The 144,179-nt window shown below is 41.6% G+C and overlaps 2 protein-coding genes across 2 annotated transcripts in view; one reads left to right on the forward strand and one right to left on the reverse strand.

Annotated features, from left to right (window-relative positions):
- Positions 1–8,465: 8,465 nt before the first annotated feature.
- ANTXRL (ANTXR like) lies at positions 8,466–109,131 on the reverse strand. Its single transcript, XM_020996800.2, has 18 exons — positions 108,367–109,131; positions 86,429–86,500; positions 85,704–85,775; positions 82,930–83,011; positions 82,781–82,814; positions 81,161–81,240; positions 80,970–81,038; positions 78,880–78,960; positions 78,348–78,408; positions 61,415–61,513; positions 51,325–51,394; positions 49,818–49,896; positions 46,695–46,790; positions 44,277–44,315; positions 43,234–43,332; positions 42,028–42,195; positions 39,522–39,602; positions 8,466–12,299 (listed from the first exon to the last, which is right to left on the reverse strand). Exons 1-18 carry the CDS (start codon positions 108,519–108,521, stop codon positions 12,063–12,065), a joined length of 1,674 nt encoding a protein of 557 aa, XP_020852459.1. The 5' UTR covers positions 108,522–109,131; the 3' UTR covers positions 8,466–12,062.
- Positions 109,132–140,568: 31,437 nt separating this feature from the next.
- ZNF488 (zinc finger protein 488) overlaps positions 140,569–144,179 on the forward strand; it is a 39,356-nt gene continuing 35,745 nt past the window's right edge. Inside the window, 1 exon segment of the mRNA XM_078151603.1 lies at positions 140,569–140,706. Within this exon segment, the coding sequence (XP_078007729.1) occupies positions 140,569–140,706 (138 nt within the window).

Here is a 144,179-nt window from a genome sequence, read left to right on the forward strand (position 1 = left end):
GACCCCAGTGACTCCGGAGGAGAGAGTGAGGGAGATGACTTTTAGCAGCACTGCTTCACTTAAATCCATTTCACTTGGAAGTCAAATCATCCCCTTCCTGATGTCATCGGTCCTCTTCAAGAATGAAGGATGAACAACAGCAAAAGCTTATTATTATCCTTTTTATCCTTACTATCCCTTTTACATCTGGGGAAACTGACGCTCAGAGGGCTTGTGACTCACTCATTGTAACACAGCTTATGTCAAAGACAGCATTTGAAACCAGGTCTTCCTGGGTTTCATCCCAGTCCAGCATCCTATCTACTGTACCATGCTGCCTCCGGTGGAAAGAGCACTGGGTTTGGAGATAAGTTAAAGTGACTTACATTCACATGGAGGCTCTGATAGCCACCGGATAGGGAAAACTACTAAATATCTGTGAACCTTAGGGCTGCCATCTCTAAAATGGAAACACTAATAATGTTTATACTACTTATCTCACAAGGTTGTTGTGAGAAAAGTGCTAAGAAAAACTTAAAGCCTCTCTCATCTTCTTCCTCTCATGGAAATTTGGACCTGCCCCTTGTACCGTGGGATCTGAAAGATTTATCTCGCCCGGAACCAGGTCTCTCTGGAGTTCCCAGGTGTTTCCAATCAATGCTGTTGCACATGAGCACACCACCTCTTCTAGCACCCATTGAAGCTGTCTCCCCCTGATATTGGTATAGAAGCTCTTTGAGGGCAAAGGACTCTCTTATTTGCTTATATCTGTACCCTTAATACTTGACACAGGGCCTGGCACATAGAAAGCACTTAATAAACATTTTTTCATCCAGTCATTCGTTACATAAATGGGAATTACTATTTTAATCTTCTTATTGTTATGATATACCCAGGAAGCGATAGGTTTGGTTTGTGTGTGTGTGCATGCGTGCGTGTATGTGTGTGTGTGTGTGTGTGTGTGTGTGTGTGTGTATTTTAGAACCAGCTGTCTGGTAATCTCCTTCCCTAGAGCTGACTTTGTGAGTTATGGCCTGGCCTCCAAGCTCAGCCTTCTGGAGTCTTCCAGGGATGGCAATGCCTGAGCCGGGGGATGCACATCGTATAACCTTCCTTGGCCTCACAGAAGGATGGATGCCCTTTCTTTCTTCTCCATCCCACTCCCCAGTCCCGGCCAGCTCTCCTATAGGATATTTATCTTAGTTGTGAAGGTAGAGTAAAAGGAAGGAAATGCCTGAATGTTTAGAAACACAGAGAGGCTTTTCCGTCTGGATACCCCTTAGATGTCTGAATTTTCTGGAAAGCGGAACCCAAGCCTCATGCTAAAAACGTAGAGCTGGGCTAAGCTTCAATTCCTGCAGGCCCATGGAAAAGCAATTCCTCTCTCTAGGCATCCACTGATGTTTCTGTTCTCTGGGTCATCTGCACTGGAGCATTGTTTGTTTAATGTCATAATGTGAACCGTTTCCCCTGCTCTCTTCCCTCCCTTTGCCTGCTCCCTGTACCCCCCAGTCTTCCAATCCAAGCCCTAACACCAGCCAAGGAAAACAAGACTGGTCAGGAAGTGGGGATGAGGGAGATGAGTCAGGAAGAGGATCAGAGCCAGAGTGATGCCATTGCTGACAAAGTCATCTTGGGAGGAAGACAGGCGGCTGTCCCAGAGGGTTCCAGAAGAAGGCCCAAGGAGATTGGTTGGGGCTGGATGAGTGTATTGGGACTGAAAAGTGGGCAATGAAAGTAGAATTCCACGCAAGTGGAAAGATACAATAAGAGAGGTCAGTGTGGTATGGTGGAAAGGACACTTCCCGGAGGTAGAGGACAAGGGTTCAAATCTAGCTTCTAATACTTATCACCTCTGTGACCTTGGGGCAAGGCATATAAACTCTTTGGGTCTCAGTTTCCTCATCTGCAAAATGAGAAGGTTGGAGTAGAGGGCCTCTGAGGTCCTTTCCAGTTTTAGATTTGATCTTTCCTTGAGGACCCGTTGGACCTGATGGTATTCCTTAAGGACTGTAACCTACTAATTCCTTTTCTCTTTCTGAGTGAAGGTCTGAGCCATATTGGTGGATGGCTACCTCAGCCTTAGTATATCACCAGTGTTTATGTTGAGAAGAATAATGAGAGCTCATATTTATTGAAGGATAGCTAGGCGGCACAGTGGATAGAGCGCTGGGCTGAGAACCAGGAAAATGGGTCTTCCTGAGTTCAAATTTGGCCTCAGACACTTACTGGCTATGTGACCCTGGGCAAATCACTTAACCCAGTTGCCTCAGTTTCCTCATCTGTAAAATGAGTAGGAGAAGGAAATGGCAAACCACGTCAGTATCTCTGCCAAGAAGATGCCAAATGGGATCCCAAAGAATCAGACGTGATGGAAATGACTGAATGACAACATAAAGGTTGGCAAAGTGATTTATCGTCATTTCATGTGATCCTTACAGTGAGATTGTGGGATGGCAGCAGGGCCTGATGGGAAGAGAGCTGCTCTTGGAGTCAGGAAGTACCTGGGTTGAAATCCTGCCTCTGACACAGTCAGGCACTTGACAGTGCCTCTCAGGTAACTCCTGAAGATTATATGAAGCAGAGAAGATGCCAATCTGCAAGGGTAGAGGGAGTTTTGTCAATAGGAATTACTTTTAGCAATGAAAATACAGGTTTGATTTAAAAAAAGAAGCAGCAGCCTAATGTGGCTGTAAAACCTCATCATAATGGCTAATGCTTAGATAGCACTTCACAGTTTGCAAATTCCTTCACAAATTTTACCTTATTTTGTTCTAACAACTACTCTGGGAGGTAGATGGGCTGTTATTATCCCCATTTTATAGATGAGGAATGTAAGCCAAACAGAGGTTGGATGACTCATCCAGGGTCACTTAGCTGGTAAGTGTGAGAGGCAAAATTTGAACTCAGATCTTCATGACGAGAGAGAGAGAGAGAGAGAGAGAGAGAGAGAGAGAGAGAGAGTGTTGGATGTGGTCTTTTGAGCAAAAGGGGGAGGTGGGCAAGACTGAAAGTGCAAACATAAACTGTATTGGAAATTTCCAGGTTATGGTTTGACTGGGTGAATTCCTTTGGCTTCTAGGGTTCATTCCAGTTGGCCACCCAAAGACATAGATCTTGTGTTCGTGCGTCCTTGGTAGAGTAGGCTCCTGGGATTCTGCTGGCCTCATCTGCCCCAGTCTATGGGATCATTGGAATGGAGTCCAGAGCAGTACAACCAATCACTCAAGCTTTGCTATCAGCTGCATGCCCGCATTACCCTTGCCAAGGCATTTCCTGTCTCCCAAGGCAGAGGGAGGGGGGACTCCCAGAGAAGAGACCAGGTTTCTATCACTGTCATTCTATGATTCCATGGTCCCCCAGACTGCCAGAAGCCTTGGCCCCAGGGAGTGATTCTAGACCCAGGATCACATATCTGGACAGGACCTTTATTCTCATCTAACCAACATCCTCCTTCGTCTTACAGATGAAGAAACTGAGGCCTAAAGAGCAAAAACAATCCCCCCCTCATGCAGGTAGTTACTAACAGCAAGAGCATCTGAATCCTGGTCTTCCCATTCCAAACCAAAATTCTTTCCAAAATGCCATCCTGCCTTTTCTTCTTTGCTTTTTTTTTTTTTTTTAAGGTAATTGGGGTTAAGTGACTTGCCCAGGGTCACACAGCTAGTGTTAAGTGTTTGGTCTGAGGCCGAATTTGAACTCAGGTCCTCCTGACTTCAGGGCCGGTGGTCTATCCACTGCACCACCTAGCTGCCACTTTCCCTTCTTTTTTGCAATTTTAACTAATAGGAATCTCAGTTTGTCCATTCTGATTCGTGTTGTCCTGAATGTCACTTCCCTCACCCTGCTCCACATCCCCCTCTCTGCTCATGCTATTTTCCAGGCCTGAAACTGTCCTTTCCATTCTGTGATGGGAACCATTCTAGGCCTCCTTCCATTCACATAGGAGAGGCCCACCCAATCTTTCTTTTTCTTGGGCTACTTTTTATTTTCCCAAAGCTATCAGACTACCTGAAGTTCATGGAGGAAAGGAGGGCAATACTGACCCTAAAACTGCTGGAGGGGAGAGAGCACTACTGATGGTGAAGTCCCCTGACTGGAAAATCCCCCCGCTCCCCAATCACAGTGGTGGAAGTGGCAGGAAGCTAGGGAGGGTCAACGTGGGCCAATTTTTGGTTTGGGAATCTACCAGGTAACTCTTTGAGATTTACTGATCTCCAGATTGGGGTGGGGGGTATTACTGTAAGGTGACAGAAAGGATCATCTCAATCCATATTTGGATCGGTGATTTATCCCATAAGTAGACACGTCTGGACATAGCTGCAGTCTAACCCAAATCATGGATATTTATTTCAGGAAGAAAACACTTTTATCCCAGAAACTTGTACAACAATAATTACAACAAGCATCTATGCAATGCTTTAAGGTTTGCAAAGCCATTTCCATGTTCCCTTACTGGAACCATAAAACAACCTGGGGAGGTGGGTGCTATTATCATCCCCATTTTATAGATGGAGAAACTGAGGTTGAGAGAGGTTAGTAATTTGCTCAGGATCACACAACTAGTAAGTGTCTAAGGCAGGATTCAAATCCAAGTCTTGCTGACTGCAAGTCCAGCACTCTGTTCATTTTGCATAGCTTGAACATGTGTGCAAACTCTTTCAGGTTCTGTCTTTGTCTATCTCCCGCAATTATTCCAAAGATTGGCTATCTCTTGGTCTTTCTCTTAGCCAACTCACAGATTTTCATGGAAGTTGCTGCCATCTGACAATCCCTACTCTGTGCTATTACCACTTGGTCACTAGTCAGGGAGTATAATTCTATGTGTGGGTCAACCATGAGCCTATTAGAGCACATGAAAGCTATTGACTCGACTGAGGCACAGGGAATGCTAAAAGAACTTGAAGAAGACTGTCAGTGTGTTGGGCACAGCTCAGTGGAGGCTTTTTGGAAAGGTGTGGGTGAGAACTGTACAGGATGAGAAGGCAAGGCAAGGCTATGATCCAGGTGGGAGCAAGGAGTCCCAAGCAGCACATCAATCTTCAACCCCTTAATGAAGCATGTTAGATGTGCCAGGCACTGTGCTAAGCTCCGAGGATATACTGAGAGAGCTAAGGCGGCCCTGCCCTTTGACGTCTGGAAGACATTAAAGCATGGTCTGTATCTGGTTATTGTTGGAGCTGATTATGAAATCCTCTATCTTATATGTTATGCCATAATACATACATATGGAGAGACACTGTGGTGTAGTGCATAGGGAGTTGGCTTAGAAGGCCAGGAAGACCTGAGTTCAAGGTGCTGCCTATGGTACAGGCTGGCTGTGGAATGCTGGGCAAGTCACAGCCTCTCAGGGCTCTAGGCAAAGCTCTAAGGCTTTCAAGTATCAATATCCACAGCAAAGCTATCAAGAAGCAGAGATCCAGGTGCTACCCTGAATTCCTAAAGGGAATTTCCTCACCTGGAAGTTCTCTATACCAATGAAATGACAGATCTAGTCCCTTCTATTTACACTCCGACCACACACACACACACACACACACACACACACACACACACACACATATCCATCCATCCATCCATCCATCCATCCATCCATCCATCCATCCATCCATCTATATAGTCTATTTGTCTATACCTATCTGGCATCCATCTAAGCTATCTATCTGCCTATCATAATCTCTCTAAATATGTAACTATCTAATCTATGTGTCTATCTAATACCTATCTATCCAAATATTTGTCTAATCTATCTTATTTGTCTATTTGTTGATCTATCTAATTTTTCTAAATATCTACCTATCTAATATATCTACTTTATTTGTCTATCTGGCATCTAATATATTTATCCTACTTGTCCGTCTATGCATCGAATCGATGTGTGTTTCTAATCTACCAATGTATCTATGTATTTATCTATGCATCTATCTGATCTGTCCACCTGCCTACCATCTATCTATCTCTATCTAAATATGTATCTATCTAATCTATGTATCTATCTAATCTATTTGTCTATCTGGCATCTATCTAATCTGTTTATCTATCTAGCCATCCATCCATCTAGCCATCCATCTGTAAGTACTTATTAAGCGGTTACTGTGTATTAAGCACAGTGATAAGCCCTGGGCGTACCAAAAAAGACAAAGCCCCTCAAAGAACTTACATTCTAAGATGGGAGTGGGGAAACATGCAAAGCAAATAAGCTTATATATATATGTGATTTACATCCTTCTCGAAGGACTTCAGATGACTTAATTTTTTTACTTCAGAATGGAAAATCATATCCAAGGGTACATTTGAACCTTGGAGTTGCCCATAGGTGATTGTGATGAGGATTTTTACAACACATACACATGTTAATCTCATAGGCTTTTGAAGAGGAAGGAACTTTAGAGACCATTTAGATCCATCTTTTCATTTTCTGTATGAGAAAACTGAGATCATTAAAGGCATGGCATACTAGTGTCATAGGGTCATAGATTTAAAGTTGGAACGGACTTTGAAAGATCATCTAGTCCAAAGCTTCATTTTTCGTATGAGACTATTTGGCAGGTGAGGTGAGGGGGGAGGGGTGATGTCTTGTTCCAAGGACACAGAGACAACAGATAGTAGACAAAGGGCTAGAAACTAGGCTTTTCATGCCAAATTCTTCTTTCTTGCTACTATGCCTCATTGCTTCATTCTGTAGCAATATGTGTGTAGGGATGTAAATTATTTTAGAGAAAGCTAGAGAAATGACTTTGTACATCTCATGTTAACTAGATTCTCTGCATCAGACCATAATTCCGATCTTTGACAAGGCAGCCATCTCTTCCTTTGATATTCTCCCACTCAGAAACACTTCTAGCTGACCAGCCTAGCAGGCCATGATGCAACTGAATGTTTCTGGAGGTTTCCATAGTGACTACTAATACTGTGGTTGCTGTGGTCATAGCACCAGATGTCCCAGATCCCCAAAATGATTATGCAGTTGAAAGTTTATAACATTCCCAGGCTAAGTCTGGATCTATGATTGAGGACTATGTCTATCCCAAATCCTGCTGAACTGGAAGAAGTGAGAATGAAAATCTCAAGAAGACAGGACCCCCCCTCCCAACCCCCCACCCCATCCGGGGTTGGGGCAGGGAGAGTTCTATATATTCATTCAATGAACATTTAGTGAATGCTTACTATGTGTAAGATCCTATGGGAGGTGCTCTGGGGGACATGGAGTATAAGAAATGGTCCTTGATTTTCAGGAATTTGCAACCTAGATGAGTAAACAAAACACATATAAAAAGTTAAATAAAAATGTTGCGGGTAGCTTAGGCATTGTCTTGGGTCCTCATTATCTCTACTGGTGAGGACTTAGTTTAGTCATCTCTTGGATAAGGTAGGAATTCCTTGCCTTGTTTATGGAACCCCACTGACACTATATTGAGGATAATTGATTCCAAGCCAATTCATGCATCTGGTCTATATCCCTTGCACTTAGCTTAAAGCAGAGACAGAGGGCTGCAGAAAGACAAAGAATTAGAACTAAGAAGTTAGACAGAAGCATGTTGGCCACACTCATTTCTTTGGAAAAAAGTCTTCTGCAGCCATACAGCCAGTCCAGAGAACTATGTACTCTAGAGAACCATTCTATCCCAGGGATGGTAGCTGTTGGAGATTCATAGTTAGGACTGATAGCCTGAGGATACTGACCCACCCAGAGAGGTGATCACTTATGGCAGTGGGTCAGTGAAGAAATGACCATACCATCCATCCAGGGATGAATGACATATGACACCAAGGGCAATGGGAATGAGATACACTTGTCATGAAACCCAAACAATGGGATCTACTACAAAGAGGTGTCTCCTATTCATACGCTAAGATTTTTTTAGGATTTCTTAGAAGATGTAACAACACATATAGACCTGTTCAGTGATCCTCTTATAATAAGAATTTGGCTTTCATCAAACTTGAGTGTATATCATTATTTTAGGGATTTAATTTGTATTTTTTTTTACAAGGATGTACTTCCTAAACCAGGTGGAAAAAATGGCAGTCTGGTGAAATCTATAAGCCCCTTCTCAAAAGAAATTTAAAAAAAAATCATAATTGAAGGAAATGTTTAATTTCAGTTAAAGGCTAGTGAAAATAAAAAATGTGATTTTTTTCCCTTCCAAGTTCCATGATCCCCTGAAATCTCTCCACAGACAGACCCCTGGCTAAGAACTCTGGTCGAGGGAGAGAAAATGGAGGTGAGGTGGGAAATAACCCTGAATCACATCAGTAATATTGGTCTTCCATTTCCCTGTACTAATTTAATAGTTATACAAGCAGTAAGGACAAGTAAAGATTTGTCACTCTGTTGTCATTTGTAGCCTGGTTTCTTTTGAACTTCTCTGTTAAGGTATAATTTCTATCTCTTTGAGGCTTAGAATGATGAATGTTATATTTTATTTCCACTCCAATGTGATTTAAAATAAAATAATAATTAAAAAACCCCAATATCCCAGAAGTTAATTCTTAAACAGGTTTATTGCTGGCTTTTAACCAGTAAGAATATGTTACACTGCAATATTGGATTTCAGATACACTTTCCCACATTTCATCGTGGTCCTGTTGCCACAGAGTTTCACAGAAATGAATGGCAGACACATGTCACATTCAACAGTTACACAATTCTAATGTGGAAACAGTTGACTTCAGAAAGCGGTACATGTAACTTTCCTTTCAGACCAATGACATTCTATAAATCACTTTCTATTGCCTCCAAAAAGTCCTAAACTTTAAAACAACAGCTCTTCTCTTCCAATGTTCAGCTTGACATCCCATCCTCATTCCTTTTTTATCTTGAGAATTTATACTTCTTTCTTGAAGTGATCTGCACAATAAACTCTCCCCCTTATCCCTAAAGGACCGACCTTTCCTAGCTATCTTTTTCAAACATTAAATGAATGGATCTTCTGGATTTTCTATTTCTACTGTGCTAGGCATTACTTATAAGCATAGACTGATATAAACTATGAATACTAGAACATACCATGGTCTTCCCCATTCCCCATGCCTTTCCCATAACTGCGGAGGACCTGGAACATGCCGCTTTAGACTATACTGGATTTTGCCTGCATGCATGGTATGCTGAGCCACCTGTAAGCCATCCACCATAAGCCCCTTGTAATAAATTACTCTAACTGTCCAGCAGTAAAGCAAAAATGCTCTGTTCCTCCATGTAAAAAAGAAATCAGTATTTACAGAAAGGGGGAGGGGTTGCTTTTTATAAAAAACCAAAACCAACCCCCCCCCCAAACTCCAAAGTTAGGGATCACATTCTATGAAGAATAACAGGAAATAAGGCATAAGGATAATTTTTCTTTTCTTTTCTTTCTTTTTTTTTTTTTAAAGACAGTGCAAATGCCATGGGAATGGGTTACAGCTTGTTAGCAGAACCCACCAGGTAGGTTCCATGCCATTCAGGTGGGGAGCTCTCCTCATGAAAAATACATTCATGCCCCAACATCCACTAACAAATGCTCTGACTACAGGGTAAGGGATGCCTTGGAATGTTAAAGCCCACACTATTCCACCAACCGAATCTTCCAGTGCCAAGTATGGCTCCCTTCCATTTTGAGAAGAAACCAAAGCCCTGAAAAGTGCCATGTCAGGATCACAAGGCAAGGTTGAGAGAACCCAGGCCTCCAGGTCCAGAGGCTGGTGCTTTATCTGTTAGCCCAGGCCATCTGTCTCTGTGATTGTCATTGAGTGTGGGATCTGAGAAGAACATTTATTCTGATATGTACCTGAAAAACCAGGTCCACATTCTGGAAGGGCTTCAGGACATACTCAACTTCAGATGTACTTTAGAGCAAACCCCTAATTTGCCCAGACAACTTTGTGCGTGGACTAAAAATTCTGAGCCAGCATTAATCTTATGATTGCGCCCTTGAAGAAAAAACCAAAGGAGATTCTGACTGCAAAAGTAATGAAAGTTCATAATTTTAAGAAGCTGGAGTGAAATACCTGTAATTGAGCAAATTCAAAGGCAAAGCAGGTGTATAGGGGTGGGTGGTTTATAGGGATATAGATCTCTATCTGGAAGGGATCTCAGAAGCCATCTAGGCCAACTCATTTATTTTAAGATGAAGGCACTGAGGCCCAGAGAGGCTGACTTGCTCAAGGTCACACAGGTAGTAAGTACAGGAGGGGAACTCCAGAACCAATGTTCATTTCACCATACCATAAATCATGAAGCAGGGAGCAAAGTTTTTTCCTTGTAATAATGAAGTTGCTCTGACATCCTGGGGTTCTGATTGGGGTCTCTCCCTGCCTCTCTTCCCCCCACCTCACTTCAGGGAGCCAGCAACATGGGGGCAAATATGTGGTCCCTCAGCCCTGCTAACATTCTGTTCCTTTGTATTTAGATAGCAATCTTTTTCTAATGGATCCAATGTCCTGTATAAGCAAGCCCTCCTTTAATGGAGAATGATTCTCACAAGACCAGGAGGCAGGTTGGTAGGTAAATTAGACTTACGTAACTACGCAGGAGGAGATGAAGGAAGGAGAGGCAGAAGGTGATAGGAACCCAATCAGTGCAGCTTAGGTTGAGTGTTGAAGTGGGTGGAGGGGAAGGGAGCAAGCATTTATTCAGTGCCAGCTACATGCCAGGCATGGTGCTAAGTGCTTTACAAATATCGCATTTGAACGTGATGGACAAGGAGTCAATCCCATTTAGCCAGGCTTTGCTCTTTGGATGTAGAAGGATGTGGTAGTGGTGACAAAGAGAGAAGAAAGAAGAGGAAGAGAAGTGAATCTTGAGTCCCATTGTAAGGGTGGATTCTTGTGCTGCAAGTGGGGATTTCCATTGGAAATAATGACTCACAGACATGGTGACTTGAAGGCATGAAGTCGGTTTGTCCTAGAGGCCCCTGCCAATAGCACGTGCATGTACATTATATACATACCATACCAGCAAAACATAAAAAAGAAAAAAATGGGGAGATCTTTATCATTTCTACAACTACACAACTAATACAAACAATACTGCCTAAAAACACACACACACACAAACAAAACCAAACATTCAGATTTGTACTTTGCCCTGCAGAGAAACTCCTTCTGATATGGTATAAATATAATATACAGACTGGAAAGTTTAACTTATCAAGATTCATTCGGGATGACAGGATGCAGCTCATCTGTGGTTTTCCCTTCCTGGACCACTCCAGAGTTACTGCACGCAACCCCACGTCAGAATGTTTTGGTATATTTGTATGCATGGGGCAACACCAGGCACACTCCCCTTTACACACATGCACACTTAGGAGGGTAATGTGCTCTGAGAGACAACTATCCTTTCCCAGAAAGCCTGCTTTCTTTGAAGACGGCCAATGACAAAGATCAAGGAAGAGGCTTGCTTCTTTCTTTTTCATTAACCACCACCGATGGAACTGAAAATGATTGTGGATTGAGGCCAGATTGGATCAAAGTAGAAACCTTGGATGTGGTTTAGATATTTGAATGAATATCCCTGTAATTGGAGAGAGGGCAGAAGCAATGCCAACCAATTCACCCTACGTGAGGCCATGCTGCCCCGTACCATATGAAGAATTCTTGATCATGCCAAAAGAAACTGGGTATGTGGAACAATGGAGAAGGGTGGGTCAATGGGACTGACTTGAAAAGATTTGGGGAGAGAAGAATTCTCTTTGTGTGAAGGAGAAAGTGTTTGTTTCATTCACAGCTCAAAGAGCTTTTCTAACTCTTCCGAGGAAAGCAGACCCTGTTAATTTCTGAATACTCTATTCTGGAATTGTGAATAATGAGGAAACATTAGGAGTGGAGGTGTCATCCAGGTATATAAATGACTTAATTGGGTATATATAGGGACCTAGGTACCCACATATACATCAGGACAGATACCTGAATTTATCTACTGATAAATCCACTCCTGTATGAGATATATAAAAATATTTCATATAGTAAATTGACACATGGTAATTTTTTTTTTTGCTGACCAGCAACAAATTCCAATATTTTTCAACTGTAAACCAAGACTCAATAAATATATTGAATTCAGCAAAGAACTCGGTTTTGTCAATCTTGGTTCCTCTGGAGCTTCAAAAGTCAGGCTGAGGAGGTGGGCGGGATGGTGGGGGTCCTGGGGGCAGCCGTGCAGGAGGGGGAACAGGAGGCAGCTGTCTGGAAGGAGGCTGAAGAGACGATGGAGGAGGAGGAGGGCCCCGGGAGGCATTGTCGAGGGGGACGCTCTCATGGCTGGGGGGTGGTCTTGGTGGCTGTTTGAATGAAGTTGGTTTGCCATCAGATTTTACTCTGGTGAAGTTGATGCACCTTCCCTATTGGGGAGACAAAAAGCCAATAGTTAATAAAAATGAATCAGGAATTAGTCACTGTTACAGTGGGAACGTATCACGCTGGAGTTGTTCCCAACCTGTGGGCCCTGTTTTCCTGGAATGTGGCAGGAGCAGGGAAATCTCAGTTTAAAGCCTGTTTCAGACTCATATTGGCTATGTGACCATGGGCAAATTATTCAACCTAAAAATGCTAACTTAGAACTGAGTGGCTATTCTACACTGGTGGAAGGCATTTCCACACTGGGAAATGAAGAATGGAAGTTCCTTGAGGATAGAGATTATTTCATTTTTCTCTTTGTCTTTCTATCACCTACTTCAGGGTCTGGCATATAACAGCAATTAATAAATACTTTTTGAAATGAATTGAATTGGGAATTCCCTATATTGATGAAATCAAAATATATCAAACAAACCATCATGATGTTCTAGAAAATAAAAACAAAACACCTGAGCTTTGGTCACTCCCTTTAGTGCATTTTCTAGAGCTTTTCCGTAAACAAGATGGCACTTCATGCCTGCTTTGGAAGCCTGAGCCAAAGATGTACATCAGTAGAACAATAATGTTTATAATATAATTGCCGACATTTATATGATACTTGGAGGCTTACAAAGTGCTTTATATAGATGACCAAGTTGGAACCTCAGAACAGCCCTGTGGGGGTGAATATCCATGTCAACTGCCAAAAGGAGAAAAGATGGAAACCGTGAACTCTAGGTGCTCCAGATTTCTTTCTCAATGAGGCAGAGTGGAGAGAAGGTTGGCTTTGGGGTCAGGAAGACCTCAGTTTAATTTCTGCCTATGACACATACTGGCTTTGTAACCTAGTGCAAATCACTTAACCTTAGTTGCCTCCAGAAAAGAAAAGAAATAAAAGCCCCCTGAATTTGATAAACACAGGGGTTTTTAGCCTTTTTTTGGTGTCATGGGCCCCTGTAGTAGCCCAGCAAAGCCTATGCTCAACTTCTCCGAATGAAGCTTTTGAATAATTGAAGGAAATGCTAAATTTCAGTTAGAGACTGGTGAAAATAAAAGATGCCATGTTTTTCCCATCCAAGTTCATGAATGCCTTGTCATAGGCTCTTATCTATAGACCCATTAGGGGTCTGTGGACCCCAAGTGGACCCTTGATGGATATCAATGAATGAGTTATGTATATGAAGTATTAAGAGCTTATGTGCCAAGCACTGTGCTAAGCACTGGGGATACAAAGAAAGGTAAATTTAGAGGCAGTGAGGTAATGCAGCGGTTAGAGCCCTGAACTTGGAGGCAAGAAGACCTGAGTTCAAATCCAGCCTCAGACACTTACTAACTATATGATGCTGAACAAGTCACTTAATTGCTGACTACCTCATTTTCTCTCTCTGTAAAATGGAGATTAAAAATAGCATCTACCCTCCAGGGTTGTTGTGAACATCAAATGTGATATTTGCAAAATGCTCTGCAAACCTTAAAGTGTTAATGCAAATGCTAGTTATTATTAGATCACTGTCCCTTTCCTAAAGGAAAACATGGGAGAAAATGCAGACAATAATAATAATAATAACATTTATATAGCACCTACTATGTGCAGATCCTTTGTGAAGAGCTTTATAATCATGTCATTTGATTCTCACAACAACCCTGGGACATAAGAACTATTCTTATTTTTATTTTACAGGTGAAGAAACTGAGGCAAATAGACTTACTCAGGGTCACACAGCTAGCTAATATCTGACAATTATGTACGTAAAGGATAAATATGGTATAATCCCAGAGTGAGGGCCCTAGTAATTGGAGAGCCTTGGAGATACCTGCAGATGATGAGATATGAGCTTAAGACCTGAAGGAAGCCAGGAGGTGGAGGTAAGGAGGGGCAGCCTTCCAGGCTCAGGCAGCAAGTGGCAAGAATGAATCCAGTCCTTTGGCAGATTTCTGGTCTATATCCTCCTACCTGGTGTCTAGGAGAGAGGCCCTTCCCTTGTTAGGCCTTCTCTGTCTCTGGGTCAGGGTTACCCCAGTGGCCTGACTGCTTGACTCCTGGTGACCACTGCTCCTCCTCTGAGTCAGCCAGGCCTCCATTTTCAGATGAAAGCTCTGAGATTACTGTTGAAAGACTCATGAATAATCTGCCGCTGGTCGCTCTGGCTAGCTACAGTCTCCTTCATTTTTCCAAAGCCTGCTTCCCTGCTGGCCTCTTCCCATCACTAACTCCCTTCCTTCTGCCTCCATGGCCAGCCGGGCCTTGGCAGCTTGTCCTGAGGCAGGCCCAGACTCTAAATTGAAGATGGAGCTTATACCTTGCTGATTCCTCCCAAGGTTTCACAGTAAGTAGCTGTGGTCTAGAGAGTCTGGGTTCCTTTAGCTACAAACTTGCCTCCACAAGCAATTTTTCTTTTTCTTTTTTTTCCTGCTATATCTCTGAAAACTATTCATTATGCTAATAAAAAGGGCAGCTGGAGTCCAGTCCAGGGACACAGCCTTGCCCCGAGCTCAGCCCCAACCAAGGGCTAGTCCCATCTGTGTGTTCCTTTTGCCACATAGGGCAGAAACCACATCTTTTCTTCCTCCACTTCAGCTCTGGGAAATGGGCCCCGTATCTTTTGGGGAGAGGGGATGCACCCTGGCTCCCCAGTTCTTCTATAAACAATCCTTAGGGCCAATGTGCTGTGAAGAGGGGGGAAAACCCATCTGCTGTCAGCCATCAGGAGAGGGAGAAGGGCCAACAACAGCAGACCCTCTCTTGATTTTCCTATATGGGGTTCTCAGGGTGGACTAAGGGAAGGTAGAGGATACACACAGGAAGGGAAAACATCTCCAGTGGTCTCTGCATTTGACCTCCAGGCCGTGCTACGGGAATCCACGGTGAGGCGGCAGCTCTTAGCTCCAGACTGCGGCCAGTGTCAGAACAAGGAATAAACAGTTATTACGCCGCTCTATTTCCTCTGTGGTAACAAAACGACTAAGTAGCACATTCTCCATTCAAGTGGCAGACAGACTCCAACTCTAACCCAAACCACACTTGGAGGAAAAAACCAAAAAAACCAACAACAAAAAGCTAAGCCTATGGTGGGAGTCACTTGAGTTTCCAACCCTGGAGACTAAAGAAGCCGGTCTCTGAGATATGTATTAGCTCTTCTTTGTGAGACAGGAGTTTGACTGAGAGACATATGAGTTAGATCCTCGTGATTCCTGGATGTCCTATCCAGCCAACTGATTCCAAATGACTACAGCTCAAGAAAATCTCATTCAGTCTCTTGCTCAAAAAATCTCAATGGCTCCCTGTTGCTACTTGGATAAAATAGTAGCTCACAGGTTCTCCACTTTAAAGCCCTTCACTATCTGGCCCCATGCTCGTTGCAGACATATCACATTACTTACTCCTCACCAATGCACTCTATCTTCTGTACAAAATGGCCTGCCCCAAAGACACTGCTGTATGTACACATTCTCTCCTTCCCTCCTCCTAGAATTCCCTCAACCTCTGCACAAGAGATACCTGGAATCTCCTGAGTTCGAGTCCTGAATCACTGCCTTTTGAAAGCCTTGAACTAGATCTCTCATAAACATCTCAAGTCAAACAGAACTATTCCGTTGGCCTCTCAGAACCCCTAGCTCAAGTAGGACTTTCTTCAAGAGGCCTTTCCTAATTCACTCTGTTGTTAATTTCTCCCTCCCCATTTCCATTCGTTGTGTATTTACATATCCTTTATTTACTTATCTGGGAGCATGTTGTGTCCCCCAAGTACTGGGGTTCTTAAACTGGGGTCTCTGAACGTGTTTAAAATTTTTACAACTATTTCAATACATTTAGCTTATTAAGATTTATTAAGCCTCATTTCTGTGGAAATAGAGTCAAGAAGACTTGCCTAGGGATCCTGCCTCACAGCTGTGTAACTCTCTCAGCCTTAATTTCTTCATCTATAAAATGGGGATGATAATAACACCTAAATCCCAGGATTGTTGTATTAGATGAGATAATATATGCAAAGCACTTTGCAAAATTTAAAATGCTAGCTATTCTAAGCTTCTTGGAAGCAGAGACTTGGTTTTTTTTCTCTCTATGCTTGGCAACTCTCACAAAGCCTGAAACAGTAAGAATTTAATACATCCTTATGGAATTAATGAAGTCACAAATGTAATTGGCCTCAGTTTCCTCAACTGGGAAATGACAAGGTTGGTCTACGAGACATCAAAGTTTCAATCAAGCTCTAAAAATGTCCGTAATTCTGATTCTACCTAACTCCTGGAGGTTGGAGGGTCTTTGGAGATGGTTCTCTCAATGATTTCACAATTGTTGCCAAAAATTAGGGCAGGGTAGGGGCCAGGAGCCAGGCCAACTGTTATTAGCTCTGGCTTCAACCTAGCTCTTCTGTTCAGATAAACTGACTCAAGGGCATCCTTACCATTTCCTGGCATAAAGAGAAAGGAGCCAAAGGTTAAATGAAATATCATTGAAAGCGAAAGCCGAAATAAGCTAGGTTAACAAGGAGGTCTGGTGAGAATCCTGGCGGGTGCCCCAGCTTCCTCCAGGTGAATGGGCAAGGCCTCAGACAAAGTAAGACTTGGGAAAGACCTTATCTTAGAAAGGCGAAGGTCACCCAATGCTTCCGGTGCCATCGCCAGTCATCTTGACCTATGTTTTGCCACTGGACTCTGATCACTCTGGAGGACAGAGTAAGTCTGTTAACTCTGCACATCTCTGCCTCACTTGACTCCAATTCACATGCAAGTCAAGACATCACTCTCATGATGTCATTAGCCTTCTAGAAGGATGGACATAACAGCAGGTCCAAGGCCAAACTGGAGCCCTCGGGTTTGCTTGTTTTTGCTGGTATCTTACCAATGCCAGGTCTATCTCTTTCAAAGGGGAGGTGTTTTTTCACCTTCTGTTCTCACACCTGGACTTTCTCTGGAATCCTCTTTCTTTCCTCCTGCCCCAGCACTTTGTTTATAGTAGGCACTTAATAAACATTTGCTGGGTTAGACTGGACCAGATTCTTGTGTAAATTAAGCCACTGTGTAAGTTCTCTGGGGGCCCTCAACCTTTTATGCCTCGTCTCTAATGATGCCGTGAAAGAGACTTTTCCTTGTTAAAAGAATTTCAGACCTGAACCAGCAGGTGGTGGAGGTATTGGGGGTGGGGGTAGGAGTTGCTCTTTGCAGGCCTTCTGGAGGCCCAGCACTTAACAGGGTACTTGTCACAAAACTGCTGGATGCAACCAGATGGGCTACACGATGGTGAAAGTTTTGTAGTAAACTCTCACTCATCGAAACGATAACAGCTCACACACTGCATTTGTATTTGTACTCATTCATTTTCTTACATCATCTTTGACATGGGTAGGTCTTCCAGCAGCAACAGGAGATGAGATGGCTCAGACTATTCGTGCATCATCCCCATTGAAAATGATATGAATGATAAGAGCACAATGACATTTACATGGTGCTTGAGGTTTGCCTAGCAATTTATGTATTAGCTTCTTTCATCTTCACAACAACCCAGAGAGGTAGATACTATTATTATCCCCACTTTACAGTTGAGGAAACAGAGGCTGACATGCCCAGAATCAGTCACATAGCTAGTGTCTAGGGCAGAATGTGAACTCAGGACTTCCTGTTTCTAAGTATCCCTCCTCCTCTCCCCCTCCCCCTTTTCTAATCACTGTATCACCTAGCTGCAAAGGGTCATGATTTTCTGAAGGACACCTACAAGTAAGTGACAAGTAGGCTCACTCCCACTGCCAACAACCTCACACAGTCTCACTACCTACCTCAAAAAGCTTACAGAAAGCATTGGTATAAAGTCAAAGCTCATCGTGATTGACCCAAAGACCCCAAACTGAGAGCCTACTGTCTCATTGGGTCCTGCCTTCCTCCTTTGGGGGAGCTAGCATCACTGAGGAACCAATTGACTTGAGTCTTTTCAGCAAAGCTCTAAAACCAGGAGAGCTTCGGCAAGCCAGGGCAGGTCCTTGAGATGACTGACTCCTTGTTTAACCTCTTCCCTGCTTTCTTTGTCCAAAGAGAAGCCCAAGACACCCCTGAGCTTTTAGGTACAAACTGGCTTTCCTAACAACCCAAAGAGTTTTGGGTCTTCTGACCACCTCCCATGTGGCCTTTCTGTGCTGTAGATAAGCTTTAAGAAAGGCAAAAGGGAGGCCTTTTCTCTGGCCTGACTCCCTGCAGATGAACTTTGGTAGGATGTGATTAGCGGGGCATCTTGTTGGTATCTTACTTGGCATCTTATTTTACCCAATACCGTCATGAAAAGTTGCATATCTATCTAATGTTTCTTCCGGGGTGGTGGTGGTGGTGGTGGTAGTGAGCTTACTATTTAAAGCAGTTCTATGATAAGAAACAAAGAGCAGCCCATTTATTTATTTGGTAAATATGAACCTTCCAGCAGTAGGAAACGTGAAGGATTTTAGAGTCAAAGGATCTGAGTCTGAATCTTGGCTCTGTTACTTATCTTTATATGACTTTGGGCAAGTTACCCTCAGTTTCCCCATCTGTAAAATGAGGGCATTGGACTGGATGACCTCCAAGGTCTCTTTCAGCTATGATCTTATGAACATGTTTACATATCAGATTTGCTTAAAGGGGGATATATTTAGAAATGTAATGAAATCTTTCCCTCGAATAATGGGAGAAGGGGAAAAGGGAGGGCCCTGACACAAGTATCAATTGATCACAGATTGGAAGGGACCTTCAGGTATCTAGCACAGCCCTCTCTCTCTTTACAGATGGAAGAACTAAGGCTCGGTGACTTGGACAAAGGCGCACTGTACCTCACTGTTATGGAATACCAGTTTTCCCTGGGACCTGCCATCTTCTGTTCTTGTTTCTTCTTGCCCTCTGGTATCCCTCACACCTATGTCCTGGGCATATGACAGAACATAAGCTCCTTGAGGCCCAGTCTATTGCATTTTTGTCTTTGTATTGCTGGCACCTCATGTAGTGCCTGACACAAAATAGACCCTCCATAAACACTTCTTGCTTGATTGGCTGGTGTGGGGCTGATCCACACCCTATGTCTGGCTGCTGTGGAATCACTCAGGATCCAGACCCAAACTCCCTCTCAGTGATTTGTTTTCTAATTCCACATCTAGGAAGAGACTCTTTCTTGTTGACCCATCCTATCAGTTCTTGTCTCTCTGTAGAGTAGTCACAGTGCTACAGAGATAGCCCCACATAAAGCAGGGATGATCTCAAAAGCGTTTAGAAGAATTGCAGCCACCCAATGACTGGCAAGCTATCCAGACGGCCTGGATGGATGCCTGGTGCCAGGAAAAGCCACTTTGTGGATCTTTCCAGGTACAACAGAATCTCTGGGCAGATTTCAAGCTCACTCCTTCTGTGTGCTGGCTCTAATCCTTCTGCCATCCTCTTCCCTTACTCTTAATTCTATTTCCTCTCCATCTGCAGAACAGTATCAAGCGCCACCTATAGTCATACTCCATAATCATTTGTTCAAATGGCTTTTTCTTCAGTTATAGATTCAGGTCAACTTGAGGCGGCTGGCAGCTCTTTCTACCATTTTGATTCTCAGACCAGTGAGGAATTTCAGAGGCCCCTCATTGAGCTACATCACGAAGCTTGGTTTCTGAACCCTAATGGAGCCAGCTGGACACAGAATGATGCTTACTCACGAAGAAGTACAGCCACTCAACGACCTCTTGATGACAAAGCCAAATTGCTAGAGACCCATGAACCAAACTTTCCCAGGTGTAAGTATCAGATATTTTTAAGCCAAAGTTAACTCACATGGGGTAAAACCAACCAACCAAAAAAAACCCCAACAACCCCAAAACCAAAAAAACCAACCCAACCCATGGATGGGAAAAAAGAGACATAAAGAGAGGCAACTACTGGATTTCAATCCAACACAAAGTCAAGTCAGCAAGCATTTATTAATTATTTATTACTGTGTAAGGCACTCTGCTGGATTCAAAGAAAAAAAAACCCAAAATAAAAGAAAAATGGCCCCCATCCTCAAAGAGATTACATTCTACCAGGGGAGATAAAGCAAAAACAGATAAATAAATATAAGATAACTGTAGGAAAGAGGGTTTTAGCAAATGTGTATTAAGAAAGGGTTCCTGTAGGATGCGGCACCTGAACTAAACCTCGAAGGAAGCTAAGGAACATTCCAGGCTCAAGAAGCTTCTGGGGCTTTCTGCCACCTCTAGGATAAAGCACAAATGTCTCTGGTTGGAATTTAAAGCTTTTCACCATCTGGCTCCAGTATTGCCTCCCAGGTTGATTACATGTCACTCCCCATTACTCACTTGACCTCCAGCAAAACTGACCTACTCACCATTCCCCATAGAGAACATTCCATCTATTCCCTCTGGATTTTTGTAGAGGCTATCTCCCATGCCTCAAATGTACCTCCTTATCTCTGCCTCTTGGAACTGCTAACTGCTTTCAAGGGTTCATTTAAGTGACCTGCCCTTTAAGGGAATTTTCCTGAATTCCTTCTCGCTAACCCTCTGCCCACTCCCAGTTACTTTTTTTAAATGTGTGTGTGTACATACACATATATGTATATATGTACACACATATACACAAATGTGTATGTGTATGTGTATATGATATATATATGTGTATATATTATATATATGTTTTGCATTTATTTACTTCTCTGTGAATATATCATTCTTCTCCTCCTCTCCTCCTACTCACTGGAAGCCCTTTGTTGATAAGGAATATCTCTCTTTTGTATGTGTATACCCAGCACCTATTAATGTGCTTGACATATGTCTTAATTAATGCTTACTGACTGATGGTCCAGCTTGATTGGAATATAGAGTACTTTAAGGAGAGTAATGAGAGGTACGTTGGAGCCATTTATGAAAGGCTTAAATGACAGGCTGAAGAGTTAATATTGTGTCCTGGAGGGAACAGGGATTCATTGAGTATTCTTGAGCTGAGGAATAGCACAATCAGAGCTGTCTCTTAGGGAGATTAGTTTGGCAGCTGTGTGGAGGATGGATTAGATAGGGGAGGGGCTGGTAGTACAAAGACCCTTTGGAGGTCGTCTCCTAAGTCTAAGGAAGAGGTGGTAAGGGCCTGAACAGCGGAGGCAGTCATGGGAATAGAGAGAAGGGTTTGTATGAAAGAGATGGAAAGGGCACTGAGTATGGAGTCAGACGCTGTTTTGTTCAGTTAGTTTTCAGCCCTGCCTGGCTCTTTGTGATCCCATTTGGAGTTTTCATGGCAAAGATACCGGAGTGGTTTGCCATCTCCTTCTCCTTTGGTTCAAATCCTGCTTCACACTTATTAGCTGTGTGACCATGGGCCTGTCACTTAACCTCTGTCTGACTCAGTTTCCTCATCTGTCAAATAAGCTGGAGAATGAAATGGCAAGCACTCCAATATCTTTGCCAAGAAAACTTCAAATGGGGTCAGAGTCAGACATGACTGAAAAATGACAGAGCAACAAATTCTTCTTCCCCACCCATGATGTTTTACTAGACTTAGGATTTCATTGGCATGAGGCATACCAGTAAGGAATATTCCCTACAAATGCAGCTCAACTCTTCTATAACTTAGACAATTGTCTGGAGCACTGAGGGCTTAAGTCACATGCCAGGGACCACAAAGACAGAGGTGGAGCTTGAACGCAGGTCTTTCTGGCTCTAATGCCAGTCATTGATCTGCTACAGCAAATTACTTCTCCCAATATTACTCTAGAAACAATCATTCATCTTGGCTTACCTCTGGATAGTGTCTACTAGTTATTAAGAGGCTTGTAATTTAAACCCAGGGTCCTTCTGTTCCAAATCCATTGTGTTTTTTACAACATCACAATGTGTTGTCTCTATCTACACACACACACACACACACACACACACACACACACACATGCATGCACATGCCCATACATTCATGATATTTGTATTTTCTGTGTAATGTCCCCTAAGATTGTATGCTCTTTGTGAAGAGTGTTCTTTGTGTATTTTCTGTCCAGGTGGCACCCAACACATAACCTTACCAATTAAATAAGGAAGGAAGGATACCAGGTTTCTTTCAGCAGTCCAAAACTTAAAAAGTAATTTCCCTTTCTACTGGATTTAACTGGGAAACTTTCTAAGCTTTGGGATATTTCCTTGTGGTTGAAACAATCTATAAAAAGTCCTATTTCCCAAAATTTTATGTGTACTCTATTTAAAATAACTCATATTAAAGGACAGCCATAATTGCTTCAATGGAAAGACAGAAAGCATTTTGTAAGCACATACTTTATGCCAGACACTGTGCTAATTGCTTTACAAATATTTCATTTGATTATCACAAACATCCTGAGAAATAGGTGTTATTATTATCTCCATTCTATGGTTGGAAAACCTGAGGCAGACAGAGGTTAAGTGACTCGCCTAGGGTCACACAGCTAGGAAGTGTCTGGGGCTGGATTGGAACTCCTATCTTTTGACTCCAGGCACAGCGTCACTGGTCTACTGGGCCACCTAGCTACCTCAGACAGGATTCAAAGAGTGTTGCTCTGTCCTCCATATGGTGGATACACATTCAAAAACTCCCTGCCAAGCATTTAGACACAACTGAAAGTGTGAGATAGTACACAGATTTCCAGGTGGAAGGGATCTCAGGGGCTATCGATTCCAACCTCTTTGTTTTCCAGATAAGGAAACTGAGGCCCAGGGGTTAAGGAGCTTATCCAAAGTTACAAGGCAGTAATGGTCAGAAGCAGGATTTGAACTCAAGTCCCCTGACACTAGGGTCTGCTTTCTTCTCCCTGTTCCACACAGAGAGCAGTGACATCTCTCAATGCATCATGCCAGTTGCTGATTCCCCGTCTAAAGTTGTTAACAAGAGCCAGCTTCTAGTCCAATAACAGCCACTCTGACCATATCCAGTTCTCTTAGGTTTCATTATGACTTCTACTGCCAGGCAGTCCCAGGCACCCCTGTCATTCACCATCTAACTCAATGGGAGTTGTGCACTCCACGGAGTTAGGCCCTGCTCTTCAGCTCAGGTCAGCATGAGCTTTCATGAGACATGGTTTTCTTTCCCTATGTTGACTTTTTGTCTCTCTGTCATCTCTTGCCATATCATTCTCCCAATTGGCTTCTGAAACACAAGCGGTGAAAATTCCACCCCCCATCCTGACCTATCTTGGCCCTGACCCTTGGCAATAACTTCGATCTGAGCACACCAAACCCCAGAGTCCCTGGTTAACACCATAATCTAGGCCAGGGATTCTTAACCTGGGGATTGTAGATAGATTTCAGCAGGGCCACGAACTTAGATGGGGAAAAGAATTACATCTTCTAACTGAAATTTAACATTCCCTCAAATTAGGAATGTAGGCAACAAAGCAGCATTCTGAGAAGAGGTACCTAGGTCTTATTAGACATAGAAGTGGTCTTTGTCACACAAAAATGTTAGAACCCTTGCCCTTGGCTGCAGATTCCCCACTCTTGCCTTAGGCAGAGGTCTGGATTCCAGGGCTGAGCTAAGAGACTGAAGTGGCTTTAAATCTGTTTTCAAGGCTGTGGCTAGCGTGCTTTGTTCCCTTCCACTAGAGTCTGAGGCTGTGTGGACATGCCCCTGCATTGTCTGTGTCTGGGTTGAGGCAGGTGGTTTGGCGATCAGAGCCCGGGATGTGGAGTCAGGAGAATCCTACCTCCCAATACTTACATAATTGGTTAGATGGCCCTGTCCAATCTATGATTTATGATCTACATTACTGACTAGTGCTCTTATTTTAAAATGTTTTCAGAATGTGAAATGGGAAAAAAACCCATTACAGTTGTTAATTCTTCAGCAAAGCAATTTCTTACCGATTTTTCTGCCTTCTTTTACTGAAGGATATAGCTGGGCAAGTTGTTTAACTTTTCTGTGCCTCAGTTTCCATATCTGTAAAATTAGGGGTTGGACTCAATGTCCTCTAGGGTCCTATCCAGTTCTAAACCTATGGATTATGATCAATTATTTCCCCTCTGTCTGAGGGGATTCCAATCAAATGAATTATGTTGGGAAAGATAGACCGTAAAGATTCAGACCACGATGAGACCAATTTGTGCTCTAGTACTGTCAGCAAAGATATTGTGACCCTGTGTAAACTGAAACCAAGACTCAGTTTCCCCACCTGAAAAATGGATATTACTGTTGACAATGTGGTTGTGGGATGCAAATGGGGTCACCTCAGTGGAAGTGTTCTGAGAATTATGTGCTGTAAAAGTGGAATATAATATTCTCCCACTGTGGTTGCTGTCCGTATTTCTACTTTGCTGTCAGACAGACTCCTGTAAGGTCCTTCAGTAAAAGAAGGCAGAAAAATTGGCAGGAAATTGCTTTGCTTCAGAATAAAGCTAAACCATCCTAATGATTGGCCTGCCATTTCATATTCTGAAAACATTTGAAAACTAGAGCTATGGTCAATAATATAGATGACAAATCATAGATGCAGAGCTAAAAGGGGCCTCAGAAATCATCTAATCAAAACTCTCCCTTCTATCCCCATTTTATAGATAAAGAAACTGAGGCATAGAGAAGTTAAGTGACTTGCCCAATGGTCACCCACCTTGTAAGTTTCAGAGGCAGGATTTGAACTCAGGTCTTCTCAATGCCAGGTGCAGCACTTTAATACAATGTGTCACTGTCTTTCCGCTTGTATTGGTGTTGGGGACCCCTTCATATTCCTTAACAATTCCCAGCACCCAGCACAATGCCTGGTACACAGTAAGCATTTAATAAATGCTTGTTGACTTGACTTGATGCCTCCATTTTATAGGTAAGGAGACTAAGTTTCAGGGGCATTCAATTTTTGTATTTTTCAGATATACTATCCTTACTGTGTAAATAACACAAGTTGAGTTCTGCTTAATGTTTATCTCTCTGTGTGTGTGTGTGTGTGTGTGTGTGTGTGTGTGTGTATGTGTGTGTGTGTACATGCCCTTAAGGCTCTCTAAAGTACAGCTATCTAGCCTAGTCATTAAATCCTTAATCCTTGGAGGACTTTGTGAGCAATCCTTCACTTTCAATACGGGACTTTAATCCCCTGCTTGAGAGAGGCTGCCTAGTCACCGTCTCTCACAGGAGCCAACCACTGGTTTCCCAATGTAGTCACACTCCATTCACCAGCCCTTGAATTGGGACCAGAGTGGCTGCGCACCCGCATTTGCCAGAAAAGCTGTCTGTTCCGCGAAGTTCCACGCTGGCTTCCCCCTGAACACAACACGGCTCCTCAAAGCCATCTCTGCTTTCTCTGGAACAGCCCTCGGTACCCAGGGCTGGAAATGAGCACGTTCCTCTTGGGCTTGACTCCATCGCCTCGCCCTGGTGCCGGGATGAAGTCTGCACAGATCCCAGGCTACCCGCATATGTGCTGTTCACATCATTGCAAAGACATCGAATGCACTTTTTCCAGGGGCTGGATTTACTTTTGCGCTTTTCTTAAAGGACTGTGATGGGTGGCTGGCTTATCCTCCTTAGAGTCTATGTTTTAGTTATCCCAGACTTCCTGGTTTGCTTTGTTAAAAGGACGGGAGAAACAGTGCAATCTTGTTTTCTACTTTGTTTTAAAGACTAACGGTCTGAAAACAAAAACAAAACCCTCTTCAGTGATCTTCCTCTCCACTTAATCTATAATATTCAATATAGGATCATAGATTTTGAGCTTTCCCTTACATATTTCTCTGAAATACAAATTGACTTCTTTGAGCCTCAGTTTTGTTATCTGTAAAATGGGAATCAAACTCCTCTGTTTGGTGTTTAAAGTTCTTCACAAATTGGGTCCATCCTCCCTTCCCAGCCTTCCTTGTCCCTCATCTGTAAAATAGGGATCAGATCAAAGTCCTCTGGCTGGCATTTAAAGCTCTTTACCACCTGGCCCTGTCCTACCTTGTCTAGAATGCATTTCCTCCTCAGCTCGGCCTCTTGAGAGTCCTGGTTTGTGTTAAGATTCAGCTCGAGCTGCACCCTCTACAGGGGGCCTCTCTTGGTCCTCCTTGGTCAGGAGCCCTTAGCTATCTCTGGGTTGTGGCCCTCTTTGGCAGGCTGATGAAGCTAACGACCCTTTCTCAGGATTTGTTCTTATTGTTCAGTCATGTCTGACTCTTTGTGACCCCAGGGTCCCTAGCATGCCCCTTCTCAGAAGAACAGCTTTAAAGATACGAAATGAAAGATAGGACTGCAAAGGAAACCAATTATATTGGAATATAGTTATCAAACTATTTAAAAAATAATGACACCAAGTTAAGAATCTTTGCCAGGTGCTAACGCCTTCTCCCCCAGGTTACCTTTTATATGCTTTACATATATTTTGTGTGCATGTTATTTATATACGTGTGTGTACAAACATATATGCATGTGCTTATGTCACACATACACATACATATGTGCACGTGCATTATACACACTTGTATGTGTGCACATAATATACACGTGTATGTACACATGTATGAACACACATGTGGGATAAATATACATCACATATGCATATGTATGAGTATATTACATATACCTACATGTGCACATTATATATACATATGCATGTGTGTGGTAGGTGTGTGTGTATGTATTATATATATTATAATATACACACATATGTATGTGGTAGGTAGATGTCTATGTGCTATATATCATATACACATACATGTGTATGTATATAAGATATATACATACACATAGATGTGTGTGTCTCTGCACATGCTGCCTTCCCCATTAGAGTGTAGTCCCCTTGAGACAAAGACATTTTCACTTCTGTCTTTGTATTCCCAGTGCCTAGCACATAGTAGGTACTTGTTCACTATTGATCAATGGGGATCATAACAGCTCCCACTCCCAGTGTTATCTTGAGCACCAAATGAAATCATATACCTAAAGCACTCTGCAAACCTTACAGTGATCCATAGATGTGACCTGTTATTATCTTTGACCTAATTATACCCGTTCCCATTTCAACAGTGCTCAAGTCACAATGGACTTGCCTCACTGGATCCTCACAGCAACCCAAGAGTAAGGGATGATCCCTCTTGTTTTACAACTGAGAAACTTGACCTGAACTTCAGAGAGCTTGCGTCCCACCCAGTGTCCCATAAACAAGAAGTGAAGTGAAGGATTCTGGACGCTGTAGGCTGGTGGTCCGTCCTTTACAGCTACAGAACCGGAACATGCCTTTGGTTAGGAAAGAATTCAATCACATTGTCCCTACTCTGTGGCTGGGAGAGTTAAATACCCCAGCTAATATAATGCAGGATTAAGCATGGGTATTTGCTCTCTTTACCCTACAGATCACGGAACTTGGCCTCCACAGGAATTTGGGCAGCTTTCTGATGGGGTCATAGACACTGATCCATAGAGCTCTGGAGAGTGAGGGGCAGGAACCCGAAACTACAAACTCCAGGAATGGAATGAAATGTTATCTTTCTCAGCCTTCTCTGTTTTCTTTCTTCCTTCCTCTACTCCCCCTCCACCCCCCCCATGCCTTTATGATCTGCTGTAATGCCAAGAGGGAGAACTATGTTCTCTCTCTCCCTCTTCTCTCTCTCTCTCTCTCTCTCTCTCTCTCTCTCTCTCTCTCTCTCTCTTTCTCTCTCTCTCTCTCTCTCTCTCCCTCTTCTCTCTCTCTCTCTCTCTCTCTCTCTGTCTCTCTGTCTCTCTCTCTCTTCCTCCCTCTCTTTTTTTTTCTCTCTCCCCACTTCCTCCCTCCTATTTCTCTCTCTCCGACCTCCCTCCTTCCCATGGGGCAGAAGGGTCATGAAAATTTGGAAAGTACTGCTGTATTTGCTTCACCTTGGCCTTTCCCTCTACATAGCATGTATTTTATCAAGTCAAATACCAACTAGCTGACATCTTGATTAGATAGGAAGGCTTAGTACTCACTTCTACTCTGATATTTTCAAGCTGAATAGATTACTTAGGATGAGGCACCATCATGGTTTTTAATTTATTAGCCTTAACCTCCTTTGTTTTTAGTTTTTTTTTTTTTTTCCATTTCTACTGCTTCTTCCTCTGCAGGGGTTTTTAAAAGGCATATGCCTTTTACTGACAGTTTTATTTCACTGAAGGCAGAGAATTTAATTTTTACCAATTAGGAAAAGTCATTTTATTTGGCAATTGGAAATTATAATAACCTTGGGAGAAGGTATTCTTGTATTTGCAACAGCAAGAAAATGGAACACTTGACATAAAAATTAGACATGTGCCCTAGAATTTAGTCAGTCTTTCAACAAACATTTATTAAGCACAAAGCTTTTTAAAAAAGTATAGTATTATGATCAGAGACTATAATAGGTACTGCAGCTCACTAGGAATTAGAGATTCTTAAAAAAATGGAATTCTTGACTATAAAAGCATAGATAATGAAAATGAAAAAAAGAAAAGGGAGAGATCAAAAGAAAGGGATGTGGCTACATAGGGAACTCTATGATGAGCTGTTGGAAGCTTCAAAAGACAGTCTATAAATTGTGTATGCTTCAGCATGGTATCTGTTTAAATATGCTGGCTGAAGCCTCTCCTGGAGGTGGGTTTTCCTGGACACTTTCTGCGTACAGATGGCCACACCTGCTCCCTTTCTCTCTGGGGTTTCACTGGCATTGCCTTTCTCTTCAAGATGAGAAACATCTTCAAAACTTACTTTGGTTACCATTATCAAAACGCTACATTTACATGTCATTCTGTTGTGCAGCTAATCATTGCCCACATGTTTCTCATTATTGACATGACAACCTAGTGAGGCGGTAGTACAGGATTATATTATTATTCATTTTGGTAAACTGAGGGTTAGAAAAGTTGAGTGATTTGCCCTCATGGCAGGTCAGGAGCTGAATACTGACTCAACATATATTTACTGAGTCTTTACTAAATTTCTTTAGGGAGGAGGACCACCATCTGACATGGACTTTGAGGACTAGGCTGAGGGTTGCAGTGAGTAGAAACAGTATGAATAGTCACCAAGGTAGTAGCATGCAGGTCATGTTTGGGAGCTAACGAGGATTGTAGTGTTTATGAAAGACTAAAAATAGGAGGCAAGAGTTGTTGTCCTCTGCTTCTATCTCAATACCTTCTGCGGTCAGAATTTACTGGAAACAAAGTTAGAGGTTGCTCAATGCAGCTACCTTATTTTATGGATGGAGAAACTGAGGTTTGGAGAAATTAAGCATGAAGTGATTTGCCCAAGGTCACACAGAAAGTAAATGACTGGGCCAACACTTGAATTTGGGTCTTTGTCTTCAAAGGCAACATTTCCCACCACACCACACCCCCTCCAACATCAATGGGTCTGGCCTGGTGTGTAGTTCTATCTCAGCAATAGACCCCACAGAACTGAGGCCATACAGTTAGCAAATAGTAGAGCTAAGATTTGAGCCTCGGTCCTCCAACTTCAGATACAATGGTCTTTTCCTCCGCCATAATGCTCCAACAGAAACTAAGTTATTCTTCAAAGTGGGGCAATGCCCCAACTTTGGAGGAGATTTGAAAAGAGAACCTAGGTCTCATTGATGGAGTCTTGGTAAACTAACTGCTTCCAGCAGTTGGAGGAGGGAAGGGGGTAAAGGGCAGATTTTCATTTTATAAAAACTTTAAGTAAACAAGACTAGTTCTGCTGAAAAAAAATGTGGTCTTTTTTTAGCTGAGGTTTTTGGTCAACCAAGCCTTTCAGAATTTCCTGTGATATTATGTGCTGAAGTGCAGAAATCAATGGATTTGCTGAAACAAGCAGCTAAACAAGCATTTTGGAGGCATTGCCTCTTTCTTGCTCAGTTCAACACCAAACTTTAAAAATGATTTAATTCTCTGAACTTCTTTTGCACTTCAGACCGTGAACATTCTTGGCCAATAATGAGAAAAAGGAGAAGTTTTGAAACAAATTATCACTGACATAGGAGAAGGAAGGGCAAGGTTATATTTCCATTTTTTCCAAGTTACTTCTACCTTTTCTGTTCTGGTTTTCCATTCAAAAGAAGGAGGAGGACATCCTGTAGGCCAAGAAGATTAGCACCATTTATGGCATGGAATTTCTTTCAATTCAAATAGCATTTATTAAGTGGGTGTGGGCTCCACTGCTGATCCCTATCCGTGTTCACTCTTCCTACGGAGTATATGTATATTTATGTGAGACAGAACTTAAGGCTTGTGGAGGGAATGTTCTTGTGTTTGGCTGCTGTGTTATTTCATTCAATGCTTTTGCTTTATCCTAAGAGTATCATCTGAATCAATAGTAAAAGCAAACACGTCATTAGGGCTCTTGAGCTTTAGTTGACAGAGGATTCTGATCCATGAAGTAACTAGAACCTAAGGTAGTTTTCTGGGAGCCTCTAGATTGAGGGGGGGCCCTGGGTGCTACTACTTTCTTGGAAGAATTACTAAACAGGGTATTTATTATTAATGGTCCAAAGATGTGTCAAGAAGGATTTTTACTTCAGAGGAATGGGATGTCCCAGGCTGATATCTACTGCACTTATAGTCAGTGCATCAGACAGCTGCTTCAGGATTTTAATGGTCTATGATTTCATGAGTGTGGATACTCCTGCCACCCTTGACAGAGAACCCATTTCTCTGATTCTGTAGTTGAGTGTTACTGTGGCTAAACAATTCATCTACCCGTAGACATTCTGGTGACGAGCTCCTACCAACCTGGCCAGGCTGGTCTTTGGATGGCAGACAAATCATCCTGCAGTAGGCCCACAGGTGGGTTTCCACATGGATGGAACCTGCCAGGGCTTATACTCAACTGACAGTCTTAGAGGACAGTGGGTCACCTCCTTACATCAGAGTAGGATCTTAGTAAAGGCAGCGCCAAAAGTGGGGCTGACTCTGCCAGATAAGGAATATTAATCCTGCTGTGGGGCAGCTAGGTGGCATAGTGGATAGAGTGCTGGCCCTGGAGTCAGGAGGACCTGAATTCAAATCCAACCTCAGATACTCTAGCAGTGTGACTCTAAGCAAGTCACTTAACCTTGTTTACCTCAGTTTCTCCATCTGTAAAATGAGCTGGAGAAGGAAATGGCAAGCCACTGTAGTATCTCTGCCAAGAAAACCCCAAATGGGGTCATGGAGGGTCAGATACAACCAAAAAAAGCAAGGGTTGTAACAGCTTCACCCAAGATGGCCTGTGCTTTGCCTGCCTTTGCTCATGAACAAAGAGGACTCTGGACAAGGGGCTTGTTTACACAGAGACACCTATTTACTGTTCTGCTGGTCAGGAGGTGGGGATAGAATATCCCACAAATTACTACTTTATTTAAAATGATGGCGGCCTGAGGAGGGTGTCTGCTTCCTCCCCATTGTCCCTCGATGTCTGACCCCTGAGGCTGGAACTGGGCATAGCTGGTATTCTGACCACAAACCCCTTCAAAGGCAAGGCTAATGATCAGTCTTCTCAGAAACTTGACTTAATTAGGGCTTCAGGAAACCCTGAGGCCCACTCTTCTCTTGCCTCATCAATGCTCTCCACATTCCCTTGGTCCTATCTCTCTTCACACCAATATACCCCATAGTCCTACTGGCAAAACGCTCTCAAATGGAATGAATAGAATAGGTCTTGTAGATGAATCCAATCAAGACCTTTCTTAAAGAGTTGCTCTGAAACTATCTCTAAAACTCAAAACCCATTCTGCACAATCTGCCATTTTGGCTTTACCCGTTACAGCAGACAATTTTGTTTCCTTATGTTTTATGTTTTTGATAAATATCTAAGTCTGAAGACCAACTCCTTAACAATGAGTTAGATAGAGGCATAGATGTTGTCCTTATCTAATTAGAAGATGACACAAAGCTAAGACGTACAGTTAACATATGGGATGATCAATCAATCAATATTTATTAAATGCCTACTGTATACCAGGTGCTGCACCGATCACTGGGGATGCAAGTACAAAGAATGAAACAATCCTTACCCACAAGGAGCTTACAATCTAATGGGGGAGTCAATGAGTACAAGTTCAATGGGAGTCAATAGTGTGACATGACAGTCCAAAATGCTAACGCAATTATTGTTTTAATTATATTAACTATATTAACTAATGTAATTATCGTATTAATGGAAAGCAATGTCCAGAACAAAGGATTTGAGAGTCCCACTGTACTTTGTCCAGATCAGACCACATCTAGAATATCGTGTCCATTTTAGGAAGGTCAATTGACAGGCTAGCACGTCAAAAGTGAGGCAACCAGGATTACAGGCAATTTGCAAGCAGGACAGAGAAAGTTTGTTTGGGGGACCTAGCATCTGAGAAGAGGGGATCTGTGAATGGAAGGGAAAAGGAAGCTCTTCTTAAGTATCTGAAGGGCTGTCATTGAAAGACAGATTACACTTGTATTGCTTGGCCCCACAGTGGCACAAGTATAAAAAATGGGCAGAGGTTGCTGAGAGTGAGTGAGTTAGCCTCTAAGAAGATCTGGATATGATAGCACATGGGGGTAAAGTCCAAAGACCTTATTTGTTGCCTTAGATGGACACTATCAGAGGTAGGCTAGGCTGCCTGTAGTAGCTAGTTCCTAATAGTTGGCATATCCTTATGTACTTTGAAAAAAATTAGAATCGGTTGGTTATTTGTTAATTTTTACCATACCTATGATTTGATCAGTATAGGGAGGTCTCAGCGAGGAAACTCCCTCCACCAGCACAGATGACCACCTTCTCTGAATCTCATAGTCTTTGAGAGTTGCCAAAGGCACTAAGGGACTTCCCAAAGGTCACATAACCTGCATATGTCAGAGGCTAGACCTGAACCCTGGTTTTCCTGACTCTGAGACTGGCTGTCTACCCACTATACGCACTGCCTTTCAGTGATTATTTTCCTCATATTAAGGAATGGAAACAAGGGTCATGTGAAATGACAAAGGATGGATCTGGAAATACAACCTGAGTCACGCTGATGAATCAGTGTGTCACACCAAGCATGGATGTAGCCACATTCTTTGGCATGATCTTGGTTAATGGTATATAATCTAGAATAAAAAGACCCTTTTTTTTTTCAGAACATTTTCTCAACCTTGCTATTCTCTGGATTCCATTAAATCCACAAAATTCCCTCCTCTACATGTTCGAAACCACACAACACCAAGAACCCCAAGAAGTGGTAGTATTTTTAAAACTTAAAAAAATTAAAAACTTAAAAAAACCCTTAGAAATGGAATCTTCAAGTGGTGTAAACCATTTTTATTTTCTGCTTTTTGCTAAGCAGTTGGGGTTAAGTGACTTGCCCAGGGTCACACAGCTAGTATGTATTGTGTGTCTGAGACTGGATTTGAACTCAGGTCCTCTTGACTTCAAGGCCAGAGCTCTATCCTCTGTGTCACTTAGCTGCTCTCCATTTTTTTTTTTTGCAAGGGTGGGGAGGGGGTGGTTCTGGATTTGTAATTTTATTGGTGAAGAGAACTCTCAGAGAGAAAACTTCTATCCATGCAGAGGGGAACCTGTTCTGCATCTTCTTAGTCTTAAAGGTAGGTACGTGATCATGGGGCCTTTGGATAGATTTTTTGGGGGGATGTTCTTGTGAACTTGGATGGGAAGATATATCTTTATTTTCCATAAGATTTCACTGAAATTGAGCATTTCCTTCAACTATTTAAAAACATTATTCTGAGAAGTCCCTAGATGTCACCAAAGAGGTCTAGGAAGCAAAAAAGATTAAGAAGCCTTGGTGGGGGGTAGTGGATAGAACCCTAGACTTGAGGTCAGGAAGACCTGAGTTTGAATCCTGCCTTACTTACTAGCTGTGTGACCCTGAGCAAGTTGTGCTATCACACAGTCTCAGTTTCCTCATCTATAAAATGGGTCTAATAATAGTACCTACCTCATCGAGTTGTTGTGAGGGTCAAATGATATAATGTTTGCAAACTGATCCAACCATTTTGGAGAGTAATCTGGAATTATGCCCGAAGAATTATTAAACTACCTATACCCTTTGACCTAGTAATACCACTGCTAGGTCTATTTCCAAAGATGATTGGGGATAAAGGAAAAGAACTTATATGTTCTAAAATGTTTATAGCAGCTTTTCTGGTGGTGGCAAAGAACTGGAAATTGCAGGGATGTCCATCAATTGGGGAATGGCTGAACAAGTTGTGGTGTATGAATGTGATGGAATACTACTACTGTGTTGTAAGAAATGATGAGCTCAATGATCTCAGAAAAACATGGAAAGACTTGCATGAAATAATGAAGAGCAAAATGAGCAGAACCCAGAGAACATTGTATATAGTAAAAACAATATTGTTTTTTTCTTTTTTTTTTTCCTTTTGGTGAGGCAATTGGGGTTAAGTGACTTGCCCAGGGTCACACAGCTAGTAAGTGTCAGGTGTCTGAGGCTAGATTTGACAGCAATATTGTTTTAAGAACGACTGAGCAAATAAGTTATTTTGACTATTGGAAATGCCTAAATTAACTATACAGGACATATGAAGAAAGACACTATCTGCATCCAGAGAAAGAACTGGTAAAGTGAAGTATGTATAGACTAATTTTACATATATAAACCTATTTGTGTCTAACAGTGGCCATCTCTAAGGCGGGGGAAGAGAAGAAAAAGAGGAGGAAAAAGAAATTTACATGATAACTTTGTTGTATATTTAAAAGGAATAGGGGAGGCTAGGTGGCGCAGTGGATAGAGCACTGGTCCTGAAGTCAGGAGGACCTGAGTTCAAATCCGGCCTCAGACCAAACACTTGACACTTACTAGCAGTGTGACCCTGGGCAAGTCACTTAACCCCAATTGCCTAAAAAATAAAAATAAAAGGAATAGCAAATTGTACATAGTAGATTTGCAGTTTCATGTGCAATCATCTTTTTTTTTTATTATGCTATGTTATGGAAATGCTAGTTTTATTCCATAAACTAAAAATTATATATATATATATATATATATATATTTAAAAAGTTCTTGGCAAATCTTAAAGTGCTATATAAATGTTGGCTGTTGTTATTGTTATTATTATGGTTGAGAGGCTACTATGGCATACTAGATGGGCAGTTGAATCTGGATCCAGGAAGACATGGGTGTAAGTCCTCTTCCTGACATAAAATGGCTTTGTGACTCTGGATAAGTCACAACTCAGTTTCTAAGGCAACTTTCCAAGACTGCAAATTGCTTAGAAAGTGCTGACTTTCCTTGACAGAGGAAGTTTCCTCACCCAGGAGTTCCCTATATAAATGAAATCACAGGTCTAGTCCATATTGCTATCATTCATTCATCATCATCATCATCTTTGTTGTTATTATTATTATTGTAGAATTTCCTGGAGCATTGAGAGGTTAGGTGGCTTACTAGAGTCAGACAGCCAGGATGTGTCAGAGGCAATACTTGAACCCAGGTCTTCTGGGGTTCTGGGGTTCTATCTTCCCAACTCTGAGGTGGCCATTCTATCCACTACTCCAAGCTGCCTCTAAAATCCACATATCATAATAATAATCTTGGACCTAAAAGCCCAAACAGCTTCCTTCTGAAGAGCTCAAGCTACTTGAATAAATGTTTCCATTTGTCCATCTGCTAATTTGGAATAGATTAGCTGAGACTCAAACGTCTAAGTGATGATCGATACCACAAAACATATTAGTGGTAGAGCATAGAAACCAGCACCATTGATTCCCAATCCAAGGTCCTACGCATTGGTCCATATAATTTCCCTCTTTGTAATCTCAGCTTCAAATAATTACTTTTGGGAAAATAGAATGATTTGGGATCATTTATTACTTCCTTTTCAACCTTTGCCAACTCAAGCTAATTTTGTTGGCCACAGAGAAGGGCTGGCTTCTAATACTGCTTGACAATAAGACCTTTTCTGTCCTCTTGCCTTGATGAACATTTTATTAGTTGACTTTGCCCTCTACTTTGCTTGCCCTGTTTTAATTAACCTCAGTCTTGTTCTTTTTTTGTCTTTCCCTTTACCACCCGGGGGGGACACTTTACATGTGAGTAACTGAGTATCCTTGTTTGGAAATGTTTTGGGGCTGCCCCGACCACAGTGGTGGCATTGTGTTATGGGTGACAGAAATCTACCAGCAGCTCCAGAGAAAGGCTTGGGATGAAATCAGATTCTATAATGTAACTTCTATCAAAACACAGCTGGGTCTAAAAGGCCCATTCAAAGACCCAGAGGCAGATCTAAAAAGTCAACATGAAGCCTGAAGCCCAGCTGCCCAAGGAATTCCCATTCAGGGAAACCAGCAAAAAGACTGGTACTAGTGGTGTTCATCTTTCAGTTTCTGAACTGAAATGATGTGGAAACTTTTGCTATATCCTATGCAGGCTCCAAACTCTTACTCATCCTCCTAGATATGACATAGTATATATGTGATTTATTGCTAGCTTTGCTAATTTTTAGGGAAAGGTGACCAGAAGAAATTAGAAGCTTTATCATAGATTCAGGACAAAAGTAACCTCGCGTGTTAATCCAGCTATCTCTCACTAGGCAGAGCAGCAGCTAATATATTGATCCATAGACTGAATATAGTCTGTTTTTTTAAAAGAAAAAAAATGTATACATAAATGCACGTATATTGAAAAATAACACTGGTTATAAGCAGTACTCAGATTTCATAATGTTCCAATTTGACTATTAAGTTTTGCCTCTACTCAAATCAATATGATAAATTCTGTCAGAGTAGATGCATATCTAGCTTTTTTCAAATGGCCTTATCACAATGAAACATATCCAATACTTAGAGTCTTGCCTAAATGGAGAAACTTTGCCTGATGCCTTTAATTCAATTCAACCAACATTCATTAAGCATCTCCCATGCACTTGATACTCTAAGCTGTTCTTACTTCCAACTACAAGGCTTGTTATTTTAAGAAGTTCATTCCAGATTATGGTAGTCATCTGATGATAAATTCTCATCTCAGGATTTCATACCAGAGTTCATAATATTTAGCAAGGAGCATATTGAAGAGATTTAATCTTATTCCAGAATTATTAGGAGATAATGGAACAAAGAGATCAAATTACCTTCCAAAGAAAGATGCTGCTTGCTCATTCAATTTCCTTTAGATTTATGACGAGCTAATTAGGGGAACTGAGGAATGGTTGGCTTACATTTTATCTTTCCACAGGATATAATTCTTTAGACCAGCCACACTATGGCATTCTAGCATTGGAGGGTTGTATACTTGCCTTGGGAAGTAATAGCATACATGAAAATAATGACTACCATGTAAGACATCAAAACCAAAAAGGAAGGAACTCATCGTTGTTTATTGGTGAAAGATCCTTATAACTGGTGATAGAGTAGCTTTCAGAAGCGAAAACTGAGTAACTGTAATTAACTCTGTAAATATACTGCATAAAATAAATTTCATGCTCATCCTCAAGGTAATGATTCTGAGTGCTCATTAGGCTGATTTTGATGTTAATTAAATACTTAAATAGGAAATGTTAAATTTCCCATCCTATTGAAGTCAATTTTGGACTTAATAGATGAACGAGTTTTAGTCCCACATCTTAACTGCCTCTACTTGGAAATCCCATAGGCATCTCAAATGGAACATGTGCAAAACAGAACTCATTCTCTTTCTCCTTAAACCCACTCCATCCTCCATACTTCCTATTTCTGTGGTGGGTATCACCATTCTTCTGGTCACCCAGGAATTGTCCTCCATTCTTCATTTTCAGTTACTACCCACATCCCATCATTTGTCAAATCTTATTGATTTTCATCTCTACAAGAGTTCATGCATTTATCACCCCTCTACTCTTAATATAACCACCATAATTCAGGTCATTGTCCCTCATCTGGAGGGTAGCTTCACAACTGGTCTTCCTGCTTCTAGTCTCTCCTTTCTCCAATCCGCGACAGCTATCAAGCTGATACTTCATGGGTAAGTAGGACCATATCACGCTCTGATCAAGAAGCTTCAGTGGCACCCTTTCGCTTCCAGGTGAAATATAAGTTCCTTTGTTTGGTATTAAAAACTCTTCACAATCTGGCTCGAGATTATCTTTCTAGGCTGATTACACATGACTTCCCATAATGTATCTACATTCCAACACATGACTTCCCATAATGCATTCTATATTACATCAAAACTGGCCCATCAATTGTGGTCCACACATGAGGTGTGCCATGTCTGTCTTTGTATAAGCTGTTTCTGTGCCTGGAATGCTCTCTCTCTTCACCTCCACTCCTTTGAACAAAAGCTACCTCCAAGGCTGAGCTAAAATGTCACCTTCCCAAGAATCCTTTCCTAATTCTTACAAGTCTTATTGCTTCAGTCCAGCAAACCCTACTCCCTGTGACTAACTTGTGTTTATTTTGTATTTACCTATTTGTAAACAAGTAGCAGCTAACTGTCACAGTGGGTAGAGTACTGGGCTTAAAATCAGGAAGACTCATCTTTATGAGTTCAAATCTGGTCTCAGACACTTACTAGATGTGTGACCCTGGGCAAGTCACTCAACTCTGTTTGCCTCAGTTTACTCATTCATAAAATGAGCTGGAGAAGAAAATGGCAAACCACTCCAGTACCTTTGCCAAAAAAAAAAAACCCACCTCAAAATGGGGTCACAAAAAACTGGACATGACCGGAACAACAACAAATTTATAAACATGTTGTTTTCCCACAGTAGAATTTCAACTCAATGAGGGCAGAAACTTTTTTTTCTCTTTATATTCCCAATGCCTAGGCTAGTGCATGGTACGTTTGTTATTTAGCCATGCCTAACTCTTCATGACCCCATGGACTAGTTCACAGGGTTTTCTTTGCAAAGCTACTAAAGTGTTTTGCTATTTCCTTCTCCTGTATGTCCTCATTTTACAGTTGAGAAATTGAGGCAAATAGAGGTTAACTGACTTGCCCAAGGCCACACAGTTAATAAGTGTCTGAGGTTACATTTGAACTCAGATCTTCCTAACTCTAAGCCTAGTGTTCTATCTATTGCACCACCTAGCTGCATGGTGCATAACTGGTACTTAATAAAGGTTTGAATTGGATTAAATATCTTTCAGCTGTCCTGCAAGTAACAGAATTCATGCTGCTGAATAGCAGTGGTTACAGGATACCAATGTTAGGATGATTTTGAACCAAAGACCTTGGTATTGTAGCTTTCCATTATAAATCTTTTATTTTGCTTTTCCCTAAGCGTTAAGTGACTTGCCCAGGGACACACAAGCTGGATTTGAACTCAGGTTCTCCTGACTCCAGGGCCAGTGCTCTACCTACTTTGCCATCTAGCTGCCCCAAAAGATTCTTAAAGGAATAAGAAAAGGACACTGCTGGCCACAAAAGTGCCATGAGACCACACTTGTGATGTCTTACCTTGTCTCCTGGCTGGGGTCTCATAAGTGATACTTGGTCATACCCTTGTCGAACCAATGCCCACAAAGCATCCAGTTTGCCCTAAAAAAAACCACATTCTGTTACTTTTCAGCATTTGTACCTTTTAAATCATGATTTAGGTAATTCTTCTGTGTGGCACTGAACACGTTTACAAATTAAGCATTATCCCCTAAACCAGTACTTGTCCTCCAAAGACTATGACTCATTTTAGGTGAGACATAATTTGGGGGGAGGAGCTTGGGATAAAGATCAGGATTTAAAGTCAAGGCTGGTGGTGAGGGAAAAAAAATTCTTTAGAGAAAGGGGGTGCCAATGAAGGAAATGGAGAGTTTGAGATCCTAGAGAGAATGGAAAGATTAAAGACTATAGGTCTTGAGGGGAAAGAAAGTGATCATTTATAACAACACCAGTGATTCTCAGGTGAAAGTAACATCTGTGGCCATCTTCTCTAACACCTTCATTTTCAGACGAGCAAACTGAGATTCAAAGTCACATAGATGGTGAATGATAGGGATCAGATTAAAACGTAGGTCTTCTGATATCAAATCAAGCACCGTATAGACTGAAATGGGGTTAGGTACACCCAAAATAATCCCTCTGATTGACCGAGGTGCCCAAACGCAAGAGGTTTGCGAAGTGAAAATAAAGGCATATTCAGCCTGAATTGGGTACAGCTGTTTGGGATGCAAAGGAAATCAAACTCTGATCACTTGCAACTCTTATGTACCCTGTGCTGATCCACATGATCAGACTTCGGGATATTGCTGCTTCTGCTGTCTCCTCAGGACAGCACTGCTTACTTACTGGAGGCCAAGTCAAGTCAAGAAAGCATTTATTCTAGCAGAGCTGGTAAAGCTATTCTTACGTTGCAAGATTCTGTCCTGGGACCTTCTCCCTCAGGAACATCCTTCTACCACGTGGGACACTTTCTCATGGTGGTGAGATTCTTCTGGTGCCTCCATTTTGGGGATGGGACCAGGCCAGTCCTGTGAGCTGTGCTATTGACTCTCTGGACTTTGTCACTGTGTTTTTTCATGGGCATATTCCCTTCTCAAAACCTCCTTGCTCCTTTTAGTTCTCCCTTTGTGTGTTGTCTTACCCCATCAGAATGTAAGTTTCTTGAGGGCAGGGGCTAGCTTTATTTTTGTATCTGTATCCTCAGTGCTCGGCACAGTGCCTGGCACATAGTAAGCACTAAATAAATACTTGTTGCTGTGTTGTTTTTCCTCCCCCAGTTATACCATAGACCTTTGGGATAGACCATAGTACTTTTTTGGAATACAAACTACATTGTCTCCTATAGGTGGGGATGGGTGTCCTCCATGTTTCTTTCATCTACTTGATACAGAAGAAAATGGCTCCTTTCTCTACGCACATAGATATGCAGCAGCCCTGCAGCCACAGTTGTGTACTTTGGGATGAGGCATCTCTGGTTTTCATCATCCCTGTGCCTTCCTGGACTAAAACACTCTTTGCTGGCCATCATTCCCCTATACAGGTTGTCTCTCCCCATTTAGAATGTAAACTCCTTGAGGGCAAGCCTGTCTTGTTTTTGTCTATGTAACCTCAGCACTTAGCATAGTATCCGACCCAAGAGTGCTCAATTTCTCTTTTCATTCATTTATCCACAGCTGGCGTATGAGGGACAGGAGCTGATGGTCAGCATGTCCATTCTTTGGTGTCAGTTCTCTAGTCTTCTGAATGACTTTGCTCCTATGTATTGTGAATACACTTTAAGAGACTGTGAATTTATCTTCTGGCTTGTGAGCTCCTTGAAGGAAAGAACTTTATATCACTACTACTTAGCATAGTCAATACAGTCAGTACATAGTCAGTATAGTCAGTACACAGTCAATACACAATAAATATTGTAAATTTAGAATTGGCATCCGTCTGAATCTGAATAGGCAGGCATTTGATATGATTCTTCAGCTGCAAGTGACCGATCTACTGGGGAAGATACAGTCTTGGACCAAAGACAAAGTTGCTGTTGTTTTTATGGCTAGGGAAAAAATAAGCTAGCCTGATGAAGTCTTGAGTGTATTGATGATAAGCTAATTAGAGAACAATAAACTACAGCCATCTGGTTCACAATGGAGGTGGGATGGTGTAAAGGGAAGAGTGTTGGTTCTGAAGTTAGAAGTTTGGGTCCTACCTTTATCTCTTACTGTATGACTTGGTAAAATAATTTAATCTTTCTAGGCCTCAGATTCCTCATCTGTTAAATGAGGGTCTTGGACTAGATGACCCCAATGTCTTTTTTGTTTGTAAAACTGTGATCCATGATCAAGTTTATAAACTGTTGGACCTGTGTGGCCCCTCTGAGTCTCAGTTTCCTCATCTGTAAAATTAAATGCTTGAGTTACATGACCTCTAAGGCCTCCTCCAGCTCCAAATACTATGAGCCCTGTAAATGGAAAGTCCAGGGAATACCATCTATACCTCAGTCTCCCTTCCATAATCATGCACCCAACCCATGTCTCACCTTGATGGGAGTGTACCATTTTCTCTGTGAAGGAAGCTCTTTTCTGCTGTGCTTTTTTGGTTTAGGCTCCCATGGCTCAAATTCTTGCTCTGGTAATTTGATGACTGCATTTTTGGGCTTTTCCAGTTTGGCCCCTTCCTCTGTTGAGCCTTTGTCTCCCCATCTCACCTGAGCACAAGGACCAGAAAAAAAAAAGAAAAAAAGAGCACGTCTGAAAATGTTGCCAGCTTAAATTGTTTTTCACATGGTTGTTCACAATCTTCTGGCCCTTCTCCTCCCCACCCCCTTTGACTGGAAACTTGAGGAACTACTTGTTTGAGTTCTTTGAATTTTGCCAAATCGGTTTTCAAATGGATCAGATAAACTTGGGATTTTTCCTTTCCATTTTTCAGTCTGAGTGAGGACAGGCCTGGTGTGTCTGTGACTCAGTATTTCCTTATTTGTCAACGTGTTGGTCCAGTGGTTTGAAATCCAAGACATTCCCTAACCTGATGACATCATCTTTATAATCTTTCTCACGAGGAAGGTCTTGGAATTTAATAGATGTGAACCAGCCCCCAACTTTCTGAAATTCCGGGCAGTCTGCTAGGGGTCCTACTGACTTCACAGAAGTCACTGAAAGATCACCGAAAGCTCTGGTTGAACATGGGTAAAGCTGAAAACTAGGTCCTGGGCTATCTTTCTGACACTACAAGTTAAAAATACTGAGTACCCTAAAATTTTGTTCTACCCCTCAGTCCCCAAATAGTGACATCAAGGATCCAATACAACTAATGAATAAAAGCAGTAAACAAGATAAATCTTATCTCTTTCATATAAGTTTTGGCTTTCATTTCCCCTGGTCAAGGTCAGTTATGGTTATTGAACAGGGAGTAAACTCTTCTTTTTTTTTAAAATTATTTTATGTTGGTTTATCAACAATCACTTCCATAAGCTTTTGAGTTTTAAATTTTTCTCCCCCTCTCTCCTTGTTTCCCTCCCCAAGATGGTACGCTATACATATACATTCTATTAAACATATTTTCACATTAGTGATGTAAGAGTCGAAACCAATAGGAGGAACCACCAGAAAGAGGAAACAAAATACAACAGAAGAAAAAAAAAACAAATAGTATGCTTCAATCTGCATTCCAACTCCATAGTTCTTTCTCAGGATGTGGACAGCATTTTCCATCATGAGATCTTTGGAGATGTCTTAGATCTTACCTCCATTCTTTTAATGCCTCCAACTCCTCGGCCACCATAATAAGAGGCATCCACTGTTGGCCACTTTTTCTTGGGCATTCCATCTTCTTCATCTGAGTCCTAGTCAAGTCAAGTCAGCAAGCATTTATTAGGTGCCTACCAAGTGCCAGGGACTGTGCTATGCCCTGGGGATACAAATAGAGGTAAAAAGACAGTCCCTGCTCGCAGGGAGCTCACAGTCTAATATGGGGAGACAGCATACAGACAGCGATGTACAGACAAGATATATACAGGATAAACTGGAGTCTTAGGAAGGCAAATAGTATCTATATACTTGTCAGGGGCTTGCCAGGTGATACAAACTATCTTGGATGATGCCAAGTCCCATAGTGGATTGGCTGGCCTCAGCAGGGTGTATTTACATGCTAACAGCAAATAAAACCCTATTGTTTTCACAGCTGTGGCTGTTCCCTGAGAAGCCTGCAAGCATCATGGTGTCCCCTCTTCTTCTCTCTCCAGGCCACCTTTATATCAACTCTGTATAAAAGATTCACGAACACAGTTTGCTTGGGAGGGCACAGACAACCACACCATGGGAATGAATTGTGCATGAGACAGGCTACTGCCTTGTAGCAGAACAAGTGAGACAGGGAGCCCACTCAATGAAGTAATTGATTAGCTATGGGAGTGGGGGACAGGAACCCTCATTCGCAGAGGTGTTCTTGGGGCAACTGTGTGCAGTCATTCCACCAGCAGCACTTCGCTTATTGGACTTTCAAAGTCCTTATTTAATTCAGTAGGCAGTTAGAAGTTGTCTAATATAGGCAACCCAAGAATTAGCAATTTGATAGGAAAGACACAGGGTTTGGTTTGGTTTGGGAGGTGGACGGGAAGTGTTGGCACAGTCTTGTTCAATTCTAAACGTCTTCAAAGCCCCTGACTGTTGTCCTTGGCCTTCTATCCCTTCCAAGACTCACTTTGTCCAGAAATAAAAAGTGAAGGGAATCACTTTTCCTGTAGGCTAAATGCTGCATGCTGCTAAAGTTAGGGTTAATAATACTTACTGCTGGTGGGGGTGGAGGTGGGGGTGGTTCCTTAATCACCTGGAATAAATACAAAAACAGAGTTTAAAGTGGGCTTCATGGGCACTCTCTTAGCCTGCTGTGGAAGGCAGGAAGCAAATAGACTTCCCTGAACTGACATTTATATTCATTAAAGGAAATATTTCCCACTTATCACTTCTAGGGTATCTAACCTCCTTAACTGTTATTCATTGCCAAGTAGTAGAAATAACTTGCGGAAACAAATACTATCTTCAGTGTTGGCTCAGAGAGGACACTGACACTCTTCCCTTTTGTTGTTATTGGGTCATTTATTCGTGTCTGACTCTATGTGACCCTAATCCTTCCCTTTGACCCCTAACCAAAACCTTAGACTTTGTGCTGGGATGACAGGCTCTAGTAAGGGAGATTTTGCCTCATTTTGCCTAGGCCTCCATGACACTTTCTGGCCATCTCCACATCACACATGTCATCCCACTCTTTCCAGCTCCTCTGTAGCTATTTTCTTTCCTGATTAGAATGTAAACTCCTTGAGGGCGTGAACTGTCTTGCCTGTCACTTGCATCTGAAACATTTAGCACATAATCTGGAGCATGGTAAGCACTTTATCAATGCACTTTCTCTCTCTCTCTCTGTTTGTTTCTGTCTGTCTGTGTTTGTCTCTGTCTCTCTCTCCTTTCTACCTTTACTCCTGGGTCTTCCTGCATTGGAAACCATGCTGCTGCTACTGTTTTAGAACTTCCCATAGCACTGAGACTTCTTTGCCCTGCAACATCCAATCATCCCTGTGGCCTTCTCAACCTGGAACATCCCCTCTGCAAGGTCTACACACTTCTCCCATTGGTGAGTTCCTCCTGGAGCTTCCATTTTGTGGAGAGGCTCCAGGCCAGCCACCATTACCCCTTCAGACTTATTTCAGACTTCTGGACTTATAAAACACATGGTGAATAGTGTTTACTTCCTCCCACCTTTCAACTTCCTTTTTTCATTGTTTTCCCACATTAGAATGTAAGCTCCTTGAGAGCCCATACTGTCTTTCTTTCAGCTAGTATATATATCTCAAATGCTTACAGTAAGCACTTAATAAATGCTTGTTTCCTTCCTTTGCTTTCCTTTGTTTTCCTTCCCTCCCTCCTTTGCTTTCTTTCCCTCCCTCCCTCCTTTTCCTTCCTTCCTTCCTTCCTTCCTTCCTTCCTTCCTTCCTTCCTTCCTTCCTTCCTTCCTTCCTTCCTTCCTTCCTTCCTTCCTTCCTTCCTTCCCTCCCCTTTAGAGTTGTCAAATGGCTGGGTCTACCAATTAAGTAGGCTATGTCTATACAAGCAAAGGGTAATTTTCTGGTTAATTCAGTCTTTTGAGTTATTCTGATTCATCCAGTTTTTTGGTCCATGTAGAAATCTCCAACCTGTAAACAGGTTTAATTTTTAAAAAAATTATGTCAGTGGTTTGGAACTCAGAACAAATTTTCTCGGATAAATGACACTGTAAATGCTGCTTAGATTCTCAGGCTAGCCCCTTAATGCCTAGTAAACCCATTACATATCTCATAAGTCATATATCTGCAATGAAAACTAGTGAAATTGTTGTTAATAACTCATAGAATATAGTAGCATTTTAAGCTCTGTAAAATGTTTCCCTCACAACAACCCTGTGAGGGAGGATGTACAAGTAGTCTTATTCTCATCTTACACGTGAGGAAACTGAGGCTCAGGAAGTTTAAGTGACTGGTACAAGGACATGTAGCTAGCGAGCACTGGGGGCTAAGCTTTGAACCCAGGTCTCTTAAATTTTACTTTTGGTTGACAGCAAGAGCAACAAAAACCAACCCTGCTCAGAGAAATAATTAAAAAAAAGATCCTTTCCCTTAAGTTTACATATCTGGGTTGTAAGCCACTTTGCTCAGAAACTTTCTTGTCTTATTAGAAAAGAGATGGAATTTTGTTATCAAGAAAAAAACATGGATATAACCCTCCTCCCCACCCCTCTGTGTATGTGTATGTGTGTTTGTGCGGATTTGTGTATATGTCTACATCTATATCGATATTCTTTCTCATATAGCATCCTATAAGGTAACACTGCTCTCTCCCAAAATATGGTATATTAGGTGCATTATAGGTAAAATAGACTATTGTGGGCTGACCAAGGAATCCAGTCATCATTTACAATGATATTTCTATTTATTCTAGAGAGGGCAGTGAGAAATGTCAGAGTTATGTCTCAGTAATCCTTCTCTATTAAGCTCACATCTGCATTCACCACTGAGGGGACTGGAAGGATTGCATGGGAGGGGAAAAAAGAGGGAGGAAAGATGCAGGGGTGGAGATTGGGAACCGCAGAAAAGCTGGGTTCTTGTCCATCACTCACCCTGCATGCCAGCATCTATGTATATATCTGAGGACAAGATGGTGATACGTGAGTACTTACCACTGTGCAGCAAAGAGGCCAGAACCACCAGAGAAGGGCCAGGGCCAGTAACAGAAATAGAACTAACAGGGCAATGAAGAGAATTGTTCCACTGAGCTGCAAACAAAGGAAATGTCCAGATCACTTCCCCGATTGTCAAGAGATACAATGCACGAGATGTCACAGAATGAGACCAAAGACATAACAGACAGAATGATGGGTCATCTCTGCTTCACTTAATATCACAGCTCATCAATAGGATGTCAGGGATTATTATAATGTTCCCTGTGAGAGGGGATGTTAGGAATTCCTCATTTTTCTGAGCCTTTTCTGTAATAAGCAGCTCATCTATGCCTGATTGAACACTAAAATAAGTCTATTTTATTGCAATATCCTCCCAGGAGCAACTAGAAAGTCACTAAATCACAGTTCATTTAGGTCTAATAGTCCTAACCCTGACTCCTACACCCCCATGGAATCCTAGAGTCAGCCAATTAAAAAATCTGGGAGACAAGCTCATTAGTAGGCCAAAAGTTAGTTTATGGAGATTTTTTTGAGAATTGATATAGCATTAAGTAGGCTACTGGCCCACAATAAGAGAAGGGCATTATATAAATAATAAAAATAATAACAATAACACTTCTATAGTGCTTTAGAGTTAATGAAGCAGGTTTGTCTCAACAACCCTTTAAGATATATGTCCTCGTTTTACAAACAAAGAAACAAAGATCCAGAGGTACAGTGACTTGTCTAAGGTCACTCAACTATCAAGCATGGGCATAGAGATTTAAAGCCAGGTCTCTTATTTCCACATTCAGTACCTCTTCCACTGAGAAACTAAGTGACTTGCCCAAGGTCACATAACTAGCATCTGAGGCAGGTTTTGAGCCCAGTGCCCTATTCACTGAACTATGTTGCTCATCAATTTTAGGATTTCAGTTGAGAGAGACCTTGGAAATCATTTAGTCTAATTTTCCACTCCGCGTAGGAATATCAGCCCCCTCTATTTACGGTAAACATTTACATGTTCCAAGAACTGAAAAATAGAAAAATATAGAGAGAACTAAGAAAAAGAGGGGAAAAAATCCCACACCTGACAGAGAAGTTAAGTGGATCCTGAATGTGAAACCTAGCAGAGAATGTGGGAGAGGAATCCAAGGTTCACTTTGCTCCAAGTTAAAATAAAAAGAAAGAGAAAGGTTTAGAAATCAGTTGGTTGGATTCACATTAAGAAAAGTGCACAATAATTTGTAAAAAGCTATGGGAAGCTAATTTTGCTGATGGGCAGGGATGTCAGGGACAAGTGATCATGGAGTCATACCCACATACTTTCCCTTAGATGGAGAAGATTAAGCAAATAGTGGTTAAGACTGTGCAAGTTGGTACCAGGATCAAGAAAAAAAAGCTAATTGAGCAGACACACTACTCCCTCCTCAGGCATGCCTCATCTTCCTTTCCAAATTTCCCTTACACTGAAAGCACATATAATCCTGATTTTAAGTGTTTGCAGAAAGGGTTGAGTCTCGACCAGCTGGCCCCCGAGTGATGCCCTTTTGGGTATCAGATTCATGGAAGAACCAATATGAAAACCCCTATCTGTAGATTGTAACTCTGATGGAGGAGGAAAATGAGTTTCAGAGAGGATAAGGAAAGAGAGAAAACTTACTGCAGCAGTCATGAGAGAGCCAGGTGAGAGCTAAAGCAGAGGAGTCAAAGAGAAGAAAACAGGAGAAGAAAAGGAAACTGCAGAAATCTGCAAAAGAAGGAAAGTGCTTAATGCAACAAGACGGAGCAGGCTTGGAACACACCTGGATTCACATGAGCCCCAGCCTGGGCCTCTTACTGAGTGAGTTGATTAAGTGCTGAACCGACAGCGAAAGGCCCAGGCATTGGGGATGTACAACCAAGGTGCCAAGTGGGTGGGGCCAGTGCTCTCAGTTCCATCCCACCCTGGGGCCATACTGCACTAAACCTTTATCTGTCTAGGGGCCCCATCACTCATTCTCCAGGAAGAAGCCATATCAATGATCCTTCCTGGCTGAGAGTAATCTGTAAAAGTTCTCTTGTGGTCATGGCTCCATAGAGTCTTGGTTCTACCTTTCTCTCTCACAATCAATCATCCCTACTAAGAACCTCATTGAAAATCATCATCATATTATATGCAAATAACCTGGAGTCCAGTCATTAATTAAAAAAAATTCCTGTGTATTAATTGCTTTTTTGTTTTTTAGAGGTAACTGGGGTTTAAACGACTTGCCCAGGGTCACGTAACTAGTAAGTATCTGAGGTCAGATTTGAATTCAGTTCCTCCTGACTCCAGGCCTGGCACTGTATTCACTGCACCATCTAGCTGTCCCATGTCGATCACTCTTGCAACTGAAAGCAACTTAGCCCAATGCCAAAACATTTCCCCTTTGTCACCTACCCTCATGCCAGCCTTATTTCTTCTAGGATAGCACTTTTCAGGATGGAGAAGTGGAAGACTGGGAAAGGAAAGAACTTGACCCTGTTCAGGTAAGCTCATTTTCATGCATTTATTCCATTAAAAGAGTTTTCATCAGATGTAGCAATATAATAGGAGGAAGCTCACAGCTTGAACTACGGGGCTCCCTCTAAAGATAATACTTTGTGGTACTGTCCTAGCCTAAGAAAGAAGGTGAGCTATTTATTGGAAAGCACATTGGAAGAGTTTGTCATATTGTTGCTGGCTCCAGTATAGCCTCCTTAGTGACTGCTATGGGATTATAGATTATCAGTTTAGAAATGGAAAAGGGATCAGACTTGGGGACATAGATGCTAGAGCTATAAGGGGACCTCAGAAGCCACTGATTCTACCCTTCATTTTCTGATTGAGGAAATGGATAAGTTAAGTGACTTACCAAAGTCAAAAAAGTAATAAGCAACAGAACTGGGATTTGAATACAGGTCCCAAGACTGTAAATCTTACGTTGCTTCCAGTTTTCTTTTTGGATATATCTTAGTTTCTACAGTGTGGATAACACTTCATTTCCTTCTTCTAGCTGGGTGGTAATATCTAGCACTCTTTACAACTACGAAACCCTCTAAAAAGAAAAATGAAGCTGCCTCAATGACATTTCTGGATTGATTTACTCTGGCCCACAGGATCATATCTTTTATACTTACACATTTAGTGCTGGTGATACTGACTGAGCTGGAGATGAAGGTGAGTCCCTTGTTCATGCTGACTTGCAGAAAAACCACCCTAGAGCATAAGGAGAGGACAGTCAACATAAATGGCACCATCTGCATATTCCCACGGTTGCCATGAGACCACTCTCTTGCCAAGACATGATATCCGGACTTGTTAAAGGCTGAGCTGTGGGTGCAGGTGTTCTCCTGGGTGTTAGGTTCACCACAAGTCAGCTGACTGTACAAAACTGAAGGACATCTTTATTATTATTATTAATTTATAAAACATTTTTGGCTAACTGTAGGTAGAGCACACCTAAACATTGGGAAAGTAGACCTCTGGCATCACAGGAAGGGCACTCAGGAAAGGCTCACAGACAGCCCTACCAAGACACTACTCCTGCCTTCTTTAGTGCTCTGTACCTGCTTCCTGCTCTAGGGCATTGATCAGGAGTATTTCGTATTTCACAAGGTATTACTGATGTTCAGTTGAGAGTGTACGGTATAGTAGAGAAATGTTGACCTGAGTCAGGAAGAGCCAGGTTTGAGTTTGAGACCTGACTCACACACACTGTCCATATGACCATGGACAAGCTACTTAACCTTCCAGTGACTCTAAGACTACAGGAGACAGAGGAGCTGTTGACCTGCATTAGTGGAGAACATTTCCACGGTGGGAGTAGATCAAAGTCTGGATTTAAAAAGTAAACAAACACAAAATCCCATCTGCTTCCACAGGATCATACCAAACCAATGGTGGTATAAATTCAGGCAAGCGTTTACCTCTGTGGAATAGGAGAAAATGGAGGGAGAATAAAAACAGAGTTCAACGTTTTTCTAGACTCATCTTCTAGAAGTATTTTAAGGACTAATAAATTAGTCTTTCTGATTTAGGCTTTTCAGGAGCAACACATACAAATTTAGAACATTATTCTTAGTGGGGTAATTATTAGTTAGTTCTGTATCCTAAATTCTATGTACCTAAGTATAGCAAAGGATTAACCTTGCTGTTTGTATATATTCAACAAATTAAAACTTGACCAAGATTTCTTAAGCATCTATTATGTGCAGGTCGCTGGGGATCAGATGGAATCTCTGCCTTCAAGGAGCAGATAGTCTGGTAGGGAAGATAAGGCAGTCACAGGGAGAACTATCCTACAAGCAGATACGTATAAAGGAAATGTCCACTGAAAATGTTAGGAGAAATCCGAGGAGGGAGCAATCACTTCTGGCAGGGGGAGTCAGGGAAGGCTTCAAGAAGGAAGTGGTACCTGAATTGTTAAGCTGAGTCAGTATATAACTTTTTTTTCATTTTCAATATAGATTTTTCATAAAAAGAGTTCGAGGCTGAGTGTGTAGGAGGGAGATGCCCCAAAGATGGCCCTGTCACAAGTAGGAAGGGCAGAAAAAAGGACGGGACAGTAAGTAGAGCAGTTGGGACTTAGAATGGGCAAAGGGGAATCATGCAAAGTGAGGTTGAGAAGGTTCCATCATTACTTACTGTCCAACATCATCTAGCTTTGGCGCAGGACAAAATAAGTACGTATCTTGCACGACCGTTGGTTTCTCATCTAAAACAAAATGACAGAGGATAAAAAAATTATTAGAAGCCTGCTTAGGACAATACTTGGGAGGGTAGCACAGTTGAAAGGTCGAATTGGAGGGGCAGGTGTCTTATTCTGTTCTCTTCTTCCTAGTGGGCTCATTGGATAACTTCAAATAAATCTTAGCCACCTGTAGCTTCAATTCAGTGTTTACATGTGAATAATTGTGATTCCTACATAAGGTAGAGAAAGTGAGTTAGAGGAAGCGATGACGAAGCAATGAAACAAATCAGGAGATCTGGATTCCAATCCATTTCTGCTACTAATTATGTGTGTAGCCTTGGGCAGGTTACTTGGCCTCCCTGCACATCAGTTTCTTCATCTGTAAAGTGAGCAGCTGGGATATAGTGAAGTCCCTTCTAGTTTTAAAAGTTTACTGGTTTATGGCCGCTGTTGCCTGTCTGCTCTCTGCCTACTGCTGACCTGAGAGAAGAGCTCCTCAGGGTCAAAGCCATGGCTCAAGTGTCCGTTGGTCTGGCCTTGTGCCCAAGCACCCAAGGGCCTTTAGATCCATCTCAGATTGAGCAGCTCATTTGCAAGGGCCAAGAAACCAAGGAGCTTGCCTACTATCCCTACAGTAACTTCCCAGTGGTGTCGGCTCTCCTGACTCTAGATGGGAAGATTTTTCAGGATGCAATATAGAAAATGTTTCCTACCCAGTAGGCACCTGTGCAGAACACCCTGCCATTCAGAACGCCATCTCAGAAGGACACAAAGAGTTCCAGGACATTGCTATTACCAGTCTGGGGACCTCTTTCCCATTTATATTTGAAGTGCCTTGAACATACTATACGGTGTTAGTGGAAAGAACTCCTGGGAGTTGAGAGACCTGTGTTGTATTCCCAGCTCTGGCTCTAACTTCCTATGTGATCTTCCAGTAGTCATTTAGCCTCTCTGGGCCTCAGTTTCCTTTTCTGTCAAATCAGAATATTAGCCTAAATCAGGGGTTCTTAATCTTGTTTATGTCCCGGACCTCTTGGGCAGTCTGGTGAAGCCTTCAGACCCAAAAGAATGTTTTTAAGTGTACAAAATAAAATACTTAAGATTACAAAGGGAAAAAAAAGTTTACTGGTCTATGAAAAATTCACTAAATGACTCAGATCTTGTTCCTTAACTATTGTGAAAATATTACAGAATTTTTGAGTTGGGAAGGACATTGGAAACCATAATTCAATGCATATCCAAACAATTATCCCATCTGCAACATCTCTGACAAATGGGCATTGTATCCTATGCTTGAAGATTTCCAGTGAGAGGAAAACAATTGTCTCCCAAAGCAGTGCGTTTTACTTTTAGGTATCTCTGAGTGTTAGGAAGTTCCTCTTTTTTTCATTTTATTAAAAACATTTTTCATTTTATTTTTAGTTCCAAATTCTCTCTCTCCTTCCACCCCTCTGCCACACAGTGAGAAGGCAAGAAATATGATATCCATTTTATATATATATGAAGTTATGCAAAAAGTATTTTTGCATTATCCATTGTACAAAAATAAAAAGGAAAAAAGCAAGAAAAGTAAAGAGACAAAATGTTTTAATCTGCACGCTGAGTCCTTGGATTGTATTTTACATCATGGGTCCTTTGGAGTTGTGGTGGATCACTATATTGATCCCTCGCTAAGTCATTCACAGTTGATCATTGTACAGTATTGCTATTACTGTGTACATTGTTCTCTTGGTTCTGCTCACTTCACTTTGCGTCAGTTCATATAAGTCTTCCTGGGATTTTCTGAAACCATCCCCCTCACCATTTCTTACATTACAATAGTAGTCTCATTCATATACTACTTGTTCAGCCATTCTCCAATTGATGGGTCTCCCCTGAGTTTCCAATACTTTACCACCACAAAAAGAGCTGCTATAAGTATTTTCATACATATGGTTCATTTCCCTTTTCTTCAATTTCCTTGGGATGCTGATGTACCTGTAGTATTGCTGGGTCAAAGGGTATAAACAGTTTCATAGCCCTTTGGGAATAGTTCCAAATCATTCTCCAGAATGCTTGGACCAGTTCACAATTTTACCAAGAGTGCATTAGTGTCCCTATTTTCCCACATTCCCTTTAGCATTTGTTATTTCCCCTTTTTTTTGCATCTTTGCCAATCTGATGGGTGGGAGGTGGTTTTTTTTTTTTTGCATTTATCTACATCTAGTGATGTAGAGCCTTTTTTTCAATAGGACTATAGATAACTTTGATTTCTTCTTTTGAAAACTGTCAGTTCATATCCTTTGACCTTTTATCAATTGCCTTTTTTCATTAAAAAAGTTTTATTGATATGCTTCATTTGTATATTACCAACATTTACCACTACCCTAGGAGAGCTCTTTTGTAATAAATGAAAACAATTAAAAAAAGAAAAACTAACAATGCAGGGACCTCAACTGAAAATGCATGCAATATTCCATACCTATAGCCCTTGTCTTTCTATTTTACAGTATTTTTTAACTGAACAGGAATCTATCTTCTCTTTTACCCACATCCCATTGAAAAAAGATAAAAGAAAAACAAATTGCTTGTCACAAATATGGGCAGTCCAGCAAAACAAATCCCCTCATTGTCTATGTTCAAACTGTACCCTATATCCATCACCTTTCTGTCAGGAGATGTTTCAACATCAGTCTTCTGGAATCACGGTTGATCAGAGTTTTTATAGCCTTCAAAGTGGTTTGTTTTTATACTTTTTTTTAAAATGTAAATTTATTTATTTTTAGTTTTCAACATTTACTTCCACAAGATTTTGAATTCCAAATTTTCACCCCATCTCGCCCCTCCCCCACCCCAAGATGGCATGCATTCTGAATACCCCTTCCCCTAGTCTGCCCTCCCTTCTATCTCTCCCCCCTTCTCTTATCCCCTTCCCCTTCTATTTTCCTGTAGGGCAGGATAGATTTCTGTACCTCATTTCCTGTATTTCTTATTTCCCAGTTGCATGTGAAAACATTTTTTTTTAAACATGTGTTTTTAAAACTTTGGGTTCCAAATTTTCTCCCTTCCTCCCACCCCACCCACCCTTATTGAAAAGGCAAGCAACTCAATACAGGCCATACATGTGAAGTTATGCAAAACACTTCCACAATAGACATGTTGTGAAAAACTAACTCTATTTCCCTTAATCTTATCCTGCCCCCCCATTTATTCTATTCTTTCTTTTGACCCTGTCCCTCCTCAGAAGTATTTCCTTCTGATTACCCTTTCCCATCTGCCCTTCTCTCTATCACCCCCTGCTCTCTTGTCCCTCCCCCTCTATTTTCCTGTAGGGTAAGACAGATTTCCATACCCAATTGAGTGTGTATGTTATTCCCTCCTTAAGCCAAATCCTATGAGAATAAGATTCCCTCATTTCCTCTCACCTTCCCCTGTTTTCCCTCCACTGTAAGAGCCTTTTCTTGTCTGTTTTGTGCAGATAATGTACCCCATTCTACCTCTCCCTTTCTCCTTTCCTAGTATAATCCTCTCTACCCCTTAATTTTATTCTCCAGATATCACCCTTCATCTTCAACTCACCCTGTGCTCTATCTATCTATCTATCTATCTATCTATCTATCTATCTATCTATCTATCTATCTATCATACATATAATTTTTTCCCTCCACTACTAATACTGACAAAGGTCTCATGAGTTATAAATATCATCTTTCCATGCAGGAATGTAAACTGTTCAACCTTAATAAGTCTCTTATGATTTCTCTTTCCTGTTTACCTCTTCATGTTCTTGTATTTGAAAGTCAAATTTTCTATTCAGTTCTGGTCTTTTCATGAAGAATGCTTGAAAGTCCTCTATTTCACTGAATGACCATTTTTTCCCCTGAAGGATTATACTCAGTTTTGCTGGGTAGGTGATTCTTGGTTGTAATCCTATCTCCTTTGCTCCAGATATTATATTCCATGCCCTGAGGTCCTTTAATGTAGAAGCTGCTAAATCTTGTGTTATCCTGATTGCGTTTCCACAATACTTGAATTGTTTTTTCTGGCTGCTTGCAATATTTTCTCGTTGACCTGGGAACTCTGGAATTTGGCTACAATATTCCTAGGAGTTTTCCTTTGGGGATCTCTTTCAGGGGAGATCGATGGATTCTTTCAATTTCTATTTTGCCCTCTGGTTCTAAAATATCAGGGCAGTTTTCCTTGATAATTTCTTGAAAGATGATGTCTAGGCTCTTTTTTTGATCATGGCTTTCAGATAGTCCAAATTTTTAAATTCTCTCCTGGATCTATTTTCCAGGTCAGTTGTTTTTCCAATGAGATATTTCACATTGTTTTCTAACTTTTCATTCTTTTGGATTTGTTTTACAGTGTCTTGATTTCTCATAAAGTCATTAGCTTCCAATTGCTCTATTCTAATTTTTAAGGAAGTATTTTCTTCAGTAATCTTTTGGACTTCCTTTTCCATTTGGCCAATTTTGCTTTTTAGGGCATTCTTCTCCTCATTGGCTTTTTGGACCTCTTTTGCCATTTGGGTTAGGCTATTTTTTAAGGTGTTATTTTCTTCAGTATTTTTTGGGTCTCCTTTAGCAAGCTGTTGACTTGTTTTTCATGATTTTCTTGCATCACTCTCATTTCTCTTCCCAGTTTTTTTCTCTACTTCTCTTACTTCTCAAAATCCCTTTTGAGCTCTTCCAAGGCCTGGGACTTATTCATATTTTTCTTGGAGGCTTTGGATGTAGGAGCTTTGACTTTGTTGTTTTCTTCTGGTTGTATGTTTTGATCTTCTTTTTCACCAAAATAAGATAATATAGTCTGACTTTTTTTGTGCTGCTTGCTCATGATCCTGGACAATTACTTGAGTTTTAAACTCCTTGCTAAGGTAAGAGTCTGCTTCCAATGTGGACAATGTACTGTCCCAAGCTTTGGGGCTTTATACAGCTGTTTTCAGAGATACTTGTAGGGACCTGTAAATTTTCAGTGCTTTCAAGGTGGTATGACAAAGGGCGAGGTGTTTATTCCTTTCCTGGCCTGTGCTTTGGTCTATTAGTGACCACAAGCACTCCTTTCTGTCCTGGAACTGTGAGGAGGATCTCTTCTCCACAGCCACTGCAAGCTCCACCCTGCCAGTGCTTCTCCTCATCCCAGGACCACTACACAGAACTGTGACCCAGATCCAAGCATGGGCAAAGCAAGAGATTCCCGCCTCAGCACTGACAAAGCGATCCCTGCAGTCCCCCTCTGATCAGCCACTCAATTCCCCCCTCAGTGTGTGGGCCGGAAGCTCAGGACACAGCCACCACCCCGGGGCCACACTCTGTGCTCTGGAACTGGCTTTGAAACCTAGGTCCTCTCAGCACTGCAGAAACAGACTTTTCCCGTTGACCTTCTAAGTTGTCTTTGGCGTTTGTGGGTGGGGAGTCTGGAAACCCCCACAGCTGCCCGCGATTCAGTCCTCTGAGGCCTGCTCCAGGTTTGCTGCAGCCTGCACTCCCACAGCGCACTGTGCTCTGCTCACAGCACGGCGTGATATACCTTTTCAATCAACCATCCAGGTTGTCTAGGGCTGGAAATTTGCTTCTCTCTGGCTTTTTGTGGGTTCTACTGCTTTAGAATTTGTTTAGAGCCATTTTTTATAAGTATTTGGAGGGGTTTGGGGGAGAGCTCAAGCAAGTGACTGCTTTCACCCTGCCATCTTGGCTCCCTCGTTTTTACAGTGTTGTTAATGTATAAATGGTTCTCCTGGTTCAGGCAGTTTTATTCTTCACAGATTTATAAAAGTTCAGAATTCTTCATTTTTACATTTTATAGAAGTTCCTCCTTCTAACAAGTATACACTCTAGAGTGGCATATTGGCAAGAATGCTGGGTTTAGAGTCTGAGGTTCTGGGTTTGAATCCTGACCCTACTAGGAGCCTGCCTAAAATGGGAGTGTTTGACTAAAAGGTTTCTGGACTTATGATACCTTGATAAGCATTGCTCCTAGTTTACCTTTGGGGGCCAAGAGGAATAAAAGCATCTGTCTGTGCGTAGCCCTTCAAATACAGGAATCCAGACATCATATCCTCCCTCAGTTTTCTCTTCCCAGAGCAAACAATCCCATTTCCTTAAAGCAATCTACATATGGCATAATCTTGAGGTCATTTGCCATCCTGGACACTTTTCTTTGGGCACTATCCATCTTATTAGTGTCTTTGCTATTTTTGTTAACTGCAATATTCTAAGAATTAGTGCTAAATTCTTTCGTTTAGGACCAGAAAAGAGATATAATGTTCTTGGAAGGGGATACATTTGACTCCTTCTAAAATACAAGAGAAAATAATAAGAATAATAGTTAGCATTAATATATCATTTTTGAGGGCTGCAACATGCTTTTAAAATACTATTTCATTTGATCCTCATGAACACCCTGGGAACTAGGCACTATTATTATCCCCATTTTGCAGGTGAGAAAACTGAGGACAAGTGACTTGTCTAGGATTACACAGATTTGGACTCAGGTCTTTCTGACTCCAGGCCTAGTGTTCTATCCACTGTGCCACCTGGCTGCCTCAGCAGCTGAATACTTCAAAAAGAATAAACACAAAGTACTCTGAATCATCAGCTGACAGTGGGCAGAATCAGGAAACCTAGAATCGTGGTCCACTTTGATCGTTGTAACCACCCTGTGCCACCAGTTCCATTTCTGTAAAACAGGGAGGATGACTCCCCTTATCCATATTGTGGAGATGTTTCAAGAAGAAAATAATCAAAATTAAACTTATAAAAAAATGAAAAAGAAACCTTTCTCTGCAAAGTATATTAGTTTTTTTTTTTTTAAGGCAATTGGGGTTAAGTGACTTGCCCAGAGTCACGCAGCTAGCATGTGTCAAGTGTTTGGTCTGAGGCTGGATTTGAACTCAGGTCCACTTCAGGGCTGGTGCTCTATCCACTGCGCCACCTAGCTGCCCCCAAAGTACATCAGTTCTTTAAAAGAAGTTACCACGTGTATAGGTATGACACTGCCCCAGTTAATAACCCAGGTGTGCTCCCTCTAACACCTGATCTTACCAATGAACATGGGTCCTCAGAAATGTCAGCCCTTTGACAGCAAAAGGTGTCAATGAGGGAACCAGTTTGAGTTTAGTTTTCCAAAGCTAAATGTCAAGATTCTTCTTGTTTCCAAGTCTAGGGTTCTATTCAATATGCCACCTTGTCTCAAAGCTTGCTCTGTGTTCCATATGGGGAACAGACCCCTAACCTTGGCATTGTTAATAGCATGAGCTGACCAACTGAGCAAGCCCACAAATCTCCCGTAAAGTAGCCAGTCCTTGGAGGCTGAGTGAAGAGGATTGCTCTAGGAGATCCCTGTACTGAGGAAAAGTCTGGACTAGATGATCCTGAAGGCTTCTCTCAACTCTTAACAGTCTATGATTCCACGGCTGGACAAGAAAGCAGGTGAAAGATGTCACCAGAAGTGACCAATGTAGATGACCAAAACGTACTCCGGTTACACGGACACGTAACTTCCAAATACCTACTTTTGCTGGTGCTGTTCAGACCCAGCTGGTGGCACTTGGGCACATACTGTTTCCCTCTCCTGATTTCCATTTCTTCTTCTGGAAGCAATACTTGAAGTGCAAACTCCTGCCTCATAGCATGACAAACACCGGGTAAAACAGCAAGTCATGACACCCGGGTGGTTTAATGGGTAAAGTCCTGGATGTGGAGTCAGAGAAACCTGGGTTTAAATCCTGCCTCAGACATTGGGAATGTCAACTTGGACAAGTCACTTCATCTCCTCATCTATAAAATGAAGGGGTCAGGCCTGATGGCTTCTAAAGTCCCTTCCAGCTCAAAACTAATGCAAATACCCTGGCGATAGAAAGCAAATAGCACTATTTTCAGAGAAACAAGAAATAAATTTTAAACTAAGAGCCACAGGATCTTAGGGAAGAGATAAAACAAAGGAGCAATTCTAGATAATTGAAAGCAATTCTAAAAAAAATGATCTGGACACTATTCTGGACCAAGCTGGCCTCAGTCAATAGGAAGTTTGGGCAGGCATTCAAGGAAAGCAGTATTGTCCATGTTTTGCACACAAGGGGATGCTTTCCCCCAAACACACCCTGGTATGGAGGAAATGCACTTGGACAGAGGAATGGTGACATGGAAATAGAGTCCAGGCCTGGCAGCCTGTGCCATCCCCTCCTCCAGGACAAATACACATTTCTGGGAAATGTAAAAATGAATTTGGAATAGATTCAGGCCCCCAATGGTGACTAACGATTTATAGATATTTAAACCACACAGACCTGGGAGGGAAATAATGACTAGGATGCAGTCTTATTTTCTCTCTTTGGTGAAGTCTGTGATAGAGAAAGGGGTCAGAGTGACCGTTCTGAAAATGGACACCTCGTTCAGTACTAGATTAAAAAATGGACTTGAAAGTAGAAATTCATTGTTTCTTGCCAAGTGGGTAAAACTTTTGGAGCAGGCCCTGTGTGGGGACAGAAAAAAGCTTGGTCTCTGTGATTGAATCCACCCTTAGCTTCTCTGCTTGGATTCCAGAGACGCCGATTCGTGCTTTTTGCTGTAGTGCCTCGTTTGATGAATTCCTGGGAACTGGCCAGGATCCAGACCCTTGTTTCACAGCCCATCGATTGGGCAGCCAGCTTAGAGCAGAGCTTTGGGATTGCTCCTGTCCTGAGTTGAACCCAGAGAGTCAAGACAACTGTTGTGACCTCTGTTCTGTGGAATCATTAGGCTCTAAAGTCCAAAGTGGTGAGAAAACAGCAGGCTTGGAGAAAGGATAAAGAAGTGGATTTGTGGGCTTAAAAATTCCGGTGAGGAATCTTCCAGAGTGGGTACTATATCAATTCAACGTAATGAGTACTTCTGTGTGCTGGGCACTCTACTAGGTACTGGAGACAAAAGGAAACAGTCCCTGCCCTCTGGAAGCTTATAGTTGAGTGGGACAGTTAAGGACATGGAAGAAAAGGAAAGGGTATGTTCTAGACCAGAGATTCCCCAGGGGCTTACAAGAAACTCTGCAAGGGGTACTGGGAATATCTGGCATTATTCTATCAAAATTAAACTATTTTATTTCTTAATGTATATGCATGTTAGCTACAGAAGTTATGGACTTTCATAATGAATGTTGGGTACAGTAAGGTTTCCTGAGAGTCAGGGAATATAGGTTGAAAACCTGTATTCTACACTTATTTGTTCTTTAGTTCATCAAGTAGTATGACTGTGCCAGCCTCTAAAGTTCAGAAAGAAACAGCTAGGCACCAATGAGTCCTAGGAGATGATTCATTTTAGTGATCGAAACCCATCAACAATACTCATAGCCAGGATGGTTGGACCAGGGCCCAACAGAGGGGACGGGGAATTAGCTAAGTAATATAGTCTCCAATTAGAGGTTGTGTGGCATAGTGAAGAGAGAGCTGGCTTTGGAGTCACAAAGACCTGGCTCAAGCCTAGCCTCTGACACGTACTAGCTGTGTGAGCAGGGGCGATATCACTTAACCTCTCAGTTCAGTAGCTCTATCACACTGAAAGTTACTGGAAAGTACTCTGTAATGGTGGAGGGAGTGTTCCATACAGGGATGAAAATTCCATACAGGATGGAAGGAGAACTGAGAGTCTCATACAAGGATGAGATCATAGACCTGTCCCATTGTCTCTAACATGATTAGGGAGTGCATCTTTTTACAGTACTTACAACTCTCTCCAGTAGAGTGCCATTTTTCCATCTGAAAATGGGGCTAGACAATCTCATTCTCCTGCTTGCCTCTTTGAGATACAGTAAGAACAAGCTATTTCCTATTTCCTAAACTGCTGGACTCAGAATCTTAGAGAGGAACACGAATTCAAGAGATCCTCTAACGCAGCGGCTGAGAGCCCATCTCTGCCTGTTTTTGTATTTTTTATACGACCCTCAAGCTAAGAACAGTTAGTTCATGGGCAGTACAAGAACAGGCAGTAAGATGCGATGCAAGAACCCCAGGTGTCCTGACTCACATTCAATGCACTTTCTATGGCATTTATGGAGACATGACTCAGGGGCAGCCGAACGCCTACTTACTAATGGTGACGGTGTCATTGATCTTAAAGCTGCACAGAACTTGGTCGATATTCCGCGCATGATAGAAGCCGTTGCCTCTCACCACCACTTGGAAGGACTCTGCAAAGACAAAAATTCAAAGGGACTCATGAGAAATGGTTTGGCTTCATTTTCCATCCGACCTTGCCTTTCAAGTGGCTCCTCCCCTCAAACTAGCCCCCAGAACTTCTACTTAGCAGCTGCTATTCTTGAGTCAGTATCTTTACACTGGGCCAAATCCTCATCCGGTGTAACTCTGTGGGAATCTTGGACTGAAATCTGGCCTTAGTGCCACTATCAAAAGGCATTTTTTTGAAGTGTCTGTTTCTGAAAGGGTCTAGGCTAGGCAGCATATACTGTTTGGATCCAATATTGTGAACAGTGAACCCTCTTGTTCTGCTGTTGACAGTGGTTTTATCAGTAATGATCTCTGATTTCTGTGGGGCTCATGGGAACTGCAACTTATCCTGTTGCCTAACTTTTATCTCCCTTATTTTTGTTGGGAAGTATAGGCAAGGGTAAGGTTCTAATACTTTGAATCCCACATAAATTCTTAAGAACAAAGGAGTAAATGAAGCAGGAAGTGGTTTTTTCAATTGAGAGTTTCTTGGCTTAAGAACTTTGAACTCTGAATCCTGAAATTCAGCTTAGGGTAGATTATTTTCTTCTTTTTGGTGAGTTGAACAACAATAAAAATGCCCTCTTCGACCAGTTATATCAGTCACTTGATCAGAGGAGAGAGGTCTTTCCTAACATATTCCTTTATGACTAAGGTGATAGACCCACGATTCTTGACAGTACCATTAAATCAATTGCCCTGAATGGCTGAACAATCTGTGACATATCAGAGTAATGGATGACTACTGCACTATAAGAAACAACAAATGAGGAATTCAGAGAAATGTAGGAAGACTTGTATGAACTGATGTAGAGTAAAGCAAACATCTAGGAAACCACTATACACATTGACTACAATAATGTAAGCAAAGACAGCACTAAACCAAAACTGAACTCTCTATAACTCTTGAAGCCAGAAAAGAGCCAACAAAATGCACCTCCCTCCTTTTCTTGGGGAAGTAGGGCTCTACTGGTGCAGAATGTGTGTGTGCTGTCTGATTGGGTCTCTGTTTTGGTTGACTTTACTTAATTGCTTTATTTGTTACAAGGGAAGGCTCAGCGATGGGATAGGGATATATAAGAATGACTCACAAAAATAAAGGTGTCAGTAAAACTTAAGTAAAGGTCATTAGAGAAATATTCCATGGTTACAGTTCATTAGTTACTGCTTCATTAAATGAGCAGCTAGGTGGCTCAGTAGATGGAATGCTGCACCTGAGTTCAATGTCATCCTGAGTATGTCATGTTTGTGTCTTTGCATAAACAGTTCCCGTGTCTGGAACGTTCTTCCTCCTCACCGCCACTCCTTTGAAGCCAAGCTGCCTCCAAGGCTGAGCTCAAATGTCACATTCCCCAAAATCCTTTCCTAATTCTTACAAGTCTTATTGCTTCCATCCCAGCAAATCCTACCTCCTGTGATTAACTTGTGTTTATTTTGTCTTTATCTATTTGAAAACAGGGGCAGCTACGTGGCACAGTGGATGGAGCACTGGGCTTAAAATCAGGAATACTCATCTTCATGAGTTCAAATCTGGTCTCAGCCACTTGCTAGCTGTGTGACCCTGGGCAAGTCACTTAACCCTCTTTGCCTCAGTTTCCTCATCTGTAAAATGATCTGGAGAAGGAAATGGCAAACCACTTCAGTATCTTTGCCAAGAAAATCCCAAATAAGGTCACTAGGAATTGGGCATAACTGAAATGACTGAACAACAGCTTCATTAAATACTTTTGCTTTGAACATATGTGCATATATATAATATATATATATATATATTACATATATATACATACACATATATGCACACATATTCATACTGAAAAGAATGTTAGGTAGTTACAACATGGACTTTGGCCAGCCAATTTTAGGCCTAAGTTATCTGGGGATTTGTGAGGAATTGTTTTCTTCTCTGGTTAGGAGTCCTGAATATAGGATAAGTGAAAACACATTATTAGACTGAAGTTTACTTACCTCAACTTGGCATGGGCCTGGGGGACTGTGATATGATAAGCATTAAGAAGTAAAATGCAGGGGCAGCTAGGTGGTGCAGTAGATAGAGCACTGGCCTTGGAGTCAGGAGAACCTGAGTTCAAATCTGACCTTAGTCACATAATACTTCCTAGCTGTGTGACTCTGGGCAAGTCGCTTAACCCCAACTGCCTCACTAAAAAACAAACAAACAAAAAACAAACTAAAATGCATTTCTGACTTCGAGTCAGAAGAGAGTTGAACTTTAAGAGTCAGGGGAAGAAGTATCAGAGGGAGGACTTCAAAGAGCATGTGTGATCTGAACCTGGCTACCCATTATCTTTTTTTTGTTACAACTGGCAGAGGGGAAATAGTTTACAGCTGCTGGGAGAAAGAACTGTAGTCCCGCCTTGCAGGGTAGGAGCTTAATAACCACAGCATCTTGAGAAGATGGTGAATAGGATGTTAGGTGGTGCTAAAGACAGTAAGGTAGCTGAAGAGCAATTAGAATGAAGTTGTGATACCCACTGGGGGACAGCCAAGAGACACTCAACAGGAAGCATGCCCAGTAGAGAGCTGTCATGATAACATCACTTAAAACATGGCCACAAGTTGTACCTTTACGTGTAAACGCTGGCTATATGTGATTATCGCATGTGCTACATACGTTCCCAATACGCCCATGCCTCGTGAGCGATCCCTAAGAACATTCATTCATTCAATGAGAGTGTGTATGGGAAAAGTTTATGGGAGTGAAGAGGAGAAGTGTCCTCTTGTTATGTTATACTATTTCATTCAGTGCCTTTGCTTTGATCTAAGTGTGTCCTCTGGCTGACTAGTGAACACAAACATACTGTGAGTTTACATGAGCTATGGTTTGGAGAAGATTCTTAAATACAATGGTGCCTAGAATCTGGAGTAGCCACTGTAGGGGGCTCATGTGTGAGGAAGCTGCTTTATATTCACAAGCTTGTGCCCTGTTTCATTTTAGTCTCTTCCTTCACCTGAGAATATCATGGAGAGTTCAAACCAGTCTGTGGCATTTTGTGGGCATTTTTCCCATAGCCCTAACTGAGAAATGGACCCTGGGTAGAAAGAAAACACATTTACACCGGGCAATCTGCTGAGGTCAAGACTAGCTACATGTACAGACTTCATAGCAACCCATGACATTCACCAAGAGCTGTCTCCAAGGTATGCCCATATCCCATTCTCTCTTGTCTGAAGAGTTCATCTAATTTACAAAAATGATTAATGTCACCCATTGTGATGGCTCTCTCCTTCCCTTCCCACCTTAAAACCTTTCTGTGTATTCCCCCGTCTTTTATTCCTTCTCTCATCTTTCAGAAGATGAAGAAGTCTTGCTAAGGCTTTGTTCCTCTCCTAGATTTGGCTCTATGTTTTCTTTTTCATTCTCAGTTTCTCCTTTAACGAGTTCAGTTTTAGACATATTGTATTTAAGGTATCTATGGGACACATAATTCAAGATATCCAATAGGCAGCTGGAGATGTGAGCCTGGAGGGCAGGAGATAGGTTAGGGTTGGACGAGTAGATCTGACTTGTCAATGCATGCAATGCATGCCTACGGTATATGGAAAAAGATCACTTGGAATGTAGGCATGTGGACAATTTTAAAGACATTCTCTGAAAGAGATATAGTTGCATCTATTCCAATACTTTTGTCCCTTAAGACCACTTTTAGGCTTATAGGATTATATTTAGTGTAGAAAGGACCCTTAGGGGCCATCCAGTATAGCCTACACCTAATTTTATAGATGAGGAAACTGAGGTCCACAGAAGTTAAGGGACATACCCAAGGTCACATAGATAGTAAGTTACAGAGCTGGGAATCAACTGTAAGCCCTGCGATTCCAAATACAGCTCGCTTTCCCCTTCATCATCCTTACTCACACGAGTACTCTTTTGCTAACACTGACTTAGATAGAATACACATGCTGCTTCTGACCAGTTCAATTCCTCTTCTGTAGATATTGTCTGTATATAGTAATGTAACGAACTCAGGGATCTACCCTGTGTAAATAGGTTTTTAAATAATAATAATATTACTATGTTTAAAAAAAAGAATGAAAACTTTTGTGAGTCAGTGAAAATCATAGCTTGGGAGTGGTCAAGTTAAGTTGCTGGTGAAGGAGCCTCTATAAAGTGACAGATCCCAAATTGTTCTCTTATTTTTACAAATAGAGAACTCAGTATCATGCTGATTAATTCCATTGTTAAGACTGGACAATCAGGACATTGTGTGTCCTGTGCAAGGCCAGATTGTGGAACACTCCACGTCATTGGCGGGAACATAGTCTTTCCAGACATTTTGCTGTGGAAATGGTGCTGGGCTAATGCGATTGTGTTATTGACAATTTTCTCTTTCCCTTCAAGTGGATCCCTGTACCAGAAAAGTCCATCTGTCCCTGCAGTTCTGCTGGCTTTGTAACTGACTTCTCTCCCATGTTCAAAGCTTTTCTTATAGGGAGGGTGTGGCTGCTATGAGGTTGAAAGGGACTAGGCAAATAATTTACTGCCAAAATCTGTTAGTAGGTCAAGCTCCTCACAGTATTAAAAGAAAAAAAACAACTCCAGATAACTGAGGATGACATCAGTGTTTTGGAAATAATCTACAGACCTGCCTCAGCTTGCCATTCTACTACTTGAGAAAAGACCTGGCTTCCATTTTAGGATTCCAAATTGGAGGCTACTGTGGATTACTGGCATGAGAAATTACCTCCTACCCGGCATGAGTTTATATGAGTTTCAAATGTATTTCTTTGAATAGTAAAAAGGTCTACCTTAAGTCTTATGCTATAACAGGACACTCTTATGAAGACCTATTTTGAACTTGTCAGAGAAGATATGGGGTGACAGTATAAAACCCCATAGAGACTCCTGGAAGGGGAGTGGAGGGGCTTAGCAGAGACCAGGCGAAGGAGAGATTTCCTTGAGCACAAAGGAAAGGGTATGAAAACCACAGGAAGTAGCAAGGTCTTAGAAGCTGGTCATTAAGAACATTATTTCATTTTCAAAGCCTGGTGAAATTGTAATCTGGTTGCAGAGCAGATGTTCCGGGACTGATTTATTTTTGTCATTAGTGACATAGTAGGCTCAATAAATGATGGCTGATTTATTGATTTTTTTTTGATTTTTTTTTTTTTGGATTTATCGATTGAAGCACGGGATGAGGCTGAATCATCCAAGTTTCTGTTCAATTTGTGTTAATAAGAGAGCAACACGGTGTAGTGGACAAAGCAATGGACTTAGAATCAAGAAAACCTGGGTTTAAATTTTGCCTGAGTCACTCGCTAGCTGTGTGACCCTGGGCTAGTCACTGAACTCTTAGGAATCTCAGTTTCTTTAGCTACAAAATGGGGATAATAATAGCACTGATCTCATAGGACCGTTGTAAGAACCAAATTAGATAATGTATGTAAAATACTTTGCAAACCCTACAACACTAAATGAATGATTATCACCTTTTTTTTTTTAAGGTAGTGGCTGAACTAGATTACCATTGAGGTTCCTTCTAAATGAAATTTGGTGATTCTATGATTTACAAAATATTAGGTCAAATTAATTTAAAAAATTAATTAGTAGTAATTTTATTACTTCTGTAGCCAAACAATATCATATTACATGGGGAACGTGTATTTTCCCCCATCATGTCACAATAATCTAGAAGACCTATAATGAAATGAATTAAGAAAGCCCATACAAAGATGTTCACGTAAGAACCCGGCTAATGAACTGCTTGTTCAGATTAGAACATTAAATAAAAACGTGATGCTGTAATTTAGTACCTTTAATATCAAACGGAAGAATAATCTGGTCAGGGAAAAGAATGGTAAGGGCAGAGAGGTAAAGGCAGAGCATGTGGGTTGCACCATGACTGAATATTGAATTGAATTTCAGTGCTTAGAATAGTGCCTGGCACCTAGTAGGCTCATTAGTAAATGCTGATTGATTGAATGACTTGAAAAGAGCCTGGAGAATCAGGGAAAATCTGAATCACATCAATCATGCTTTTCCTAGTCCCTGGTTGTTTTCTCATTCAATTTTAGTTCTGGAGGTGTGTTATCTAGTTTGGCCTCTGACCTCCCTGACAGTCTTCATTTCTTACTCATCTGGCCTTCTGTATGCAGCCCTGAGATGGGTAAAGTTCTCTTCTTTTAAGGGTTGACTTCTCCCATTTGACTGTGAGCTCCTCAAGGAAAGGAATTGTCTTATGTCTTTTTTTTTCTTTTTTGGTATTCCCGATGGTTGGCACAGGGTACACTGTAGGTGCTTAATAAATGTTTATTGACGTAAGTACTGACTCCATCAGGCATGGAACCCAGCAGTTGTAGCTGGATATGACTAGTAGCCATAGGCAGACTTTGACCATGCGAAAATCCCTCCTTAAGGCCTTTTCTTTCTCAAGATGAGAATAATAAAAGACATTATCATTGCCAAAAAATATTTATTGAGCGTTTTTCATATGCAGGGCACTATACCGGTACCCCTAGTACTGGGGAGAAATCTACCTCTTTCTGACTTCACTTTCCCATCAATGCTGCCACCATTCAGCTTGTCTCCAATAATCAAAACCTTGATGCTACCTCTGTTTCTTTCTTTTCTTCAACTGTTCATAGTCAATCAATTACTAAATCTTATCAATTCTACTTACATAATAATAATAATTAACATTTATATTGGGCAGCTAGGTGGTGCAGTGGATAGAACATCAAGCCTGGAGTCAGGAAGGCCTGAGTTCAAATGTGACCTCAGACACGAAGTAGCTGTGTGACCCTTGGCAAGTCACTTAACCCTGCTTTCCTCCATGTCCTTATCTGTAAAATGAGCTGGAGATGGAAATGGCAAACCACTCCAGTATCTCTGCCAAGAAAACCCCAAATGGGCTCACAAAGAGTCTGACATGACTGAAACAACTGAACAACAACAATGACAACTACCCCTCCCCTACCTGGTGAGCTTGTTTTGGGGGGAAGCTAGGTGGTGCAGTGGATAGAGTGCTCAGCTGATGTCAGGAAGACGCATCTTTGTGAGTTCAAATCTGGCCTTAGAAACTTACTGGCTGTGTAACTCTGGGTAAGTCACTCAACCCTGTTTACCTCAGCTGGCTCATTCATAAAATAAGTTGGAAAGGGAAATGACAAACCAGTCCAGTATCTTTGCTAAGAAAACCCCAAATGGGGTCACAAAGAGTCAGACACGACTGAAAAATGACTCAACAACAACATCTATTTAACACTTTAAAGTTGGCAAAACACTGTGTGTGTGTGTGTGTGTGTGTGTGTGTGTGTGTGTGTGTAATCTTGTTTGATGCTCACAACCGCCCTGTCATGTGGTGCCACTATTATCCCATTTTGCAGTTGAGGAAACTGAGGATCAGACCAGCCCAAGATCACACAGCCAGAACATGACTGAGATGATATTGCCTCAATTACATGCCTGTGTTTGGTTCCAGGTCTCTATGAGTGAAGGCTACACTGGGCTGCTTCTTATCCTGATATATAACCCTGTTCTCTTTTTTCTTTTATTTATACTTTTCCCCTTCTTTACTATATCCCTTTACCCCTCTCCAATCTCCCATTCAGTAAGCTGATCTCATCCAGCTGTTGTTTTGATTAAATCAATGGACGTGAATGGTGTGGATGACCAAAAGGCTTATCCCTCCCAGGTGGCAGAACCTGAATGAATCCACAATTGGTTGAAAGTATGTGGATGAAGTTTTGGAGTGGGGGACTGAGTCCATGGAGCTGTCTGTTCCATTTCACCTCTCTACTCTTCACTGCTCCCTAAACCCCAGAATAAAAAAAAAAATAAGGGTGGCAGGCAGAATAAGACACTCACAAAAGAAGTCATCCATCAGGAAGGAAAATAACACATGGAGGGAGCATTTTGTTAGTTGTGGTGGCTTCCTGACCTGCCTCCCCATACAACATACCTTGTCTTCACCCTCAAAAGTGGCTCTGCTCCCCATAGGGCTCAATGAAAACAAAGAGTTATCACCAAGGGACTTGGTGCCCCTCACAGTGTTAATTCAAAGAAGGAATTTGGCTGTACTTAAAAGGAGTCAGGCAATGAGCCTAGTCTGAAAAGAGGTGTTGTGAGTGTTTGGAAACCAACCAACAAAATTTTCAGTTAATTTAATAATACAGTCCAGCAATGGATGAGAATAATCCTAGAAAATCTATACTCTCGTGTTGCCACAACACAGAACTACAAACAACCACACACACACACACATACACATACACACACATATGTATATATGTATACATAGGCATAGGTATGTATACACATATGAGTATGTGTGTATATATAGATACACCAAAGGGTGACCACACCTCAATCTGGTAAACAGCTAATAAGTAGGGCAGAGAATAGAAATTTTCCATTAAGAGTTATTGTATCATAGGATCAGATAGGATTTCAAGGGCCATCTAATTTATTACACAGTCTCTGGGCAGGATACTATGCATACACTTGATGGTAGGATTTTTTCCTCAATGCAACAAAAAATTATTAAGCACCTACTATGTGCAATCAGTAAGCATCTACCAAGTACCTATTATGTGTTGGTTACAGAGGCACAAATGAAATAATTCTTAACCTTAAGGAGTTTGGAATCTATTGAAAGAGATACATGTAAACTATAAGAAACTATATACAAAGAAAACACTAGCTAATTGGGGGCTGCAGGGAAGAAGGGTATTAGCAGATGGCAGCAGGGAACCAGGGAAGGTTTCGTGTAGAAGGTGGCCTTTGAGCTGAGCTTCCAAAGAAATCTGGGAGGTGAGAGAATGCATTCCAGGCACGTGGCACAGCCAATGCACAGTCAATGCCTTTTCTTTGCCAAGAAAATTCCAAATGGAGTCGAGAAGAGTCGGGTATGACTGTAAATGAGTAAACAACAGAACTGTCTGAAATTGTCAGAGCTGTCTGAATTTCAGAGTTGTCTGAAAGTACAATCAGCTGCTTTTAGAAGAATCATGATCACCATGACCAGAAGTTTTCAAGCAGAGGTGGGATTATCACTTGTCCAAGATATTGCTGAGGAAATTCTGGTTCAGGTACTGAGTGGCCTAGAGCATCTCTAAAGTTTCTTTCAACTCTAAGATTCTGCCTCCCTGTACATAGCAGGTACTGAAGAATTATTTATTGAATAAAGGAATGAATTCAAATAACAGACTGCAACCGGATTTCATTTTCTCCATACTCCTCTTTTAGAAGAAAAAGGCAGGCCACAAATCAGAGACTGAGTCATAAAACAAACTAAGAGGGATGTTCTGAGGTCAATATAAATTCAGCCCAAACTCCTCCACCTGTAATTATCTCTAGTGACGGACAACGGGCACTCATGTTCACAATAATGACCCAGAGAAGATCTGTAACTCCTCTGGTCATCAAAGAAAGGAATACCCATTAAGCCGAGAGCCTTGCTCAGTCCTGGACCCTAGTGCTCCAGACCCACCACTAACTTACTGGGTGACTGTGGGTGGTAGCTTCATCTCTCAGGCTGATTTTCCCCATCCACAGAATGAAGAGGGAGGAAGCTAGACGATGTCAGGGCTTTCTAGCCCTAGACTCATATCAATTTGGGAATTCTACTGCATTTTGGACAGATTTGCAGCAAGAGGTGGAATCAAAAGGTATTTCTCTACCATTCCCAAGTAACAGCAAATTCCTTATCATTCTGATTAATCAAGATTTTACTATAATAAAAGGTGGGGTGATTCTATCAACACACAAACAATAGAGAGTGGCTTGTTATTGGGTCTATGAACATTCCCCCCCATACTCTGTTCCTCCCTTCCCCTTTACATAAATCATTCTCCTTCTTTCTCTGTCTCCCCCTACCCCCCTTTCCAGCCCACGCTGCCTCATCAGATGTTCTTGCCCATTGATTTATCCTTGCTGGTGGATGCTTGAAATGGCCAATTCTATCTAATTTGGGTCCTGGCTCTGGCCTCATTCTTTTCTTCCTGCGTTACTGTCAGACTGTACGTTGCAGCTTTTTGACAAGCCAGCAAAGGGAAAAAGGTCAGCAGTGAAATCGCTGGGCAGAGCTGGCAGCGAGATGGCGGGTTGGAGCTGGTGCGCTGAAGTTCTACTGTCTGCTCCGCTTGTGCGACTCTGATGAGAAGCTGACAGCTTGCATCCTCACCTGGGATTTGACATGGCTGCTTGGATGCTACATCCCAGCAAAACCTTTCAATTACATCTGTGTCCCACGAGCTTAATCAAAACAATGCTGCTGTCAAAGGGGAAGCCTCACCCCGATAGCCTATTTCTAGGCAGCATGTCTTGGTCACTTTAAATCACCAGAAGCAGATGAAGCCTCCAACATTTTCTCCCCTCCCACCACCAAGCACTACAGATTTATAGGGTCAGAAAAATAGAAGGTGTCAGATAGCTGTCATCAGCCGTCAACTCACTGGCTCAGTCAGCTGGAGCTTTTGTAAATGACTTCCTGCAGAAACCCCAAATCCGAGTCTGAGGCCCACTAGATGGTAACAGAAACGACAGTCACGACAATGGGAAGAATTTGCCAAGTGACTTTGATCACGGCGGCAGGAAGACCAGTGAAATAACAGCGGGAAGGTTAATGATCAGAATTAATAAAATAATGACAAAGAGATAGTGCCCATAAGAAACAGGGGGAAAAGCAGAGGGAGTGATAAAGATAATAAATAGAAAAATGACACCTAGAATGGAGTGGAACCTAATGGAGTATTCTGACTGATAAGTCTATACTTTTAAACTTCAGTAGTAGTTTATAGGGGCAGCTAGGTAGTGCAGTGGGCTTGGAATCAGGATGATCTGAGTTCAAATCCAGCCTCAGGCATTTACTAGCTGTGTGACCCTGGGCAAGCCATTTAACCCCTATTTGCCTCAGTTTCCTCATCTGTAAAATGAACTGAGGAAGGAAATAGCAAACCACTCCAGTAACTTTGCCATAAAAACAAACAAACCCATGGATAGCATTGATGTGCTGAGTACCATGGAGTCACAGAGTCAGACATGACTGAATAATAAGCAGCTTATAATTAATTAACATGCATGTGACTTCCAAAACAGAATCTGGCCCAAACTCATGAAGAAACCTTATCCTTTCCCTAACCTGGAGTCTGTGAATGTGTTTTAAAAAATTAATAAATGTATTTCAATGTCATTTGTTGCCTTTATAATCTTATGTAATTGTCTAAGGCTGGATTTGGACTCAGGTCTTCCTGACTTGGGGCCTGGTACTCTATCCCCTGTCCCACCTAGGTAGCATGAAAATGTCAGAGATGCAAAATTGAAAAAAGGACCAGTCCCTGCTCTTAAGGGCTCATAGGACCTGGAAAGGAGAGAGATATTGAGCCATATTTAGGGTGTAGGAAGTTCTTTTGCCATTTCATCAAGTTACAAGTACTTTTCTCCTCCACTCTGTCTTCTTCATGGTCTTGTATCTAAAGACACTTAATAAATGACCCAAAATTTGAAATGGTGCACACATACGATTCAGGGACTTTGCTTTCACAGCATTCCATTGTGGGTCTCTCTTTGCTCTCCCAGGCTGGAATGCCCTCCCTCCTCACCTCTGCCAGCCTCTGAGACTCAGCTCAAGCACAGCTTTCTACGTAAGGCCTTTCCTGATCCTTTCAAGCACTCCTGTCTCTTCTACCCCATGAGTGGTTTGCCATTTCCTTCTCCAGCTCATTTTACAGATGACCAAACTAAGGCAAACAGGGTTAAGTTAGTAGGTGCCTGAGGCCAGATTTGAACTCAGAAAGATGAGTCTTCCTGACTCCAGGCACTCTATACACCGCACCACCTAGCTGACCTCTTTGTATGCTTAGTCCTTAGCAAAGTGCCAAAGAGATGTTTGTTGATTGGCAGATTCACCTCTTCAGACTGGGAATGTGATTTCTAGCAATGGAGTCATAACTACCAATTTGAAAGTACTGTGCAATTCAGCATGGTGGGATTTCACCTGTACCAATAAAGCTAGCATTCATCTAGCACATTAAGACCTTACATAGGTTGTCTCACTGGATTCTAACAAAAACCCCTTTGAGATAGCTGCTGTTATTATCCCCATTTTACAGGTGAGGAAACTGAGGCAGCCAGCAATTAAGTGACTTCCCCAGAGTCACACAGGTTCATTTCTGTATCTCCCTTAGCACCCAGCATAGTACCCTGCATACAACAGGCACTCAATAAATGCTTGATGAATAAACAAAAGAAGGAATCAATAAAAATACATATTATGAGGTTGTTAAGCCTTCCTCTCATCTTCTCCAGAAGCCTTTCCCAACCCCTCTAGATTCTTGTGCTTTCCCTCTCTTAATTATTTCCTATTTATCATATACATAGCCTGCTTTGTAAAGATTTGCTTGTACGTTATCCCCTTTGTCAGAATGTAAGCTCCTTGAGGGGAAGGTCTGACTTTTGCCTCTTTTCGTATCCCCAGAGTTCAGAACAGTGCCAGGCATGGGCCAGGTGCTTAGTAAATGTTTACTGATGAACTGACTGACTACTGCCTTGGCCAAGTCAGCCCAACTTAGGCAAATAAAGGACATTATAAAGATGCTTAGGAGCTATTCTCTTCTTGGAAGACCAAATTAGAACAGAAGAGATATTGAGATCATGTGGGGAAGAATATCTTCATTATCCAGGGTGGTGGTGGAGGGGAGGGGTGGCAAATGCTTTTTATTAAGGTAGAGGGAAATGACCTCAGAGTGCTCAATCTATCTCACTGTGCCCACATAAAACAGAATAAGCCAAAGTGCTTAATAAAAGTTCATGAATTAAACTGAATTGAGTAAATGTTGAATAGCTTCTTCTTAGATCAGGGGTGGGGAACCTTAATAAAAAGATTTGTTCTGTGAAGTGTGGATTCAGTCAAAGGGCCACACTTGAGGACCTAAAGGGCCACATGTGGCCTAGAGGTCACAGGTTCCCCACCTCTGTTTTAGAGCTTCTTCTTCTTCTTCTATTTCTAATTATTTAATCACTTCTAATCAACCCTTACCATAGTAGCAGCAGAGCAGCAACCCTGTCTGGGGACCCAACCAATCACTAAAATTTCTTACAAATATCATGTTGACTTCTTATTTTTTTTTAGGGATAGGTACCAGACCTGTGGTTTCATTAGCAGAGGGAATTCCAAGGCAAAGTAAACTCTGTACCAATGAAGGCTGGCAATCTCAGCAACTTAGAGTGTTAGAGACTTGTCTGAGGTCACATAGCCAGCGTGTGTCAGAAGCAGGACTCTACCCACTGTTCCAGACTGCCTCTTTCTTTTATAAACATCTTCCTTCTATAAAAACGTAGGACCCAGAGATTTCCTGGATGCAACCTTTCCCCCAGGAACCTAATGAGAAGGAATCAGGACATGAGAACCGCACTGAATTCAGCCCAAAGAAGCTAGAACCCTATAAAATTCAGAATTATAGAATTGATACTTCCTGGATCCTTCCTTTCTTCCTTCTAACACACCCTCTCCCTGTTTTTTCCCTGGATCCTCCCACTTCTTTCCCAAATGCATGAACTAGACACAACAAGTGGCTGAGCAGATATTCATGGCAAGAATTAATCATAGCATGTTAGAAAGCAGCTAGCCCAACCCCCTCACTCTACATACGAAGAGACTGGAAACTCTGAAAAGAAAGAAATCTTTTATAGTGATGACAGCATTGCCCTTCCATACTGAATATGCCTCCCTTTTCAAACATCCTCAATAACAATTCAACAGAGCTTCTTTCCTGGCAAGCTCCTTCAAATCATCTTGCTCGAAAGACCAATGTTTCTGCCCCAAACTTACTGGCCCATTCTCACTCATCAAAATGGGACAAGATACTGCTGCCAGGTCATGGTCATATTGCGAGGGGGCAGTTTATGAGCTGGGTTCAGAATACCTACCACATATCACATAAATCCCCCATAGCATGTTTTAATAAACTCTGATTATGATTTTTCTAACACACCAATTCCACTGAAGAGAGCTATTCTAAGCGTCTGGTCTGTTCAGATCCCCTACTCAGTAGGAAACACTCTTTTTACTGTTCCAGAGCCAGGGCCAAGTTTCAGCAGCAGGGTTAGTTGATCTTGCACATTTTAAGAACGTGCCAGGTCAAAATAATTCTAAGTAGGCTGGTTCTGAGTCCACACAACGTTAGAGCAAGATGCTGCTGATTCTAACACTTCTGTACCATCCTGTTAGACCCAAAAGCACACAGGCAGGGGCTGCGGCAGAGCAGAAGGAAGCCAAAACAGCCGTGGTAAGTGAACCCAATGTAAAAGGCTTTAATGACCATGAACATCTCAGCAGGCACATTCTTTTACCAAGTTAAGGAAATGTCCTTTCTGCCTGGCATGCAAAAGGCCAGAGCAAAATGGAGAGAGTGGATACTACTTTTGCCAGTCATTGGCACTATGACACTCATCTACATCAGTAGCTTTCCTCGGATTTTGACCTATGGGAAACCCAAAATCTTTAATAATGATATAACACCAGAAGAGGCATAAAGTGCTTTCTATATGTAAGGAGGACATTAGTCAATGTAGGCCCAGTCCTTAGGCCATGCATAGGCAGGTCCTTGCCATGTATCCAACCTGTGGAGGCCTGATGCCTTCTTTTGGCCACGAGTGACTGAGGGGTTAATGCGGTGTGGAGAGGATTTTTCTAATTAACTTCAAAGCCAGAAAAGGTTTGAGAGGTGTGGTCTTTTTCTTCCTTGGCAGCTCTTAAGTAACTAAGATAGCTGCATGGGGGTGGGAGGTGGGGAAGAGGAAGCCCTATCTCTCATCAGGCTGCCATGTGCTCATGAACGCATGGCACCTTTGCTTGATTTTTCCTGATCTTAAGCAACTGAGTCTTCTGGGATTCAAGTGAGACTGGCAGAATCAGTAATTGAAGAGGTTCTGCCAACAACCAGGGCAGGAGTAGCAGCTGTTGCTGAATCTGGTGAGGAGTAATCCCCCAGGTCAGCAGTGGGTTCACCTGAGGGGTGTTTTTTTTTAAATTTTTAAAAAATTTATGGAATAAAACAAGCATTTCCATAACATAGTACAAAAAAAAAAGATGATTGCACATGAAACAGCAAATCTACTATGCACGGCTTGCTATTCCTCTCAAATATACAACAAAATTATCATGCAAGTTTCTTTTTTTTTCTCCTCCCATCGGCCATAGAGACGGCTACATTAGACACAAATAGGTATATATGCATAAAATTATTCTATATATACATCTATTTTTCAGTTCTTTCTCTGGATGCAGATAGTGACTTTCTTCATATGTCCTTTATAGTTAATTCAGGTATTCATAACAGTCAAAATAACTTATTTGCTCAGTCATTCTTAAAGCTGTTACTGTATACAATGTTCTCTTGGTTCTGCATATTTCGCTTTTTATTACTTCATGAAAAGCTTTCTATGTTTTTCTAAAATCACTGAGCTCATAATTTCTTAAGCACAGTAGTATTCCATCACGATCATATGCCGCGATCTGTTCAGCCATTCCTCAATTGATGGGCATCCCTACAATTTCCAGTTCTTTGCCACTACAAAGAGAGCTGCTACAAACATTTTAGAACATATAGGTTCTTACCTTTTTCCCTAATTATCTTTGGAAATAGACCAAATAGTGATATTGCTGGGTCAAAGGGTAAAGATAGTTTAATAACTCTGGGTATAATTCCAGATAGCTCTTCAAAATGTTTGGATCAGTTCACAATTCCACCAACAATGAATTAGTGTCCCAATTTTTCCCTATCCCCTTCAACATTTGTCAATCTCCACTTCTATCATTTTGGCCGGTCTGGTAGGTATAAAATGATATCTCAAGGTTGTTTCAATTGGCATTTCTCTAATGGGGGATGTTTTTTGTAACTTCCATCCTTGCCATACCTTCCCAGGAACTATCTTTTTGTAAGAGCTAATTCATAAGGAATTGGTTAATAAGTATTGACACTGAAGATAAGTACTCATGAATAATAATAATAATAATATATAATAATCATAACAGTATTAGAAAATTCCAGCCCTTCAGACTTAACTCAATGATAGAATCCTGAGGAGAGAAATAGTTAATTGAGGACCCAATTCATCAGTAGGAGTGGGAGTAGAAACTGGAAGAGTGAGCCCAGAGAAATTGCTACAAATATGTCATCTCATTTGATCCAACAACCCTATGAGATAGATACTACAGGTCTTATTATCTCCATTTACATTTGAAGCAACTGATGCTGAAAAGTGAAATGACTTTTAGGAGTTGTACAACTGTAGAAGGGCAGAATTTGAATCCAAGTTTCTCCTGGCTCCCACTCTAATGCTATTCCCATTACAGTGCTCTGTAACAGATGTCCTAAGAGATGAAAACAGGATTGGAAAGAGGAGGGTCAATTCTCTCACCTCCTAAACCCATGTAATCATTGTTACCTTACCATGAGGTAGATGAAGAAATTACAACAATACCACCTCAGCTCTCTCAAGATGTACAGGGCAAAAACATTAATCTTGGCTCCCCAAACACCTTTTCACATATCTGGTAATAAAGGGCACCAGACAGCCAGAGAAGGCTCTCTCCCTTTAATATCCATGTGACCATAGTCAATTTCCTTAACCTCTCCCAGCCTCAGTTTCACATCTACAAAATGGAGATAATTATATTTGCGCTATATATCCTACAAGGCTGATGCGAGGATCAAATAGGATAACGAGTATTAAAAATTTTATAATCATGAAGTACTCTAGTTAACACATATTATGTGCATTGATCTATGGTCTTTTTGCTCTACAGTAATTTTATAGCTTCAATGATCCCAACTCACCTCCTGCACACACACTAGAAGGCTCCACCGCTAAGATTTCAATGCAGGATTTCTTCAGGATCTAGAAAGCAAATAGTTGGGAGCATAAAACAGTCAGAGCCATAACCAGGAATTGTTGGGTCCAGGGCAAGTACCTAACTAGACCCAGAACAAGCAGCAAGAAGTAAGTCCTTATTTACCAGGGCTTGAGGCACTGCCCAGCACCCTCTGGTGGTTGGGAGAAAGAAGTCCTGAGATACTGGTGAAAGGTTGCTGCAGTTTGAGGGGAGGAGAGAGAGAGCAGGACACTGTGGAGGAACCTCTCGCATCTCATCATCTGGTAACTTCCTATTTTAATGAATTTTTCTTGCTAACTAGTTCCTAGGCTCTCATTTCTCTTTTGCTAAAGGATCACAGAGCTGTCAGGACTTTTCAAATGCAATACCTTGGGGTAAAGGCTGATAACCCCACCCTGGTTATGCCTCTGAAAATGGGGATTCATTTTTTCAAAAGTAAGGAAAAAGCCCACCATCTTCACTCATCTTGTACTCACAGAGTCAATGACGCCTCGAAGGGCATGAAATCCACCCGTAACAGGGAACACGTGATCAATGCTATCAGCAATTGTTGATAGCTGCAAAAAAAAGAATAACGAATTGACAGAAAAATTAGAGGGTGAATGTCCAAGTGTTGGTGGAGATTTACACTTCTCAGTATTAAGTACTAACAGCTATATCCTCTTTTTTCCCTATCAATACCTAATAGCTCACCCTTAGGGATATTATTTATTTTAACCTCACCCCCAATAGTAAGGTTTTAAAAAAAATTACTCAAATTTTTATCAACTGAACAAATTCCCTTCTTCAGAATCCTTATGGATTTTGGGTTTGTCCAGCTTGGCTGAAGCCAAAGGAATTGAAGTATAAATGAATAACTGGCGTGGTGCTATTTTAGGTGATGGCAATTTGAGAAGAAAACACTGCTTGGAGATCAAGGCTTAAGGATGAGCCTCCCTGAGAGATGCATGGAGATCCTTGATGGAGATATAGGGAGTGCTGTAAAAATCAAAGCGTGTTTTCCAAGTCCTGAGCGTATAGGAAGGAAATACAAAATCAGGGGACATGAGCAAAGTTAGTACCCAGAATCATGTGGGAAAAGCTAGTTAGGGAATTTTAGGGAGCAGAGCCCTGGAAAAACCAGCTGAATTAGTGATTTAGCTAACTACTGAGAATAGCTTCAACTTCTGGTCATTGGGGAAGGACCTCAGTGCACTAGAAACTTCAGAATCTCTTCAAAAGTCTCCCTCTCCTCCCTGGACATGCCTTGGAATGGGGGGAGCGGTGGGGGGGGAGCCAAGTTATAATGAATCCAGGGAGAGTTTAGAATGGGCTACTCCTATGTTTAAACCTGTCAAAATAGTTGAATTGTGTGAGACTGTGTTCCTATACATTATCACAACTGTATATCATTTGTAAGTAAGCAAGTATTTATCGAATGCCTACTATATGCTGGGCACTTGACTATGCTAAATATCAGATCACTACATAAATTAGTTGCTGTTGTTATTGTCATTGTTATTATTATTTCAATTGTACTGACTTTAGGGCGGCTGGGTTCCTGAAAAGTTGGGAAATAGAAGAATGTAAGAAGTAGAATCCAATAAGGCTTGATGACCATTTGTTGGGATATGTTGTAGAAGGGATTCCTGTCCAAGTTGGGGTTGGACTAACAGACCTCTGAGTTCCCATGTAACCAGGAGTGTGCTGGTAAATGTTTAACAACCAGATTTTTTTTTTAAAAAAAAAGTACATATAACATACTTTTAATTTTAATCTGTATTATTAACATTTTCTCCATGACTTTATTACGTTTAGACCATCACTTCTTAAACTGTGGGTCATGACCCCATCGTGAAAAAATGTGGCAACAGTAAATGGTTTCTGAATGTGCAATGACCAAAAATTAAATCCATCATGTAAAGAATCCAAGGTGTTTCTGGTAGTGCTTGCCTGTGTTGCTTCTTACAACTTCACTGCAGCCTTGGTTCTGAACACAAAGCATGCCCACTTTGCAGTGCCCATACCCTCGGGCCATGCCACAACAAAAAAAGTGGAAAAAGTTGAAGAAGCCCTGGTTTAGTCAATCAACAAAATAATAATCAAGACCTGATAATGAATTATATGAATTTCATATCTATCTATCTATCTATCTATCTATCTATCTATCTATCTATCTATCATATGAATTTGCAGATTTCCAAGATGTAAGTGCTCACACTGAAAATGTAATCATAATTAAATTTAATAATAATAAGAAGAAAATTTAATAATAATAATTGAACTAGCTCTAGCCCAATCCTGGCTGTAACTCTGAGATCTTGAGACTTGAAGCATCTACTTGACTTCATGTCTCCTTAGGAAGAGTTAATGCAGTTTCCAAAAGTACCCAACTTACTCGTGAGGAATTACATACCACCCTTTTGCACTTCAAGGTCTCACTGACTTTCTTAGAGTGAAGAAATCTAGTATTTTAAAAGTTACTATTAAAGGTATGAATTCTACCATAAAATAGCCATTGGTTCTGCTGCCTGGGCATCTTGGCCAACAAGGGAGAACTCAAGGACTTTTGTTCCACTTTACCTACCTGTGTCTCGTTGAAATCTTTGACTCCCACGCAGTAGACAATAGCCCCGAAGGCCCTGGCTCTGTCTGCCTGAATGAAAGAAACAATCGAGTTTGAAGCTCAAGAAGGAACTTTAAACAATATTTGAAGCTCAAAAAAATGTAATGAATTGTATGGAAATGCTGTCAATGTCAGTGGTAAATAAGACTTACTTCTTTCTCTGCAAAATAAAATTGTTCCTCCTGCAGTTCTCCATCTGTCAGGGCAATGATCACACTCGCAGTATGGAGACCTGTCAACAATGGGATCAGCACAGGAGTGGAATTAGGCATTTTTGCAGTGGGGCAAGTATCACAAGCCGTGCATAGGGTAAATGGCATGATGGACGCCCACGATGGCTGCGGAAGGTGGCACACTGAACCAATTAGAATAGACAGAGACCCTGGGACACCAGTCCAGGTCACTGACAGGGAAGTTAACATGAGCAGGCGGAGGGGATGGAGAAAAGGAGCTCACCTCTGCCAGCCATCTGAAAGCTTCTTATTTTAACTAATTATTTTTGGGAACTAGGTGCTAAATTCTGTTGTTTTTATGTTGCTGAAGGATTGTGAGTGCTGTTAGCACCCTCTAAATATGGCATCCTCAGAAACGGTCCTATTCACTCCACCTAGTTCTGGTTCTGGTCTGATAAACCAATCTTCTGTTAGCAGTTAAGAAACATTCTGTCTGTAAAGACTCCATCATCTTTCCAGTCACAAAACATTGGTGATGCCAGTTGAAGTGAATAGAGGGAATCTTAGTTTCTTTCTTTTTTCAAAGGAAATTTTGGTTTGTTTACTTGGTGAGACAATCTGATCATTTGTCACAAAATGTTATGAACTAGAGACTTAATGGGGGGAGTAAAACCTTATGGGTAAAACAGCCCATTACCACTTTTTGTTTTTAAATCTGTGCTGGGAAGGGAATGAGAAGTCCTGTCAGTCCTAAAGGGTTAGACTTTAGGATCACAGACCTAGAAGGGACCCCCAGGGGTAACCTAGTTCAGATCCTTCATTTTACAGATGAAACACTTTAGCTCAAGGAGGTTAATTCACTTGCTCAAGTTTACATGGCTAGGAAGCATCTAGAGTCAGGATCTGAACTCAGGTTCTCTGACTTCAGAGACAATTTTTTTTCCCCAAAGCACTCCACTGGCCAAGTTGCATTGTGAAATATTTCATTCAAATTTTCACAAAGTGCTTGGTTCTATTTATGTAATTCCTCCTCAGTACTTCCTTCAGAATTAGAATCTGTTTCCTGCATTTAAGGATGACATATTCTTTTGAGCTGTCCAAGGAAATCGGGGGAAAAAAGTCAGATATAATCTTGTACGGAACCATTCACTTAGTTAACTTATCTAGGACACTGAGGGCATGTCCATACTTCAGTATCAGTTAAGTCCCCTTCTCTGTTCCGCACCCCCCCCCACTTTTTTTTAATCTTTCAAATGCTGTTACCAGTATAGGCTAAAGTTAAGGGGACCATTGATTCTGACAGCTTTCTTCTAGTATCTTCTTACATTATGTGGATGGCACAGCCATAAACACTTAAGGTCAACAGAACTCAAAAAATGGAAATGCTTTATGAATGGAAAGATAGGAATGCATCTGTTGCAGCTGGGAACAAATAAAAAAAATCAAAACTGACTATTGTTAACTGAATTCCTGTGTTTAATTAGTTCCCCTGACACCCTGCTTTTCTTCTTTGGCACTGTTTAACCCGAGCTCCAAGGCAGGGAAAGGATGTCTTCCAGGAAATGAGAACAATGATAAGGAAACACACAGGTGTCCTACCTCCATAGTTTTCATGGTAAATCTGCTCATTCGCCTATAAAAAGAAGAAGTAAGAAATATATATTTTAGGTCTTCCATTAAATCCAACAAAGGCAATAAAAGCAGAATTTGTAGCCCAAGATGAAATTCCCAGGTCCTGCAGTCTCTACCCTTTCAAATCCTTTATGCATGAATGTGTCTCCTCCGGGCACTTCATACCGAAGGACCTCTAGACCCCGACGGATTGCTTCTCTGTAATAAAGAAATAAAATATAAGGTTTTTTTTTTAATGTTTCTCTTCTGACCCTGACGCATTATAAGATAAATGTGTTGCCCCAAACTGCTTGGACAAGAAAGAACACTATCAAATGGCCCTGGTCTACTAGGCCTCTTTCTAACTGGCTGCATTGTTTTCAAAGAAGGGTTTCGTTCTTGGCCTCTAGTCAGTCCGTGGTTGCCATCACAGTAAAGGGGGATGGAGGCAGGAGGCAAGGGTGGAGGACAGAGAGGAGCTCTAAATTGGGGACCTAATTTGTTTTGTTCTGTGAAGACATCTTTGAGAGTCCATCAAGACCACTCAGTCTAGGGGCTGCAAACCTTCAAAGAGCAGGGCTTCATTTCCTGCCCTGTGAATGAACAAGTACATATGTTCTATGTTACTGATTGTTTCTAGAGGCAACTGGTGGCACAGTGGATGGAGCCCCGGGCCTGGAATCTGGAAGACCTGAGTTCAAATGCAGCCCCTGACATTTACTGGGTCTGGGTCTCTGGGCAGGTCACTCAATCTCTGTCTGCCTCAGTTTCCTCAGTTATAAAATGGGGATAATAATAGCACCTATTCTCAGGGTTGTTGTGAGAATTCAATGAGATATTTGTAAAAGTGTTTACCAATAGAGGGTACCATAATAAATGCTAGTTATTTTTCTATTATTATCATTATGCTTACAAGTGCTTATTCCCTTCTTTTATTAATGTTGTATTTTGTGATTGCAATTCAGCTGAAAGGACTAGGTTTGAAAAAAAACAGTTGTTTTTTTTTTGGTGAGGCAATTGGGGTTAAGTGACTTGCCCAGAGTCACACAAGTATTGAATGTTATGTATCTGAGGCTGGATTTGAACTCAGGTCCTCCTGACTCCAGGGCCAGTGCTCTATCCACTGTGCCACTTAGCTGCCCCTGAAAAAAACATTTTTTAATTTAGCAGACATCTACTATGTGCCAGGAATTGTGTTCTAGCCAATGGGTAAACAAAGACAAAAAAACAGGAGTCCCTGCCCCCAAGGAGCTTACATTCTGTGTCCTTTCCTTATTTCTCTCTTCCTGTTCTACTGTTCACCTCCCATCCCTACCCCACAACTACTCATTTCACTTATTTTTATCTTTCACTCCAGAAGCCCAAGGTTCTTCAGCATTATGCCCTCCCTCGCTCAGGTTTGTGCTATAAAGCCATACAAATCTCTAGCCAATGTGTTTTTAGCTCTCTGAATTACAAATAATCTTTTTTAAAAAATCACCAAAAGTTGGAAAACCAGAACTTTCTTGTAAAATATAAATGCCATTTAGCAACAATTCTTGGGTTGTTAGCAGCAACATAAACTTTGTCAGCTGCTATTAAAAGCATATGGGTTGTAAAGCCCAGTGATGATCCGGGCCAACACAGTTGGCATATATGAAGACTACTCAATGAACAGATTGAGTGGTATGCTGGGGATGGCTGCCAGGCAAGGCAGAGTAGAGGCTTGGGGAGTTATCTAGGGAAAAGGCAAAGTTGAGCAGTGGAAATTCCACTGCATTTGAAGTCAGAGGACCTCAAATACTTACTATTTGTGTGTCCTGGGGCCCCACACTGCCCCTCTGTCAATGGAAGAGGTGGGATCAGATGATGTTTAAGGTCCTATGGAGCTCTAAATCTATGATTCTAAATCCTGACCTGCTCATGACATTACATCTCCAACCTCCAAGTCTTTGCATAGGTTTCCTCTTATGCAAGGAATGCACTTCTTCCTCACTCCAACTGATAGAATCCCTTATATATTTCAAAGCTCAGCCCAAGTATCACCTCCTCCTGGAAGCATCAGTAGCCAGCACCATCCCCCAGACATTACTTCATATATATTTGGTATTTAATTATCTATATACATATTTTCTACACTCTCCACCTATGGAATATAAGCTCCTTAACGGCAAGGAGTTTCTGTTTTTCTCTTTGCATTACTAGGGCCTAGCACAGTGCCTGGTATGTAGTAAATACTTAAAAAATGCTTTTTGAATTTAATATATGGTTGAGGGGAAAAGCCCCTCAAACAACAAAACAAACACTGGTATGTTTTTGGGATCTAGATAAGGACTTATCTCAAAGGGGTAAGACCATTATCAGTCATTAACACCTTGGCTAGGATGAATTTATCATTTGCCTGTCAGAGAGGAAGTCCTATGGAGATTGGACCTAGGAACGGGAAGGGTTTTTTTTTTTTGTATGTTTGTTTTTTGTGAGGCAATTGGGGTTAAGCGACTTGCCCTGAGTCACACAGCTAGGAAGTATTATGTATCTGAGGCAGGATTTGAACTCAGGTCCTCCTGACTCCAAGGCCGGTGCTCTATCCACTGTGCCACCGGGCTGCCCCAGGAAGTTTTGATTGGTTGTGGAGGGAGGAATGAGAAAAAGACTTGAATCACGAGAATTCACTGTTCAACCTGATGTGGATACTGGCAGTCTAGGGGGATATTAAAGGGGAGATGAGAAGTACTGAAGACAAATTTTATCTGTTTCTCAACTCTGCCCAGAGCCAAGTTAACCCTACAGGTGCTCTTCTGCCTTATCTCATGTAGATACTACTTTTCATCAGTTGCAATCTTTTTATCCTGAGATATCTGCATAATTATCTCAATTCTCTAGCTGAATCGCCTCCATGTAGACATGGCCAAGGATATTATGAAGTACTCGCCTATTTTCTGTTAACTTCATGATGGTAGTTCCCTTGGAGGAGAAGACAATGAAAGACATCCGCAACATTGGGCTAGAAAGGGAATAAAATATTTTGTACAATAAAATTATGTTTGGTACATTTTATGGAAAAGAAAATTTACTAGCTCATCTACCTCTGATTTCACCTCTTTGAAATAGTCAATAGTAGGAAGTATAAAATGGGTGTGACTCATGTCTTTTCTTGACTCCCTTCCATTTTGGTTCAAGATAAAGGAGAAGGGGCCCTGCAAAATCACTCTCCCCTCCACCTACCTTCCCATCCTCCACCTCCAAACTAATTTAGAGCGGAGACAATCTTGGGCCTTAGTACACTAAACACAGGCAGAGTGAATTGGGCTCAGAGAAAAGGGCAGGATGCCGTCTTTCTCTAGATGCTATCTTTTCTACCACTGCCACCACTAGCACCTCCACCACCACCACAACCTTTGCAAGTAACAATACTCAGGTGCTCTCTAATAATCACAGCAATTTAAATGAATTTTCTAAGGGATGAATCTGGTTCATTTTGCTGCCTACCCTGCCTTCTGGTCTTCTCTCCCCACTCTCTATCCTCCTCTTGCCTCAAGGGTCCTCTTCTAGGCTCAGTCCCACTTAAAAGACAAGTCTGTCTATGTAATATAATAAGGACATAAATGTTAGCTCCAAAGAGATGGAAAATCTGATTTCAACTTTGAAAAACTGTACCTTATGAATTTTTCAGCCAAACTTTCAACAAAGGAGTAAATTTCTGTCCAGTGATGTCTCACGCTGCCTGACCTAAACAAAAACAATGGTGAGTTGGATTATGAGATTAATTAGAAGATCCAGAAATCATTGATTTAATAGATCCCTGCCATGTTAGTCCTCTGCTATGGCAATGTCCTTAACTTTAATAACTTTCTAGGAGGAGAAACGAACCATAGAATTATCTGACTTAGAATTGAAATGGACCTTAGAGATCATTTAGTTCAACCCTCTTGGGTTATTGATGAGAAAACTGAGGCCTAGAGAGATGAAATTACTTGCTTAAGGGCACTAAAGTAATAAATAGTAGAGATTCGAAGCCAGGTCATCTGACCTAGTGATCTTTCTACTCAATGATGCTGCAAGATCAATTTACTCCATGATATTCTTAATGAATGATCTCTGGGAATTTATCTATCACAAGAGCTGGGCTAATAAAGGAAGTAGCCTGGACCAGCTGGCTCCATAGTCTTTCTTAGGAAACACTGTTAATGGGGAATAGATAGGCTGTGGATTGGAGACAGAGCTTCTCTATCATCATTCACTTCTTTTCTCGCTCAATAGCCAGAATATCATCATCTTAGGCTCTTCACATCTCCATCTATAGATTCTTTATCCTACTTGGCAAATACATATACTATATGCTGTGGTCATATGTGTACTGAAAAGTAGAGGGAGAAGTCTGAAAAATGTTGTAAAAATAAGATATTGGGTGATCTTTCCTGTTCATGTTAATAATCGTATTGGTGTCTGGATAGTGCTTCTAGATAGTCATCAGATTTTCCAGTCCATTGATGTCATCTCACCCTCAAGTCATTATTGAGAGGATGGTAATTGTCCTCATTTTAAAGGTGAGCAAACTGAGGAAAGAGAGGTTAAGACACTTGTTCAAGATCACGCAGCTAGAACTAGAACTCAGTCTCCTGACTTTCAGCCCAGTGAGTCAATAAACAAGTATCTTCCAACCCTTTTTAGTCCGTGACATGCATGCAGACTTGCCAGGATTTAACATGGGGATATCACTTTTATCTTACTATATTGATAATCACTCATTTTTTCTCAGAGATTATAAGCTCCTAGAGGGTAATAACTATGTTATATTTATCTCTGTTATTCCCCCACCCCCAGAATCCAAGACAGTGCATTATACATAGCAGGACCTTAATAAATATTTGAAAAGTGAATAAATGGATACTTTAGGAATGCCCCAAACATGCTTTCCTTCCCTTCCTCCTCTCCACATATCTCTTCCACAACTTCACTAACTTTTCTTTGCTCTCTCCCCTCTCCAATTCTGGAACCATGAACTATGAGCAAATTAACTCCACCGTTATACCTTATTATACATTATTACATATACATTATATATATTACATAATATATCATACATACATTACATACATTATGCATTATTACATATACTTGGATAGGATTTCTCAATCTATATCCTTGTGGCTCCACTTACCATTTCAGTAACTTTCTGCACCAAAGTATCCTTATCTTGCCACACTCCCTTATATGTATATTGTGTCTCCAATTGAAATGTAAGCTCCTTGAGGGTAAGAACAGTCATTGGTTCCCCCTATGGGTTAACACAGTGCTTGGCACATAGTAAGCTATTAATAAATGCTTTTTATTCATTTAACTACATATTTGTCAATATAATACATATGAACACACATGTATGGAGCAGCTAGGTGGTGAAGTAGAGAGAGCACTGGATCTAGTGTCAGAAAGACCAGAGTTCAGATGTGACCTCAGACATTTACTGTGTGACCCTGGGCAAGTCACTTAACCCCTGACTGGGTAAAACTGGAAAAGGAAATGGCAAATCATTCCAGGATCTTTGCCAAGAAAATCCCATAGACAGTTGGTCCATGGGGTCACAAAGACTGAACAACACAAATGAACAACAACAACACACACAAGTAAATACACACATGTGTATTTTGGGGACCCATGATTTCATTTGTGTAGGGAACTGCTAGTGTGAAAACACCAGAGCAGATTGCCAACTTCTTAGAGAGTTGCCTCGGGCAGTGAGCAATTAATCTTTGATTGCATAGCTAGTGTTATTTCAGAGTCAGGACTTGAACTCAGGTCTTCTTAACTGCAAGGTCAGTTCTCTATGGACTGTCCCACAGTACTTTGCACTAATATATAGCGCTTTATATATGTTTGACTCTAATAACAACACTGTACTATAGGGATTATTAATCTCATTACGCAGATGAGGAAACTAAGGCTTTGTTGTCATTTAGTTATTTCGGTCGTGTCTGACTCTCGGTGACCCCATGCGGGATTTTCTTGGCAAAGACACTGGAGTGATTTGCCATTTCCTTCTCCAACTCATTGTACAGATGAGGAAACTGAGGCAAACAAGGTTCAGTGACTTTGCCTGAAGTCACACAGCTAATAAGCGTCTGAGTCAGAATGACTTTGTGACTCTACATCCAGCATTCTGTCCACTAGGTCACAGAGTCTGCATACAATGGCCAACTTTGCTTCTTTCTCTGTCATAACACTCTTTAAAATTTTCTAGCCTAAAATTGGCAGATGGTAGTAAGAGAACCCAGGATGTTCCAGTTTGCTGTGGATTTTCTACCAAAGTCATCCTAAAAAAGTGATCGGCAAAGTTTCCTGTTTCTTTTTTTTAATACATCCTGAATGCCCATCAGTTGATTTAAATTCAATTCTACAAACATTCACTAAGTGCTTAGCAAAATAAAAGCTGGCATTTATATACCATTTTATGGTTTTCTAAAGTCATATGATAATAGATTCAGAGCTGGAAGGAACCTTGGAAGGCCATCAAGTCCAACCCCTTTATTTTACAGATGAGGAAACTGAGGCACAGATCTGTTAGGTGATTTACCCATAGCAATTAAGTATCTGAGGCAGGATGTGATGAGTCAAGCCTTACTGATTCCAAGTCCAAAGCCCTACCCACTACCCCTACTGCCTTTCATCAGTGGATCCTCACAACAAACTTCTGAAGTAGATGGTACAAATATTATTGTCCCCATTTTCTAGATGAAGAAATTGAGGTGATTTGCCTAAGGTCATCATGTAAGGAATGGTGCTAGATACCGATTCTATATAAAGCAATATGAGCCTGCCCCTTCAGGAGCTTACATTTCAAAGTACATGAAACACCCATGAATACACTGGTCAAATACAGTGCTTAATATTAGCTCCTTTGTTTGAACATAATTTATTTTTCTTTTCTGCTCTCCTCCCTTCCCCTACTGCCCTGTAAAAGACTTGAAGTGGAACCACACAGAGGAGAGTAAACATCAAATACAGATGATAGGAAAAGCCAACATCTGCATCCCTTTCATCCTAACCTAATGCTCTAGGAAAGTGGGACAAGCATTGAGGAGATCTTGCATGCGATTGCTCCAGATGTGTGCAAAATGGTGGAACTGGGGATAGCAAATGTGTGAGTGGGGGAGGGTCAACTAGGGATAGTACCAAGTCTTGACTGGAAGAAGGGTACCCAAACAGTGTTGGAGAATGAAGAGGAAGTAGGCAGATATGACAGAGCAGTAAAGAAAGTGGGGATGCTTTAGCCCACAAGAGAGGAGATTCAGTAAGAACAAAATTATCTTGTCTTAAAAGTGTTTTATTGTGAACAAGAGACTAGCCTGGTTCTATAGAGCCCTGAAGGGATGCTGGGCCTGATAGGGAGAAATTACAGGAAGGCATATCGCTTATGACGATGGACTTTTTTCCAGCTGGAACTAGCTGGATATAGAATGGGCCGAATCATGAGGCAGTGACCTCCCCATTGCTGGAACTGTCCCAGCAGAAGGAGAATATCCATCAGGGTTCTTATATATAATGGGAATTCTTACATTGAGTGGGAGGTTGAACTAAATGACCCCAAATCTCTTCTAGCCCTGAGATCCTGTTAAAAGTGGTGTCAAACACAATCCTCATTCTGTTCTTTGTGTGTGGAAATGTTCATGTTTACTAAAGTTCATTAGAATTTTTTTAATCCTAAAAATAAAAGATTTTATGAAATGATGAAAAGATGACTTTGGCAAAGATCCTTTCAATCCCTCTGAGATAACTGGGATGCCTAAAACAAGATGAAAGAAAGGTCCAGAGAAGATGAGAAAAGATGAGAAGATTTTTCTTTTTTAAGAGCAAACCCTACAAGTTTGGTGCCGGATCCTGTCTTCCTCTGTGTTCATCTAGAATGAGTTTTAGAGTTGGAGCCTCCTGCTGCATTCCAGAACCCCAACGTAACATGCCTTGCAGCTACATCATTTTGGATATTCTGCAGGCCAATGCTAAAAGGCAGTACTGTGTGCAGGGAAAAGCTCTGGCTTGGGAGTCAGAGGATTTGGGGGACTAATCTTAGCTCTGCACTAGCTGGGACTTTGGGCGAGTCATTTTCCTCTCTGAGCTTCACTTTCCTCATCTGTAAAATGGGGGGATTGAATTAGATGACTCATCCAGCACTAAAAATTTTGATTGCTTGAATCACACATAGTAACCCTCTCCAATCTGGGTTCTGATCTTACCATGCAATGGAAACAACTTCTATCTCCAAAGTCACCAGCAACATTTTAACTATCAGATCTAATAGGTTGTTCTTTATCCTCATCCTTCTTGACAGAGAGGGAAAGAAAGAGAGACAAAGAGACAGAGATAGACATAGAGAGAAATAGAGGCATTGAGCAAGAGAGAGAAGCAGAGAGACAGAGACAAAAGACAGAGACATGGTGACAGACATAGAGAGAAACAGAGGGAGGGAGAGAGGGAGAGAGAGAGAGAGAGGGAGGGAGAGAAAGAGAGACAAAGAGACAGAGATAGACATAGAGAGAAATAGAGGCATTGAGAAAGAGGGAGAAAGAGAGAAGCAGAGAGAGACAAAAGACAGAGACATAGTGAGAGACAGAGAGAGTAATAGAGGGAGGGAGGGAGGGGCAGAGGCAGAGAGACAGAGACAGAGAGAAACAGAGAGAGAGAGAAACAAGAGAGAAACCAAAATACTTGTTAATGAATTTGTTTACAGACAAAAGGGCTAGGCTAGCAGGCAGGCATTTGTGTCCTTCCCCTAAAAGGTCTGCTGTAAGTACTCATTCTAATGAATAGGCCTGGATTTCCTTATTCCAGCAGCCCGTGTGATTGTGATTGTGATTGCGTAAGTGGTAAGTTGGGGCTAGTGCTTTCCTATCCCATTTACCTCTTTTCTCTTTCGATAGCCAGAACAACAATATTCTAGCCCCTCCACTTCTCCGTTGATAGGTTCTTCATCTCCCTTGGCTCATCCACGCAGGCTGAGTGGAGGAAAGAGGTGAATGGGAACAACTAGGAAATGGGAAGTGCCTGATTTCTTAAAAACAAAAATAGAATAGTCTTTTGTTGTTGTTACAGTCTGAGGATTTTGATGGTGTGGGAATTCACCAACGTAGGTAGCCAACTAGTATGTAGTTTTTTGGCTTAGAGAGTTGCCTGGTGGCTCTAAGAGGTTAAGTCACTCGCTAGTGGTCACACAGCCAGCATATGTCAGAGGCAGGATTTGAACTGTGGTCTTCCCATTTACAAGCTCTCTGTCTATTCTCTTGGTGGAATAATGCAGATAATAATTCACTTTTATGTAGCCCTTTTAGATATATAAAAGGTTTTCCCTACAACAACCCTGTGAGGTAGGTAGTACAAGTATTATTATCTTCATTTTGTAATGAGGCAAAAAAGTTTGCCAAAAGTCACACAGCTGGTTATAATAATAGCTGACATTTATATGGTGTTTGGAAGTTTAGCAATAATAACAACCAGCATTTATATACCACTTCAATGTTTCCAAAGCACTTTACATATATTGCCTCACTTGATCCTCACAACAACTCTGTGAGCGAAGTCTTATTTCTATCCTCATTTTACAGATAAGGAAACTGAGGCATAGGGGAAATTAAGTGACTTGTCCAGAGTCATACAGCTAGTAAGAGTTTGAGGCAGGATTTGAAGTGTGGTCTTCCTGACTCCCAGGCCAGTGCCTTATCCACATTGCCCCTTTGTATACATGATCTCATTTTGATCTTCACAGTAAACCTGGGAGGTACCTGTTGGAGCTGGGATCCGAACTCAGGTCTCCTGACTCTATGAGTGGTAGTTTTAAGCACAGAGCACCATGGAACCTCCATGAGTGCCATTAATGACTTGCCTCATGAGTCTGGGGCCACAAAAGTAGAACCACACCTGAAATGTGCATAGGGTTTTCTACTCCACCCCATACCACTGGTACTTCCAGATTGTGGCCTGCTTATGGATAAGCTTAAGCTTTGAGGATAGAACCTGGGCCTGAATTTTTAACAGCAGTTCATAGGGGAGGATTCACCACATGTCCTGCTTTCTTGGATTGGCTATGAAATGCCGAGCCTTTTCTCTGAACATCTGGCTTGCCTTCTCCCCCTCCCCCCAAGGCCGATGCAATGCCAAGTAAGGCCCTGGCATGAATTATGAGCCAATGAAGTATATACCACATGAAGGAGGGCAAACGCACAAACAGAAAGCCGACAGTGGTTAGAATCGAGCAGAGTAAGTGTTTCTACAACCGAGTGATTGCCTTGGCTGAGACACACAACAAAGGCTTGTGAGGAGGCAGGATTCTCTCTTCCATACCCATGAGTCAATAGCAAGAAGTCCAATTCTAGCTCCAAATTTTCTAAAACAATGACATGACTCTTCCTCAGGAGTTTTCCCTACTATGAAACCACCAGAAAAACCCAAAGCATTTAAGACCCGTCATTTTGTATGCAATGGAAAATCCATTGCTGTATAAGATTTTGGGCAGAGATGGTCAGGGGCCTATACTCTGTCATTCTACTGAGGGGAGAATGTAGCTTCAGGGGATGGATTGCAAGGCTGGATTGCCTTGGGTTCCCTGGATAGCTTTCCTCACCCAACAAGACAATGTTTTGAAATGCATCCACTTTGGATCCATTTCTTCTTGTCAACATTTATTAAGCTTCTACTAATCTCAATACATTGTGCTAGGCATTAGGGGTACAAAGAGGCAGCTAGGAGGTCCAGTGGATATAGCACTGGACCTGGAGTCAGGGAGATCTGGATTCAAATCTACCATCAGACAACTGCTAGCTGTATGGCCCTGGGCAAGTCACTTAACCTCTCTTAAAATTTAGTTTCTTAATCTACAAAATGGAGATAAATAATAGCACCTACCTCTCTGACTGGTTTTGAGAATAAAATGAGATAATATTTGTAAAAATGTTTTGTAATCCTTAAAGTACTATATAAATGCTTTTGTTTTTGTTCAGTTGTTTCAGATTCTTTGTGACCCCATAGGGAGTTTTCTTGGCAAAGATACTGCAGTGGTTTGTTATTTCCTTCTCCAGATCATTTTTACAGATGAGGAAACCGACACAAATGGGGTTAAGTGACTTGCCCAGGGTCATACAGCTAGTAAGTGTCAGAGGTTTGATTTGGATGGGTCTTCCTGACCCCAGGCCTGGCCCTGTATGCACTATGGCGCCACCTAGCGGCCCATATGAATGCTAGCTACTATTATTACAAAGATGATGGGGAAAAGCAAAGGAACAGACCATATTCTCAAGACACTTAAATACTCCTTGGTGGATTATGGCATATAAAAATTAAGCTCAGTTGATAAGGGGAGAACACAAACAACTGAGGGAGATCAGGGAAGGCACCTGAGTTGAGCCTTAAAGGAAGGCCAGGATTCTTAGAGGCAGAGGGAAGGAGGAAGTACATTTTGGACAAAAGAGACAGTCTATGCAAAGATAAGAAAATAGGAGATGAAATACCAAGTTCAGGGAACAATTAGTTGGTCAGTTTGGCTGCAATGTAGAGTGTGCAAAGGGGAGTCATGTGAAGAAAGACTGATAAAGTAGACTGGTGACAGTTTGTGGGTGTCATTCAATGCCCTGCTGAAGAATTTCTATTTTTTCCTAGAGGCAATGGAGGAGCCACTGAAGGGGAGTGCCATGGTCAAATCAACCCTTTAGAAAGATTATTTTGCCAGTTGGTGTGAACAATGGATTAGAAAAGAAAGAGGCTTGGATGAGTATAGAAAGAGTACTGGCACTGAAGTCAAGAGCTCTCGGGTTCAGATCCCATTTATGATTTACTACCTGCATGGCCTTGGGCCAATCACTTAACCTCACTAGGACTTAATCTCCCCATCTTGAAAATGAGGACTAGGTGGCCCGAGGTCTCTTCTAGCTAGACAGCTTTTAGTCATACATTACTACAGTACAGGTAAGAAGATATGGAGGCCATGTGAGTGGAGAAGCAGGTGAATCCAAAAGATGTGAAGAGACTCAAAAGGACATGGCAGCTGATGAGATATGGAGGAGGAGAGGGAAATGTCAGAGATGACTGAGACGATGGAGTTTAAGAAAGGGTTACCTGGAGGAATGATGGGGTTAAAGAGAAAAATAATTGCTTCCATTTTTGACATCTTGAGTTTGAGATGCCTACAAGATGTATAGGCAGAGAGAACTAGAGTTTAGAAGAGATATAAGTTTGGGAGTTGGCCTGCATAGGGATAATAATTAAACCTAAGGGAGAAAGGGTGGAGAGAAAAGATCCGTGGCAGAACACTGGAGGACAAATACTTAGGGAGTGGGAGATAGACAAAGGGAGATTGCAGAGGGCACAGAAGTAAGAGTAGGAAGGAGAAGCACGCAGGAGTAATACCATAGAAACCAAGATTCAATCCAATTCAACTCAGTTCCAGTTAATTGAATTCAACAAATATTTAAGTAACTACTATGTATAAGACACTGTGCAGCTTAGTGGGGATACGAAGATAAGACGGAGGCAGTCTCTGCCATGGAGGAGCTTATACTCTTCAGAGAGGATACAGCATATTAGAAGACTAACAAGGAAGAGAGCGCTAACTAACCCTGCTGGAATGGTGGCAGGCATCAAGGAAGGCTTCCCACAGAAAGAGGCTTCTGAATTGAGCCTTGAGACAGAGGTGAGGAAGCAGTGTATTGTGCACAAGTCATGACAAATGGCTTGTGCAAAGGAACAGAAATAAGAGATGTGATATCAAGTCCAGGCTATAGCCAGTGTTCCAGTTTGTCTGGTATTCAGAATTTATGACAGGGAAATTATATGAAATATGGTTTGAAAAGAAGGATAGAGCTAGATTGTATGAACGAGTGAATGATAAATCATTTAGTAAGCACTTACTATGTGCCAGGTACAATAAGTATTCTAAATACGCTAAGTAGTAGGAATACAAGTATAAGCAAACAAGACATTCTAATGGGGCATATAACATCAAGGGGAGCTGAGTAAGGTGAGGGATCAGAGAAAAGGATAGTAGAAGTGCATGGTTTGGAAGTGCCTAGCAAGTGGATATAGGAAATATCTTGTTCTGGGCAGGATAAAGTGAAAACTTAGAAGTCACAGGGGCAGTATCCAGTTTCCAGTGGGAAGGGAGTGAGAATGATGGCTAGAATACCAGTAGCATGGTTTGGAAATGGACAAGAAAATTATGATGGATTTTACATGCTGTGAGGTAAGGAGTTTCTATCTTTATACTACAGGCAATAGGTACTTACTGACTATTTGAAAAAGAAAGGGACATGGTCAGACTTGTGCTTTAGGAGGACTTGGGCAGCTATGTGAAGAATGAATTGGAGAGCAAAGAAACTGGAATCCAGAGGCTAATTAGGAGATCTTGAAAGTTATCTAAAACAAGAAGTAATGAGGCTAGAACTAAAGTGGTGGCTGTATGAGTAGGAAATAAAGGGAATAAATGTGAGAGACATTTTGGAGGTAGAATCAATGTCTTGTTAATTGATTAGCTATGGGGAGTTAGTGAGAGAAATAGTGAAGGATTGTCCTCCACAACAGGTTATAAGCCTACTTTACAATGGGAAGAATGTTGACGCTCTCAACAGATATGGGAGGTTTGAGGATATACAGGTTTTAGGGGAAGAAGATGATTTTTTCGCAGGCTGAGTTTGGGATACCCATAGGACATCGAAAAGGAAATGTTCAGCAGACAGCTGATGATGCGGGACTGAAGTTCAGGAGAGAGACTGGGAACATTTTGACTGGGGAATCATCTTCTATCTCTCTGATCAGCATCCACTGTCCTCTGAATCACTGATGACCAGGGTTGTCATTTGCTCTCAATAGAACTGTCAATGTCTCAAACAACTTCTTTCAGAGGTATTCCAAAAGATGGGTCATGGGGTGGGACAGGACACAAATGATGGAAACCCACAGATCCTTCAAAAGATGTTCTTGTCTCCTTTTTAAAAAATGAAGAAGTAGAAGAGGGGGACAAATGGGTAGGAAGATTCTTCACATGTAGTTCCAGTTGGGAGATGGAAATGTGGGGAGCTGCGGATGATGAATGGAAGTTCCCATCTTTTAGAGGAATCCTCAAGGTCCAGAGCAGGTATTCCCCTATACTCAGAGTGATTGTTATCCTGGCTGACATCACCTATATGCCACAAAACTTAGCCTATATGTGGAATGGCTTAAAGTCTACAGTGTTCATGGTGGGTGAATTCTTGCCCTGCAAACGCAAGGATTTCCTGCTTACTGGATAGATTTTTCCACTCTTCTTTTTAATGCTGTCTCTACTCCTTTCTTATAATGGGAGCAATTAGCTTTACCACAGCTAACAGGGAATCTCCTCCCCTTAATGAGGTAAGGCCACTTGTCTAAAGAACAGCCTCAAATTATTTTGCTAAAGCGTCACTTGGCACAATAGAATAGCCCCACATAAGAATACTAAAACTTTATCCTAAATTCCACATTTTTTTTACCATGTGCTCTCCATTTAAGGGGTAAACAGAGAGGAAATAAATCTGGCTCTTTATTTGGAGCAAATGTATTATTCCTTCCCCAAATTCCTGTTAGCTGTCTTTAGGACACTATTTCCAAACTAATGCTTAGGATGACTCTGATGAGGTCCCCTGTGGGTTTTTCCACTATCCTTCACCATTTGTATATGAAGCCATTCATATATGGTGCATAGATAGAGTATTGGGCTCAGGAATCAGGAAGATTGTGTTCTAGCCTCTGACACTTCCAAGTTGTGTGATCATGGGCAAGTAACTTAACCTGTTTGAAGCTTGGGCAGTTCTCAAAGGCAATAAGTGGGCCAGTTTTCCTACTTATAAAATCACAAGTCCTGGATGTATGTTTATGTGTTTGTTTAAGGTTGGAAGATGCAGACAGACATGATTGAACAGAAACCGAGTAAAACAATTATGAAAAACCAGCAGGTATATGAGAGAAGCATGGTGTCTAGGACAAAAAGGAAAAGGATTTTGGCTGGGCAGAGAGGGGGAAAGTGCTTCCCAACCTTCAGGGAAAGAGGGGCAAACACAATCCCTACTTGAATGTCTTAACTATGTCACAAACAGAAAAAAGGATGGGAAATACAGCTACCCCTTTCTCCAGCACCAAAATAAAGATTCTCAGAGCTAGTAGGGATCACAGCTGCCATCTAGTTGAAAGCATAATTGAGCAAACATCCCCTCTCCAATGCACTTTACAAACGGCCTTGTTCTGAAGGCCTTTACTGGGGTAGGAGGGCAGGAGACCCTACTCTTTCTCAGAGCAATCCATTCTACTTTTGTTGTTGTTATTGTTGCTCAATTGTGTCCCACTCTTTATGACCCACTGTATGGGGTTTTCTTGGCAAAGATACTAGAGTGGTTTGCCATTTCCTTTTCAGCTCATTTTACAGATGAGGAAATTCAGGCAAATGGGGTTAAGTGACTTGGCCAAGGTCACATAACTAGTCAGTGTCTGAGGACAGATTTGAACCCAGGTCTTCCTGACTCCAGACCCAACACTATCTGCTGAGCTATCTAGCCACTTTTTTTAGATAAGGTTAATGGTCAGGCAATTTTTCTTGATGTCAAATCTAAACTTATTTCTCTGCAATATCTATTTACTGTTCCTATTTTTACCCTCTTGGGCCAAGTGGAATAAGCCTTAATCCCTCTTCTATTGCATGATAACTCTTCACGGACCTGAAGCAGCCATCATATTTCCAAAATAAGACTTCTCTTTCCCCAAGCTAAACATCCCCAGCTCCTTCAGCTGAACACTGAATAGCAAGATCCCCAGACCCTTCAGCATGCTGGTAGCCTTTCTTTAGACAGCTTCCAGCTGATCAGAATGTGGTGCTCAGCGCTAAATACAGAAGTCCAGATGTGGTCTAAGCCAGGCAATGTACAGGAGAACTATCATAATCCCAGAAATTAAATCAACGTCCTTGCTCCAGTTTGGAAAAGAAGAAATGGAGATGTGGTGAGGTGCTCTTTATGGGTCAGGGCTGTCCATTCTAAGAGCTATCCCGCAGAATTAACATACCAGTGGTTTGTGCTCATTCCTCCCCTCCAAAGCCTAAGGAGGGAGTAGGAGCAAAACTTACTAGGGAAAAGGACAGGATACCCAGCTACCCTTCTTCATTATTTCTTTGTTCTGACCTTGGAACCAGAGGAGGAATGTGGCAAAGGGCATGACTTAAAGAAATGAAAAAAAAAAACCTAGGGAAGAAAAGAAACAGGGAAATGAGTTTTGTTTTTGTAAGTTCAGAGACTAGATCAAGATCACAGGAAAGACTCTTGCAAAGAGGCAGTTTCATGCCATGAAAAATGCAGCTCTGGAATCAGAGGATGGGGTTCAAATCCCAGATCTTCCACACGCTACCAGTATGATGTGGATAAGTTCACTTTTCTGGACCTCAATTTCCTGATCTGCAAAATGAGGGGTGAAGAGAGGGCAGTGGACTGGATGTCTTCATCAGTACTTTCCGGCATGAAATCTTTGATCTTTATGAGCCTAGGGCTCTAGTCTATGAGGTATGCTATTACCCAACTAGGCCATCCTTTACCACATTTTTCAATTTGAGACCTCAGATGCATCTTTATTATTGTTATTCAGGGATTAGTCAGTATATGGGCTTTTAAAACATTCTTGGGAAATGGACCATATTGAAGTAATAGGCAACCAAATTCAGTGCAGAGCTTACTCTGACAAAAGGATAACAGGAAGAGAGATGACAAACAGCTAAAAGATTTTAAACTACATTTGCCATGTTATTAAACAAAAGATTCCTTATTTAACTCTTTGGTTTTATTTCCCAGAAATAGAGGAGCTAATTCACTTATGCAAGTTCATTCTGAATCATCCGCCTTCAAAAAGATGGAAAATGGTCATTTTTTGAAAATAAGCAATATAATATCACCACTATTGTGCTGAGGAAAGAGCACTGGATTTGGGGTAAAAAGGATAGGGGTTCAAATTTTGGCTCTGTCACTCAAGACCTGGGTGACCTTGACCAAGTTGCTAATTGTCATTGGGCCTCAGTTTCCTCATCTGCAAAATGAGTGAGTTGGACTAGCTCCATTCCAGCTCTAAATCTGTGATTCTAAGATCCTGTACTTCCAAGGACTTTATCTCCTGTATCTCCTTCTAATGGACAGGAAAAATGAGTCAAAGAGAGAAAGTCTCCAGGAAAGTCAGTGGAGAGCATGGATATGTTTAGCCATTCATAAGGCCAGTATGTCTCTGCCAAACAGTATCCCAAGGGTCCTCCTATTCACTTAGCTTACTGAAATCTCTCTTTACACATGGACCCTCCCATTGGTTCCCATGGTAATAATACATGTAGCATAATTGAGCCAACTGTTACTGTATGAGAGAAATTATAATAGGAGTTTTTTTTTTCCTATTACTCGCTCCTTTTATGGAAGGACAGGCTATTCTAAGACTAGAAGTACACTTAATTCTAAAGTTAGATATCTCAATTTTCTTCCCATCTTCACTGGTAAGCTTGGATGATCATAGGTATCTTAAGACTTAAAATATGGAGTTAAAAGTTACCAATAACTGGCAGCATAATGTAGTAAACGGAGTGCTGAAGTTGGATTCAGGAAGACCTCAGTTCAAATCCCACCCCTGACACTTCCTTCTTGTGTAATCTTGGACAAGTTGCTACACCTCTCTGAAAATCAGTTTCCTCAATTGTAAAAAGAAGGGGTTGATATAAGGACTTTTGAGTTCTTTTCTAGCTCTAAATCTGTGATCTCACGTAGCACTTGAGGTTTGCAAAGCACTTTATATACATCATCTTAACTGAGTCTTATAAACATACCATGAGATATTATGAAAATTATCAAGCCCATTTTATAGATGAATAAGCAGAGGTCCATAGAGGTTAAATATCTTGTTCATAGTCACATTGCTATTATCAGATTTGAAGTCAGGTCTTCCTGACCCCAAGTTCAGCAACTCTAACCACCAGACTAGGCTACCCCTTTAGCTCTATCTCTATTATCTTCTCTCTTTGAGGAATGGAGGCAATTAAGAGATATGAAAATCAAGTGTTATTATAGTTAGGTGTCTGATACATGAAACAACCCCCCCCCCAACTTTTACTAATCGACATTTTCTGATTATAGCTTTGAAATTTCTTCTTATGTTTTCTGTTTGGTGCAGTGGAAAGAACACTGATTCTGCAGTCAGAGGACCTGGGTTCAGACACTGCTTCTGATGCTTCTGACCTATGTGAGGTTGGGTAAGTTGCTTAACTTCGCTGACCTACAGTCTACTCATCTATTTAATGGACTAGATGGATTCTGAAGTCCCTCCCAACTTTAGATCTATGATCCTGAAAACATTTTCTACCTTTCCCATAACCTAGTGGGATTCAGGAAGTTGCGCTGTAATATTGAGGAAGGTAGAATCACTGCTTAAGGCCCTCACTGCTGGGGAGGTATTTTCTGGGGCTCTCATTGCACTTTCTACAGGTGACATCATTTTTAGATTAGGTTTCAGGTTCAGGGCATTCTTGGGGCCTACCATAAACTTTAACTGCCTCAGGAGGTCTTTCATTGGGTGGCCTCATTCTAAGAATTCTTTGTGTTTCTTTAATCTAGTAGACTTCAGCAGAACAGGACTCTGCAGAGCTTCTGTGACCTATGCAAAATAGAACCAAAAAGGAGTGCAGAAGGATACCCAATATTGGGGCCCATCCATTGGACACATCTAGTTCTAAAGAAACCCTTCAAAGATGGCCTAGGAGAACCATGAAATGGCCATGCTCTTGCAAGTATGGCCTTGAAGAGTTTTAGGGCCAAATAGGTATCAGTAACTTACAGGAATCTTGTGTCTTCTAGTTCCTCCCTCCCACCAGAAGAAAAGACCCTATATTTATTTTGTGCGTGCTTACATGAGTACACATCTCCCTGGGTAGAACATAAGCTTCTTGAAGCAAGGGGCTATTTTCTTTTTGTCTTTGTATCTCTAGTGCCTACCCAGAGCCTGGCACCTGACCTAGCAAGAGCTCAACACAGGCCTGTTGATTGACTAACGAAGAAAGCACTACTCTTGAGAGAGAGTAGACTTAATCCCTCCCACCCTTCCCTCTGTGACCATGGGAAAGTATTTAACTATCATATAACAGACATATACCTGGAGGTTATACCTCCCAAGGTCATTGTGAACATCATAGGACATAGTGTGTATAAAGTACTTTGTAAAACCTTCAACTGCTGCAATAGGAATGTCAGCTCTTATTATTAATATCCCAATAGCATCTGGATTCTTTAGCCTTGAGGCATTCCAAAAATATCTCCATGGCAACAAAGACTTGCTTATTTTCATGCCCCGGTCACTCCTGGCCCTTCCTTGCCCAAGTAGTCTTACATTCCCCCAAAATGGCATTGAGTCAGACAGCATCCATTAATAACTAGGTGCCCACAGGAGGATGTCATCTTAGCCTATCAAGTCACTTCCTAATGGCCTATTTCCCCTCAAAGTTAGACGGATCGGCCTTCAGTAGCAGAGGGCTCCATCAAGTCCTAATCCCCTGCCTTTTCGCTGTTCCAACCCAGCCCGCTTTCTCCTCCACCCCTGTTGAGTTTATTAGATTGTTGCCAGCCGCTCTGGAGTGCTGGGAAAGATGTTTCCTTTTGAATGTATTTCTTTCAGGTCTTTTACACCCACAAGTATGGACTCAGCACTAAAGGTAACTGTGAAATTATAGCTCATAAGTCATGTTATTTTCCCGGGGCAGTGGATTTTGATTTAGTTGTCGACAAGCCCATTCTTGTAGTCCTGAGCTACATGACTCTGCCAGCTCCTCACTGAATGCCTGAGGAGGCAGAAAAATGGACAGGACCCCGGAAACATGGCCCTGTCATTGTTGACAGAATCCTCTTTTGTTGATGACAGGCCACTATCAAATGCAATTCCTTTGATATACTTTGTGTGTGTGTGTGTGTCTTTTCTTGGTAATCTATCTGAATGTCAGCTACGGAGCAAAGACATAAAACCTTGGTTTTTCTTCCCATTGGAGGGTCTCTAGCTCAAGCTATGTGTCCAGATAGAAGACAAATCATATAATCACACAACTTCTGTTAAAGAAGCCCCACTACATCATACCCAATAAGTAGTCAGCCAGACTTCGATTGAACACTTCTAAGAAGAGGGAAGGCAACCCACTTCACTTTTCGTTAGCTCTGATTGTAAGAAAGTGTTTCCTTACCAGAAGTCTCTCTTCACTTCCCCTCAAATATTCTCTAGTGTGTCTGGAATTGTCTAAACATCCCAGTGAACAGATCAGCCATAGCCCACTGGGAAAAGGAGTGGAAGCAGCTATGTGCCTTCAAAGTGAAATATTGAACCAGTGAACATGATGACCTCATACACAGCCTACAGGAAGTAGAGGTATGAGCCAGAGGCTGCAGCAGAGGATATGGTAGTAGCTTGATCTCTGACTCCATCTCCATGTCATCTCCATCCTCATTTCCTTTTTGTGAAAGGCTAAATATAAAGGCAGCATGGGGAAATTTCCAAATCAGCATGGCATAGCAGAAAGAATATTGGATTTGGAATCCAGAGGACCCGGGTTCAAATCCAAACTTTGCCTTTTATTACTCTGTTTCCTTAAGAGGTCTGAACTAGAGGACTTCTAAATTCCCTTGCTTTCCATTCCCTCCCCATGTAAACCCACACTTGTTAAATGAGCAGCCATTTACATAAAATCGCTCTCTCTTTTTTGGAGAAGTCATGAGAATTACCTGGGATGGAGAGCGTGGGTATGAACAAGAATGGTGCTGCACTCGGAAACAGAATGAAGTAATATGGCATTGGGGCAAAGAAATATTTTGCCAGAATCCTTCTGGCACAGAAATATTCCCTGAAGCAAAAGACACCAGAGGTTTCTTTTGTTGTTGTTCAGTTGTGTCTGACTGTCTATGACCCATTTGGGGTTTTCTTGGGAGAGATACTGGAGTGATGTGCCATTTCCTTCTCCAGCTCATTTTACAGATGAGGAAGCTGAGGCAAGCAGAGTTAAATGACATGCCCAGGGTCACACAGCTAGCAAGTGTCTGAAGCCAGATTTGAACTCAGGAAGATTGAGTCTTCTGTTTTCCTGACTCCAAGCCTGGCACGCTATCCACTGTGCCACCCTGGTTCCTTGGCCTGACGTTAAGACCCATCTCCTTTTCTATCTTTAGTGTTACGACTTGAGGTTCTCCAACCCTTAACAGAGGTGGTTTGGAGATGAACAGAACAACAACTGTAAATGATGCTAAGCACCCCAAGAAAGATGTGATGTATATTCTGAAAATGATTCTCTTGGTCTACTACAGCTGGGTAGACTGAACATCTCAGGGCTCCAAGCTGCTGGCTCTGCTTTGCCATTGGTGTGTCATTGAGCAATGTTTGTGACAGTTTCCCCACCAATAATAAGCCAGAGGCAAAGGGCCTGAGTGTCTAGAAGAGGGCCACAAAGATTGCAAATGACCTCAATGTCCATATCATAGGAGGATCTGTTGGAGGAACTGAAAATATTCATCCTGGAGAATGGAAGGCTCAAGGGGACATGACAACTGTCCCCCAGAATTTGAAGGGCTACCATATGAAGAAGAGATTGGACTTGTTCTGTTTTAGCCCAGGAAGCAGAATGAGGAGCCTTAAGTAGAAGTTGCAAAGAGGCAAATTTAGGCTTGGCAGCAGGATAAACTTCCTGATAATTAATGTAACCCCAAAGCTCATTCCTCTGTAGGCACCAGCTACCTCAAGAGGTGCTAGGTTCCTCTTCTTTGAAGGACCACCTGCTGGACATGTCAGTGGGGGTTCCTTCAGAGTATATACTAGCCTTCATAGCCACTGAGGTCCTTCCAGCTCCCACATTCTGTGATTCTGTGATATAACATCATATAGTTCAAAAAACCCATCAAACTAGGCATTGGAAGACAGAGTTCTAGCCCTTACAGCTGTCTGACCTCGGGCAAGTTATTGTAACTTTAAACTTCTGTTTACTCATCTGCAAAGTGGGAATAATAATGTCTACCCTGCCTAACACAGGGTGAGGATCTAGTGCTTAGCACAGTGCCTGGCACATAGTATATGCTTAATAAATTTGATGTATTCATTGAAATGAGATGATGTATATGAAAGTCATCTCAAAATTATAGAGAATTAGACAAATGTAAAGTATTATAGATATTGTTATGATGAAATTAATAGTAATTAATCACTAATAATAGTCATCAGAGACATTTTTCCAACCTCATGAAGAACATATGGTAGCTAAGCTAACAATCTATTCAATCTTGGAAGAGAATGTTTTTTCCTTTACTTTATTCTTCCACTCCAGATATACTCTTCTCTTACATTGTGCTCTCTGGAGTTCCTGCTCCATAATTAACAAAGCTAATTTGATCTAAAACTTTTCTTCTTTCTTACTCCTATCTTTTGACTTTCTCTGAGGAAGAGAAAACAGAGTCTAATGATGAGGTCTTCAGGGACTTCCCTCCTGATGATCCAGCATCCCTGACCACCCTTTATAGTACAGGTGGAACTTTCCCACCTTTCCCACCCTTGCCTGACTCCTTGGTTAAAGTGAAGTTAGAATACTCTTTGCTCTCTACTACCACTTCTAGATGATCTTTCTAGGACCATCAATCAGCAACCTCTCCTGCTTTATGGTTCAAAATATTCAAATTTATCATCCAATATAAATCCTGGCCACTATCTAGCAATCCCCAGGGAATTTTCCTCTCCTCAATGAGGTCAGTGCCTGGCTCCCATTGCTTTTTGAGCTTCCTATGGTACCCCTTCTCCAATCCTCTCAGCTGAAGACCTTACCTCATACTTCACTTAAGTAATTGAACTAATTATCTTCCTCTCTCAAACCTAGACATTTTCCTAACTTTTCTTACTACAGTTGAGGGCACCACTATCCTCCCAGGTAGGCTCACAACCTTGGCATCATCCTTGGATCTCCACTCGCACTCACTCTACCTATCCAATCTGTTACCAATTCTTGTCATGTCTGTCTTCAGGACACCTCCTGTACCCATCCCCTTCTCCCCGCTCACTCATACAGCTGCCACCCAGTGCAGACCTTCATCACCTGGACAATAGCCTTCTAACAAATCTCCCTGAATCCAGTCTTTTCCAGCTCCAATCCAATCCAACCTAGCTGCCACAATGATCTTCTTAAAGTGCAGGTCAGACCATATTAACCCTTGCTCTCCACCTCAATAAACTCTGGTGCCTCCCTATTGCCTACAGAAAATCCTTTGTTTAGAATTTGATGATCTTCAGGAGTTCTCCCCTTCCTATTTTTCCAGTTTTCTTACACTTTCCACCCCTCCACAAACCACAATCCAATTCCACTGGCCTACTGGCAGACCTATCTATGGCTCTTCATAGACAGCACTTCATCTTGCCTTTTCACGGACTATGACATGCGTAGAATGCTGTCTTACAGCTTCCTCCAAGACTCCACTCAAATCTCATTTTCTACAAGAGTCTTTCTTTGCATTCCCGAGTACTTGGCCCAGTGCCTGGCACAAATGAAATACTTAATAAATGTTTGCTGATTGCCTAACTGAAGACAGAGTCTAATGAAGAGGTTTTCAATGACTAACCCTAAAAAAACCAGAGTACACTTTACACAATTCATGTTTTCCTATATCCGTATCTCAATGACCTAAATAATTTTTGCAAAGCACATCAAAAAGTGAAATATGGCCTTAGGGGTTGAAAGAAATATCTCAAGCCACTATTTTTTTTTTCAGAGTACTGAAAACAGCAGAGAACAGTGAACAGAGGACTGGTCTTGGAGGCAGGAAGGCCTGGGTTCAGATTTTCTCTCTGACACATAAAGACTGCGTGACCACGAGCAAATCACTCAATTTCTCTGTGCCCTGAGTCTGTACTCTAGGACTATATGCTACAGAAAAGTTGCTGATCTTTATCTGTGACAGAAATTCCCCACACAGATGAAATTACAGGTCTGGACAAAATAATGATAATGATAATAATACTAGTTATTATTATTGTAATAAACAGGATTGGAATACCTATAAGAAAATCTGGCTATGGTGGGTTTTTTTTAGTCATGTAAATTTCAGCACACACACACACAAGCACAAAGTAAAAGTTCAACAGCTTATGGAGAGATAGTAAGACAAGTTCCAAGGACCTAACATGTATAAATTCTTTTTATGAGGTAAAACAGGGTATGGATGTAGTACTAAGTTAGTAGAAAGGAGTAAAACAATTTGTGAGCCCTAGGCAAGGTTTAAAAAGTGTGTCTCCAGTATTCTGAAAATTTTAGGGAGCTAGGAGGAGGGGAACCTAGGTTAGGAGACACTGGAGAATCCAAATCTGCAGCATGACACACAAAAGTTGATTTTGTTTTACCTTATATATCATCCAGAGTATAATCTTCTGGCATTAAAAATATTTCCATTTTTAAAAAGGAATGAATATTTTAAAGGTCCTGTGGGTCATTCTACCCTCTGTATAATTGTGCCCTGGGCCGTGGCCCACCTTGCCTACCCTTAGTACCAACTCTGGTAAAAGGCATAAAGAAAGCTTCCCTATACCGTTTTTTCTTTTTTCTAAAAATTAAAAGAAAAAGTTATCGGGATCAAAGGGTTTAAAGCTGGAAGGGATGAGTGATCAGATGCCTTAAGGGTTCTTTCTGCCTTCTGCAAACAAAGAAGTTTCAGTAGCTGAATCTCTTAGTGCCTGTTTGGATTAATGGTACCAGTTTTTTCTCTGGAAGCCTTTGTAACTACTGGCCTTTTTTGGCCCAGCATCTGGTGTAGCCCCACCCCCTGCAGGCAGCCTTTCACCCCGTCTACCCCTCAGCAGAACAGCTCAAAGCAGCTGCTGAGGGCCAAAGTTGTGAGACAAGCCCTGCTCTGGATATGTGTGGCTCTGGCTGACAAACACCCTGCACAGACAAAAGTTAGGTGCTCATGAAAGATTCTTAGGGGCCTTGCTCCCACGGAGAAGCGCCTCCCGTCTCTGGCACTTGGGAAACGCAGGGCCTCAATTCCAATAGTCTCTACTTTCCAACTTAACACCATGTCTCCTATCCCGGAGCCTTAGACCTGACTGGACTTTAAGGCCCGGATTAGTCTTTGAAAGAACTTAGCGGTCCCGTCAGGTCACATCACAGGCACCCAAACTAGCTCTGCTTTTCCTGACCCCATGCGTTTGGGTGTCAGTGAGTTTCTGTCCGTGCCTGCAGGCGTGTGTGTGTGGGTGTGTGTGTGTGTGTGTGTGTGCGTGTGCACCCACGTCTTCATTTGCGTGGGTGTGTCCGTACTTCAGGCTAGGCGCCTGGGTGCATGGGGGTGGGTGGTCAGGCTACCTTCCTTGCTCCGTGTTGGGGGCTGTACAGGATCTGGCGTGATTTCCCTTCAAAGGAATGCGTGCCTGGCTTATTCTTTACCTTTCACAGCGCTCTTTGTGTCTACGAGGAGCTCTGGGCTGGGAGGGACTGCCTTGGCGATCAGCCCCAGGCGTTACACTAAGCAGCAGCCCTGCCTTCCCCTGCGAAAGTCCAGCCGCGAGCCTAGCCGGGGACTGGGACTGCCACTTACTTGTCCAAGATGAAATAGAGATCGAAGGCGCCGTGACAGGAGCGGTGTTCCTCCTTGTCCTCCTCCGCTTGGGCGCAGCCACAACTCCAAGTGACGAATAGCAGGAGCAAGAAGAGGAGAGCTGAGCCCGGCACTTTAGCCCCACGACTCGCCATTTTCTTTGCCTTTCCTCCCCCTCACCCCAACCCCCCTCCCGCCCCCTTCCAGTAACTTTGTGGAGGTAGGCTGGCGCTTGGCTCCGGCAGTCAGACCGGGAGGAGAAACAAAAGTTGAGATGATCCTGCAGAAAAGTCTCGGCTGCGAGCGCCGAGCCAGTCCACGCTGTTGCGGTGCCTAGGCTTTCCTCTGAGCCGCTGCGGGGATGTGCGACTTTGGCGGCTTCACCTCAACCCCCCCACCCCCTTACCCCCTCCCATCTCCTCCTCCCCTCCTCCATCTCTGCCTCTCCAGAGGAGGCTGGCTTTGGTGATAGGAGCCCAGCCCCGGCTGGCTTCCTCCTCCCTCCCGTCCAATGCGCGGGGGGATGGATGGCTCCGAAGAGGGGGGATCCGGAGCTCCGCTTTTCCTGTTCCGGGAGGAAAACAAGGGGCTCAAGAGACTCGGGGAGACAGGCGATCACCGCAAGCCGAGCGCCACCCAACCTCCAGACTAATGCCAGCCTGCCCTCTGGTTCTCCACGGTGGGGACTGTCGGAGAGATGCTGTATGAGCTGAAGGGAAAGTTTGAGAATTAAACAGGGTTCGCTTGGAGGCCAGGCAAAGTTCTCGCTGACTGAGCCTTTGCAAAACATTGGCCTCCTCTGTGTACTTGTGTGTGTGTGTGTGTGGGGGGGGAATTGTGGATCGTTGGGCTCCATGAAATCGCCTGCCAGGACAGCATCTGCTGGCCAAATGAATTTCCCAACCTCCTTAGTACTACACTTTCCGCCTTATGTCTGTTCATTCTGTTTATTTCGAAGTAATAAAAGAAACAATAGTTGTGCGTGAGTCTAAGTTTCTGAAGGCCGGTGATGCTCAAAGCCTGCAGAAACCAGAGGGAGTTTGGGTGTAGAGCCCCCGACTTTCCAAGAGTTCTTCTCTCTGGTCTCAGAGGAGCCTCCAAGGATCACCAGCTGTCTGATTGCCTCTGTGCATTTCCCCAAGCCTGCTGCACAGCTAATGCCTGCCTAGTGTGTGTGCACTCTGTGTCAGATCTGACACTTGATTTGTAAAGACCCAGTAATGACTGGATGATGATGATAATGATGGAGGTGATGGTGATACAGAGAGCCCTGGATCTGGAGTCTGAGCATCCAGATTCCAATCTCAGCTCTGCTTCTTGCCATTTGCTTCCTATGTGACCATGAGCAAGTCACTTGCCCCTTCTAAGCATCAATTTCCTCATTTGTAAAATGATTGCTTGGACTAAGTCATCTTTAGAGTTCCTTCCAGCTCTGAACCCTATGGTTCAATAATGATGAAGAAAAGAATTATAGTGTATAATTTGGAGGGTAGGGTAGAAGGACAGAGAAATGATCTGTGTGTGTGTGTGTGTGTGTGTGTGTGTGTGTAAACTGCTCCCCAATACAACCAAACATTTCCTAGATCAATGTTATCCTGGAAGTGATATTCTGGAAGACAAATTAATAGTGTAACAGCCAAATTATTGCTTCCTACCCTCCCTGGCATCCCCTTGGAAATACTGGAAAGGTAGGTTCATGAATTTCCACACTTGGGCTTTGTATAGATTCCTGCCGTAGGAGGAGGAAGATGAGAAAGAAAAGAATTCCTTTTAATAAACAGATAAACACCAACATTTGTGTAAGTATGGAAACCATTCATAAGCATAACAAAACAAAACAAACTTTGTCCCATGATCCCAATCATGATTCACAACAGCAGCAACAGCATCTAATGTTTTAATGTTTAGTGAGGGCCAGATGAGTATGGTGCTGTTTGTGCATGGAATGGAACCACTGAGTATATTACAGGATGAGAGAGAGAGAGAGAGAGAGAGAGAGAGAGAGAGAGAGAGAGAGAGAGCAAGGCACAGAGGTCACCAACCTCTCTAGACATATGAGGAATCTGACACTGGAAATTAACTTCAGGTAGTAGAAAGAGGACTGGCCTGGGAGTCTCAGGACCTTGAACCTGATCTTGATTCCTCAGTGACCCTGGGCAAGTCAATTAACTTTTCCTGGCCTTGGTTTGCCTTTTTGTTAAGTGAGGAGGGTCAACTGCATGACCTCTAAATTTTAGATTTTTCAGCTTCATTATCAACATCATCTCCTCCTTCTCCTCCACTTCCTCTTTGTCCTCATCCTCCTTTTGCTACTGCTAATTATGACCACTACCACATGGACATAGTTTTCCTTTTCTTTGACTTGTAAGTTGTTTCTATTTTTAGACAGATGTCTTTATTATGTGAACTCCCTCCTTCCTCCTCCTTCCACTTTTCTCAGGCTCAAATCTATTACACAGTACTAGGTCCCTTAATATAGAAAGCCATTAAGCACACAACTAAAGTTATGCACAATGTGGTTCTTGTGCTGGGAGACAGGCATTTTATTGCAAGCACCTATGAACCTGGATTTCATTTGAGTGACCTTGGGCCCAATGATTAGACCAAATAATTCTCCTCTCAGAGGCACCTAGGGGGCAAAGCAGTAAGAGTCAGGAAGATCTGAGTTCAAATCCATCATCTGCCATTTACTAACCGTATTACGATGAGTAAGTCATTTAACCTCTGGCTGATTCAGCTTCCTATTCCATAAAATGGGCATAATAATAGCATCTACTTTTCAGAGTGGTTGTGAAGATCAAATATTTGTTAAGCACTTTGCAAACTTTAAAAAAATGATACGTAAGTGCTAGCTATTATTATTGTCAAGGGAACTCCTCAGTACCTCTCTATGCAGTTGTTCTGTGGCTTCCGTGTATTACCTAATAGAAAGGAATCTATTGCTTAGAACTCTTCCAGAATGGAAGGAACACAGATTGTATTTCCTAGAGATGTCTGCACCCCTCTGAACATATACCATCTATATAAGTGCATGAATGAAAAAGCACCCATCAACAGCTTACTATATGCAAAGTGCTAGAGATACAAATAGAAAAGCCCATCAGTTCCTGCTTCCCAGGAGTTCCTATCCTGATGGGGGAGGCAACATACATTAGAGGTTTCAGCTGCAAATAAGATGGAAAGGTCTTATAGACTTTGGAGTGTAGTGGCTAGGCAGTTGGTAATTCTTCTTCAATGTCACTTCCACTGACAAAACCATGTTTCTGATAGTGAATCGTTCATTCAGTGATGCCAAGGACTTTGGTGGCAAGAACATGACTTTCTGAATCTTCAGCAGCTGTGACAGGTGAGGAGGCAGAGGCTGCAGCATTTCTGAGACAGTTGCCAGGTGGCAACAAAAATTGCTTCCCTGGCTGATAGCTATGAGATGACAGGTTGGATGCAGCACTGGGGAGAGGATGGGGTAGGGAGTAGAGGAGAGGCAAGGGGTGGTTTCTCTTAACTATATGTACTAAGGATGATCTAGAAGGAGGATATATATGGGTCTATTGATATGACTTTCCCTGGGCTCCTACAAGGTATTGAATAAATGTTAGCTGCCCTTTACTATTCATTGGTATGAGATATACAAAGGGAGCACAGTGTGAATTGCAGGAATCACAGTAAATTACTAACATATTAGATTTTCTCTAGTTTCAGCTTGCTCTAAGGAGATGCCTTAAGTACAGCTGCAGTTTGGTTTGGTCTTTCAATGGGAGAGGGGGAGGAGGAGTGAGAATTCATGTGGAATAATTTTGAAAGAAGATTTATTTCCTGGCTGGCAGAAGAGATGTGCCAGAACACGCAAAGTAGCCTTCCTACCTCTTACTTTTCTTGCAAGAGCCTGGGGACTGGAGTATAGCCCCCTAAGATCAGGTAGGGGAAATCTCCTAGAGTACTGGTCTCAAAAGAATGACTGCACCTGAGGTCAAGCTCTGATTTCATTTAGTGAGGGCCAACAGCTAAGTTTTAGATACAAATGTGTTTGTGTGTGGTACCATGATATGCCTTGTTTTAGAGCCCTTCTGGTGAGCTGTTTCTGGTAGTTCTGACATTAATAGAGACATTATGGCACAAGAGTGATCCTGATGATTTCCCCTCCTTTTTACTCAGCTTCCCTCTTTGGTCTTGCTATACAACTCCTCGCTCCCTCCTGCTCTGTCCACCCTTTTCTCTTCTGCTCCCATGATATCCTTTTCTTTTTTGTCTTCCCCTTCCTTCTCCTCCTTTCTCTGGTCTCAGTTATTCTCTCCTCCCTTCTCTTCTTTCCCACTTCCTTTACTTTCCTCTCTCCCATAATGTCTTTTCCCTTCTCTTTTTCTTCTGTTACCTTCCCATCTCTATTTCCCACTCTTCCCTGCTCCTTTTCTCCTTCCTACTTAACTGTTCTTGTCTCCCTTCCTTCCTGTCAGTCTTTCTCCCCTCTCCTCCTCTTCTTTCCCTTTTCCTTTCATCTCTCCCATAATGTTTTCTCCCCTCTCTTTTTCTTCTGCTCCCTTCTCCTCTCCTCTGCCCCCTTCTCCTTTATTCATTAACCTCCCCTCTCATCCTATCCCCTCCCTTTTTTCTTCCACTCTCTTTTCTTCTCCCCGGTTCCCTTTCGTGTTAGTCTCTCTCCTCCTCCTCCTCCTCCTCCTCCTCCCACTTCTTTTCCCTTCTTCCATTCTCTCCTCCTCCCCTGTTCCCGCTCCTTCTCCACTGACCTCTCCTCACTACTCTCTCCTCCCGTCTTTCTTCTGTTTCTTTCTTCTCTGTTTACTCCCTGTCAGGCTTCTAGGGGCTAATGGCGTAGCCTCCTGGGAGATGTAGTTCCCAGAAGGTGGAGGTAGTAGCGGTAGTGCTCACACTAGCCTCACCCTTAGTTTCCTCTCCCCTCCCAGTCTCCAGTTGCCTGGAGATTTGGGTTGAAAGTTAAGGCAGCAGTACTTTCCTTGTCTGCCAGAGACTAGTCTTCGATCTAGATCGGGTGACCTCACCCAGCGAAGGGCTATAAACGGAAAGAGACCTCCTCTAGCTGGAGCTAGTGGTTTGTCTGGAGCTAAAGAGTGGGAAAAACCGAATTCCTAAGCTTTGGGACAGAGCGAAGAAAATGAGTCTGGGCAGTGATCGGCTGCAAAGGATTACAGCCCTTCATGTTTCGTTGCCAAGCTCCCCAACTCCCCAGCTCCTCTTAAAAAGTTACTTCTCCCAAGTCCCAATTTCCGTCTCTGCCAGCCTTCTATAAACTCCTAGCTGGGGCCTCGGGGATTTCTCTAAACCCTTGGTCAGATCACGCGGAAGGAGAATACTGAGAACTCTGTGAAACCGTGTACTTACTGGTAAGCTCTAGGCTCACTATCCCAGCAGCCCCCAAGGAGCATTTCTTCCCTGGCCAGAGCGGTCCATTCTCCTTTCCGCTTTGTCTGGCGCCTCTCTTTTCCCAGCCCCCACCCCCTCCCTGCTGGAACATCTGGAGACAGGACTGGTCCTAAGAGAGAACCAGGCTCCGCTGCCAAAGTGAGCGCCTGAGAAGGGCAGGGACTCAGTCTAGGCAGCCTAGAGGAGAGCGCAGGGGATAGGGCAAAGAGGGCGGAGGCATGGAAGGAAGAAGAGAAGGAGTAACCTCAGGAATTCGTCTGGGCAATGGTTCTTCATTTCTCCTTTGTCGGTTAAGAAAAATAGTCGTGAAATAGAAGTTAAAACTTTTTTCCTACTCTGGTCCGCCCGACGAGCTCTCCATTGTGAATGCAGTTTTAGGCTGTCTACATAGGCCAACTTAAAGTGAAGGCAGTTATGTGCCCTTTTTTTTAAGCCCACAGAATAAATTAATTTATCTCAATTTGGAAGTGAACTTATCAGGAGAGATGGTGTGGTGTTGGATTTGTGATCCAAAGACCTGAATTCCTTCATTAGGCTGCTGAATCTGCTGTTTACTACCTGCCTGACTTGGGCAAGTTCCAGAATTTCGAGCTAGAAGGAACCTTAGAAAGAATCCAGAGGTAGTAGTAGATGGTGCCTAACTTGGAGTCTGAAAAATAAGGGAAAGGTTCAGTGTCTGCCTCTGGGGCACTAGCTGGGTGATCGGGTACAATTTAATCTGAGATTCATTTTACTTATTTATAAAATGGGGATAATAATATCACTGGAATGAGAGCTTCTGGAGAACAGGGACTGTGATTGTGCTTTTCTTCACATCTCCAGGACCTACCACTGTTCCTGGCACGTAAGTACTTAAAAAATGCTTGTTAATTGACTGCAGAAGCCACCTCAAATGGGTGTTATAAGCTTCAAATGAAGCAATATACATTGAGCTCCTACTTGTCACTCTAAGGTTTGTAGGCTGGGTCACCTGAGAGGTGATTATTCTCACACTTTCCAGGGGGGCACAGCTACTCTCCTCTGGACTTCTCCTTCATCCTTTCTTGCTGGGTACATTTTCTCCCTGCCTCTCCTTTTAGTTTTCTTTTTATGTGTCATCTTCCTCATTAGAATTTGAGTTTCTTGAAGGCAGGAACTATCTTCTTGTTTGTATTTCCACAATTTTTTCAGCACCCAGTGTTTAGCACAGTTCCTGGCACATAGCAAGCACTTTAATAAGATGCTTGTTGACTGGCTCAGTGACTCTATACTCCTAAACTCTTACTCATGAGCCCCTACTGCTGAGCTTCCCTTTAACAGTCATCCAGCAGACACAATTAGCTCAAAGCAAAGGCACGTACTGAGATGACATAATCAAAAGGGTTGTTTGCAAAACATTCCCCCCATAAGTCTTGGATTTGCTCTTTTACATCTTCACAGAACACCCATAAACAGAATAAAAATAAACTTATAATACCCTGGTGGTGAGGCATATTCCAAGATATACATGTGCCCAAACAACTTATGTCCCCAGTATTCCAGGCCTATTACTCGTTTTCTTGTGGTAGTCTCATGCTGATCTTCCCTGAATATAGTGTCTCTGACAGATGTGTCCTTCAGCTCTCTTGGGAAGGAGCAAGCATTTATTAAGTGCTTACTATGTGCCAGGTACTGTGCTGAATTTTACAAATATTATCTCATTTGATAATAAGTTGGTCTCCCCAGATCTGCTCCTTTCTAGAGCTTGACTCTTGACTATCAGAGGTAGTTGTCTCAAAGCCATAGTCAGCTCTCTTCTCTTCTGCCAGATGTCACAGCACTTAAGTGGCTCCTTCTTGCCTTGGATTATGCATTTCTGTGTGTCTCTCTGGACAGTCTGGAGAGTACATGTTTGCATTCCCTGGCATAAATTGCTCAACTCTCCACATTATTCCCTATTGGATTCTCTTGTCTCCTACTGGGTGAGTACCACAAATATGGTGGGCTACAAGGAAACCAAATTCCTCCAACTACATATAGAAAGTGTTATGTAAATATCAGTTATTATTGTTTAGTCCAACTTTCTCATTTTACAGAGGAGGAAACTGAAAATCAAGAAAGTGAAATGACTTGGCCAAAGTATGGTGTAGTAGAGATAGCACTGGCTTTGGAGTCAACCCCCAAGTTCCAATCTGGGCTCTACCACTGTATCGCCCTTAGGTGAATCACTTGATCTCTCTGGGCCTCACAGGATCATGGATCTAGAACTGGAAGGAGCCACAAGTATCACCTGATTCTAAAGAATGTCTATTTGGCCAGATAAAATCCTTAATTTATCATTTTTAGAAAATCATCCATGTTACTATTTTTGTGGGTTTTTTGGGGGGGTTGGGCAATGGGGGTTAAGTGACTTGCTCAGGGTCACATAGCTAGTAAGTGTTATGTGTCTGTGGTTGGATTTGAACTCAGGTCCTCCTGAATCCAGGGCCGGTGCTCTATCCACTGCGCCACCTAGTTGCCCCCCATGTTATTATTTTTGATATGTTATTTAATCCAAAACCCAATAACAATGGTCAACATTTATACATTGCTCATACTAAGCACTTTAGAATAATTTAATTCCTCCAACAATCCTGGGAGATAGGTGTTGTTGTTGTTATTATTGTTATTATTATCATCCCCTTGTACATACAACAAAGACTGATCAAATTCTCTAACATACTACAATTGCAAAATGTTCAACCTAATCTTTTTGATTCATAATTACTGGTGGCAATAACTAAATGTCATTTTTCACAAGGGTCTATTATCTTTAGTTGACTCATTAAAACAAAACAAAACAAAACAAAAAACCTCATGGTGATGTCCCCAGCTCCTATAACTGCTTCTTTATTTCTTTGAATCATCCACAGAGCCAAATCCATCCTTTTAATTTTTCTAACTTAATCCTACCAGTGTACCTTAAGGCATCTCTTTAAAAATTCCACAAATCCCATTTTAGGAAGTTTTTTTTCTTATTGACATTAAAACCATTCCTTAAATTTCCTTTTCCAAAACTTCAACCCCCCCCCCCTTCTTTTTGGCTAGGCAGTGGGGTTAAGACACTTGCCCAGGGTCACACAGTTAGTAAGTGTGAAGTGTCTGAGGCTGGATTTGAATTCAGATTCTCTTGACTCTAGGTCCAGTGCTCTATCCACTGTGCCACCTAGCCACCTCATCCTTTCTTCTTTCAAGCCCTGTATTCTCATTTGTCAATACAGACTGTAGCTTCCCTTAAACTCTACCCATTCTTCTCTCATCCCTACTTGTTTAAATTGTCATCTTTTCTTTCATTTTGTAAAAACTCTTCAAAACCAGACCTTTCTTTTTACCTTATCCAACACTTCTCTTTCTTCTTGCTGTTGCTTAATTCCTCTAGTCTATTTTCCATTCATCTCTAAGAATGCCTATAAACTTAATCTTTGCCTCTTACACTATAGTACAAGTTTTATTACACAGAGCCAATTAATTGCAATACTGTCACCCTTTAAAAAATTCCTTATGGCTTACAAATTCACAATTCATTCCAATTTCTTTAAGGCCTATAGATTTTTATAAATGAAGTATACAATTTACTGAGCACAACTCCCTTCTAGTTCCTCACTGATGACCTTGGAAAAGTCACCTATCTCTTTCTCAAAGTTAACTTCTTTTATGCTGGAAAAGTATTTATCCCCCTGTTTTATGGCGAAGTCCCATGGATGGCACAGGAATGTCCCAGATATTGGTACCTTGAAGGGGCTTTGGACTCCTCTCACTATAATAAATTATTATTACCATTCACTCTAAATGAAATATTGAAGTTTTGCTCCACATTTCAATTGTCCTCTCTTCTCAATATAGAGTTTAATAGCGTTGTGTAAAAGCAACCTCCATTTTGGTGCTATTGACTGTGAATGCTCTTCATTCTTTCACTGTTTCTTCCCTTTACAAAGTTTTGGTATTTATAGGGCCCAATAATATCATCAATGTTATTGTGCTTTAATGAGGCAAGAAACATCCTGAAATAATTTACAAATTCTGTTTTCTCAAAATTCCTGTTTTTAATTCTAATATTTATAAGCCATATACTCCTCTTAATTTGATCTTTTGTAGTCTGGTCACCCTCTGTTAAGTGTACATGCTATTTTATACACACACACACACACACACACACACACACACACACACACATATATATATAATTATATATTATATAATTTACTATACTTTCCTATAATGTTATATTCTTGTTTAATTCTACCTTCAATAATTCTTACCTTACCTTACTTATTATAGTTCTACCAAAATACAATTTTGAACTTATTTCTACTTCCATTGATTTTAACAAAAGTTTTACTATTAAACAATTGATTTAAACTACAGTAGTATCATTAAATTTCACTTACTTTCACTTGCTTCCTGATTTCAAAACAAGCTTTTGGCACTTTGAGATCTACCTTTGATCTGTGTGTACTGATTAGGGCTCCCTTGGTGCCTTCGCCAATCTCACTTGGTTGATTGTTTAAAAGCAGTAATCAATAGAAGGGAAAATAAATTATAACTCAACTTACCTTTATTCTTTTAAAATCTGAAAATGGCATAAAACTTTCCTGTTCTGTCTTCTAATAAAGAAATTCACACTTCCTTCACAATAAATTTGTCTCAACTTTCCAGTTTTTAGGTGTACCTTTAGTCTATGATAAAGTTAAAGACAATTTCACAGAGTGATACCCCAAAACTTCAGACTCAGAGATTGGCTAACTGAATTTAGGACTTAGCAAATGTGTTTTTAAATTCTGAGTTGTGGAATCATTAAACTCACAGGACTTTTATTCTAATCTCCTGTATTATTTCCCAAGTTTTTCTTATTTCAACACTTCTCTGAATTTTACTGAATCTCTATTTCACTGAATCTCTCCTGAACAGATTCTATGATTAATAAAGCATTTCTTAAAATTCAAATTGCAGCTTTAAAATCAATCTTTAGTCACTTTAAAGTTCCTTTTATAGAATAACTGATCTGTCAGTTTTTTGTTTTCATTAAACTTTACAAAGTTTGCTGGTAATTCAAAAGCTTATCAAAACACTCAGAAAATTTTCAAATCATAATTTTAGAATTTTCCAGTAGAGAATGACAAATTTAGTCTCTAACTCATTATTATTATTATTATTAATTACTATTATTATTATCATCCATCTTTTATCCCTGCAACATCCAATGTGGCCAGTATTGGAAATAGAGGGAGAAAAGAGACACTTGTCTTTTCTGAAGACTTTTTGAAAAGTTTTACTTTTTATGCTCTTTCCCCGCTGGCTTATTAGTCCGCAGGAAAAAGCATAGAACAAAATTAATGCTTGGAAGCACCTGCTACCATGGATTATTAGCACAAAGCACGAGTAAGACATTTCCCATTCTCTTGAAAATTTTTCCAATTGTGTAAGGTCCCTTTCTGTCTGAAAGAAGGAACCCACTATTTTAAAACTTAGTTCTACCATTCACAAAATGGACACACACAGAACATATAACAAGACCTGATACAACATTAAATCAGGCCTGATTTCTGCAGATTAAAAAAATAAATAGGTGGTTTTGGTGGCTTCCTTCTCAAAGTAGAGACTTACCTTATCTTGGAGGAATTTGGGTTCAGGACTGAGGAGAGTCCAGGCCTCCAAAACAGTCCTCTGAGAAGGTCCTTGGTGACTTGGAGAGCTCTTAGGGAAATTCCTTGGAGAAGATCACTTTTGGAAATTTGGATTTAATCCATTAGGTTCCATCTGTGTGCCAACTGTTAAAACTGATTATCTCAAATAAAAGGAAACTGAGGACAAAATTATTGAGCATCTATGATTTAACTTGCAAGGCTAGCATTTTCATATCAAATCAGGTCACCTCAGATGTCAGAGACAAGGAGTGATTTACAGAGTTGATTTTTATAACAGAAAAGAGGAATAAAAAAAATTACAGACACTTGTTTTGAACACAAGGACAAGGCAGGTTACCAAAGTAGTTAGCTTCTCCTAGGCTTTCTAAATCCTACCCCAGAAGTCCTTGCCTTACTGGTGGTACCTTTTAAAAGAATTATTTATTAGTTTTCAACATTCACTTCCATAAGATTTTGAGTTCCAAGTTTTCTTCATATCTCTCCCCTCTCCTCCCCACCCCAAGACAGTGTGCAATTTGATATAATCTCTATATATACATTCATATTGATTCATTCATTATAACTAAGAAGCATACTGAGAAAGAGGAACTTAACCTTTGTCTAAGCCTTCTCCAGCTGCCAGAAAGGGGAACTTACCCTCTGGCTGACAGGCATCTAGAAACTATAACTCAGTGAATCATCATCAGTAAAAGTGAGGTTCCCCTTCGAGGGAGGCCATTTCCGAACTAGAAGAGATTGTGTAACAGGGGAATCTAGACCTTTCCTATCTCCTGCCAGGAGATGAAAAAGACTTTATAGCAATCTAATTGGTCCAGTTTGAGTAGATGTCCAGTCACCAAGTGACCTGCTTGACTTAATATAAATTTAACTTAACAAAATTGGCCTATACTGCTGAAATACTGTGCTCTACAAAATGCCATCCCAGGTAAGTAGCTGAGTGACTCATTTATCATGATACCTGTCTCTTCAATGAACTTTATGATGGCATTCCAGAAAAAAGGAACATTAAGGCCCTGAAATTATAAATTGTTTTGGCCATTGTTTTCCTTAAAGGTGTGCCTCACTTCCATCATATGGTAAGTTAATATTACTTCACTCTATTCTCACTAATGGACTCCACATTTATTTATGGGATATTGTGGCCCAGGTTTCCTTCCTTGGGAAGGAATTCCTTCCTTCCTCCAGAGATGAATACTTTGCCATTATTATTTTTGCTTTGCCATTTGAGTAAATGTCTTTACTAAGAACTAAATGAGTCTGTTGACTGTTAAGGGGAAGCCACCGGTGGGGGCTCATGCTCTGTTTTCTGAGTGTTACAGTTATCTACAGGATTCCTAGAAGCCCAAGAGTTGTAACTACCTGGGACTCAACTTGCCGGAGTCAGCATAAGTTGACAAAGAGGAGGTGATGCATTGTGGGGCTCATGCAGAACATATTTGGTTACCTTTTGCATTTAATACGGCTTACTAGCAAAATTTTCTACACTTATTGGATACTCTACACCTTATTGAATGCTCCAATTTGAAAGAATCCACTAGAGAAAAAACAGCAATTTTTTCTTTTGTTCTAGACAGTAATTAAGTAGTCTGTTTTCTGGTTTTCTTTGGAAGTCAGACCAATTCCTTTGGGAAAACTTGCTTGTTTGAATGCAAATACTTGCATCTCTTTATAACTGCAGAAATTAGATATATGGCGCTGATATGAGCAATATGAATTTTGCATTCCTAGGGGATGATGCTACTACTTTCAGTGTTTTAGGGGTATTTCTATGAGTGGCTATCTTACTAAAATTCACAAGTACCCATCAGTGTGCTTCCACTGAGCAGTCAGTAGATTAAATCAGCTTTTTAGTAAAGGCATTTATTCAAATAACATAGCAAGAACAGGAACCAAAGAGTATTTCACCACATAACCTGAGGTACATTCTCCCACAAATACACAGAGTCGGGGGGAGGGGAGAATGGACACCAACTTAAAGTTCAGTGGTAGTGAAGCATATGTGTAATTTCCAAGGCAACTCACAACTTTAGAACTTGATGTACTTTGTTTCTCTGGAGGCTTCTCACACAGTTCATTGGAGTGGGAGCCGTAGATAGGTGAGTCTTTCAGCTGCTAAGCTGGGCTGGCTCCTCCCAGAGCATGGTGTGTTAGCAATATGGGTCAATTGTTAAGCTGGTTGCTCACTTAAAGTCTCTCTGGGATACCATTAGGTAGCTGCTTACGAAAGTCTAGATGGCCTCTCCATTTGAAATTGAGCTGTTCAAGTCTCAGACCCCTTCCAAGGTGTGGAGTATTTCATATGCGTTTGAAAGGTCTTCCCCTTTTTCAGTGTTCACCCTTTATGACCTTCTAACTTGTTGAGTTCTCTGGATACACCCTCACAGCTGGACTCAGTCAGAAGGGCATGTGTGCTCTTTCCGTTGTGTGTTTTTTTCTAGTAGTGGTAATGACTTTCCTGTGACTACATCTCTACTTGCATGTTTTCCCTTTGCTGTTTCCTTGTAACCAAAGGCATTTTGGCTACAAACCAGCAGAGTAAAGGCTGTGTACTGTTTTGACTACTAAAAACAGAAAAGCCAACTAGTTAATCCACAGGTTTATCTGCCTCATGAACATCATATTTCAACCAACTGAACTTTGGAAAACACTTCTTTTCATTCCCCTTTTTATGAACATTACTAAAGCCACATCAAAGGCCTTAGTTCTAGTTTCAGCTCTGCCACTGACTTTTGGTGATCCTGGGTATCTAATTAATTGTTCTGGGCCCCAGTTTCTTCATCCAGGCATAATCTTGAAGACCCCTTTTGCACGGCAATATTTTGTGATTCTAACTTCATATGTATAAAGCTTTCAAATCTTATTGCTGGTGGGGCTATATGATATATAACTTTCTTTGTTGCCTATGAACACCACCTTGATTTGTTAACCTCATTTTAGGTTTCTGATAGTGAAAGGAAAAAGCAGACTCACCTTTGAATATCAAAAGCATTTATTAGGATATCAAATCAAATCAATCAACATTTAGTAAGTGCCTACTGTGCGCCAGGCACTGAGTTAAGCATTAGGGATATAAAAAGAGGCAAAAGACAGTCCCTGCCTTCAAGGAGCTTACAATCTAACGGAGGAGACAACATGCAAACGAAAATATATAAAGCAAGCTACATGTAGGGTAAATAGTATCAAATGTGAATTTGAAATTTTGGGGGTTTTTTTTGCCTTTTTGGTGAGGCAGTGGGGTTAAGTGACTTGCCTAGGGTCACATAGCTAGTAAGTGTTCTATGTCTGTGGCCATGTTTGAACTCAGGTCCTCCTGACTCCAAGGCTGGAGCTCTATCCATTGCACCACCTAGCTGCCCCAAGTATGAAGATTTTATCAGCACTGGAAACTTCTGGTGTGGGAATTTCTTTTAATAAGGCAGATCCCAACCTATCTCTAACTTTGTGGAGTTGCCTAAGATTAAGTGACTTCGCTAGGGCCACACTCTGCTAGAGCTAGAGCCAGGATGTGAACCCAGGACTTCCTGATCCTAAGCACAGTACTTTATCTGCTATCTAGTGTCTCTAGAGATGTGTCAGGACCAACACCATGTGAAAGGACTTGAAGAAGTTTGCTTTTGTTTGTGGAATATCTGCTACCAAATGAGCTTTGTTCTGGTTCTTTTACTATGTGTCCTTTCCTTGGAGTATGGATAATCTTCCAATGACAAATGAGCAATAAATGTTTGTACATGTACACACACATGTATGTATGCATACATATATGTAATAGCTAAAATTTATGTAACCCTTTAAAGTTTACAAAATGCTTCATATATGATGCTCATTTAAGCCTCACAACATTGTGAGATGTGTTCTCATTATCCTCGTTTTATAGTTGAGGAAACAGGGAGAAACAAAGGTTAAGTGACTTGCCCAAGATCTCACAGGTAGTGTCTGAGGCCATATTTGATCTTCTGGACTCCAACTCCAGTATACTACCTATTATACTATACCGCCTAGCTGCCTCTAATGTTCACACACACACACATACACACACACACACACACACACACAGAGCCAAATCTTACTGTATCTCCCTTTATCACATCTCTTGGATCTGACTCCCTCTCTCCACACACACAGCCCCCACCTTAGTTCAGTGCTCCTTCAGTTTTCACCTGTATTATGGCAACAGCCTCTGTTGTCCCTGCCATGGGTCTCTCACCCTCCCAGTCCATCCAACAAATTGTTGACAAAGTAATCTTCCTTAAGCACATATCTTGCCATGTGACTCCCCTACTCAACCCATTCCAGTGATTTCCCATTGCCTCTTGGATAAAATCTAAAGTCCTCAATTTAGCTTTTAAAACACTCTACAACCTGGTCCCAACCTATCTTTTCAGTTTTGTTAGATGTTACTTCTGTCACACTCTTTGAACCAGTCAAACTGGACTTCTTATTGTGCTTCATTCATGACATTCCATCCCTGTTCTTGGTCCCTTTCAACAGTGTTTCCCCGTGTTTGGAACGGAGTCTTATCTCCACTTCATAGAATGACTCTCTTTAAGATATAGCTCAGGCACCATTTTCTGCACAAAGACTTTCCTGAACCCCCACCTTGAATGTCCTCCTTTCCAAACTGCCTTGTGTATCTAGTAGTTGTACATATTAACTTTATATTCATACTGTCTACATTTTTATAGATTCTGTTCATCTACCTCATTAGAATGTAAGCTCATTATATGCAGGGATTGTTTTATTCATTGTACTTGTATTCCCAATGCTGAACAGAGTGCCTGGCACATAGTAGGCATTCAATAAGTACTTGTTGATTGAATGCCGATTTATAGACACATATAAATAAATATAAATCTGTGTCTTCTTCTCCTTCCTGAACCCCTACCACTCATCTCCCCCTTGATCACTGGAAGACTTTGTCAACTTCAGAGGGTCAGAGGACTGGCACTCTTTTCCTTGGTGTCCTAGCAGTGTCTGAGGGACAGAAGTGTCTAACAGTATAGTGTACAGAGGAAGGAGAAGACAGACTGGAGCCTGTGAGGAAAGGCAGATTTAAGGATCTACAAGGAGCCCAAACAGGAATTACACCACATATAAGGGCAGTTAAGGACTTCCAGCAGCCAGGAGCTGTGAGGTACCCCTTTGTCATGTTTATGTTACAAAGCTCACTTTCCCCCAAACTCTGTATGGAATGGAAGAAGAATGCGTCACAGACTTTTCTTGTTTTATACCAGCTGTTCTTATCATAGTACTATAGTAAAATATCCTTGATTGACTGATTTCAACAGATGATCAAGGGAGGAAGCATACCACTAGGAGTGGGAGGTAAAATATTAGAAAGACACCCTTGAGCCCTTCACACCTACCCCTAGAGCCCTGAGGAGACATAGTAGCCACCCTACAGCTACAGCCAGCCTGCTCGCACAAGTGTGTGTTGGGAGGGAAGCTCAGAGCCTCAGTTATACTAAGCTTGTAGAATATCCTTCCCAAGGCTGCACAGTTGGTCTTGCTGGTGGCAGCCTCTGGCCAATGAAGAGGAGAAGTAAAAATACTTGGGTAGTATTCCCCACTGGACAATACAACTATTTGAATATTACAATGTCACTCAGTTCAGATGACTTCCTTTAACTTTTCCCTTAGCCCATCCAGAAAATGGTGTCAAGGCTATGCATTCCATTCTCTATTATGCATTCCCTCTGAGGCTCCACACATCCTTCTCTGTCTGCAACCTTCTGAGATAACAAGATAAATGTGACATGATAGGGTTTGGGGTGGCTTTACTTAGTTATAGAGCTACATCTATTGCACTCCTTCTGTATATACATAATCTAAAAGGTCCATGGTTCTATTCTTAGGATCATATATTAGATCTGGAATGGATCTTAGAAGGCCATCTGATACAATGCCCTCATTTTGCATTTGTGAAATTGAAGCCCAGAGATGTTTCATTACTTACTCGAGGTCACATAGGTTTTAAATGGCATGGTCAGGATTTTTAACCCAAATCCACTGCTTTCCCTACTGTATAATGACACAGTGAATGATAAAGGAATGATACATTCCTTTAGGTATGACTGTTCCTGACATCTTCCTGGGGCAGGAGAACCTTATTTGTGTCATGGACCCCTTTGGCAGTCTGGTGAAACCTAGGGACCCCTTCTAAAAATAAAGTTTTGTTGCCTACGTTCACAATTGAAGAAAATGCTCAGTTTCATTCATTTGAAAGATTCCCTCCTCTCCTTCCTCCCTCCCTCCCCAAATCCCTTCAGAATCATTGCTCTGGGGTTTCTTTGACCAGTTCCAGTGAACACTAAAGGGAGAGGGGGTCCTCTTTTTGTTCTGTTGGCTTAACCAATCGTGAGGGCAGCAAGACTGATGCCCTACCCATGTCAGTGAGACCCAAGGTCATCTGTTTCTTCACATCCAAAGCTCCAAGCTCTTTTGGGTAACCTCCACACGACCAAATGTCCAGTATGACAAGGCTGGGAGCTGGGAAGCTGGCTGGTGGTGTTAGAAGATGCTCATTCTTACGCTTCTCATTTTCATGAGAACAACAACGGTCTAAGCTTTGACCCTGTCACCCTTGTTCCAACTCTCAGTGGTCAGACTGGCCCCAAATTTAGAAAACAATGGCCGACCCCAAGGGCCTCAGGCCTCAGGCCTAGTCAACATGGAGCTCCAGACTCTAGCAAATCATCTCCCCAAATAGTAGAGTGATCCCAGTGGTGCCAGTGGTATGGGTTCATTTCAAGAGGGTCTAAATTTATTCTGGTCCAAATTTGTTTCCGATTGGCTTATTAGAAATGCAGGTGAAGTGATACAATATCTCATCCCTTTGATTCTTGCAGAAATCCAGCTGCTGAGTAAAACACACACACACACACACACACACATACACACACACATACACACACATGCATACATGCCACAATGAAAGGGAAATGCTTCACTGGCATGGTCTGGTAAAGGCCTGACATCTCTGCTCCAAGTGTAATCCGGTATTCAGATTTCTGGGACATTAATCAAATACCTTCACTTATTTCATTTGTCAATATGTTCACAAGCATTTTCGACCAGGTGTTAAGCACACTTATATGGAATGACAGCCATCAAAAGCTGGGTGGGCTGGCAGAGGTGACAGGACCATGGATGTGGGTCCCTGACTCTGCTTCACTGCTCTGACTCCTGGGAGAGCATCCATCTCCCTGCACAGGGGTGGCCTAGCTATGCAGGCCAGGGCTGGGCCTCGAGCTCAGAGGTGTCGGAGAGAAAGAGGCAATCATGTCCTCAGCTTGGCTGGAGAAGAGCTACAGTCCCTGAGGCCCCAGAGGGCAGAGATTAAGTGTGTGTGTGTGTGTGTGTGTATGTGTGTGTGTGTGTGTGTGTGTGTGTGTGAGAAAGAGAGAGAGAGAGAGAGAGAGAGAGAGAGAGAGAGAGAGAGAGAGAGAGAGAGAGAGAGAGAGAGAGACTAGATGTTCTCATTACCTTGTTTTATGAAAACTATAGAAGAGGATCCATATTTATTTGATTTCAATTATATGAGGATTGATTCCATTTTTTGTGTGTTTATACGCTAGAGTCCCTATATAACGGATTATTCATCCCCAAACATTCCACCCCTCCTTCACGCTTCTCTGTTTCACAATGAGGATGCCATCATTCTTGCAGTCAACTAGGTTGATACCTCAGTCATTATTGACTCTTCCCGATCACTTATTCTCTGCCCTTTCTCCCCACCCCTACCCCTTGATACCCGATATTACTAAGTCTTGCTCATTTGGCCTTTACAATATCTCTTGAATCTACTCCTTTCTTTCTACTTTCCCGGCTATGATTTTGGTTCAGGTCTTTATCAGCCCTTGCCTGGACTATCAGAACAATCTCCATTTTTTTTTTTTGATAAGGAAACTGGGGCATAGATAGGTTAAGTGCTTGCTTAACTTGCAAAGTCACACAACTACTAGGTGTCTAGGTTTTGGGGGAAGACAGGAGAACAATTCAACAAATGTAATACTTTCTAATAGTATTAGTAATGTGCTTCCTAGGTTTACCAGATGGTCATGGTATCATGGAAATATACTAGAATTAGAATCAGAAGACTTGAGTTTAAATCACAGCGTGTCTTTGGATAAGTCACTTAAACTTTGTAAGCTGCAGCTTCCCCATCTTACAGATAAGGATACCAATATTTTTACTACCTATTGATAATTCGTGTTTCTATAGCAATTTAAAGTTTGCAAAGCCCTTTGCCTCATAAGGCTGTTGGAAGGAACGCACGTTTCAAACCTAAACGAATGTATGTATTATTTACATCTTAAAAGAATTTGCTTCGTTAACCCAAAGCAACCAGCCCCTAATGGAGAGAATTTGGGGATAGGGGTGGGTCTGAGTATAGATCAAATTGATCTTGCCTATAGTAGAATGTCTAAGCTATAGCCTCAATGTTGCGACATCCCGTTTAGAGGTTTGGGAAATTCAAGGACAGACTTTTACAGGAAGCTGCCTGCTAGAACTTCAAGAAATGCTGAATGCACTTGTGTCTCCCCTTTCTACTAAAACCTTTGGGTTTGTAGGCGTGCTGTAGTTGCTGTAAATGAGTGGCTCAGCTTAATTGAGATCTCCTTCTTGGAGATAAGATTTGTGTGTAAGAATTTAAAATTAAACCTGCCCTCAAATACACGAGGAATATATATCCTAATAACCATATAATGTCCATTATTATATATTATTATATTTTACTATACATACATTATAATTAGATCAACATATTATTATATATCATCAATTTTTTAAAGATCTCTATGCTTAAACATTTTGACATCCAGAACAAACTGTAGGATCGTGGATTTAGAGCTGGAAGGGACCTTAAAGGTTCTCATCCAGTCCCCCTCCTTCCTGTTTTGCAGGTGAGGAAACAGGTCTATTTAAAATGATTTGTTCTGGGTTATACAACTAGTATCTGAAGAAAGATTTGAACTCAGGCTTCTTGACTCCAAGTTCAGTGCTATCTACCATGGCAATTTATTTAGCATTGTTTTTTAAAATTTCCCCTTGCACTTATATGAACTGGTGCTGAGTGAGGTGAGCAGAACAAAAAGAACATCGTACACAGTAGCAGCAACACTGTGTGATGATCAGCTTGATAGACTCAGCTCTTCTCAGCAATACAACAAATGATCCAAGATAGTTCCAAAAGACTCATGGTGGAAAATGCTATTCACATCCAGAGAAAGAACTATGGAGTCTGAATGCAGATCAAAGCATACTATTTTGTCTTTTTTAGTTTTTTGTTTTTCCTTTCTTGTGGTTTTCTCCTTTTGTTCTGATTCTTCCTTCACAACATGACTAATGTGGAAATATATTTAATATGATTGTACATGTATAGCCTATATCAGATTGCTTGCTATCTTGGCGAGGAGGGAAGGGAAGGAGGGAGAAAAAATTTAGAACTCTAAATGTTATAAAAGTGAATGTTGAAAACTATCTTTACATGTAATTGGAAAAAAATTTTACTAAGTGGAAAAATTAAAAAAAATAAAATTTTCCCTTGCTCAATTTTAGCATTATTGTTCTTGCTAGAGGCAGTATGGTGTGGTAGAGAGAGTATTACATAGTTGGAATCAGCTGAAACCTGGGTTTGGGTCCTACCTTTGATATTTACCAGCTGTGTGACCAAGAGAACTCCACCTGATTTCTTTAAGCCTCAGTTTCCTCATCTGTAAAATGGAGATAAACATTACCTATAGTACCTTTCTCACAGGGTTGTTGTGTAGGTCAAATAAGATCAGGAATGTAAAGTACTTTGTTAATCTTAAAGTACTTTATAAATGACAGTTATTCTTGTTGTTGTTCTGAAGATCCATGGGAATACTCCCTCCACTGATGCAGAATGACACCTCTTCATACCTAAGAGTTGCTCAGGCTAAAAAAAACCCCTTCACCATCTGTTGGGCTGCCTTCTGGCAATAAGCCTTTTCTAACTTAGCCAGGTTAGTTCTTAGAAGGCAGGAGGAATGCAGGCTATTACCAGGCTTGTCCTCAGTGTCTGTCCCCCTTGTGGGAACTTCTGGCATTACCTCTAAGGACTCAGGGTTATCCCCAGGCCATGATGAGCCATCAGGAAGACAACAAGCATTTATTAGGCACTTATTATGAGCCAGCTACTGGGCTAATCTCTGGAAATACAGATACAGGGGAAAAGGAAGTCCTGCCCTCCAAGAGCTTACATTCTAATTCAGGAAAGAATCTAAAAAGCAGGGAGTAGGGGGAAGGTGCATCTCGAGGCATGGTGGCAAAGACTAGAGCGTCAGAAACACTGTCAGTGGGTAATGAAGCATGGCTGGCTTGGGTCTATTCCCAAAATAGAGGCCCTGGAAGTAACTCGCTAATGGAACAAAAGGCCATCAATGGCAGATGGAGGTTCCAGGGTGAGAAGGCCCAGGGCATAGGTTGAAGTTCTAGACTAAGAAGGCAGCTAAGACATGGTGATAAAAGCTGGAGAGTCAGAAGCACAGCCAGCAGGGGAAAGAAGCACCCAAGTTTGTTGCTCATGCCACCGACAATAAAAAGTTGGGAGGCTTTCAGGTCGTAGTGGTTTTATTGGGGACACCAAAGCACTGGTGAAAGAACAGGACACAAGACAGAGGGACAGAAGAAAAGTTTACCAAAATTGACTTCTCAAAAGACCAGTTGAAATGCAAGCCTAGATTAGCAAATGAAAATGAACAGTTCAACTAAGTTTCCCCATCTGTAAAATGAGGGGTTGGCCTATAAGATCTCAAAATCCCTTCCGGCGTTAACATCCGATGATTCCAAGAAACAGATGGAATACATTTGTTTAATTACTAGGCTAGGCTAAAACAGGAATTCTGAGAATGGGGTTTAAAATCTTTAAAGTTAAAATGACCAACTTAAAATTGATAAGAAATCAAAGAAAATCAGAATGTCAAAATACTGTGTGATAGAGAAATAAGGGAAAGTTCTATAAAATGATTGAAATGGAGAGCAAATCAGAGAGAGAGAGAGACAGACAGACACACACACACACAGACACAGAGAAGGAGGAAGGGAAGGAAAGAGAAAGAGAGAGGCAGAGATAGAGAGACAAAGAGAAGCCAGAAAAAACAAACCTAAATGGGATGGCATGACTAGCTATCAGAAATAGACCAGGTATAGATAACTTTGAGCATGGATCTTAAAAGTGGAAGCAATGTTTGGAAAGAGAGGCTACAAACAATGTTCTACAGCATGTGGGGATTCCTAATTCTATTGGGAATCATATTTTCATAGATTTAGAACTTGAAAGGGCTTCAGAATTTATGCTAAAAGATAACTTGAAGAGAATAAAGGACCTGTCTGTAGGCTGTCATTTTGTTGGGAAAAACAGAACAAAATAGAGACAAACTCACTGTTTACTGATCAGAGAACAGGCGAATAAATCCTGCTACATTCATAGCTGGTAGATTTAGAGCTGGAAGCTCTAAATAGACCACTGTATTCAGCTCCCTCCTTTAATAAATTAGGAGACTGAGGCACAAAGCTGTTAAATGATTCACCCAGGGTTGCACAGCTAAGTGTCTGAGGTAGGATTTGAGCCAAAGTCTTTGTGACTCCAAGCGCAGTGACCTGCGCCTCTGGAAGAAGGAGACCACTGGAGTCATCATAATTTATACAGTGTACTTGCACTATCCCTTAGTACTCCTTCCCGGAGCTTTTCCTTCTCCTTCAGAGTGGAGCCCATGAGTATCCCGTAAACAGCTGGACTGTAACAAGTGACCAACCTAAATCACATGCCTCTTTATCTTGTTTTAAAAATCTAGCAACAAAGTAAACAATGGTGATAGCACCAAAAATAAGTGAATGGCCTTCTTTCCAAGGTGACAGCTTCAAAAAGGACAGCGCTGGTGTTCTTGCATTCTGGTGTATTGTTTTTAACCCACCAGCCTACTGGCTTTCTACCTCTCATTCAGAACCCATAAATCAGAGGATCTCCCAAAATGTTGTTTCCTAGGCTAACTCTATTCAGGAAATGTTACACCATGAGCCATATCCTCTGTCCTGTGTTCAGCAGGATGGACAGAGTGATGTAGTTTCTTCTCAGTGAATTTATGTGAAAGGAAGTTATTCTGATCTAACTCAAATTCAGCCAGATTTTTTCTCTTAAATCACAATTTTACGATTAGACAGCTCAGAGGAAGCTCAGGACAGGATGTTGATTAGGCTTATTATGATGCTTATTTACTAGGTCTCAGTGTTGGTGTTGTAGTCAGGGCTAAAACCAGGGGCTCAGGGGAAGCTTCGAGGAAGACAGTCTGAAATGGGTATGAACTATGTTGGGAAATGGGGCAGCCTGGACCCTGTGGAGTTTGGAGGGAGAAAGTGAACCCTATGAGAGCGGCACCATGAGAAGGAGTCAGGCAATGGGATGATAGCATCAGGAGGAAATGTGCTGTGAGTGTGCTGCTGTGAGGAGGAAATATGTTCCCTCAAGGATGTATGCACCCTGGGACAAAGCACAGACCATCCCACCCTAATTATGGTTTCATCCAGAGATTCCTTTTATTTGGCAGTGAACAAAATCCAGACTTATTGACAAAAGAAGATTAATCAATAGTTTGAGTTTCCTAGTGCTTACTCCCCATGCTGAGTGTATACTTTCTAGTTCTGAGTTGTGTTGAGGACAATTTTGACAAAGGGGGTCTACTAGACCCTGTTTCATCTTTTTCTGAGCCCTTAGAGGGATATAATCAAAGAGCATTATCTCTTTTTGCTTGCCTAGAAAGCTGTGTACTAGAAAATATTGACACAGAGTCAGGAGATTTGGGTTCAAATCATGGCTATGGTGCTGACTGGTTGGCTAACCATGGCCGAGTCCTGAGCCTTCATTGTCTGTTCTGTAAAATGGGGCTAAAATACTTACATCTACCATCCCAGGGTAGCTGTGAGGAAAGGCTTTGTAAGCTACAAAATTCTAGATAAACATGAACTATTATTACCAAAATAATAAGACAACTCCAACCAGGCCAGTTGTGTCATTAAAAAAAATCTTAGTCTTTACCCATTCATCAGCATAGTCTTAAGTGTAAACAGTTTATTTTGTAATTTTAAAAAGTGTAAACAAACTTTCTGATATTTTTATGTATCTTCTATTTCTTCTATATTTACTCATCTACTAGTGAGGGTCATTGGGGGTCCCCAATTTTTTTCCCTAATACATCAATCAATTAACTGATATGCATTTATTAAACTCCTACTATGTGCCAGGTACTATGCTAGGAATACAAGACAAAAACAAAACATTTTCTGCCTTCAAGTGGCTTATATACTGTCAGAAGAGATGAACATGTATATACCTAGATATATTCAAATTAGATAGAAAGTAAGGTAATTTGGGGGGAGGGATGAGGTACTAGCATCTGGGTGTGTTCAGGAAGGCCTCTAGAAAAATGTGGTGCTTGAACCAAGTTTTGAAGGAAAACAGGACCTCTAAGAGGCACCATTAAGGAAAGAGTACATTTCAGATGGAAGAAAAATCAGTGCCAAAGCATGGAGACAGGGGGATAGAGTATGGTATATGAGGAAAAATTAAGGTCAATTTGTGGACCACAGTGTTTGGGTAACAGGATTGGAAAGGCAAATTGAAGGCCAGATTTTGAAGAGCTTTGAATTCCTAACAAAGTTGATACTATCCTATAGGAGGCCACCATAGTTTACTGAGTAGAGTAGTAATATACACGGACAGACCTATGCCTTAGGAAAATCACGTTAGCAGTTATGTGAAGGATAGATTAAAGAGGGGGAAGACTTGAGGCAAGCAGGCCAATTATAAGGCTAGTGCAATAGTCCAGGCAAGAAGTGTTAAGGGTTTGAACTAAGATGGTCTCTGAGGGAGTGGAGAGAAGGGAATATATGAGAAATGTTGATGGAGATAAAAATGCCAAGATCTGGAAAATTATTGGATAAGGAGAGAGGGAAGTAGGAGAGAAAGGATTTGAAGATTAGACCAAGGCTTCAAACCAGGATGACTGGAAGGATGGTGGTATACTCCACAGAAATTGAAAAGTTAGGAAACAGGTAGGGTTGGAGAAAGATGATAAGTTCTGTTTTGGACGCACTGAGTTTGAGATACCCATGGTGAATTCAGTTGATGATGTGGGACTAGAGCTCAGGAGAGAAATTTAGGCAAAATATGTAGATCTATGAGTTCTCTGTATAGCGGTGACAATAAAATCGATGGGAGTTATCCTCTAATTCCTTGGAAAATGAAGAGGGGGAGGCCAGATAGCTGAAGAGAAGGATAAGGAGGCAAGGGTAGTAGAAGTGCCCTCAGAAAGAATGGCAGGAATTGAGGGCACTGGAGAGGGTGAGATGGAAGGGAACTGGATGGGGCGGGGGACCAAGAAAAGAAGGCCTTTGGAAAGAAACTTATGAACTGGTCTTGGAGCAAGGAACAGATATATTGGAAATGACTGGAGGAGAAGAAAAAGACTAGAGGTGTGGGAGAAGGGAGAAAATAATTATTTTAGAAAAGATATCTGGAATGGAGGGAAAACATACAAATGACTGGCTCTGGGGAATTTTGAAGTACTATAGCTGGTTTATCTTCTTTTTCTTTTTTCTTGCTTCCATCCCACCCCAGGGTGATGGTGGGACAGAGAGAGCAATTTAGGGGCACCATGCCCTCCTGCCAATCAAAACGTGTTCTTAGGAAAAATCTGATATCAGTTATTTTTGCCTTTTGATGTAGTGCCTTACCACTTCTAGAGTACCTACTTATTACACTTTAGCTAACTTCATGGCATGAAAAGATTTTTCTTCAATTAAAGGAATTTCAAGTAGCAGCAAGAGTAAATATTTTATTGGTCAGGAGGTTCCATCTCCTGTATTCTGAATTAGACCTTAGAAAACCTAGGATTAGGCCAGCCCCTGGACTGAAGTAAAGAATAGAAGTATTAAGGGAATTCTTTATTGTAGGACCTTGGAGTGATCCATGGGGGAGAGAAGAAAGCCAGAATGGGAAAGGCAGGCTGATGGCTGAGTTATCCAGTCACCCATAAGGACACAATAATGAGAAAGACTTGGAAAGAAAGAAACCTATACATTAGGGAGGAAAACAGAAACACACATAGAGAGACAAAAATAAGGAGAAGGGGTGAATGTGAGGAGAGAGGGAAGAGGAATAAGGAGGAGGAAGAGGAGGAGAAGAAGGAGGAGAAGAAGAAGAAGAAGAAGAAGAAGAAGAAGAAGAAGAAGAAGAAGAAGAAGAAGAAGAAGAGGAGGAGGAGGAGGAGGAGGAGGAGGAAAAGACTGAGTACTGGGGACAGGAAAGAGAAACCAATGGAAGTCCAGGGAACCTATTCAAATCGGGCAGAGAGACGACCAGAAGTATAACTGTAGGATAAACGATAATGAAAGAAGGTAGTATGAAGTAGAGAAAGCATATCTATAAATACAAAGCAGGATCTGAGAAGAAATTGGGCCGCAGAAAACAGGTGCTGCACTAAAAACAGTGTGTATAATCTGAGGCAGAATATACACGTGGTATGTAGATGAGGAAAATAGTCAGAATGTACCCTGTTGGGATAGCCGACCGGCCAGGCTGGGAGGGTCAGGAGATTACTGGAGGAGAGATATGAACAGCTTTGGGCAAAGAGTATAATCCGCAGACGGGATCCACAGGAAGCGGTGGGTTTGAAATAAGAAGGAAGATGGAGCTAAGACTGGGGTGAATGGAAACCAGGCGCCGGAAGTATTGAGATAGTAGCAAAGATGGAGAATACGAAAAATGGGGAAAGAAGAGTCAGCGAGAAATGAATCGAGATGGAGAGTGGACGGCTCCGGGAACTGGGGGATTGGGAGCGAAGAAAATGGAGCAACACAATCCAAGGAGCGCACCGCTTAGATCAAAAGGCGTCAATGAAATTGAAAAGCGAGATGGGGAACCAGGGACACAATAGCCAAAAAAAAAAAGGGGAAGACAGTACAGGGAAGAAAAAAGACAGAGGGCAGGGCAGGGGCGAGAGTGGAGAGGACAGAAGGGATGGGGATCGCGAGCAAGGACGGCAAACTGAATGAATAGGACTGGCGAGGCGAAAGAAGAGGCTCCAGGCGGGGGTAGAATGCGGGGGAGGCGCAGAGAGGCGGGAGGAGGGAAAGAAAGGCGGGAGGAAAAGTGGGGAGCAAGAGGGAGGGGGTGGAGAGGGAGCCCAGGCAAAGGCAGTCAAGCAGGCAGGGAACGGACCTGCCCTCGTCTCACGCCTCACTGCCTCTCGGTGCGCGCGGGCTGGAGACACTCGCGAGTCAGAGACAGTGGCCACTTTACTCCCCAGCAGCAGGAACGCACGCAAGCATTCGCGGAGTCCCTTGCAGCCCATTCCCCCAATCAGGACAACCACTTCCACTGTAGCCCCTCCAACATCTCACTCCCTTCTCCCCTGTGCTCTCGGTCAGGGGCCCTGGCTGGAGGGATATCCAAGTCTGCGTGCGCGATCCCCAGGTCCCTCTCCATCCATCTCTCACGGGCTCTCTAGAGAGCAGGGGCTCCGGGATGAGCCTTTGAGGGTCTAGGCCACCTGTGCTACTGCAGGGACCTCGGGTGACTTGGAGACGAGCTGTAGCAGCGGCGGCAGCGTCTGTAACCGGTAAGGCCGGGCCAGAGAGGGGCTGGCCCCTTGCTTACCCTGGGCACCGAAGGCTACCAACAGGGAAATCGGGAAGGAAAGAGGTGGAGAGTGAGCCCTGGGAGCGAGCAGGTGGACGAAAGGTGAACCTTCAAAATAGAGATGCTGCGGAGAAATGCCGGGAGGGAATGGGAAACTGCCCTCCCTGTTTTGGTTTCAGTTTCAAGATACCTGGGGAGCTGGCGAGAGGGTTGGCATATGCCAGTTCAGCTCCATGGACTAGCAGTAGATCCATAGGCTGGATACTCTACCAACCTACGTGCCTTAGCCAGGCTGAATCCCTCAGGTTAGTTTGCCCATTTCATCACCCTAGGACTGAATTCCATTCCTTCTTCTTTGGGCTAATCGCACCCGGGGGTTCAGCAGAGGTCAAGGATCTGGTCTATGACTGGGAGAAGGTCTGGAAGGTGGATGTAGAGAGAGTCAGCTGCTGAGCAGGTTGTAGGGGGAAGGAACAGGATCTTCTAGTGAACCTTCAAGGGTTTCAGGCTCCATGCTTTTCCAATTTGGGTAAGTTGTCTTAGCCCCAGAGACTAGAAGGGAAAAAGAGGAAGAGGAAGCTGTTTCCTGGGGCAGGATCCAGGCTTAGGGAAACATAGGAGGGGCACACAAGGGTGCCAGGTGGGCAGAGAACTTGTAGGTGAATCAGAAAGCCACTAACTGCTCGTTCTCTCCCAGAAATTAGCTGTCAGGCAGCCAGAGGCCTGGTGGATGTAGCAAATACTTAAAAGGTCAGGCAGGAAAGTTAGAACTTGTTAACTATCCACACACAAAACTTGGCTGTGGAGGGGAGATTGTTTCCAGACAGCCAAGGGAAGACAGATGAATATTTTACAAGTTGAATTCTAGGCACCACTTTGAAAGAGAGATATTAACAAACTAGAGCTGATCCAGATGGGGATGAGGAAGCTAGGATAGCTTTATGTCTGGGAAAATATGCAGTTAGGTGGCATAATGGATAGAATAGTGATGTGGAGTCAGGAAGACCTGTGTTCAAATTCTGCCTCAGACATTTATTAGCTATATGATCCTAGATAAGGCAAACCTCCTTGAACCTCAGTTTCCTCATCTATAAAAAGAGGGAGGTTGGATTTGATTGTCTTTAAAGTTCCTGTCACTTCTAAATCCTATGTCATATTTGGGCTGGATACAGAAATTGTGACTATTAGCCTGGAGGAGGAAAAACTTGGTGGGGATGGGCACGATAACCGTCTTCAAATATCTAAAAAGCTGCCCTTTAGAAGTGAGATTTGACTAATTCTCCTGGTCTCCTGAGGAGAGAGCTAGGAACAGTGGGTGGAAATTATATTGAAGCAGATTCTATTTCCATGTGAGGAAAGCTGCCTAGCAATTAGCACTATTCCTATTCCCTAGTAAGCTGAACAAGCAGAGGAAGGATGATCACCTGTGGAAAATGCTGGGTAGTCACTGGGCTTTGGCTGAGGAGTTGTTCCTTCTGTTACCCTTACATGAAGCTTTCTCAACCTCTCTGGATCTCATCTATAAAATTAAAGAATTGGGCTGCATGGTCTCTAGGTCCCTCTAGCCCTTCCAGGGCTAATAATCTATTAATCTGTGGATTCCTGTATATGTTAGGAGACAAGACTGGGAGTAAGATTTTGTCCAACTTTGAGATTCTGTGATACTAAATATTTGCTTCCCTCTCCCGGGCAGGCTAAACTGACCTTGAGAGGATTTTCAGAAATTAGTTGCCACTCTGGTGAGGACCCATTTACACTGTATACTTGGGCAGAAAAAAAATTATCTGCAACACAGAGGATGAATTCTATTCATAGACTAGACTATCCCTGGGAATAGATAACACAGCCTCCCCCACCCCTCACCTTGATAGCTGTTTTCATAGTAGTCTGTTCACTTTAGTTTCTATATTTTACTCCGTCATCTGTTCTGTGAATAGGTTTTATCCAATAGCTAATTTGGATTCTTCTGTGGAAAACATTTAAATAGTAGAAGTAGAAAGCTTTGAAACAAAGGTATGATTACATTGGAAGGGTCACTTTTGGCTTTAGGCTGAAGGTGCTGGTTAAGCAGTTTCCCTTTGGTAAATAAACACAAGGACCTTGCAGTATACTGGAAAGAGAATATTTCTTATATTTCCTTTAGTCTTGAGCAAAATATCTTATAATGCTTGCAAGGGTCTACTGTCATAGAATAAAGGCTACCACTACAGAGCACAGAGCTTTATTCTGTAAAGACAATAGACGAGTATGCTAGTGACAAGAATATTTCAGTAGGAGACAATATTGGAAACTGGATTCCAAATTTTACAAGACAGAAATAATTTGGATCCTAGGGAGCATGGTTTAATATGAAAATATTTATTCTGATCTTGAAGATTATTTCAGATAAACTGAAAGGAAAAGAGGAAAAATGTGATTTTATTTTTTTTGGTATAGAATCCAAGTATTTCCTACTCCAAGGTTTTAATTTTCTGTTAAAATTAAAGACACTGAATTTGACAAAGAGGCATTTATGATATGCTGTTTTTCTAAAAAGAAATACAATCTGTTTTGAAGACATAAACCACTCAATTTGTTTAAGGTAGTTTAGTTTTTTTTTTATTTTTCATTTGTACTCATCCTTAATCATCATTTGGCTTATCTCATGTTTAAGGTCCAATGATGGATATATCTTCATACAAATAACCTACGACAAATGACCACAATTAAAAAAAATTAGATTTGTAATCTGAATGTGTTATAGGAGAAATATAATGAGTGCATTAATGGAAAATATTTTCAAAGGAAATATACATGGAAAAAATGATATTGGGTTTTTGCTTTTAAATCACAGCGTTGCTTCTTTTAGATGAAAGTAACAGAAATAACTGTGGATGTAAGCTTCAGTGACCTGAATGATATTTCCCCAGATTGTGGATTATGATATTACAACTGAAATATATGATTTATAGGATATGTACATTATATTCTAGATCATAGAGTTAAATTCTCCTTTAATGGATTAACCATTTGCCTAAAGCTGTCAGAACTGGGAAGAAGATTTTTGAAGGGAACCAGAAATTTCATGACAAAGGAGTGGGTGAAAAACTTTTCACTTTAACACAGGTGATTTCCTCACCATTAACTTTTTTTTGCAGACATTCATGATTCTGAACTTTTCCAGATAAGCAGGCTGTATCTATAGATAGTAATCTTCAGGGTTAATATTTTTAAATGGTGCTACAGAAGATAGCTGCGCTGCAGACCAACAGCCCTCCCCATGGGCTGTGGCCATAAAGTAAAGACTGTCATTTCATTGGCAACTATAGCCCGTTTGTGAGTCTGCTTAGTATACAACCACACAGGGTTCTTTTAAGGAGAATGAGCATCCAGTTAAGTCAAACAAGCAGTGGATTCACACAAACCAGCTGGATGTAGAGACACAGTCTCATACAGATACAGCTGAAGATTTGCTTAAGAAGAAATACCACCTCATTTCTGAATGCTGCCCGGCAGTGTGGCCAGCCTTGGACGCTCTTCACAAGCCTCAGCCGTGGCACGTTGCTTGAGATCTCTTTAACATTTTTTCCTGCCCCCTCTGCTCTCCGTCACCCTCTTTCAGCTCACCAAACAACAGATGTTTGAGGATTTTCCTCTCCTTTCATCCTCCTTGTAAGCATCACCTTTGGGTCTGTATTTCAGGAAGGTGTTCTAGGAATTCCTTCCTAGCCATCCTGGCTTGTTTTTTTGCAGGGCTTGTGGCTGAGGCTGATGAACTTACTCAGGAAGCTAGACATGTCATCTGCGAAGTACATAGGTTAGGAGTATTTTAGGAAATTATGCTAAGTGGCTACTTTACAGCAACCTGAAGCTGTGTGCTCCCCTGATTAGTCAAGACAAGAATCATTTATTAAGTGCTTATTATGTGCCAGGCACTGGGAATACAAATACAAGCAGAAAGAAAGACACTCCCTGCCCTCGGAGAACTTACATTCTATTGGCAGAAGACAACACATAACAGATTGTAGATGGAAGTCTGGGAGGAGAGTGAGAAGAGAAGCTTATGGAGCAATAATACATGGAAGGTGGATAGGACAGGTGTACAGCTTTCCTTTTCACATCGTGACTTTCCCCATCTCAGTTTCAATATATCTTGGGTCAGTGTAAGAAATCAAATGAGAGTTTGGGTGGAGTTTTGCAGAAGCTGCAGATGACATGCAAAGGCCAGCAGATGGCATGGAAAGAGTTTAAAACTCAGAAATGCATAAACTACATGTATAATATTGTATAATATCAACCCAAATTTTATGACATGGTACTGCAAACACACCTTAAAAGAAAAAGAAAAAATTCAAACATCTTCTCTGGTACAAAGGGAAGGTCAAAATTTTTTACCTGCATTTTCCAGATCTTGGGGGCCATCCTGGCCCTTGAACTGTGGAAGGGATAACTGTACTCCTTAAAATGGAGGTTCTGGAAGGAATTAGCCAATCAGAGGGAGGGATCACATGGGTGGAAGGTCCTTCAATGCATGAAGTCCAGGGCTGGAGGGAATTTGAAGAATGCAGAAGCTTCTGGGGCATTGTAAAGAAAGTCCAGGAGGAAAGTCAGGAGAACAGCTTAGGGGGGACCAGCACCTTCTGTCACTTCCTCTCACCTGTGCAGGTATGCTTTACAAGCTTTTCCACTCTATCTACCTCTCAGTCTAATAATCAACAAAAAGGGGTTGTGAGAAGAGTATGCTAAAATGTCAAATGTTTAATCAGCTACCGAGATTTTATTTTTAACAGGAAGCCCAGATTTGGATTGTCCATTTCTAAATTCTTTCTTCTTACCAAGGAGGTGATGTGGTGTATTGGACAGAGAGTTGGCTTTAAAGCCAGGAAGACCTAGGTATGAGTGTTATATCTGACTTGTATTGGCCTTGTGGCCCTGGGCCAAGGTGGTTCACTTCTCACTGCTCTCTAGGCAATACTTTTGAGGTTATAAATTGCTGAGAAGATGCCAGCCTACACCAGTAGAGGGAGTTTTCTCATCTGAGAACTCCCTATTACCAATGAAATTGCTGGTCTAGTCTCTGTCTCATTGCCAGTTTCCTTGAAGGATCTATTACAACTAATCTGTGACATTGGACAGTGTAAACATTAATGATTAGAACTACTGACTTATTTTCCTTCAGACAAATAGGCTGTATCTATAGACGGTATATCTTTATGGTTCATGATTTAAAATGGTGCTTCAGACGATAGCTGTATGGGGACCAACTTGGTATTTGAGCTGCCTCAGTGCCTCTGCCTTAAGAAAATCCATTGTATAGAAATTGTAGCTAATAAAATAAATGAAAGGGCAAATATCTGCGTCACAAAACAATTCTCTGGTTTACTGCCAGATCCCCTTAGACACTGAGCTCCCCAGTACACTTAAGGATTTTACAGCTTTTTGAACATAATCAAAGAGGGTGTGAGGCAGAGGCTGAAGAAGGTTAAAGGTCAGTCAATAATGAAGAAGAAACATATTTGAATTTCCAAATCCAAGTCAATGGGGAAATGCAACCTAATAGACTCAAATTTATTTTATGTTCCATAATCCACCTGAAATTAGAGAGGTGTATGCTTGTGGAAGATCTGGTGGCAAAATTCGAGTTCGGAATGGTGATGAATGCTGGTCCTATGTAGACAAACTGAAGTAACTGCTTGGTTAATTTGGGCCAAAAAACTTACTCTGGATTTTGAATTCATGTGGGATCACTATCATTATTTCCATCAAGGTGTTGATTAATATTTTTCAGTCCCAATGAGTCTTGTCTAGATAGTCACAATGAATCTGAAGAATCACATGTAGTGCATTCTGTCCTCAGGGCACTTCACATCCTATAGGACATAGTTTTTGTTCAGTTATTTCAGTCATGTCTGACTCTTTATATCCCATTTGGGGTTTTCTTGGCAAAGATGTTGGAGTAGTTTGCCATTTCCTTCTCCAGCTCATTTTATAGATGAGGAACTGAGGTAAACAGGGTGAAGTGGCTTGTTCAGGGCCACATAGTTAGTGAATATTAGTGGCTGGATTTGAACTCTGGTCCTCCTGACTATAGGGCCGGCACTCTATCCACTGCACCACCTAGCTGCACTAAAAGGCATAGTAGGGGCTTGAATAATATATCAAATCACTATTGCAGGATGGGGTAGTCTGGTAAGTCAACCGTTTTTCCTTTCTTTGGCCTGGAATTCAAGGCTATGTACACCATGTACCACCTTGCTTTTTTAACCTTACTTTTTTACTATACTATCTTTGCTTAGTACTTCCACATGCATGTTTTTCCACCTTCTTGCCTTTATTTACATTGTGCCCCTTTGCCGGGGATGTCCTTTTCCCCCACTGTCTTCTGCTCATTGAATTCCTCTCCATCCTCTTAAACACTCAACTCAAATGCTATTTTCTCCAGGAAGACTCTCTTATTATCCCCTGAATTGCTAATGTCCCAATGGGATCTCTCCCTGTATTTTTCTTATACTTCTCATGCTTTTTATTAGACATTTAAAAAAAAAGTCACATTTCCTTTCCTATGGACAAGCTATGTAACCTCTCAGAGCTACAGGCAACTTTTTAAGACAAAATTATAGAGGGGTTGTGATCTGAATTGGTGGAGAGAATTGTCACAGTGAGAGTTCTCGCAGATCTTTGCCATATTGATTAACATCTTCTTTTGGACTATTGCTGCGTTTCTGCTGGTCATGTCTATGGTAGTGTAGTCAAAGCAGATGAGGCCTAAATATGGGAAATATTGTCAAGAATTTATTTGACATATTTGTGTATTTTGTATTATAGCTATTTGTGTTCAGGTAGAATCCTCTTGCAGCAGCTAGGTAGCTCATTGGATAGAGTGCCAGGCCTAGAATCAAGAAGACCTGAGTTCAAATCTGTCCTTACTTACTAGCTGTGTGACCCTGGACAAATAATTTAACCCTGTTTACCTCAGTTTCCTCGTCTGTAAAATAAGTTAGAGAAGGAAATAGCAAACCACTCCAGTGTCTTTGCCAAGAAAACCCAAATGAGGTCACAGAGAGTCAGACATGACTAAACAAGAATCCTCTAACTCAGGGGTAAGATCCATGGGGTCAATGATATCTTATCTAAATTTTTTAAGTCCTTCTGGGCATATAGCACAGTGCTTTCTACATGGGAGGCATTTAATAACTGTTTATTGAACTGAATTGAAAGTGAGCATATACGTATTTTCAAAGGATTCAAATTCAATTAAGCACACTTAATAGCCAAACTATCTTGAAAACAACAAAGTTTTTCTCTGATGTTTAAGATAACACTAAGGGGTTCTTTAATTCTGTGGGGTCATCATTAGGAACACCAATTATTATTATACTGTAGAGGTATGAAAGTTCCCATTATTAGAGCATTCTGGTTAATTCAAAGCAGAGAACAAAGTGTTTCTCATTCTTCAGGTCCTATCTGATTTAGCTACATGATTATAGACATGGCCTAAATCCTGCCTACCTCAGATATAAATGAACATTTAGAGAGATGCGTCTACTTACTCTTCCAGGCCTCTGGGGAGCCAGTAGGAGTGAATGCTTCAGTTGACCGAGAGAAGCTGGAGTCAGGGGATACTTAACTCTAATGAAGGAGAAAACATTCAGTCAGTCATCCAGATGTTTTGTTCCATGATGCCAAGGTCCAGATTTGTTATTTACAAACCCTATCTTATCACAAACTACTGGGCAGTATTCATTAGAGTTAGAGGAAGCATGGACCTTGGTGCCAGTGTGCCCTATCAGCCAGGCTATTACTACATAGACAAAGAGAGGTGGGAAATTGAGGCAATTATATCAAGATAATTTTTTGTCACCCTTCTCCTGGTTCCTCTTGGTATGTGTGATATAAACACACACATATATATCTGTGCATACATGTACATAGGTGTATAATGTATGTGTACATATGCATACACATGCATACATGCACATTTATATAAGTGCAGCACATATACACACATGAAAGTAGATATGGTATAAATGACATAGCACTGATCTTGGAGCTTTGGACAGGCTTGTACTTGAGTCCTGGGCCATCTTTGCCACTTCCGTGTATATATGCAATTATAGGTGGCACAGTGGACAGAGTGA

This window comes from Phascolarctos cinereus, unplaced genomic scaffold (assembly GCF_003287225.1).
Source record: "Phascolarctos cinereus isolate Bilbo 61053 unplaced genomic scaffold, phaCin_HiC Scaffold_3;HRSCAF=262, whole genome shotgun sequence".
Lineage (NCBI taxonomy): Eukaryota > Metazoa > Chordata > Mammalia > Diprotodontia > Phascolarctidae > Phascolarctos > Phascolarctos cinereus.

What these genes read in the sequence shown, in the direction of transcription:
- ANTXRL (XM_020996800.2), bottom strand. Translation starts at nt 108,521, where the DNA reads ATGGCGAGTCGTGGGGCTAAAGTGCCGGGCTCAGCTCTCCTCTTCTTG. An exon ending in CAATGACACCGTCACCATTA is followed by an intron (nt 51,395 to 61,414) that starts GTAAGTAGGCGT and finishes ATTTTGTTTTAG; the next exon opens with ATGAGAAACCAACGGTCGTG. An exon ending in GTATCACCAGCACTAAATGT is followed by an intron (nt 46,791 to 49,817) that starts GTAAGTATAAAA and finishes CTTTGTTTGCAG; the next exon opens with CTCAGTGGAACAATTCTCTT.